Raw genomic sequence first — 104863 nt, 5'->3', positions numbered from 1 at the left:
ATGGAGGGGAAAATGTGAAAATCACAGGAAGGGCAGACTTAGGAAAGATAGGGAAGCAGAGCAGAATGAAGCCAGACACCCAGGCCCCTTGGCCAGCCACCTTCACGACACAGAAGGCCCCTCTACTACTCGTCACTGTGGGCATGGAAACACCTTCTGCCGCAGAGAGCGCCGGAGATGTTCTCAGAGGCGTGAGCCCGGGCAGGTGGGGAGGCAGAGATGTGGTCTTCGGACTATGCATCTGCGTTTGGGGATGGCCAGAAACTTAGCACGTATGTTTTACCTAGATAATAAAGAAAATCTGAGGGCATGCATGGTTCTGTGAGTCATCCTTGCTAGGACCTGACTTGTCCCAAGAGGCATTAACTGTCTCCGACGATTCCCAGGAGGGCACGGGCAGGACCCGACTCCGTCCCCCAGCCAATCCCAGGGGCAGAAGGGAAGGGGAAGGCAACAAGAGCTGAATTCCTTGCTCTATCCTTCCGGGAGGCAACCGTGTCTTGTGTCTAGAAATGGGCAGGTGCAGGGCTACAGCAAGCCAGGATTCGAATGAGCACAAAGTGCTCAGTCAAAAGATGTGCGTTCTTGGGGAGCCTGGGTGGCTCAGTCGGTTGGGCGTCCGACTTCGGCTCAGGTCACGATCTCACAGTCTGTGAGTTCGAGCTTCACATCGGGCTCTGGGCTGATGGCCCAGAGCCTGGAGCCTGCTTCCGGTTCTGTGTCTCCCTCTCTCTCTGCCCCTCCCCCATTCATGCTCTGTCTCTCTCTGTCTCAAAAATAAATAAACGTTAAAAAAAAAAAAAAAAAAAAAAAAAGATGTGCGTTCTTGTCCTGACTCTACCGCTTGACCTCTTGGTACCTCAATCTCTCCAGCTATAAAATAGGGTTAGTGACAGCTGCCCCACCTACCTCACAGGGTTTTTGTTTTGTTTTCTGGTGAGTATTTGGGGAAATACAAGAGCACAAATATGCCCGTGATGCTCCCAATAATAGTAGCTACTGACGTTTGTTGACCACCAAACACACGCTAGGCACTGGCCGCACATGTACGTTACACGTTACTTCCGTTCCTGGCAACAATCCTATAATAAGTCAGGTCTTGCTCTCCCCACTCAACCGACGAGGAACCGGCTCACACAGATTCAGCAGCCGGAGATCACACTGACGGTGCTGGCAAATAGCCCAGGCCAGACACACCCTGCTCAAGGTTCTTAGGTCAAATAAAGGCAGGACAGCCTGGAGGTATGGACCCTGGAGCCAGGGGAGGGGGGGTGGGGCAGGTCTGAATCCTGCTTCAGGAGTCAACGTTCCCGGCTGTGTGAGTTTGGGAAAGTTGCTTAACATCTCCGTGCCTCAGTGTCCCTTGTGTAAAACGGGGATAATTAGAGGACCTGCCTCATAGGAATGTCACGAACTACACGCAAAGCATTCAGAAGAGGTAGCCACGCTTTGCAAGCCCTCTTCAGAGGCGAGGAATTTTTACGTTCTTGAAACGCGCCTCTGAAACGAGCAAAAGTGATCCGGCTCACAATTCTTGTTACTTTCCGCGCACACTTTCCTTCGAAGTCCTTTAGCTCAGCTTTGAGCCACAAGAACCCAGCGCAAGACTATGAACACGGTTAGGTGGCAGCATGGCTGGAGACAGGAGAGCAAACAGCTGTTTGGGAGAGTGGTGGCTTTTTGTTTTGGTTTTGGAGGGCGCAGAGCGGGAGCCTGCAGCCAGGGCTCCCCGCCCGCAGCTCGCTTTGCTTCCTTGGCCCCAGCAGAATGTGCCCCTTGAACGCTCAGTTATACCTAAGACCGCCAGAGACTGGGAAGCAGGTGCCCTCGCCTTGCGTGAAAATGGAGAGGATTTTGTTCAGTGTTTATTATGATTGAAATAATTATTTCCAGCTGTAAATGAATGACTACATCGTGCATTTGGTATCCCTCAGGAGCCTGCTGTTTACTCGGGAGTAAACACTGGTGGAGACGAACTTCGGCGCCCAGAGAAACCCGGCCGGGCTGCCGACATGCTCTGTGAGCCCCTGGCACTCTCAAGGGAGCGTTCTTTCTTGGATGCCCTCCTCGCCGCTGGAGCCCTCAGGGGCCCCCTTGCCAAACTGGGGCGTGTGCCTGTCCACTAAGAGGGCAGGTCGGCTTGGGGGACGCCTGTACCTCTGCACACCTCTGCAAGTGCTATGCTCTCCCGACAACATCTGGTGGTCCGCCTGATGCCCATCCGCTGAACATCTGGCTGTCACTCCAGAAACAGACTTTTGTTTATGAGCCGCGAATGCTTTGCTCAGCAGGGAAGGCGCAACGAGTCCACACGGAGCCCCCTCCAGGCCTTAGGACCTTGGTGGGGAGAGGGACTCTCCCACACCTACCACCTGTTAGGTTCATTTCATCCTGTCACCCTGTCTGGCACCAGCCCCTCGGCTCCCTGCACCGCAGGCCACAGTCCTGGGCACGGCCGACTTAGATCCAAGCAGATGGCTTCTGACCCGGTCTAGCTAGCCAAGGGCTATTACGGACTCGCTGGCCTCCAGCCCATGGACAGAGGTGGACGTTTTCATTAGTAAGAACTTGAAAACACCATCTACCGTCCTTCCCCACGGGAGCCCAGAGCTTAATCCTGTGGCTTCTACAGCCAGCCCGACCTCCCAACCCTTACACACCAGCCTCTGGAGGTGGGGTTCATGGGCACGGGTGGAGGGGACGACAATATGCCAGGATGCCCCTCCTGCCACCCTTTTGCCCGTCCACCTGGCTTTCTCCAGGGCCATCTGAGCCTGGTTTTCGAACGCCGGGGCCTGGCAGGGGCTGGGGTCTCACCCCTCCTCTAGGTACCAGCGCTCATTCTTTACAACAGCCCGAACTCCCCCACCTTTTCTTTCTCACCCTGTCTTCTTTTCCAGCTTTCCCTCAGCCCGAGAAAGAAGGCGAATCACGCGCCTGGCTGAGGAATGAGATCATTTCTCTCCCCTCTTAGCAGGCTTGCTGTCTGCTAGTCGGGGTTACTGGAAGAAAGCGGGAAAGCTCGATTTCCACAGAGAGCCATCTGGCTGCACCAGACCCACGCTGATGCTAATCCGTTGGTTTCTTTTTCTTTAGTCTTTTTTTTTATTTTGTTATTATTATTTTTTCATTTTTTTGTTCCCGCGAACACTTCGTCTGCAGCTGTAAACTGAGACCTGGTCCCTCCGAAGGCGAGCCCGCGTTTGGTGCGCACGTTTGTTACAGCATTATGCACTCCCCGCCCCCTTGTAGGTGTCAGGGCATCATTGTTATCACTGGTGGGTCTATGTACTTGTAACGTCAGGGCCGTACTTTCAAATGGAAATCAGGCAATTATGCTCCACATGGAGACATCTGACAGATGCAGAAGTTTTACACCACTGGCTGTGTCACGGGGACAAAGGCGACCAGCGCTCCCAGGAGATGGTGAAATAAATAGAATATGTTGCAGGGGGGCAGAAAAATCGAGGAATAATGAGCCGTGTGATGCGAGTTCATAGCTCCTGTGGCTGTTTAACTTCAAAAGGTGATAATGATATGTCAACGAACTGCTTAACTCATCCCTGTGAAGGCAGCATTAGAAAACCGACCACAATGTGCATTCAAACACGGGCAGACGCCCTTCTCTGCATGTTTCTCAGTTTCCCAATGCACGGCTTCAGAGTGTTTCCCCTTGTTTTGCCTCCCTCTCGCGGGGGGCTCCAGTCGGCCTAAAGACAAGAGGGGCTGGTTGTAGCCTGAGGTCTACGTGACCAGTAGCTTCCTGTCGACATGCAGCGTTAGACATGGAGTGCTCATGCTGGCTGGGAACCGTGGTGGCAATAGTCTCGCGGCCACCAGGGGTTGCGTCCGTGTTAGGCACCAAGCCCCAGCCGGGTGCCCCGGTCCTGTGAGTGTGAGGTGAGTACCGTTACCACCCGACGTTACAGCTGGGGAAAGAGGCATAGAGCTGAGTGCGAGAACGGGGCTTCGGCTCTGGCCCCCGACTCCCACCCCAACTCTGGTTTTGGCTCAGGCCCCTCGCAGCCTCTCTGATGCTTCCACAGACGTAGGGGGAAAGGTGCATGCTCGCGCCTGCTCCCTCGACAAAGCCCCCGAGGTCAGACACATATAGTTGGAGTTAACTAAATAGGAGAGACCTACATGAAAGTTAAAACTGAATTTTTTCCCCATAGAATATCCAGCAGTTTAAACGAATGGTTAGTTGAGCCTGAAGCATGCCGTAAGATTCATTGCTCGATGTGTCTAAAACTGAGTTCAAATTCATTTATATTACCAAGAAGTAAAGTGTCCCCAAATCCTGCTCATTGCTCTCTCCTGTCGGGGAAGAAACAACTCGGAGCAGGCTTTGGCCCATCGCTTTGGACTTGAGCAGTCCCTGAAGATCCCCCGTTACTCGGTTGCCTTGGATTAACAGGAAATTAACATGAAAGCGGATGCCAAATAACACTGAGAAAAAAGGGAAGACGTTTTATCTTCCAGAAACCGTATTTTTAAACTAAGCATATGATGAAAGAAATAAAACAGCTTTACATAGGAATCACTGACGCGTTCTCAGATCAGCAAACGCCACTTTGAAAGTGCCTGAAGCACCGTGACAGGGAGAAAACATTAATCCAACAAAACCAGAGGCGGCGGGCGGGAGGCAAAAGGTTTACTAATTTGCTAGTGATCAGTAAACACCAGTCACACGCACGTCGCCCTCTGATCGTGACTTGTTCTACCCTGTCCGAGGGTGGAAGAACATTTAAGGAGACTGACAACTCTTTGCACTGTTAGCTTTGTCATAGGCTAGGAAATAAATTACATTTCTGCTTATGGAAAATTAGTCTTCCTTTTTTCATTTCTGCTGAACACATTTGTTTGAAGATATTAGATTAGAATGGTAAGCTTGCATTGCAGAAGTGAAAAAATACCATTAAAGTATTCTGTTACATAAAGACCTCAATTAAAAAGGATTGAAAACACCAGTGACAAGCACAAGAGACTGAAGTTACAAATCACTCGCGAATGGGCCACTCAGGAGCTCAGCAAAGCAGCAGGAACCTCATCCCTTGGGTGGGGCCTGCCGTCCTGAGGAACCCATGAGCCCAGCAAGGACTTGTGTCATAGAGACCAAGCACTAAGGACCGAAGGGAGGAAAAATAGGAGCAAAGAAAATGGGAATACTAATTAAAAATCAGGAACTAAAAAATCTAAAAAATCGGGGCACCTGGGTGGCTCAGTCGGTTAAGCGTCCGACTTTGGCTCAGGTCAGGATCTCACGGCTCGTGGGTTCCAGCCCCACGTCGGGCTCTGTGTGGACAGCTTGCAGCCTGGAGCCTGCTTCAGATGCTGTGTCTCTCTCTCTCAGCCCCTCCTGGGCTCTCGCTCTGTCTCTCTGTCTCTGTCTCTCGAAAATAAATAAACATTAAAAATTTTTAAATTAAAAATCAAGAAAAGCTGGGGCACTGGGGTAGCTGTTGGTTAAGCATCTGACTCTTAATATTGGCTCAGGTCATGATCTCATGGTTCATGAGATCGAGCTCCATGTCAGGCTCTGCACTGGTAGCACAGAGCTTGCTTGGGATTCTCTCTCTCCCTCTCCCTCTGCCCACCCCCCACAAAATAAATAAATAAACATTAATTTTCTTTTAAATCAAAAAGAGCTAAAACAGAGGTTAAGAGCCTCAAAATATATGCCATAGCTAACCAGCTGGACACTGGCTAGTGTCCATGATTAGTTAGCCTATAATATCTTTCCACAAAGAACTTTAACATCTTCATTATATGTTCTTTACCTATCAAAAGTATTTTTTAATGTTTATTTTTGAGAGAGAGAGAAAGCTTGAACAGGGGAGGGGTAGAGAGAGAGGGAGACACAGAATCCGAAGCAGGCTCCAGGCTCTGAGCTGTTAGCACAGAGCCCAATGCGAGGCTCGAACTCACAAGCCATGAGATCATAATCTGAGGCAAAGTTAGACGCTGAATCGACTGAGCCACCCAGGCACCCCATATCAAAAGTATTTTTAATTAAACCTTTGACAAAAAATAAATCAGTTCACAGAGAAATCTCTAAAAATTTTTCAGGTTCAACCATTTACCATTTTGAAAGTTTTTTTTTAAAAAACCACCTCTGACTAAAAAAGTTGTTTTATGTTTTGGTTTTGCTTTTTTCTTGTCTCTAACACATTTGTTTGTAAATATTATGGTCATCTTGTGATTGTGAGTTTTTTCAAAGTGAGTATGATTGGCAAAATCAAAATTGATTTTGACCCATCTCTTCCAAAAAATTGTGTGTGTGTGTGTGTGTGTGTGTGTGTGTGTGTGTGTGTGTGTTTGAATATGAACCTGGCTCTCAGGTCATCTAGGTATCGTAACTCTGTATGTGACTGTGTGCATATCACCACAGTACTTAGCATCTTAAGAAAAGTAAAGCAGATTGCTGTATAATGATGGTACAGTGGGAATGCAACAGTGCAGGAAAGCTTTCCATTAATCATTCTAGTAAAAACATATCAACTTTCTTTATACGTGATTATGGACAATGTGAACTTTGAAAAACCGTGCCATTTATTGGAAGAAGAAATAAAATGAGACAGCAAGCAGACCATATAAAAAAACACATGTGGGATTTTGCAGATTACACCCTTCACACCCTTGAGAAAATCTTTTCAAAGGGAGCCACAGTCACTCACAGAAGTGAGTCACAGTTCTCAGATGGATCGAATTGAAGGAACAGTTGAAAGCCACTGATTTAGATCAACATGTTAATAGCAGTCATCTTTAGAAGCTAGAATTATGGCTGACTTTCTTTTTCTTCATCATGAGTTTCTGAGTTTTCCAAGGAATAATGTAAAGGGCTTATAGCACGTTGCTTAAATGAATGGGCACTGGAGCCAAGCCTCCCAGGTTTGGAGTCTGGTTTTGTGGCTCATTGGCTTATGCAAATCACTTTCCACCTTTGGGCTCTCCATGTCATCTGTAGCATGGCAACCATCACAGTCCCTATGTCAGAAAGTTGTTAGGATGGCTAGTGGGATAACGCTTGCAAAGCACATAGCGTCTTGGGCACGGAACTGTGCAATAAATGTTAACCATTTAAGAAAAATCCTTTAACGGCCCATGTCTGTACGGTTTCTTACAGAAATAGAAAAAGCAGAAACCCCAAGTCTCACTGATGAAGCCAAATATAATTTCCATTTGCCACATTGCCTGATCCCTGGTGTAAGTGAGCATTCCTCCGGTTCCTGTTCTTCCACACTCCCCTGTGTTTTTCATTCATACGCCCATTGCAGCCTGACCCTAGCTGATTTGTTTATATGTGCTGGAAGTAGTCACCGTGGTTGATTTTAAGCTACCAGTGGTTTCGCAAACGGCTTGGGAAACTCCTGAATGTTTAAGAATTCGCTCTCATGAACCAGCATGCCACTGGCGAACTTCTCTTTTGACGATTCCTACATTTGAAAATTGCATGTTATGTATGCATGGATGGATTTATTTTCAAAGTCGATTTATTTATTTATTTATTTATTTATTTATTTATTTAGAAAGAGCACAAGTGGGGAAGGGACAGAAAGAGAGGGAGAGAGAGAATCCCAAGCAGGCTCTGTGTTGTCAGCACGGGGGCCTACGCAGGGTTTGATCTCACCAACCGTGAGATCAGGATCTGAGCCCAAATCAAGAGTCAGACGCTTACCCAAATGAGCCACCTAGGCACCTCTAACATTGCATTTTAAATGGCAGGTTGGGATTGACAGGGAAGAAAAAATAACTCCCCTCTCCATACCCCCGGGCCAGCACAAATATGGCACTGAATTTGGGGACAATATTACTAGTAGGGGCCATTAGCCATAACTAAACATGTGGCCAAATGGACTGTTTTCTGGGTTGATCTTTATTATTGCAATGGTGAGATGAAGATTTCTTGAAAACCAATGGGATTGTCAAAGCAGAGTCCATTCCACGGGTCCCCAGATAGCTCTGGCACCCTGAGGAAAGGAGCAAGGTGGAGCATCTTCGGATTTCTTTAAGTATTTTTTTTTCCAGTTTATTTCAAAAGTCAAGATAAGTAATACCATAAAATAATAATAATAATACCATAAAGTGGCATACTTTTTCCGATGTCTTTTTCCGATCTCTGAACCTATCCACCCACTGCTGTCATTATAGATCAGCATTTGAAATTAACTTCTCACTAATATTTTCTTTATGAAACTACAGGCACACGCACATAGGTGTTTTCATTCCCCACACCTACCTACCTTCCCCAAGAGATATTATCTACATGGTTCTACACTTACTTTTTTCACTTCACACTAGAACCTGACATTTTTTCACGTCAGTATCTAGAGAACATCCTCATTCTTCTTCTTGCAACTGTGTAGGTTTTCATGAGGTGACACACTGAAGACAGAGCCACATTCTTCGCTCCTCTTCCCACCGAGAGGTAGATTCTACTTCCTTCCCCTCGAAGACGTGCCGGTCGTAGTGATTTGCTCGGTTAACAGAACACAGTGCGAGTGAGGCCGTGCATGTAGGTCAGGAGCGAAGAGGTTGGCTGCTTCCCCCTCCTGCCTCTTGGGACACTCCCCTGGGGGGGAAAGACGCTTGGGGAGAAATCTGACTACCCTGCGGGCATCATGCTGTGTGGCAGCCAAGCCGGCCATGTGGAGAGACCGTGTGCAGAGAGATCTCAGTCAGTCCCAGCTATTTTAGCCATGTTGGCCTGTGCACCGGACATGGCAATGAAGACCGTGGAGGCTTCAGATGATTTCAGCCCAGCCAACATCTGACTGCAACCCCACGAGAATTCCGAAGTGAGACCCGCCCAGCTGAGTCCGGTCAACCCACAGAACACTGAGAGATGATAATGTGTTTTTGTTCTAACTATTGTATTTTGGGGTCATTTGGCTATAGCAACTGATAACCGGAACACATTGTGCAGATACACATAATTTATTTAGTTAGCCCCTTATAAACACACATTAGGGTTGTTTCCAATCTTCTGTTGTGTCAACCTATGAGGTCATGAATAATCTTACCTATATATGTTTTGCACAGTCACAGGTTTATAAATTCTCAGAACCGGATAGTGAGTCAAAGGACAGATGCATTTGCAATTTGGTGAATTTCCATTCATTTAACGTGCCAATTCCTTGTGCATTTTTCTATTGGCTTGTTCTTTTACTTCTCAGTTTCTAGAAACTTGGGTCTTTGTGAAATGAGATACAAATAGTTTTTCCCATTTATTTTGTATTTGGACTTTGCTTATATTGATTTTTGCCAGGAAGAATTCTATTTTTAAGTCTCCCGTATTTCTTTCATTTCTTTGATCTTTTATCACTTAAGCTTTGATCCATTTAGAATTCATCCTGATGCACACATCTAACTTTGTTTTTTCTAAATTGCTACTTGTCTTAAAATCATGTATGAAATAGATCCATATTTTTGCTACTGATTTGAAATTTTACCTTTAGCATATACTAAGTTTTAGTACGCATTTAGGTCTACCCGTAGTATGTTTATTCTGATTCTTTATCATCTATTCATTTCCTACTGCACTCTTAATTTTTGTAACATAGAACTATAGTTTAATACGTGAGACAGCTAGTGTATGTCTTGTTCTTTTTTTATTAAAAACATTTTTTTTAATGTTTATTATTTTTGAGAGAGACAGAGCGCAAACAGGAGAGGGGCAGAGAGAGAGGGAGACACAGAATCCGAAGCAGGCTCCAGGCTCTGAGCTGTCGGCACAGAGCCCGACACAGGGCTCGAACCCATGAGATCTCAGAAGATCGTGACCTGAGCCGAAGTCAGACAGACGTTCAACCGACTGAGCCACCCAGGCGCCCCGTGTCTTGTTATTCTTATTTCAAAGGATTGTCCTGAATGTTCTTCTTAACTTATTTTCTTACGTGAGCTTTCGAGTCAACTTGTTAAGTTACACACATAATCTGGCAGTATATGGGTTGGAATTACAACACAGGGAGATTTCATTGAGGGAGATTTGCCATCTTGAAGATAGTCACTCCTTTTATCCAAGCATATGGTATGCCTGCATTTGTTTAAAACTGCTTTTGTGTCTTTCGGGATCAGTTTAAAGTTTTTGTTTCATAAAGATGTGGAACATTTCTTAGGCTTATTCTTGGTTATTTTAGCTTTTTTGTTGTTATGCTAAGTGTAAAAAGGCCTTCCATTACGTCTCCTAATCGGCTGCATAAATGAAGGAAAGCTTTTGAAAGTTATATATTGATTTTATATTAAGCCACCTTACTCAAGTTTTATTTTCAGAATCTTTTTCACATAATCCTCTTGGGACATCCAAAAATACAAATATATGATTTGCAAATAATGATAATTTTATATCTTTTCAATTTTTCTGTGTCTAATTTCTCTTTCCTGTTTGTAACATTTTTAGCTTATTCTTGACATTAGTAGGGATGATATTGGTATTTCCACTTTATTTATTTTTTAGAGAGAGAGAGAAAGCATGAGTGTGAAGGGGGCAGAGGGGGAAAGAGAGAGAGAGAGAGAGAGAGAGAGAGAGAGAGAATTCCCAAGCAGGCTCTATGTTCAGCATGGACCCCAAAGTGGGGCTCAATCCTAAGACCCTGGGATCATAACCTGGGCTGAAATCAAGAAATGCTCAACTGACTGAGCCCCGGTATTTCTCCTTTAAACATATGTTGACTTTCAAGTTGGCTTATCCTAGCAGGTGCATATCTATTCTTATTTCACTGAATTTTTTAGATCAAGAATGGAAATTTAATTTTACTACATATCTTCAAAGCACCTAAAGAGATAAATACATAGTTCTTTGATCATTTATATGGTGAATTCATATAAGTAGACTTCCTGAAATTGAACCATCTTTGCATGGAATAAATGCCACTTTTTCATGCTATACTATTCTCTTAAGGAGTTGCTTGAGTCTACTTGGTAGAACTTTGCTTTGTGTTTTTGCATCGGTATTTTAAAATTATTTCATTTAAAAAAATTACAGTTATTATCAGGTTTTTAAATTCAATATTATGCTCACTTTTGTGTCCTTCTTACTACGTCTTTTCTACACCCATATCCATTTCATTTTGTTTGCTTTTCTCATTTTGACCCTCTAAGCTCCTTGCTATGTTTTATTATTATCCATTTTCTCTCCCAATTCATCCTTCTTTCTTTGATGGTTCATTTTTTCTTCCATTTCTACCCTGGATGTCGCCAGCTCACTCTCGGTCTCTTGTCTTGCCGTCACTGCTAACGGAGGGCTGTGCCTCTGCGTTGTGCCCCAACTTTGTAGAGGTGACTTCATCACTAAATATTTCACATCTGTAGTACAATACTTTATACTATTTTCATCTGCTCTTTGGCAACATTTTATCTGCCATTTGCTTTTCCTGATCTTGTTTTATGTCCTGAGTCTCTGGAATAATTTGGGTGGGTCCTTTTTGATGTCTCACTTTTGGAGCCAGTGAGTTTTTCTTGTGCCAAATATTTGCAGGGTCCCATCCAAGCCTAGTAGGAATTTTTTTTTTTTTTTATGAATTAAGAGTTTGTGCATGAGTTTAAAATTTTTTTTTTAATGTTTATTTATTCTTGAGACAGAGACAGAGCGTGAAAAGGGGAGGGGCAGAGAGAGGGAGATACAGCATTGGAAACAGTTTCCAGGCTCTGAGCTGTCAGCACAGAGCCCAACACGGGGCTCGAACCTATGAACTGTGAGATCATGACCTGAGCCGAAGTCGGACACTTAACCGACGGAGCCACCCAAGTGCCCCTGTGCATGAGTTTTATATCTAGTCTCCCCAGCCAATAAAGACAGGCAGCAGTAGGGTTTTCAAAAAGCTCCTCTCTTTCCTGCTGCTGGCAGATAGGGCTTTCCCTGCAAGTGTGTGTGTGTGTGTGTGTGTGTGTGTGTGTGTGTGTGTTAACCCCATCATTTCTACTTATCACAACCAAATTGGGTCCAGAAAGTTCTTGCCACCCTTATTTGTACATTGTTCCCTCTGTAGGAAAACACGAGCCCCAGATTCTGTTCCTCACCTCATTGTGCCCTTTTAACAAACGTATTTTACTGATTCATCCTGGTATTTGAAGCCACGTGCTCTTCTCTCCCCTTCCCTGCTCTCCAGTATTTGCAGGCCTTCCCTCTATTTTGCTGTTCTTAGTCTTAACTCCCTCCTCCTTTTGCTGAAAATGGGTATTTTATTTTCATTTCTTATTTTACTTTTGCGTTCCACAACTTCAGAGAAGGGAGAGAGACAGATAGACCTTTCATCTTTACACTCCTATAAGAAAAGTTCATGGACATTCATATTTCAGATTCAATGCCAACAGTCTGAAGGATTAAAGCAGCTAATTTCGAAAATCTTTTAAGGAAAAACAATACGGGATTCACTTTCCAGAGCATGTGATGTTTTGAAGTCTCAAGATGGGTTTAAAGTATTCAGGACATTTCCTTAGCTTATCATTTGGGCAAGTTATCTCTCTGGACCTCATTTCTCCAATGAAGGGAAAGGATCTCTAAAGCCTTAAGACAGAGTGGACAACCCAAGGCTTAACTCCGAGAAATTAATGACTAGCGGTGAAACTTGGGCATGAGGAAACTTGGATGGGGGAGAAGTTTGGGGCGCTGAAGTGGAGGAGAATTAAGTTGTACAGGGAAGTTAACATCTGCCTGGCTCTGTGCTAGGAACCTAACATACATTAATGTTCACGGGGGCAGGTATTATTATCGGCTCCATTTTAGAGTCATGGAAAATGAGGTTCTAAGAGGTTGGATAACTTATTCAAGATGACAGAACCAAGACAGAAATCCTGACCTTCTTGGTTTTGGAGCTCAGTGCTCTTTCTAGAGCAATTCTCTTTGGTGTGCAGGCCTGTCCTGCCTGAAATGCATGGGCCGTGGTAACATTCCCAGTCACTAAAGCCTTCTGCTTCCCTGCCTTCCGTCCCGTCTCCATGGTAATTATTTAAAAGACCAGATGTTTTAATACACATCATATTGATATAATCATGGATGCAACCAAGCTAATTGGACCCACTCTGCTATTAATCCCCCAATGGCCACATCTAGGCTGTGTTAAGGTAACTACATTATGCCTGTTCAGGCTAATGCTCTGGAAACTATATTCTAAACAACACGGTATTCATTTACTAAAACTTTAATTAATTTTAAGCCAAATCAGCCATTTTTAAACGAGACAAACTACATATATTAGAAGACCCAAGGCACCTTTCACGGAGCTCATCTCTTAAAACAAGACAAAGCAAACAAAAAACCCATCGGTACTTTGGTTCACATTTAAAAACTATTACATACCTCATTTTGACCGTTTTTGATTGTTCACTAATGAAATCAATGCAAATAACCTTCATGTTTATTACAAGAATAAAAAGGCGAAAAATTCATTTCCTCAAAATACATTTGCTTAGAAATTCTTTTTACCTTATGAACTTCCTTGGCCTTATAAACCTGTCAGCAGAGGAAACTGGGAGCCAGTTTCCTGCAGCCATAACCTCCACTACCCTTTTTACAAGTCTTTATTCTTTGGAAATATAAACACTTGTGTTGAAAAACATTGCCTGGGAAGATAAATGAGCAGTAAAATGATGAGTGCCCATTTAGTGATTACTTACCTCTGGGCTTAACAACGGAGAGCTGACTTGAGAGGCTTTGAAAGCAGACTCCTCCTCCGCACCTGGGTAGATGGGGTCTCCTGGGGCCCTGCCTGGGCCTGCCCGACTCCAGGGCCCCTGGACAGGTCTCCTCACAGACCTGTTAGCCTTTGTGGTGTCTCCTTGGAGCACGGGTTCGAACCACCACTCAACTTGGAATTATTGCTGCCACCTTTAGGCCATGGCACCAGGCAGAGAAAAGTGAAATCAGATCCCAAAGAGGTTCTCCAAACCCTTAGGTGCTGAGACTGTTTCCTCCTGAGTTCTCATCTGCTTCTCAATCTTCAGGAAGGGCTGGGGCGCATGCAGTCTCTGTGCACGCACGGACAGTTCACTCTCCCTGGGGCCTCGCCTCAGGCCGCACCTGCCTAGATCCCAATCATCCCAGCTCAGGTGCACCTTCGCCATGGAACCTTCCAGTCTGTATCCCACAGTCCGTATCTCTTTTTGTGGCTCTTCTGTTCTGTTTGAGAACCTACGTTTCCATCCATTTCCAAGCCAAACTCCTCTGCCTGGCTTTCAAGAGCTGGATAACCTGACCTCACCCAATTTACTACACGTTGCTCCCGGATTCCCTGAGCAGCCATGCTGGGTCCTGCAAGGAGAGCTCACAGCTTTGCCAATCAACAGCTGCTGCGCCTCGTAGTCTGCGGTCTTCCCTAGAGAAAAGTTTAAAAATAGCAAATGCATGGGTTTACATTTACTGGAGGAGAGAGCTTCCCCAAGACAGTATGTAACATACGCATCCTTATTACTGATATTGAGCTCTTGCCAAATACTCACAACCAATATTAAAATTAATTGGCCTCAGCTTATACGTAAAGTGAGGTAGTATGATGGGCATGGCACTAAGTGGTGGTGTAGACCGCTCACTGTTGAACACAACGTTCTCACGAAGGATGTTCAGCCCTACAGGGATGTTCTTAGGAGTGACCCACTCTGAAATCGTCCTGATTTTTATGGTTTTGAGTTCTTCCAACTGCGTGTCCTAACTGTTGCCCTCTTCTTGCCCTGCTGAGATTACGAGGTGTTATTTCTTCTTCTTATCAGTGTGCCTGCCTATTGGTTGTGAGCGAAGACACCAGAAAACAGAAGTTTTAAGAAGTCTTTCAAAAATAAGGATAAATTGGCCTTGACTGGAAGCCTGGGCCTTGTGAAATATGATTGTCAAAAAAACATGGCCTGGGGCAGTGCGGGTGTCAGGAGGGGCTGCACATTGAAATCCTGGTGCCCAGACTACACTTCAGACCAATTCTATCAGAATTCCTAGAGCAGAGGCCCCAGCGTCATTGTGTTTTAAAACTTCCAGATGATTCCCAATGCGCAGTCGAAGTTGGGACGCACTCACTGCTCCCCACGCTGTGTGTCACTCTATGTGATAGCCAATGGGTGGTGGGGCAGCAGGGAGACAGGAAAGCCAGGGAAGACGCATCTGGGCCAGAGTGAAGGTTCTAGCCCATTGCTCCCCGTGCCTCCCCCGACTTTAGACACAGAAAATTCATTGTCTTGAGAAAACATTCTGACTGGCTTTGACTGTATTAAATTTCCGGAATCATTTCTTCTTCCGCTTTTTTGGGAGGTTTGTGCATTCTTTATTTGGGTCATGGGGATATAGTTAATAAATTACAATATTTCTTAGTTCTTTTGAGAATTTCCACAGGATAGATTAAACCCCAGCCCTCTGAAGTCATGTTCACTTTCATTTAAAAAATAGATAATAAAGCACTTAATAAATGTCAAATACTGTGCAAGTTTCTGGGGACACAATGGTGCTGGGAGAGTCCTCAAGACCACTCCCGTGTTTGAAGATCTGCTATAAGGACTCACGGGAGTTGGCAAATAGCCGTATTCCCAGCTAAGATTCATTACAGCGGCATATGAAGGGAATACAGCCAGATCATAAGGGACAAAGACACAGGTGGTCGGGAGAAATCCTGTGCAGGCTTCTCATGCTCCTCTCTCTCTGTCTCTCTCTCTGTCTCTCTCTCTCTCTCTCTCTCCAGTGAGGGAGTCACACAGTGTGGCTGAATCTTTGTACCCATTCGTGATTATTTCTTCTGTGGCTCACGGTGGGCACAGCTGAGGCAAAGGGAATGCAGCATTTGAAGGCCTTTGATATTATTTTCCCACTCGGCCTCCTGAAGTTGTCCTTTTTTATATTCTTCCCAGCAGTGTTCACTTCCAGCACCCTCTCTGGCTCTACGCGGGACTGTTTTTTAAAAGTCCTTGACAATTTGACGAAGAAGGAGCATCTCCTTGTATTTGTGCATCAGTGACTCCTGTACTGAGCGGGGAACACGTGAGACACGCTCAGCTCTGTGGGGACTAGAGACACGGGCCACATGGTCTCTACCCTCAAGACTGCCGACAATCCAGGTGGGCAACAGCCTTAAACCTGGGGGCAGCGGGCGTGTGGAGGAATGGGCTTTTTTTTTTTTTTGAAAGTGCTGGGGTTTTAGTGCCATTGATCTACTTTAGTTTTAGTTTTCCTGTGAACTATTTCTGAAGAAGGAACCAATAAGACAACATAGTAACATACAATATATACGGCATTGATGAGTATATGACATGAAAACCACGTAGATGAAACAATGAAAGAGACTGCATGAAAAGTGAGTGTGGGGTTGCCAGCTGGAAAAGGCTAGAAACTCGATATTGGAAATTGAACAGCTAAGAAAAGGAGCTGGTTCACGGCCAATGAAACAGTCACCTAGAGGAGCCTGAGCAGTGGTGAGGGTGGGGATTGTTTTCACCTTCTCTTGTCTTTTAAACTTTTTGGGAATGTCTCATGAATTGCTGCGTAAAGATTAAAAAGGTGACGAATGTTTAGAATTTTAGGTGTGTTGAATTTAAAGTGATGGTAGTTCTTCACAGTTCCAAGGTCAATGAAATATGAGGTCGGGACACAGGTAAGAGAGTGGGGCTTCCGGTGACAAGTTAGGTGTCACCCGTGTTCATGACTTTGGCCACCAAGGAGTGGGTTATATTTGAGGTAGTGTGTGTGTGTGTGTGTGTGTGTGTGTATTTGTATGTGTACATATGTGTGTGTGTATATTTGTGTGTGTATGTATTTGTATGTGTACGTGTGTGTGTGTGTGTGTGTGTGTGTGTTTGTGTGTGTAGCGAGAGACAGAGAGGGCGAGGGAGAGGAGAAGAGGAGAAAAGAAAGCAGAGGAGCAAGGACACAATTGATAAGTGGATCCAGTGGAAGACTCAGAACTGTTCCAACAAGACTTTCTCAAGCTGGGGAAGCCTTGTCCATGTGGGAGCCTGGTGCCCACCCAAGGTTTCCCAGCAGTGTCTTTCTGGAGGAGAAAGAGAGAAGGGACAGCTGTCACATCCGCTGGCTCTCCTGCCCTGGTACGAGGTCCTGAGAGGCTAACCGAGTTGCTCCCGGATACATAGCACACTTTGCAATAAAACTCCAGGGCTGGCAGTTGCTCTGGGCCAAAATATACACTGGCCTCCAAGGACAGTGCTTGAGATTATGCAAGGAGAGGACGGCAAAGGCCAGGTTTTAATTCTACAACCGTATGTTGAACTAGGTGTCAGGCTCTTGGTTCTTACCCAAATGGCCTGGATTCCAAACAGGTGATTTCTGCCAAGTGCTCCCTCTTGGAAGCCTGTAGTACACCCTCGTTCCACAGCTGACTCTCTAGAGTTGGGTTTCTGAAGAGGACGGTTCACGTACCAACTACAGAGCACAGGAGTATTAAAAGTCCTTCAAGGGTAATGCAAATTTCTCTGTGTGGAAGGAGATGTGTAAAAAAATTACGAAGTACTTTCCAGAACCAGGCTCTACTTACCTGCTGGAGTTAGAGAATCAGAAACAAAGCTATTTCAAGAAGAAGAGGTTCGGGGTCCTGTCTGAATGCAGGAAGATCACCGAGTGGCTTCTACTCTGCTCCCCTCGTGTGTCCGGTGGACGAGCCCGCTCAAATCCCTGGATGTCTTTGCACAAATCCCTCCACTGCCCCCTACAACATACTCACTGTGCATCGATTTCCCCATGAAATTTTCTGGCAGGTACTTGCCACTTTCCCCCACGTCTTAGGTCCTCACTTTTAAAAATAGTCATAACACGCATACTAGGCTTGTTTTAAAAATGTCAATGTTTATAACTCCAGCAGGTCGTAAGATACCCATGTTCAGCTACCACGTTGAATTAGAAGAAGCTGACAAATTAATAAAGAGTAAAGAAAAGTCAGGCTTTCCCTCCCCTCCCCTCCCCTTCTTTCTTTTTTAAGTAAGGGTAGAAACTTGGTTCAACAGAGCTTTTAGTGCGTGGAAATCAAGTACTTATGGTCGGCACACACATCCCTAAAACACATTCACCTGGCCCCAGGGAGGCATTACTTCTAGGCCAGCATGGTCAGGTTTTCGAAAGGACCCCAATCTCACAAAGAGCCTTCTCCTCCCAGTGCTTTGAAATCAGAAGCACGAGGCTGTGGAAGAGAAGACAGGCTGTGGGCAGAGGGGCGGAGCTCCTCAGACCCCAGGCGGATTCACACCCAGAGGCTGCTCTCAAGTTCCAGGGACGGAATTGCCTCCAGGGTGGCATGCCATTAACCAATGGACAGGCGGTAGCAGTCAAAGAAGAAATGAATCATCAGTGGGTAGTTCTTTAAAATATACCTTTTGGCATTTGGAGAATTTCCAGGAGGCGCAGAAGAAACAGTCTTAGCCCTTTGAGAGTATCTGAAGTTCTAGAAGAAGCAGCCAAGCTTTGAGTGGAACGGCTGTCACTTGTCCCTTCTCTGTCTTTGTGCTGCCACCTAGAGAGAAAAGGAAAACATATGTTGTATTCCGCCGAGGAGAAGCAGTCACCTGACACCCCCAGCACTATCTGCACCTTCTAGAACAGAAAAGCAAGGCGGGCTGTTCTAGTTCTGAGAAACAGCAGCGGTTAAACTTCTGCTTCTGAGGGAAGACCTCAGGTAAGGGCCAGGGCTCCCGTCGTGGCCAGCCTCCATCCCCAAGCTCCTTCTGGAGCTAGTATTAGTCTCCTCCAGGAGCAGGGGTGGGGAGGAAGCATATTTTCTTTCCACTGTTCAAATGGAGTGAAAGACGAGATCTTCAGTTCACCCGAATTTATGGAATGGACACCATCATTTTAGCAAAAAAAAATATAAGAAACCTATGTAAACAAGGTTCTACGATGAATGATTCTTAAATCCTTTCTACTCTTTGCCTTTTCCTTTCTTTTTTGTTAAACGCAGATCCTTTTATGAGACAGTGGGAGGCCTTATGTGGACTCCAGTGTATAAAAAATAGGTACCTACAGACTTGTTGGCGGAAGTTGTCGTCCCTAAAGAAGACTTGACTCTGAACATGTGTAATTACGATCCGCTGTTTTCCGTGTCCAAGTTCAAACATCATTTATTCTGGAGCTGTGTTCTCAAAGATTTTTTTTAAGTTAATGGAAATCAGATTTCCGTGCCATAATGGGGGATGACCTTCCCTAAGCACCTGCCTCCCCAGGACTATCACCCTCCCTTCCCCTTCTGCCATAGCCCTGGCACCACACGACATGCCCACCTCTCTGCTCACAGACAAGAAACTTCTTGAAGGCAGGTGTTTTTTGTTGGCCACGTTGACAACAGCATTTCCAGCGCCCAGGACATTTGGCGTGTAGCAGGTGCTCGGTAGATGTTTTTAAAGGAATAAATGGATCTGCGCTTGTCCCTTGGCTTTTTTCTCTTTTCAAAGAGCAAATACCATGACTAACTTTAACTTTACACATCTTCTGATTCAAACACACGTGTAAGGTAACACCTCTTTTAACATGTGTGAAGAAGTCGATTCCTCTATAAATCACATATGGTGTTTTTCCTCCCTCTCACACGGGCTTGACTAACGTGAGGCCATCAAAATAACATTTATTAACCAAAGTACAGTAAAGGCTAAAATGCTGAGGCTGAATTGAAGATCTGACGTGCAGAGGCACCAGCTAAGTAGAGGCTTTCCTTAAATTCTGGCTCACCACTGCTGAGGATGCACAGACATGCAGAACCCGTTTTGAATACGGCAAGAAGATGAAGCCCAGGAAATCTGAGTGTCCCTTCCTTAAGATAAAACTCACGATTAAAACAGACTAGTGAAGGAGAAACGGCCATAAAGCTACACACACAATGGTATGAATAAGGTACCTTTGAGGTAGGCTGAAAGGAAAGAGGCCTGGGCCGGAGGGTAAAAGGGCGGCGGTGGGCTCAGCCACTTTCAGTCTGTGCCACCCACCGTGACCGACATGGAACAGGGACACCCTCCCTTTCTGGTCTACGTCAGAGGGTTGTTGTAAGGATCAGTGCAGCTACTGATAAGTGGTGGCTGCGGAAACCATAAAGGGCTATTCAAACACAAGGCAGGAAACCGCTCTGTCAGTCTAATGAGCCTGAGCAGTGTATAAACACCAGTGTATGAAAGGTGTATAAGCCTGATCGCTTCTTCCCATCATTCAGACGAGTCAAAGCCTGTGGCCATCCTCTAAGGACACTAAGAAAATACCAGTACACCTCCCTTCCTGGACCAGGAGCTCTTTGTCTTCTACAGAGAGGTTTGACTCTTCAATGCAGCTGACTCTGGAGCTCTCCAAAGCTTGCATTAGTCCTGGAGAGAGGGCTTGTGGGAGGACGTATGTGATACACGGCGTCTAGCAAGTTCCATCACCTTTAATAACGGAGGAAGTCCGTCCTAACCATGAGAGGAGACTATCTTTCAAATCTAGTGATGGCATGACTTCCTAGAGTGTGACGGAAGTCCGTTCCTCTGGAGAGAGGGAGTTTGGTCTGGGAGTCAGGGTCCTGAGGTGAGCTTCTGGCTCAGCTCTTTATCAGCCGAGTGACCTCAGGCACATAAGGTGACCTTCGCTTTTCCAACTGTAAAATGGGGGAAATAATACCAATTGTGTCCTACGGTTTCTGGAAGGATCAATCACATAAATCCACGTGAAAAGTGCTTAACATCTGCTGAGCACTTGGTGAGCCTTTGTTATTACTTCCCCCAAACGGTGTTCTTCACGGTTTTTTTTCGCTGCAAGGTAATGTAATCTAAGGAAAATGAAGAAAAGAGACAAGTCTATACCAGGCACACCGCCCGAGCCAGAACGAGCATGTTGGCAGGTTTCCTTCAGACTTTCTTCCAGTCAAACAGGTAAGATAATCCACTTAAAGAACTCAGAGGAGTGCCTGATGCATGCTAAGTACTGGATGGATACTAACTCTGAAGCGTTTTTCTCCTGGGTATAAAGGAGCTGAGGCTCCCCACACAGCAGCAACTGCAGGGAAGGACATAAAAGGACTCACTGATCGAGACTCATTTCACAGGGAAGACACGGCTGTGGGCCAGCAAAGCTAGTGATTTGCTCCCGGGCCCACAGAGTTAAGGCAGGTTCCAGGGACAGTATAATCCAGCTACTGTAAATTAACCGGTCTTTTTAGACCAATTATTCTTACTTTTTAAAACTTTTTAGTTCAGCTGGAAACACGGTGGTTGTCGGTCACTTTTCACTTTATTACATTTTTACAGATTCAGGTATCTGTTTCCTGTTAGTGTCATAAGTTCGCATATAACAAAAGCAACACTGTACCTTGGGTAAGTAAATGGATGCTTTTTAGTTTCTCACTTCCAAATTGCCTTCGTGTCTTGCTAAGTCTCCTCACGAGAGAAACATGATCCTGGGCATGGGCACAGCACACGAGCAACACACCCGAACTAACACAACACAATCCACTTGACATCCACGTTAAAGCGGATGGAGGAGAATCTCCTCGGGAACGCAGGACCAGAGAAGTATAAGCCTCGAAAGACGAGAGAGCCTGAGAGCCGGGGTACAGGGAACATTTAAACGGAAGATAAACCAGACGTAAAAAAGAAAAGAACGCTGGTAATCTGAGCCCCGCTTCAGAATTATGTATGGTTTGGTGAAAACGGGGGCTCTTGTGTAAGTACCTAAGTGGTTTTGTAGTTTGCAGAAGTTTTTGAAGCTTACCTGAACTCAGCACATGAATCAAAAAAGATAAATAACGTTAAGTAACAGAAGCAAAGGACCAAGAGATTTAAGTAAGCTCTTTCGGTTAGACGTCACTATCCTGGCTCCTATGTCACCCTGCCCCTACGACTGTAGCTGTCGTGGGGATTCAAGGAGTTATTATATGTAAAGTGCTCAGAACAGCAGAAATACGTAAGTGCTATACAGCGTGCGTGGTTATTAGAATCATCAGGTCTTAGTATTATGACATGATCACATGAAAAACAGGATATTAGCATAGTTTCAACAACCGGAGGGGCATTTTTACAAAATAACTGACCAGTATTCTCAGAATTGTCCAAGTCATTGAAAGACAAAGGAAGATCGAGAGACTCGCATGTTAGAAAAATCAGAGGAGACAGGGCAACTAAATGCAATGCGTGATGGCGGATTGGATTCTGGAGTAGAGGGGCGCCTAGGGAGCCGTGGAGTGTCAGTCGGTTAAGCGTCTGACTCTCGGTTTTGGCTCAGGTCGTGGTCTTGCAGCTCATGAGTTCAAGCCCTGCGTCAGGCTCTATGCTGAAAGCACACAGCCTGCTGGGGATTCTCTTTCTCCCTCTCTCTCTGCCCCTCCCCTGCTCACTCTGTCTCTCTCTCAAAATAAATAAACTTAAAAATTTTTTTCAACAGATTCTGGAATAGAAAAACGTTAATGTAAAAATAGGTGAAACTCAAATAAGGTGGTAAATCAGTTAATACTATTGCATTATTGTAAATTTCCTGGGGTTGATCATTATACTATGTTTACATAAGGTGTTGACATTAGAGGAAGCTGGGTGAAAAGTATATGTAAACTCTATTGTTTTTGCAACTTTTCTATATATTTAAAATCATTCCAAAATTAAAAAGTAAAGAAAAGAAGAAAGAGAAAGAGACCCTGAAGTGACAGAGATGATGCAACCCGTAGACAGGGACATTTAAGCAACTACTGTAACTATAATGAAGGATTTGAGAAGAGAAATGGAAAGACATAAAAAAGAACCAAATGGAGAATCCAGAACTGAAAATTACCACATTTGAAATAAAAATTTACTAGCTGAGGTTAATGGAAGATGGCACAGAATAAGATAAAGTAAACTTGAAAACACAGTGGGAGAACTGTCTAAAATGGAACATAAAACAAAATCCAGAAACTCAGTGAGAGGACTGGTGGGCTAACATACGTGTAGATAGAAGTCCTAGAAGCTGAGGGGGGTGAGAAGAAAAAAAAAAAAAAGCAGAAAAATATTTAAAGAAACACCGACCAGAAATTTTCCAAATTTGATAAAAAATTACAAATTCAAAGATTCAAGAAGCTCGATAGGCCCACAAACAAGTTATCACAAAGAAACCCACATCAACACATCATAATCAACTTGCTGAAAACTAACAATAAAGAAAAATCTTAAAAGAGGCCAGGGAGGAAAGGGAACACACTTTATATAAGCTAGAGGAAATACAAAAATTATCACAGATGTCTCGTCAGAAATCACACAAGCCACGAGACAACGATTCTTTGAAGGGATCAAAGAAGTTAAAAAGTTTTTAGTTGGATCAACCAAAAACAAAACAAAACAAAACAAAACAAAAACAGAAACAAAAAAAGACACGACCAATCAGGCACGAAAAGAGAAAATCACTACAGATCCACAGATATAAAAGAGATAATAAAAATATGAGAAACAACTTATGTCAATAAACTTGACAACACAGATGAAACACATATTTCTTTGAAAGACAGGAATTACTTAAACTGGTGCACACACACAGAAGAAAATTAGGATAGCTCTCTATCTATTACAGAAATTGAATTAGTAATTAAAAATTTCCCCAGAAAGAAAATTCCAGGCCCAAATGGCTTCATTTGGTGAATTCTGTCCAACATAAAAGGAAGCAACAATTACTAATCTCATATAAACTCTTTCAGAAAATAGGTGATGAGAGGATATTTCTCAATTTATTTTCTTAGGTCAGTTTTACTCTGACACTAAAACTAGACAGAATTATTTATTACAAGTAAGGAAAACCACAGACCAACATCCTTCATGAACAGAGATACAAAAATCCTTGACAAAATACTAGGAAGTAAAACACAATACTGTATGTGAAAAGAATAATACACAATAAACCAAGTAGGGTTTTTCCCAGGAATTTAACGATATTTTAATTTTCCAAAATCAATCATTATACTTCACATATAAGAGATACTCCTCTATTAAAGGAAAACTACATGATCATCTCAATAAATTAGGAAAAAAATATGTGGCAAAATTCAATACCCATTCCTGATCAAAACTCTTGGTGAACTGGGGGTAGGAGAGAAATCCACAAAAACCATGCATATCGACCGATAGAAGCAATGAGCACATTTTGTGCCTAGATTTTGGTTTCTAAATACCATTCTCCATGATAAGGAACCCTGGATTTTTAGGAAAAAGGCCGATTCACGGCTTGGGCAGAAGGAGTACCAGAGCCTGGAATACACTGTCACAGAAGAAGAAAGGAAGTATTAAAGAATAATAGAAACACACCAAGAAGATACAGAGGCCAGCTAGAAGGGGCTCCCACTGGCCCTTCTGGGACAATATGAACAACAAAATAATTTAATATAACAGTGGGCAAAGTAAAAAATCGACAAGTCCATACTGATATAAATTCATAGATGAAAAATAAGCAGAGAAGGGAAAGCTATTCCTTATTTTAAAAATGCCAGCTAAATAAAAAAAGTAAATATAGAAGAAATGAAGGAGTTAGAAACATCACCAGTCAATTCTAAACCTTGTGGGCGAATGTTTGATGAGGAATAGTATAGTTAAAAATCCCAGAGTATTTATCTGTAAATTATCTATTAATTATAAAGAAAAAAACAGTAACTCTACAGTGGAGAAACCTGTATCAAAGGTTGCCACCACCTTAATCTAGGTGAACGTCATTGGTATTGGGTCACACTGTGACTCCTGATATGGTGCAATGAGAACGACACATCATCACCTCCGTGGGTGCCCATTAGGTATCATTCAAATCTAATCAAGAGGAAACATTAGGCAAACATTCTACCTAAAGTACAGAACATTCTACCAAGTAATGGCCTGTATTCAATAATGTCAAGATCAAGTAAGACAAAGAAAAGGTGGGAAGTTCTTCCAGATTAAAGACTGTAACAACAATGAAGAAGAAGTCTCAGTGCTAGGTGGTTTCATCAAACGTTTTCTTTAATATGTTTCAATACTAGAATATTCCTATGCAAAATTATTCCTTCCAGAACATTGGTCAATATGGAAAGGTGGCATAATTCTAACGCTAAACGTAACAGCAATATTACTTTTGAATACAGATGCAAAAATTCTAAGTAAAAGCCCAGAAAAACAAACTGACATGGCTAAACCACATAGAAAGCATACACTATGGTATTCTTTATCTAATGTCAGGTGGAATTTATGGTAGGAACTCAAGTACAGTTCAATAGTGATAAAAACTCTCTTGTCATCTCAAGAGATGCCAGAAAGATATGATAACAGCCAACACCAATTACTAATTAAAACTTTAAGGAAACTAAGTATGAAAGGAAATTTCAAAAATAGACATTCCTTATATTAACTACAGCTAGTGTCCGAATTAATGGAAACGTACATTAATCAAATCACAAATTAGAATGACTACCATTATTATACTTTAACTGTTCTAGGTATTAACCCATGTAAAAGGACATAAAAGATATAACAGATATAATAATTAGAGTTACACACAATTTTTTGAAGATATGTATCTTATGCATCAAAACCCCAATATGAATATAATAAAAATATTTAAATTAATAGTTTAGTAAATTGGTCATTTAAAAGATAAATATGTAAAAATGTAAAACTTTGCCACAAAATAGCCAGTTAGAAGATCTAACTAAAGGAAAAAAAAAAAGATTTCATTAATAGCAACAAAAATACCTTAGAGATATGCCTTAAGAGAAATATCTAGAATCTATATGGAGATGGAGAACCAAATGTTAGTGAAAGGTATGATTAGGATTTTAGGAAATATGCAAAACTACTACATGCCTGAATAACAACAATGAATTTTATAAACACATCTGTTTGTCTCCAAATATTACTGATTTAACAACATCTCAATAGAAATCTCATTGGAGCTTATTCTTAGAACCTGACAAAATAATCCAACAGATCCAATGGAAAAATAAACAGGTGAGAAAACAATTAAATTAGAACTTTATCTCACAGCACATTTAAACACAAATTCTGTAGATGATTTAAGTAATTAAATATAAAACAAAAAATTAATTATTGAAAAATTAGAGGAAAATAAGTGGTTAACCTTCCTGCAAAGGGAAACATCCTTCTAAGTATAACATCAATATAAAGGAAAAGTTTATACACACACACACACACACACACACACACACACGCACGTCTACTTAAAAACCAAAACCATCTGCATGACAAAAAAGTCACACACAAAATTAAAGACAATTTACAGGCCAAGAAAAAAATTAACAATGAATATAGTGGACAAACAAGAATGCCTTTAAGTTATAGAATATCTTTAGGGTCCATAAGAAAAATACTGACACTCCAACAATTTTTTTTAATTTTTTTTTTTTAACGTTTATTTATTTTTGAGACAGGGAGAGACAGAGCATGAACAGGGGAGGGTCAGAGAGAGGGAGACACAGAATCCGAAACAGGCTCCAGGCTCTGAGCCGTCAGCACAGAGCCCGACGCGGGGCTCGAACTCACGGACCGCGAGATCATGACCTGAGCCGAAGTCGGCCGCTTAACCGACGGAGCCACCCAGGCGCCCCTAAAATGACCATCATTTAAAAAGCATATTTATGAAAAATACTTTGGCAGCCTGGGAAAATGCTCACGAAATGATGTTGTCAAGAAAAAAGATTATAAAATTACTACTATGATTCCTTAAAAAATTATTCTTATAGAAACACATGCCATATTATCTCCAGCCAGTGTCAAGGTGGGAGATTCGAATTTTAATTTTATACTTTTCTCTATTTTCTGCAAAGAACAGGTACTCATAAAACAGACAGTGTTAAACAAAAGATTTACCAAAAACTAAAGGCTTTTAGCAAACTAGTAGTTTCTGACAGCTGTTATCTGAATTCTCTTGCTACCCTGAAAACCAGATTGCTACAGCTACCATGTGGGAAAGTTGTGCAAAATTATAGGCATACACTCAAATATGGTCACATGTTCGTTTATTGAGGAAACTGTGAGGCTAGCTACAGATCAGCTCTGTTCACTTGATGACTTTTCATGATGTCAGACAAGACTCTGAAGGCCACAGGCCATGAAGTTACCCAATTACTTTCCCATATTTTGTTCAGAAACACAAAAATCAAATGCCAAGAAATGTTCGACTCTGAAAATTGCCCTCATTTTAAAAAAGCTTTTTTTTTTTTTTATTTTTTCAAAAGGTGGTAATTACGGGTCAGGAGGTAGAGTGGCATGGAGGAAGGACAAAAACGGAACGTGGAAAAGGCGAATATTTTTTGCCAGATTTCATTTTGAAAGTTTCAAGTCTTTTCAAGTTTTTTTTTTATTTTTTGCAGCGAAAAAGGAATCAATACTTTTCATTCCACTCTTGTCAACTTTAGCCAAAGCCTTCTGAGCTGCGGTCATTTTGTTATTTTTCTGTGAAGGAAAATAAGAGAACAATTGTTACAAATGTAACGTTTATGAATCATACATGCAAATCAAACAAGACCACGCATGTCTCAAGGTTCATTAAGAGAAGTATTTGCTGGTAACGTGCTTCATAAGGGAATGATTATTTTTTTTTTTTAAAGTTCTGATTTCTATTCAGAATTCAGACCTAAGACACAAAATACGTTAAAAGAAGCAGGACGCAAAACGGCTGCCTTCTAAGGAGGGGAATGTTGCAACCAATGGTTTACTTTAGGGGAATAATTCTGGAGGGTGTTTTAAGTGCAATAACACCAACAAAGGAACTGACATAGGCTGCGGTTGTCAGAGGAGGAATTACAGCCTGGTATTACAGCACGATGAATAATTCACAACAATTTACCGTTGGAGTTTATTCATAGGCTCTCTGGGAAACCAAGGCCAACACTGTAATATTCAAAAGATAACCTGTACTGCAGAGCATCCCGGACCAGCAGGACCACTGCCCTGGGATTCCTCCAACTAAGAACTTTTCAAAAAGCTGACTTCAAGTGACTCTGCCTTTTAAATTTCTATCTCTTTATGGTCACTGTTTGTTTTGTTTTGGTTTGTTGCCACATCCTGGAACGAGCACTAGCAGGAGGTAAATAGTAGCCGAGTTTCCTTCGGTGCATCATAACTTCTCAGCAGAAGCATACGCGATGGGAAGCAGCGAAGGAAAAAAATTCCTGTGTCTCCCTGTGAACTGTGAGATAGTCATTGACAGAGAACCTTTTAAGGGCACGGCGTCTGATCCCTGAAACCTTGCTTTTCACATTCTGTACTTATATTTTAGAAGGCTTATTTCCTCACGGGATGGTGAAAAGTGGCAGTCTCTTCGAGACAAGTTATCCCCTGTCTTTAACAGACAGCAGGGTCCAGCCCCTCATTTCCCTGGGGCGGTGCCCAAATAGATACAACAGAAAGCAGCAGTTGCAAGGGTGGGGCAGAAGCAGTTCTCACAGAGAATGCCAAGGCCTGCCCTGCTTACAGAAGCCATTGAGGTGACCAGCTATCTTGCCAGATCTCAACCTGGATTTTCCCCTGACGTCACATGCCCAGATGAATTACGTATAGATCAAAGAAAAAAATTATAAAAAAAACATTAAGTGCTAAGGTGGGGGGGGGGTTAAATGTTAAAGTCCAATTGGAAGTTAATTTATCTTGGATTGGGCAAGGTCTTTTTAAGCATAAAAATAATGAGAAAATCACAAGAAGAAACAATTCCTATTATTTAATCCTCAGAAAAACTTAAAGCTGTTAAAAAAATCAAATGAAAAGGATAAACACAGATTAGAAAATTATTTGTAACCTATTTAATATTAGTAATTATGGTCCTCGTCATAAGTTCCGGGAAGCTTCCAGGCAGTAGAGTTGACAAAAAATGACCTGTGGAGGCCCCCTCTCTTTGTGCCCCCCTACTCTTAATATAGAGCAAAGGGTAGGCACACTCTTGCTAAGCATATTGCCTTCATGCCTCACAAGTCTTCTTGACTTGACATATCCATTGCCATTCACAATTTTGAATTACTGAGTCGCAGAAATGCAAGTTAACAATTCTTCATGGTTAAAAGTGTAAAATCACAATCAAGCATGTAATTGTTCCTACGTGTCCTCATGCAGGATCACCTACGGGATCCAAGAATATGCCACTACAGCTGGACACACATACCTTTTCAGTCTTCCAATCTTTCCTGTTAAACTTAGTGTAATCTTCTTTTGCTTCTACAGGCTCATCAGATAACTTTACTTTCTGCAATGTTAGAGCAGTAAAGTGGTATAAAATGTCACCTCGACACATCACTCCATTTTTAAGAAAACAACAGGGCCAATCTGGACCCACATCAAGGCCAAATGGAACAACAGACCCGGCAAAGGGCTTTACTTTGCATTTTGCCAATTGTCTGGGGAATGAAGCCACACGTCCCTTCTGAAAAGCAGCCTTGGTGATGGGGGGGGATATGATCAGGTGAGCCCACGACCCAGCCCCTTGGGCAGTCTAGTGGTACTGATCACATATTTTGTATGTACCAGGACCAGGAGGCATCTAGGTGACTGCTGACTTCCAGGACAGTCTAACGGGGTGAAGGCAGGCACAGGGGTCAAAGACAAGAATTTCCTTTAAGGGGGCCAGGTGTCCAGCCAGAACCCCCACTGCATTCACCATCTGGGCTGGTGTAACGTCCACTGAGGAAGAAGGCACACCATGATTCTGTTGTTACCATTTTTGTATAGCTTCATGTTCTTACCTCCTTTCAACTGAACTATCTCAGTTTGTCCACACAAGGACAACCTTGCAAAGCATGAAGCCAGCAGAAGGAAGCACAGAGAGACTAAACAAATGATCAAGGCCACCTAGCAGAGGACAAGGGCTAGGATCCCCATTTCTTAACAAGTGCTCTTTCCATGAGGCCCGGTGCAACCAAGCCCACCTCTACCTCATATTTTCACCATCCACATGAGCCTCGTGCACCAAGGAATGGGAGAATCTTGTCAAGAGCTAGACTGTGGCCTTAATGGTCCCATTATAGAAGGAATCGTGACACATTTACTATGTAAAAGGCACACAACAGGGCAGGGAAGTCTTGATGATTAACACAGAGAACTAACTGCACAGTGACCACAACCTGGTCTTCTATAGATCTTTGGGTTCTTTGTGGAGACACTGGGTTGACAAGATCTAACGTGACTCTTCCCTGGGAAATGCAGATTTGTTCCCGGCTTCCCTCTTCATATCCCAGCTTTTGCTAAACAAAGAACTGCAGGGCTAGGGCTAAAAGATACCCTGGCACATGAATGAAACCCAAGGGGATAAAACAACAGGTCTTGAAATACTTCATTCTAAACAAGGGCGGAGAGGGGGGGGCGCGCTCCTGGGAATCTATAACATTATGTGACACTCAAAAAAAAAAAAACAACAGGGGCATCCTGGAAATCTATAAGGCAAAACCTTCTCTTGGGCACACCACAATCTAAGAAGGGAACCTTCAAAAGAAAAAGACTAGCTTATCACGAATGAACTACCTACCAGCAAAGTATGTATACAAGGAACTTAAGAATACATGTTTCTACTTAAATTAAGATCAGGGGTATTTAGGTGATGCATATTTTTACTAGAAAAGTCTCTTCAGCCAGGAGAGTGGAACTCGCAGGTAATAACGATGAAGGCTCTGATGCAAACTGCAAAAAGCTTAACGTTATAAGGTGGTTTGCTTTCCTTCTCTGTGGCAAAATGTTCTACAGATGTCATTATAAACCCTTGGGCGTATTTACTTTTCACGGAAAAGGAAGTCAAATGAAAAATGTTCAAGGTAAAGGTTAAGATGAAAAGTGCTTCTTTACAAATATAAAATGTTTCATAAGATGACTGACTTGTCCAGGTGTTTTAATGGCTCACTGCTAAGCAAGACACCAGTTATCAGTGCTTACAATAACAGAAATTGATTGTGGAAGGCTCTGCCTGGAATTTTCTTGAGTGTTATTCACAGCTCACGTTGAATATGCTTGAAAGAGTCATAGTTGTTACACTCACTTGAATTTTTGTTATTTAAAAAACCAAATCACTATAGGTTTGGAGGGATGTTTCAGAAGAAATAGAAAAAGGCTCAGAAAGACAGTAACAAAGGGTATGACTAAGCGGGTACAGTTCTGGAAAGAGAGGGGGGCAAACAGAAGAGTACCACAGGGATTCATGCTAGCTAGGATGGTCTGATTCTTACAAATGAGCTGCAAGAAGGAGCTCAGGAGCGTCTCCAACCTACTGACTGCATTCGGCTCTGCCAGCTGCCAGCGATAAATTCAATGCATGGAAGGGGGCGACGGGTGGAAGCAGGGCTTCAATACAGGCAACCATGTGATAGTAAGAAAATAATGTGAAACATATTAAGGATGACAGGCTTCGTGCCATCATTACAAACAGATACAAAGATACCTAGTAGCCACTGGAACGTATTTCCTGAAAACGGTCAACTCTATTACTGTAAAAATCAATCAAATCCTGGACGCAGACAAGAAAGCTAGCAGAAGACATTACCCTAAGCCTGTTTAAGCCGTGGTACATCATCCAGTGCAGTTCGCACTTTGCACGCCGGAGCCCCAGGAAGACACAATAGACCGGGAGACCTCAAAAAGCAACTAAACAATCCAGGAGATGAGGGTGAGATTTAGGGGAAACAGGACTGGGAGATCTAAATCAGGGCTTGGCAAACCGCCCGCAGGCCAAGCCCTGCCGGCCGCCTGTTTTTATAAATGAAGTTTGGCTGGAACACGGCCGCCCGCCTTCGTTTATGAATCGTCTGTGGCTGTCTCTGTGCTACCACAGCAGGGCTGAGCCGTTGTGACAGAAACCAGCTGCTTCGCGAAGCCTCAAGTATTCACTCTCTGGCCTTTGCAGAGTAAGTCTGCTGACCTCCGATCTAAATCATAAATGATGAATGACATCACAAATGATTTACATTTTGGAAATTAAAATAGGAAAACAGAAAACCGGGTTAAAAGCAAACGTATGAAATGCATTACCCCGGATGCTATCAGAGGCCAAAAGCTTCAAGAACAGGCTTCGATCTGTTCACGAATGATCTCTAAGTTACTATGGAAGACGGATATTTGGGAGAAAGAAAGATGCTTAGGTTTTGGAAGGAGAAATATGAGAGAGAAACGGATATGCCCATCTCCTTACTTACAGCAAGACAATCATGTCTCTGTCCCCTAGAGCTACTTACTGTCAGAGATTAACTACCAGACTGGAAGAAGTGTGGGTCTGACCTAGAATGACCTTAGCAACTGACCTCTGCCCAGTGCTATTCCTCCAGAGAAAAGGATGCCCCTCCTCGGACGATCTGCTGAAAATGGCCCATAGCTACTACTGATGCACTTTAACAGGACATGATACAAAACAAACAAACAAAAACAAACAAACAAAAACGACCCCGAGTATGTTGGCCATCGTGAAGGCCGGGAAGACAGAAAGTGCTTTAACATCCATGACGTGTCCACTGTACATTCTCAGGGCATCCATTATTCTGTTGGCAGGAGAATGGCCTCACTGACAAGCTGATGCATGTGTTTATTTCCCTGTCTCTGAGCAGCGCTCGCTTGTCTGAGATCAGGCCTGGACTGAGGGACGTCACAGTGTGCCATCAGGTGTGGTTCATGGCTGCCTTCTCTACTCTCTGTATCTGGGAGACAAAAACAAGCTGCGGCCCACGGAGCAGGGGAGCAGTGGGTGGCGGTCGGAGAACAGCTGGAAGAGGAAGGGTTTTGTGCAACACAAAAGTTGCGTTGATCATTTCAAGCGGAGGAAAAAAAAAAGTTTGGCTATCTTTGTTCAAAGGATTCTCTGTGTTATAAAAATCATGCTCTGCTCACCTTTGTGCCAGTAACAATTAGATCTGGCAAAGTGAGTTTAAGTTATACATGGAGTCTTCCTGATGATTAATAAAGTTAATTGCAGGATCTGGCTGACTCAAGAAGAGTTCGTCACGTATCTATAAGACTTTTACGTAGGTATCTGGCTAAAACCAACTCTTATCTGGTTTTCACAGCACTTTATCATTCAGGTAAACTCTACAAAAATAAAAAATACCGATGGACAGCTCATTACAATCTTTAATCCATACGACATCAGTCTGTGCAAGGTGGATTTAGAAAGCTTTAAAATGGGGGTGCCTGGGTGGCTTAGTCGGTTAAGCGTCCGACTCTTATCTCGGCTCAGGTCACCATCTCACAGTTTGTGAGTTTGAGCCCCATGTCGGGCTCTGCACTGATGGCTCAGAGCCTGCTTAGGATTCTCTCTCTCCCTCTCTCTCTCTGCCCCTCCCTGCTTGTGCTCTCTCCCTCTCAAAATAAATAAACTTAAAAAAAAAAAAAGCTTTCAAATGTACTAGAACAAATTAACTTATGTGGTAAAAATGAAATATTTTTCCAAGTGCCCCAAAGATAGCTTAGTCACAGCTCCTTACCTTTGATGGAGGGTTTGGCAATGAAGCTGAAGGTTCTGGAAGCCTAAGGAGTGAAAAATAAGAATCATAGTCATTGTTTTTCATAGACAAGCAAACAGAGAGTCTGGGCCAGCTTAGGACTTACAAGTCCCACTTTTAGGGAATAGCTTCACCTCCATGTATCTGACTGTACAACTGCCTCAGTGAAAGGAATGAAATTTCTCTAAATGAAGAAATCTTCATTTTCCTTGTGGTGAAACTGTCTGAACTAAAAAAACAAAATTAGAACTCATTGTTGAAATGGAATTGCTTTACTTTAGCCTCTAGAAATTTGCATTCTGGCATTGTAGGATTTTTTTCCTTCAAAAACGACGAATGCAGCACATATATGAAATTGAAAATTATTTTAATTGTTGACAAAAAGTCACACAAACTTTACTTTTCTTCAATTAAAGAGAAGTTGAATTGACCTATCTTTCTCCCCAAATCTTCAAATACTTCAGAGTAAAGAAAAGAATCTAAAAAATAATGGGAGTACAGAGACATAGGTCTCTAATGAGACAAACAGGCACTGAGAAACACAGGGAAATATTAAACAGAAAGATAGGGTTATTGATTGAAAGCAGGCTTTGCAAGCACTTTAACTACACTAGAAACCAGTTCCCACTGTTGTTGTTTTTTTTTTAAGTTTATTTTTGAGAGAGATGGCGACAGCATGAGTTGGGGAGGGGCAGAGAGCGAGGCAGAGAGAGAGAGAATCCCAAGCAGACTCTGTGCCACAGCACAGAGCCCGATGCATGAGATCATGACCAGAGCTGAAACCAAGAGTTGGGTGGATGCCTAACCGACTGAGCCACCCAGGTGCCCCACTGATTGTTTTTTAAAGTAGGACCTAAGTCATTTGCTAAAAACAGCAACTATGCATCTGTTAAGAAGTCGCTTTATGTTTATGCATCAGAGGAGAAAGCTACTAGAAGAATCAGGGAGAGCTATTATCACACCCATAAAATCTTAACAATAGTTGCTAAAATCTAGAAAATAAACACATTCTTTTCAGCCTAAGGTGAAGTCTTTATAGTATATTAAATATCTTTATGAAGGACATAACACAAATCAGGTCCTTCTTAAACCCGTTTTCTGCCCTCTGACACAGATTGTGTTCCATTCTTTCCGCTTCAAGTGCTGGACAAAATGAAGGTATTTGGTGAGTATCCAATGACGGTAAATATGGTATAAAGCCCTTACATGTAGCTTTCAAGAATATTCCACATGCCATCTCTTCTTTCCTTCTAACCTTTATTTCTCTTAAAATCATCACAAAGAACCAAATTAGTTAAGTGTAACTGGGGATCAATTTTAATACTGTTTACCCTCTAAAATCATACCAATCCAAAAATCCAGTCCTAACATTCACAAGTTTCCGCAATCAGTATCCACCAAATCAATTTGTTCCAATCCACCAGTGTCCACTAAAAATTACCTTCAAACCACACGGTCCAGGAGGTAAGTCGAGAATACTCTCTTATCAAAAATAGTGATGTGATGGGGCACCTGGGTGGCTTGGTCGGTTAAGCGTCCAACTTCGGCTCAGGTCACGATCTCGCGGTCCGTGAGTTCAAGCCCCGCATCAGGCTCTGGGATGATGGCTCAGAGCCTGGAGCCTGCTTCTGATTCTGTGTCTCCCTCTCTCTCTGCCCCTCCCCCATTCATGCTCTGTCTCTCTCTGTCCCAAAAATAAAAACGTTAAAATAAAAAAAAATAGTGATGTGATGTGATGAGCCATAAAGGACCTATTGCTGGGAGACCAGGAAGCGCCGAGGTACTTCCTAATTACGACTGAAGAGGAATGATACTTACTTTAAATATTTACACAGGTCGTCACTGAGTTCTCTAGGGATGTAATCAGATACCAGACCATGGGCATAACAAATATAATCCTCTGAAAGAAACAGAATGGAGAGTGAAAGAAAAAAAAAAATTAGTAACAATTATGATAGTTTTACAACCAAATGGACCAGAGTTAAAATTCTGGCTCTAGCTGGCCTTAGAGACTCATTTAAGCTCACAGCCTCAGTTTCGTCATTTGTTCTTTTTTTATTTAAAAAACAAAAATTTTTTTTTCTTAACGTTTATATATTTTTGAGACAGAGAGAGACAGAGCACGAGCGGGGAAGGGTCAGAGAGAGAGACACGCAGAATCCGAAGCAGGCTCCAGGCTCCGAGCTGTCAGCACAGAGCCCGGCACAGGGCTCGAACTCACGGACCGCGAGATCATGACCTGAGCTGACGTCGGACACTCAACCGACTGAGCCACCCAGGCGCCCCTGTTTTTATATATTTTAATAGTCGCTATGGTATGTGGTATGTGAATGCTGTGACTTCAAGGTAGAAAAATTAGGCATAACAAAGAGGGGCCGATCCTTTTCATCATCTTTTTCTTTTTATTACTTTTTAAATGTTTATTTTACTTTTGAAAGAGAGACAGAGATAGAGCACAAGTGGGGAGGGACAGAGAGAGAGAAAGAGAGAGAGAGGGAGACACAGAATCCGAAACAGGCTCCAGGTTCCGAGCTGTCAGCACAGAGCCCGACGCGGGGCTTGAACTCACGGACCGTGAGATCGTGACCCAAGCCGAAGTCGGAGGCCCAACCGACTGAGCCACCCAGGTGCCCCGTCAGTTTCGTCATTTGTAAACTGGGGATGCTAACATCCAGCTGTTAGGGTAGTGAGGGACTTCATGGATGAGGTGTGACAGGATGATAGCAAAGATATGAGGAGATCAAGTAACACAGCAGTTGCCCAATGACAGTTGAAACAAATTCAGGGTTGTTGTCTTAGCTGGGGCCTTTGAAAGCAAATAAAGCTCCAAGTCAGCTGTAATACGACAACATAGTCACGTCTTTTAAAGAGTAATCTTTTCTAGGTCTGCTTCAATATCGGGTAAATCTAATTAATGAACAGTAACAAATATGTTCATGTAAGAGATGTAAGACATGACGTGTCTCTCTCTGTCAAGCACTTGCTTTGTAAGAGTCCTGAACATTATACGTACTCTCAAACTTAGAAAAATGCCTTCAAAAATGTAAAAAACTAACCTCGGTAGAATGTATAATCGTGAATTCTAAAGCACCTGGACAGTCAGTACTAAAATGAAGCTATGGTATCAATGAAATACATGAGACAAAATCTTTTTTAAAACCCTGTTTTTCAGTTCGGTATTTTAGGTAGAATACTAGAGGATAACTAGAGGATAAACACGATATATGGGATCAATGTATGGGGATATAAACTACCAAAAGCACTATCTCAGGTTTGTTGTTGTGATAGTCATTTGCTTCTTCTTTTCTTCCTCTTCTGCCTTAAAACTAAGATAATAATTTGCCTAAGTATTAAAGTGCTGCCTAGACCACAGGATCTCAAAGAGTCTTCAGTAAGGGACCCTCACCCCCAAGACAGAACTGAAAGTTATCATGCGACGCTTCTTTAAATGTGCTCTTGGTTCTAGGTTAGTAATTATCCAATAAGTCATGAAGAGACAAAGGGAACTAAGAGAGCCAACACATGATTGGTTTGCCTCTTCTGGTAGCATACTGAACTAAATATCTAAAAAAAGGAAATGGTGTGAAACACTGTAAAGCTTACTTTATGGCTAGGACCCCAAGTGGTGAGATAGCCACACCCAGACTCTTATCTTTAGAGATTGGTTCAAACACTGGATTCAGAGACAGAAGTCTACTAGCTATGACGGGTGACCCTGGATAAGTCATCTCCTTCTCTGATACCATGAGTCTTCACTTTTAAAATGAGGTCTATCTAAATAATGTCTAACATCCCTTCTCCTACTTAAAAAAAAAATCTGGGGTCCATCCATCCATTTGACTCAATCCCTTCTCTTTTGTTAAAGCCAGTCAAAACCAGTGATAGCTGGTAAACTCAGTAAACTCAGCTCAGCAGAGCTGTCCACCGTTTCCTGAATGCCTGGAGCCTGCTAACATCTACATGTGTAAGGTGTCTTAAGGTAGATTTCTGCAAATCAAGGACTGCCTGAATCACCTTCAATCACAAACAGATCCCTGGTCCTAGTTTTAATTTTTTTAATGATGAAATTCTGATGCTTTGGAGTGGTATGCCTGTCTAGAACAGGGGAACATTGAATTGGAGTTTAAACTCAGAATAAGTTTTCTTCTTTTTTAATGTTTATTTATTTATTTTGAGAGAGAGTGAGTGCAGGGGAGGGGCAAAACCAAGCAGGTTTTGCGTTGTCAGCACGGAGCCTGACGCGGGGCTCCGTCTCATGAACCGTGAGATCATGACCTGAGCTGAAATCAAGAATGGGACGCTTAACCGACTGAGCCACCCGGGCGCCCCCAGAATAATTTCTGTCCCACGGTTGAGAATGTTAATTGTATTATACAGCTGTTTTTATTCAACTATACATACAAAAATAAGGGGACACTACACTGGAAAAAGCAAAAGAATGTACCTTAGGAATCTAAAAGAAAAAAATTGCCAAGGGCATCAATTTCCATCGAAAATCAAAATATTAAGATCCATGGTAGGACATACACTTCTGGAGACCAAGATGCAAACAGAAGCAGCCCGTTGGAAGCCTAGGGACACACAGCAGTATGACAGAAAGGGGAAGCGTGTGGGCCCCAGAGTCAGGCAGGCTGGGCTTCACCACTTACTGGCTGTGTGGCTTTGGGTGCAGCCTCCAGACTCTCATTGTAAAGTGAGACTTAAGGGGAGTGTTAGCTGGGATACTGTGTGTATACTGGCAAATTAGCCAAGGGCTTGGCACACAACATGATCTCAACGAATGACGGCCAGAGTTGTTAGGGTGGCCATTACTGTTTTTGCAAAATAAGTACTTGTCGAAGGAATTATTTAAGCATCGATTAGTGACAGCAGCGATCTATGGTAGAAATACCACTTGGTTCTGAAACAAAATGCACACTGCCACAAGATCTATGAGAACACATGGACACGAATGCGAAGCTTCTGGGACATTAAGATTTTAAAATCATGAGGCAGGCATCTGTAAATCAGCAACTTACTCCAGGCAAAAGTAATTTCTGATAAAGTGATTTACCGGGGTGCCTGGGTGGCTCAGTTGGTTGAGCGTCAGACTCTTGATTTTGGTTCAGATCATGATCTCATAATTCTTGAGATCGAGCCTGCTTAAGATTCTTTCTCTCTCTCCTTCTGCCCCCTCTCCCACTCATGCTCATTTTCTCTCTCTCTCTCTCAAATTAAAAATAAATAAATAAATACATAATATTAAAAAAACTGATTTCCTTACCTTCCTTGTCACTGGAAGCCTGGTCACCAGAGAAAAATGCAGTTGCCTGTACCCGGGCACTGACATTTACATTATTGGTTTTTAAGGCTGCCACAATCTGATTAACCTATAAAGTAACCAAAAGGGAAACATCAGGGTATTTCCAAGGAACTTTAGAGATCCACAGCCTTCCAGATGATCCTCGATCCATTTAAGATCCAGGAAGAAGTAATTGAGGACCTAGAAATGTCTTAACCAGATACCAGAAGATGAGAGAGAGATGCACATTTGGACAGGAGTTGAGCAACAGCGGCAGCATTTGGGGATGATGTCAAAACATGGACCTCTAAATGCCTACGCAGTATGAGAGCACTGCCTCCGGAGTCAGGCTACTTGGCTGTGCTCTGTGACCATGGACTACTTACTTAACCTCTCTGTGCCTCTATCTAATGGGGACAAAAATAGTACCTAAGGCACAGTATTGTGGTGAGGCTTAAAAGAGTTCATATATGTAGAGCCTTTAGAAAAGAGCCTGGCACAAAGTTTATATGCAATAATTTTTTTTCTAAATGGAATAAATCATATAAATATCCCACTTCCTAGGAATTTAAGAAAAGAAACACAATTGATAAATATACATGTGAACTTGCGATTCACGTCATCATCACTTGCTAACAACAAAACCTAAATGCCGAGACCCTGCTCAGCACTCACCCTTATTTTTCACCTACTACTAATGCAAATGAAAACTGAACCATGGGGGGGCACTTGTAAAATCTTTCCACTATTTTGTATAGTAGGAGCCTGATTAATTCCGCAAGGTTCGCTTCCATGTTTCTGGGTTCCCCGTGTGCCCAATAACATGGTACGACAAGTGTGTTTTCCACATACAAGACAGAAGAGAATCTTCAGAATCCGTACTATACTGAACTTGAAAAACTCTGTCATCAGTAGACCTAGACTGGTGAGATTCTTAATCAGTATGAAAGTCCACAATATTCTTAGACCAGTGGCTTTCAAAGGAGTTTGTTTCTACTACACCTACAGTAAGCAATACACAGCAACCCAGTACTTCAACACATATATATGCTTCATAGAACCACACTTAATACTTGCCCTTACTCTGTGCTACATTTTAATACATCCTATCCTACCCTATCCCATCCCATCCCACCCCAATCCCATCCCATTCAAGAGAAATACTGGTTGTGACCCACAGAATCTATTTGAAAACCATTGCCCCAGACCTGAGATTAGTTCTGGGATGTTAGGATCACTAAGTTCCCTCCAGCATCCGGAGGCTGAAGGTGAAACACACTTCCCCTAGGCCTGAATCCCGTCTGCCTCAGCCCCCTGCCTCGCTGTGTGAGCAAAAGCAACCTCTGAGACAGGGACCGAAAGCAGTTAGTGTGTGTCACGCCTGGTATTATCTGGCTTGTAAGACTCAAATATCCATCACCAGATGGTGGGAACTTCTTTCATTCAGGGGTGAGGATCATGGGAAATGGGGATGCAGGTCAAAGGAAAACATGGAGCTAAACCCAGAGACACATGAGTTAGGGAGGATGAAGAGTATTTGGGTATCTCTATACAGTTTCTGTATTTTAGCTGGATAAACAACATGGCCCTTTAGATTCACACTTACCTCCTTCTGTAAATATTTTTTTAAAAGGAGCATTAAAACTTTTTCTGCCGTAAGGTACTGGAGGCGTACTCTACCTTTTTTTCCAGCCACTTTATCGTCTTCTCCTTGCTGTACTTGTAATATTTCTTTTTGTCTATTTCTGGATTAAAGAGAAAAACAAAACAAAACAGAAGTGTGGATTAAGCAAAAAAAAAAAAAAAATAGACTCATAAGGTTATATCGTATACAAGATATGTATGTAACATCCACAATCATTTAAGAATGTTTTGTAACAGTTTATATTCTTAAAAAAGTCAATCTCTAAGCCTGAGAACATACTTGAGAAGTTAAAAAATCATCCCAAGCCAGAACTTGGGTGACTCAGGTTTCATCCAACCGTTAAATGAATGGGAATTTAAGAAAATCATCAAATTATACTAATAGTTCTCATCCCAGAGAGAAATTTCTTTCTTGTCTTTTTATTGCACCTATAGGAGATGATAGATGTTAACTATATGTATTGTGGGGATCATTTCATAATATATGTACGTCAAGCCATTATGCTGTACATCTTAAACTTATAAGGTGATGTGTGTCAACTATTTCTCAGTAAAACTGGAAAAAAGGTTACCAACAAATCCGTAGAAAATCTGCAATTTTTAAAACTCAGCAAATGAACATGCCAAGCAACCTTCATTTGTCGACATAAGTTTAAGCTTACCTCAGTGTTTTCAATGAAAGACTTCTTTTCTTCCTTTTTTAAAAAATATTTTTTAATGTTTATTTATTTTTTTAATGTTCATTTATCTTTGAGAGACAGAGAGAGACAGAGACAGAGTGTCAGAGGGGTAGGAACAGAGACAGGGGTAGACACAGAATCTGAAGCAGGCTCCAGGCTCTGAGCTGTCAGCACAGAGCCCAACACAGGGCTTGAACTCACAAACCATGAGATGACAATCTGAGCCAAAGTCAGATGCTTAATCAACTGAGCCACCCAGGTGCCCCGAAAGACTTCTTTTCTAAAATAAAAATGGAAATCCCAAGAAAGAAAACAAAAACTAAAAGGAGATGCATATGAAGTGTGTTGCAAACATTCAGGAAAAAAAAAATCTCGTTAACTACTTAGTACTGTCCTGGTGGGATTAGTGAGAAGGAAGAAAAGATATGCCTATCTTTGAACACATCACCAGTCTAACCATAGCTATTCAGGGGAATTTAGATTTATGATAGGCTTGACTTGGCCCGTAATGGGGGATAAAAGGTTCCCCTCTTGTAAGTTATACTGTCCCCCCCTTACAATCCACCCAGCTTTGCATACTGTGACCTGAGCTGTTAGTTCCTTGGTAACATTTCATTCATGGAGTTTCTTGCTTTCTGTTCAGTCAGCAGAGGCGGGGCTTGCACTCCCAGCCTCCTGCCCAGTGCAGGAGTTATCTTGGGGACGCTTCAATATCCTAAAGCCAGATGCAGACTTGCGCCATGAATTGTTGCTAGCCATGCAGAATGACAATTTCTCTTTCTTCCATAATCATCGTGGGAAGTGGAAATGCTTAGGGAGGGATCGTTTCCTGCAGTCTGTTAAATTGCTTGCATTCCGTGGGACGGCTTAGGTGGGAGAGGGGCTGGCCTCAGCACCTGTAGTCTTCCTCCCCATTGCAGCCTTCGGTTGTTCACGTTGTGGGCAACAGGAGGCATGATGGAGCACGGGCTGGGCCTTTGCATCCATCCCCTCGGCGTGTGTCACTGGCATAATGAAAAGGAGACCGCCGCAAGTGGCACTGACAGGAGTCCGAGAATTCCAAGGTGCAAAGTCTGTCATGCTGGAGCCAGGACCACCGGGGCCAACAGTCTGCTGTGGAACCAGGCGAGGCTGGACTCAACTTCCCTGGAGACAGTGTCCTACCCATGTGCAAGAGTAAGGGGCATTCTGAGAGCATACAGCAATCACTTAATAAATGTATGCTGCTGCATGGGTTAAAACTTCTAAAGAAGCTCTGGTCACTGCCCAAGACAAATCTCCAGAGAAGCTCAGCGTGCAGGTCTCGCCTAAGAAATCCCACCTTGACTCGGCTGCTCACTTCTCTCTGGCTTCCACCTCCGCATTTCCTGCAAGAACATTCCACAATCTGCCACAGTTTCCTTCCTCTCTCCCACTCCCTGAGCCCCTTGTAGGCCCTTCATTAATACTCTACCAGAAGAAGCAGAGACCACAGGCTCTGAGCCATACTGCCTGGGTTCCGACCCACCCAGTGCACAGTGGCACCTATTATGTGACATGATCCACACAAAGCCAATAGCACAGCACCCGGCATGTAACAAATACTTAATACTACTTTAAAAAAAGATTAAATGACAGCTTGTTAATGATAACAGCATCAGAAACAAATATACAGTCAAGCCTTTGTAAGTTCTTTATATACATTTCTCATTGAATGTTCAGAATGGATCTCAGGTCAAAACCATTGTTTGTCCCTACCTTCCTAGACTGGGTTAGAGTGCAGTTAACTAGATTGTCCAAAGTCACTGAGCTAGTAAGCAGAGGCACCAGATTCCTACTCCAGATGACTTCAGAGCTGTGGATCTGATACTCGTTTTATTGAGATCAATTAGGTCTTCACCTTTCTCAGTATTTCTGACCTTGTTCTTTGTGGGAAAAACTCCTCCATGGTTCTAGGTTCTACAAAAATTTTCCTGTTGGTTCTTCTGTCTTTGATCACTTTTCCTCTGATTCTTTCCTGGCTCTGCTTCCCCCTGCTCCAAGGCTAACTATACCTTTCTCTGCAGGGGGGTCGGAGTTCATTTTGTTTCAGACTAAACAAACCCAATCAGGAAGTCCAAAGGCTTGAGCTGAGGCTCTGTATCTAAAGACAGACAGTTCAGCTTTCTCCCAAACCATCCTCCTGGTCAACCAGGCTTGAATCTCAAAGCCATTACTCCTGCCTTGCTTCCCACATTCTATCACTGGATTCCAGCATTACCTTGTGGGAGCTGTGGGGTAGGATAAACAAAACAAAACAAAACAAAACAAAACACAAAACACACTGTATCAGAAATGAGGAGGCTTAGCTTCTTGTGCTGGATCAGTAACTACTTTAGTTTTTTAAAAATCACCTTTATTTAGGAATGATGTGCATATGGTTGATACACCCGTTTTAAGTGTACAAGTTGAGGAGTTTGGCCAAATGCATACATATGGTCACGTAACTGTCACCCCAAAATGTTCTCTTGAGCCCTTCCGTAGTCAATTCTTTCACACCTACCCAGACTTCAGGTAACCACTGATCTGCCGTCATTAGAGCTGAGTTTTTGCTTGATTCTAGAATTTCATGGAAATGGAATCATACAGTAAGTATATTTTTGTGATCATCTTCTTTTGTTCCACATAATTTCTGTGAGATTCACCCACTGTGTTGCAGCTAGGAATAGTTCCTTCCTTTGTATTATGGAGTAGTATCCTGTGTATGGATAGCCTACATTTTGTTTACGCACTCACCTACCGAAGGGCATTCGATTTTTTCCAGTTTGGGGCTATTTTGAAAAAGTTGCTATAAAAACAAAAAAGCTGCTCTGAACATCCTTGCACAAGTCTTTTTACATGGAGATATGTTTTTGTAAGGCTTGGGTAAATCTCTAGGATTAGAATTACTGAGTCATAAGAAATTGTTAAGTAGTTATATTATTTTATGCTTCCATCAGCCAGGTAGGTGAGTTCCAGTTGTTCCTCAATTTATAGTTTTTCTTTTTATTTCACACCACTCTGGTGAATGCTAATGACATTTCCTTGTGGTTTTAGTTTACATTTCCCTGGTGACTAATGATATTGAACATCTTTTCATGTGCCTATGGGCTATTTATAAATCTTCTTTTGCCAAGTGTCTGTTCAAACTTTTTGCTGAATTTTTACTAGGCTGTATATGTATATTATTACTGTGTTAAGAGTTTATATATTTGAGATTCAAAATATATGTATATATTTTGAAATATATATATTTATATCTTTTATCAGATGTGCCATGTAAACATTTTCTTTCAACTATGACTTTTTTCTTTTTTCTTAATGGTATCTTTCAGAAAACAGGAGATATTAATTTTGATGAAATGTAATTTATGGTTACATTTACAATTTTTTTTTATGGTTAGTGGGTTTGTGTACTAAGAAATCCTCGCCTATCCCCAAGGTCACAAAGTTTCCTCTTAGAAGTTCAATAATTTTGATTTTTGCATTTAAGTTAGTGATCCATATTGAGTTAATTTTTCTGTATGACTGTGAGGTGAGGGTTAACATTGTTTTTTGTATGAATATCCAGTTTTTCCAGATCATTTGTTGAAAAGACTGTCTTTTCTCCCATTATCTTGACACCACTGAAAAAATTCAATTGACTATATAAGTGTGGGTCCACTTCTACATTCTCTATTCTGTTCCATTATCTACATATTTACTCTTAAACCAATACCACACTTTGGTTATTTTTTTTTTTAATTTTTATTTTTTAATTTTTTTTAACGTTTATTTATTTTTGAGACAGAGACAGAGCATGAACGGGGGAGGGTCAGAGAGAGAGGGAGACACAGAATCTGAAACAGGCTCCAGGCTCTGAGCATTCAGCACAGAGCCCGACGCGGGGCTCGAACTCACAGACCGCGAGATCATGACCTGAGCCGAAGTCGGACGCTTAAACCGACTGAGCCACCCAGGCGCCCCACACTCTTTGGTTATTATAACTTTAGAGTAAGTCTTGACATCAGATTGTGTAGGTTCTACAACTTTGTTCTTCTTTTTTCAAAATTGTTCTGGATATTGCAGGTTTTTGCAAATTCATATAAATTCTAGAATCAGCTCATCAATTTCTACTCCCCGTCAAAAAAAGCCTCATAGGCATTACATTAAATGTATAGATCAATTTGGAGAGAATGAACATCTTAACGATATTGAGTCTTCAAATTCATGAAGATGGTATATCTCTCTATTTAATTCTTTAATTTCTCAGCAATATTTTATAATATCTAGTGTACTGGTCTTACACATACTGTGCTATATTTATTTCTAAGACTGCATGATCTTTGATAATATTATGAATGGTATGTTTTTAGTCCATTGTATTATTTCTTCTTAAAGTATGGCAGAACTTGCCAATGAAGCTAGTTGGGCCTGGAGGAGTTTTTCTAGGAAGGTTTTAATTATAAATTTGTTTCTAATTAAACATTCCCAGGACAAGATGGTCACTAAAAAACATCCAGCTCGGATATCCCAGAATGCTACAAAAGGATCAAGTGCTAAACTACTGCTTAATTTTGAAATTATCAAATTTTGATAAGCAAGGGAGTTCAAAATATCCACGAAGGCTCACAATTATGAATTACCCACACTTATGAAAAATACCATAACATGTCTGCTCATGTCTTAAATTTAATATTTGCAAGAGTTGGTGAGTTAGATAATACGTGCACATGCGGGAAAGGTTTCTTTCCCTAATGTGTCTGGTGCCGATAAAACTGGTCTCAAACATCTGGAAAGATTGGGTTTACAAAATAAAGATGGAATAAAAGTGAGTCCACAATTAAATAACATGCTCAGCAATTGGGTAATCGGCTCACAATCTTGAATTTCCCTGATGCATTGTTGAACAAACTGCCTAGAGCACATTCTCACATCTACTTTCTCAATGTTTTCCATAACGGAGAAACTCATATGGTCTCTTTTTTTTTCCTGCCTCTTGGGGATAGAAACTTGGCAACTGTACTTGGGGTATTTTAATCAGGTAAGTTTTCCTGGCTCTTCCTGTTAATCACATCGGACAGCCCAGCGCAGCTCTGGCTTGCAATATGAAACAGTGTTACACTCAAGATGAAGTTCATAAGCCTTTATTAGGCCTTTCCTCTGTCATCCCTCCACTGAATGTGAGCTTCTTTGGCAAAAAATATACTGGGCCCCAGAGCTAGCAAACAGAGACACATCATTTCCTTCACTAACAAAGCAGGCGATGTTAACTAAGGTCACCACCATCATCATTTGGGATGCAAACGACCATGGCTGGGTTTACTCGGCAGGGACACAGGGACGGCAGGGATGACGCGAGCAGGGGGAGGTTCTCATAAACCTAGCAGGCTTAACCAGGTCTTTAATGCCATAGACTTTTGAGACAGCATCTGGAGTCTAATATCAAAACATCTGGCTGGGGAATGTGAGTGTTTCAGGTTTTGCTCTGTCTGCACAGTGCCTGGGGAAAGAAGGACATTAAAGATAATCAGCTCTCTTCTTTATCTTTGCTCCTTCTCATGGATATCACCTGACCACTCCCTAGCAGTCCTCTTTTGTTACTTATTTTGAAAATCCTAGCAGTAAAACACAGAACAGAACCAAATACTAACTTATAAATGGACAGTAAGCCAAATTCAAACAAGCAATCAGTAGCCAAGGCAATGACTAAAAAAGAGGGGAATGGGTACCTGAGAACGGAAGAAAGTTCATTGTTGGGATGAGAAACTTAGACGTCTTTTCCTTAAGTTATTGAAGTTCTCTGTCTTCTTTCCTATCTCTTTTTGCCTTTTAAGACGGGGTATACAAGATTTTTCGGATGTTTCTATTTTTATAGGAGACACCAACTGACAATTCTAATGGAGTGTTCTGGAAGTGTTTTGCAGTTGCAAGAAGGAAAGGAAAGAGTTGCTGTCAGACACGGGTTCAAGTCCCGATTCTACCACTTCTACCTCTGTGACTCTAGTCCAGTAACTTCAACTCTTTGAGCCTCTGTTCCTCATTTGTAAAAATGCAGGTTGTAATAATAGTGAAAGGAAATTACGGTAAGGATACCATAACATATGTAAAGCAGTAGGCACAGAAATGATACATAATAATTTCTCATTATAGGGTAGATAGATATTTTTTTATTGTTATCTGATTATCCCCATTCTACTTAAACCATTTGAATATAATTTAGCAATGGACCTTCAAAAACACATGGTATCAGTGTATATAGTACTTAAACATCAGCAAAGAATTTAAAATTTCTAATTTAGCAGCCTTAACAGTATGAACACTTATTGAGCACTTACTATATATCCAGTACTCTCTTGGCACTCAGTTACTTGTAGGACATGGCACATCTCTTTAAGGTAGATACCAGACACTATTAACTGCAATATTTAAATAATCACATTCTGGTCATTCCTGGTCATTCAGTAATCTCAATGCTATAAAGCTAAGAGCAAAAAGCTTTATTTTGTGATTTAGAACAACTTTGCAAAGTAGTAAATACAATGTATGAGGGATACTCTCAACCCTTCAAACTCTTCATCTTACAAACCAAAGATGATGAAAAATTTGAATGATTTCTTCAAAACTATATAGTAAATACACTTCTAATTTTTCTTGCAAGCCATCAGATCCTGAGATCAGATTACCAGACTGTTCTTAAAAAATTCTTTCCTCAAAAATATCTGAAGCAACTGTATCAAAATATTAACATTTGTTGATTATTGGGGTTGGGTACAAATAATATTTGCAGTTTTTTTTCTTGAGTTTTTCCTGTATCTTTGATTTTTTTAATTAAAATAATTATTTTACCTGCCCATGTACTTTCATTTTCAAAGCAGATATAGTATCAGCCTATACATAAACCAGGTTTCTAAACATTCCAGGCCTCAAATTTTTCTTTCTGTCTCAGTGATATTAAGGCAAAACATAAAGTAATTCAGATTACATTTCATATACTAAAAGATGTATGAAATTCTCTAAAAGCCTTGACAGTTTCTTCATAATCAAATTCTTCCCCTAAAGAACTGCATTCTGTAAATCTTAAAATAATGGAAGGCTTAAAAGCAACACCAAAAATTTTAAGAACAAATACAAAAAAAGGAAATAGTAGGATCTCTTATTTTTCACCCTCAAAAAGGCCTCTTCATCAAAATACACATAAGCAATCTCACATTACTTATTTCACCCCTAATCCAGAACACAAATACGTGAAATATTTTCTTTACATCAGTTCTGAATACAAGGACAGCATACTGAGTCAGACATCTTTTTCCAGGAAGATCCAAAGGGAAATGCATCGTATTTTGAAGTTTATTTAGAGCTGGTCAAACGAGAGAAGTGTAGGGCATGTACTTTCTATTGCAGTAGAACTTCCAATGATCAGGTGATGTCGAGGAGAGAAAGAGATGACAACAGGAGTTCAGATAATGATTCAGTAAATGGTCACAAGTTCAGCACACAAGAAGGAAGGAATGAGAGAGAGAAGATCTTGCTTTGAAATGTAGGCTGTAAGCTAACAAATGCCAGTGTGTTAACGTTGCTTCTGAATTTGGGTTTCTGGGTTTGGGTTTAAGGTAATTGTTCTTTATTCAGCTAGTGTAAGAATCTGGGATAATGAATTAATTGCATTTTCAATTTCCGGTAACTTGGCAAAATTAAAATGACTTGTAATTATTCGCCACTACTTAAGCTTTCAGAAATGGCTATTTGTCATCCACAAAACGATGGACATCTTCTCCGAGCTCAGCATCAGGGAATGTCTTTAACGGGCCTGTTTTAATAAAACCTTGGTGCCACACACCATATCCAGAATGGAACCCTGGGCCTGGCCAAATGTGAATTTAGCAGAACCTAAAATGTGAAATGCAGTCAGTAAGGTTCTCCCCTCTCCCACAGTAAGCTTACACTTCTTGGAACCACGGCTACTTTGGTCTCAGATCCGTCATAGTTGCCAAACCGACCGTGACCCCGAACAACCACAGCTCATCAGCCTGTTGTTTTGGTTCCCACGCTATATTCCCATGTTAACCCTGAAGCTACCTGGATGACTTTTTTGAGACACTGACACTAAGGTTGTAGTGTTTCTAACTTATCAACTTATCGACTCACTTCCCCCTCTCAGAATTCAAATGAAGAGTATCTGCTACTCATCTCTTCTTTACCCCCAGCCTGCTCCTCTCACCTGTGTCTCCAGGACGCCAACCTCACTGCGGGTCAGGGCACAACTCTACAGTCATCCTTGACTCCTCCTTCTCCTTGACTACCACCCAACACTAGATGAGGCCGGTTTTCCCTTTCGCGCTGCTTTCCACAGGTGCTAAGCTCAGGCCACCACCATTCCTGCCGAGACCGCTGCGGCAGCCTCCATGGACCTGGGCTTGGCTTCTCTAGCACGTTTTCCACGTTATAGCTCTGCCCTGCTCCAACTCTGCCGACACTCCACTACCACGAGGTAGAGTCAGACACATACAAGACCCTTCACCATGTGAGCCCTTGCCCTACATCCTACCCCATTCCTTCCTTACCAACCTAAATGCATCCCAGGCATCCTATACGCTGGCTACCCTGAACCCCTTGGAGCTTCCTAAACATGACACTTTCCCATAAATTGATGCCCCTGTCATGCTGCTACTCTTTGAGCTCCACTTAGAGCTCTAAGAGCACTTCAGGGATCCATTTAGAGGTCATTTCCCCCAGGAGAGCAACACAATACCCAACTTTCTGCACTCCCTACCTGCCAGGGTATGAATCTGTCCTGTGCATCCCCAGAAAACCGAGAGTTCACTCCTGTGACTCCTTGCTGTCATTGCCCTACTTGCATTTGTCCCCAGCAGACTCAAAGCTTAGTGAGGGAAAGGACGATGTCTTATTTATAACTAGCTTAGAGTCTAACCCTAGTGCTCAACATATGCTTCTTAGTTGGCCCTCAATAAACACGTCTTGATTCGGTGAAGGTATAGATTTTATGTAATTTTACAAGTGAGAAATCCAAGGCAGAAAGTAGGCAAGAAACTTAACTAAAGTCACAGACTAGTTAAAAGAAGAACTGAGACCAAAGCCCAAGCTTCACGATTCCTGGCCCTGTAGGAGATAGGCCACTGTATTCCACTGGTTGGAATTTCACAGGCTGAACAATCCAGTAGAATAGAGGACCAGTACTGACAAGGGGAAGCAAGTCTGAGTGTCGGCCTCTCCTATGACCAAACTAGAACAAGTATTACATTCGGTGGGACGGACGCCCAGCCTTTCCAGCAGCCAAAGCCTCATTTCAAAGGCCATGTACTATACCTTTCTCTTCTGTCACATGTTGAAGTAACTTCTCAAGTTCAGGAAGTTTCAGCAACAAGATGCAGTTTGGGAACATGTCATCCACCACGACTTGGTCCAGGGGCTGGAACTTGCCCTGAAAAAAGACTTTATTCGGTCAGAATGTAGGCACTCCAGTCAGCAAACTCACACATAAAAAAGAGGAAAAGATGCATTGTCTTGTAACTGAACCTTTAAACTAAGTTCAAAGCCACTGGTTCCACCTACGGAACCCCTACACTGGGACTGGTGCCAGAACTGACTCTCAGCTCCCCTCAGCAAGCTCTTGAAAGCACCGGGGTTCCAAGCAGCATACAAGCCACATCAAAGGCATAGCCACTGGATAAAAGAGGGGAACAAAATTCTGAAAAAAATGCGAGAAGCCACGGAAGCTTGCGAAGATGGCAGATATTACCTGGGGCCATTCCGACCCATTCAACATGAAGAAGAACCAGCCGAGTGAACAGAGCAGGAGTCCTGACCACCACTCGGGAATAAGCCCAGATTGTGTCCGGAGCAAACTGCTTCGCTCCCTATCCTTACTCCAGGTTGAAGAAAGAAATCCCACAGCAAGAAGAAAATTATCAAAATGAACCCACTCCTGCCAGAGCTGTCTGAAGTACTTCCAAATGCAGACCGTAATAAAAGAAAAGATAGCCGGATGGATGAGTACAGTGAAGGTGCATGCATATCAAATCAGGCTCATCTATATACATGTATAAGGCCTGGTAGCCAATGGGCCAGAAGGCAGAACATAGGAATTCAGAACATTCTTCTTCTCAGTCAGGTTTATTTTTACTGAACTGTACAGGGGCATGGAGGGGTGAAGTCTGTCTAAATGATTAGTTCCCTGACTTAACGATACCAGACTTTATAAAAAATGCATTCTTTTGCCCATGTCCCACTTTTAGCTCGCTATGCTTTTCTGTTTTAGTGACAACTCCATTTGAAGACAGAAAAACTGATCGTTTTTCTTTCTGCAAATGCAGCTTTCTTTGGTTTTGAGATGAAATCTCATTCATTCAGCAGCACATGTGAAAGCTTGTCATACTTTCTCTTAGGTCAACAAGTGGCAAGAAGTGCCTCAATTTAAATGCTTTTTCCTTCAGATAGTAAGAATAATCCAGGGATTTTCCAAGTCTTACTTTCCCTTACTTAATTTTACTTTCATTCTGTGCCTTCTGAACCAGCCACAGCACACTCAGGACTTCCAAATGGCCAGGGTGAGGGTCAATTCTGCACCCCCCGCCCGTGGTCTTAAGGGGACATAGGGAAATATCACCACTACATAGGAGGGAGACACTTTAAATGTGCATCATTATAGGTACTAAGGCTGGTTAGTGGCTTTCTCTTAGACTTCTACCTTAATCTATATCCCATGATCAACCAATACCTTAAATATTTAGCAATTTAAAAAAATATTCTAATTATATACAATGGACTGCCACACAGTTATGATATAATAATTTCATAATTAACTAATGTTTTATTCTCATTTTCTTTACCATACATGCCCCAAGGGAAATGTAATAGCAACTTGCTTTGAATATAAAGTTAACAACAGTTGCGACAGCTAGAAAAAAGAATTTTCCTGACGTTAAATCTCAGGATTAAAAAAGACTAGGTCTGGGGTGCCTGGGTGGCTCAGTCGGGTAAGCGTCTGACTCTTGATTTTGGCTCAAGTCTTGATCTCATAGTCTATGTGCTGACAGCACAGAGCCTACTTAGAATTATCTTTCTGCCCCCACTCCCCAAAAGAAAGAAATAAACTTAAAAAAAAAAAAAGACTAGGTCAACATTTTAATTTTATTTCTTTTAAGTTTATTTATTTATTTTGAAAGAAAGAGAGAGAGTACAAGCAGGGGAGGTGCAGAGAGAGGGAGACAGAGAATCCCAAACAGCTCTGTACTGTCAGCACGGAGCCCCATGCAGGGCTTGAACTCATGAACTGCAATATCACGACCTGAGCTGAAATCAAGAGCTGGACGCTCAACCAACTGAGCCACCCAGGCGCCATGGTCAACATTTTAAAAGTGCATACCGATATTTTTTAACTAAACAGGAAAAGACCATGTCTAAAATGCAGGGAAGGAAATACCTAAATGTCTCATGAGTTATTTTATAGGGCATTTCAAGTATTTCAGAAGAGGAAGTAAGATGGCTTACAATGAAAGCCAACCACCACTTTGAGCAGGATTTCTGCTTCATTCTGTGCCATTCTGAACCAGCCACAGCACACTCAGGACTCACAGATGGCCAAGGTGAGAGTTAATTCACCCCAGTCATGGTCTTAGGGAAACATCACTACAACATGGTGGGGAGGCACTTTAAATGTGCATCATTACAGGTACTGGTTCACAGCCTTCTCTCTGTTAATGTATCTTAGAAAGCAAATGGGAGCCAATGGAAGTTTTCAGCTTCCTCCCTGAATACTACTAGGGCCTTCGTGGTGGTGACCAGAACCATTTCTGTTTGTTAGAGATATAAGACTTACTTGCCTCACTGCTTACATGCCTTAAATAGACTGGCTCCATGATAATGAGCACCATGAATAAAGTAAGGAATACAACTTCACTAATCCACACTAAAGGACAGAGGATGTAGGAAAGGAGGAGAACAAAAGAAGTTAAGCTGCATCAGGAGAAAGCAGGACTTGAAAAGTTTGAAATCAGTTTTATTACTTTCAGTTTTTACGGCAAATTAAACTGACACACCTACGATATGGAAGTTTTGGAAATTTGGTCTAAGGACTAAATAAGATGAGCTATAAACATTTAAACTGTAAGTAAACACCAGGGTACGAAAATCCAGATTCTTCTAAGCAGTTTAAATAACAACTTACTCCTTAAAGTTGTTAATTCACAGATTTTCAAACTGTGGTTGATAGATCCCTGGGAGTCTCCAGCATCCTTTCAGGGGGTCCGCAAACTCAAAACAATCTTCACAATAATGCTAAGAAGATGCTATCTGCATTTTCACTGTGTTGACACTTGCACTGAAGATTCAAGTGCAAAGGTGGGTAAAACTGCAGGCTCCTTAGCACCAGTCACGGCCATGCCAACAAACTGTCCTAGGAGTCCCTGTTCTCCTCATGGCCATGCAGGGCAGTTAAAAAATTTTTTTTAAAAAGTCAGTTTCACTTTAAGGATATCCTTGATCAAGGAGTAAAAGCAACTACTTTTAGTTAAACCTTGAACCTGAGTACAAATCTTTTAAATACTCTGTGTGTTAGGGGCACCTGGGTGGCTCAGCTGGTTGAGTGTCCCACTCTTGATCTGGGCTCAGGTCATGATCTCGCTGTCCGCGAGTTCAAGCCCCATGGCGGGCTTTGCACTGACAGTGCAGAGCCTGCTGGGGATTCCCTCTCCCTCTCCCTCTCTTTCTCTCTCTGCCCCCACTCAGAATAAATAAATAAACTTAAATACTCTGTGTGTTAAGACAGATGCTAAAGTCCTTCTGCCACTACCCAGGCACAGTGATCACCTCAAGGAAAAGTGCTTGCGTCACTGAGTCACGAGCAAAAATAATCATTTTTTGTAGGATACCATTTTTAACTGGAAAAAAAAGGAAACGTTACAGACAATGGCTATTTAGACTTAGGAATTTGATAGAACATAAAAGAAGTGAACCTGTCACTTCAAGGAAAAGACTGACAGTGCTTATAATCAATCAATGATACAACTTTAAATTCTAAGCAAAAATTAGAACTGTAGAAAAGTTATATCTGCCACTATGACAGCTTCCTAATAAATAATAATAATAGTTTTCTGATGAGACCAGTGGTAATATTAACAAATGTGAGAGAGAGAGGGAGAATCTATGTGCGTGTAATGAGATGTGTCAACATTTGTAAGATCTGCATAATTCAGTGAAACAATATTTTCTAAGTGATCAATGCATGACATTACAAAGTCATACATGGGAAAAAAAATCCATTCTCAGTGCAAGACAGGCCAATCGATTTTCATGTGAACAGAGCGTGAGAAGTTCATTAACAGGGTTTCAGATTCCACATTGCAACTAACTTCTCAGAAACCTCTACTCCTTGTTGATTTTTGGAGTAGTATCAAAGGGTAGTTAATGATAAAATTTTCACTGTCAGGCGGAGTCAAACAAGTAAGGTAGCATGGAGGGCTAGGCGATTCTCAGAAGACACAGGAAAACTAGTCTGAGATTAGTGCTGCTTCTCAGATCTGAGTCAGTGATCGAGTCCATACCAGCACATGTGATACAGGTGTTCTATACCAACCTGAATTAAATTGAATCGAATGTGAATTGTGGGGAATCTACATTTGGATCATTAAAAGGAGAGAGAGAAGATCAAGCCAAAACAGTGCATTCTGTTCCCTCACTGTTAATATCCCAAACTGGGAACTCACCTCTTTATCAGCCTTTCTGAGGTAGTGGAGAAGCAGAAATAGAGGGTCTATAGGTGTGGCAAAGTGGAGAAGACCTCCTATAGATTAAAAAGAGAACAAAGGGAATTAAATGTCTTGGAAAGACAACTTAGTTATTTCATCTTAATCCCAGTGTGGAAACCATTTACTGAAAAATATACCTGGGTGGCTCAGTCAGTTAAGCTACCGACTTTGGCTCAGGTCATGATTTCATGGCTCACGAGTTCGAGCCCCACGTTGGGCTCTCTGCTGCCAGCACAGAACCTGCTTCAGATCCTCTGTCCCCTTCTCTCTCTGCCCCTCCCCTGCTCGTGCCTTCTTTCAAAACTAAATAAACATCTAAAAAAAAAGAAGAGGGGCGTCTGGGTGGCTCAGTCGGTTGAGCGACTGACTTCGGCTCAGGTCAGGGTCTCACAGTTTGTGAGTTCGAGCCCCGTGTCAGGCTCTGTGCTGACAGCTCAGATTCTGTGTCTTCTGCTTCAGATTCTGTGTCTCCCTCTCTCTCTGCCCTCCCCCACTCATGCTCTGTCTCTGTCTCAGAAAGAAATAAACATTAAAAATTTTTTTTAAAAAAGAAGAAAAATATATGTGAAACTCCAAATTCAGAAGTTTTTCCTCCACAAGCCCAAGATTCTACACGACTCTTTCAAAAGGCAGAATGCGGTCCATGAGATTCTACTCCAAAAAGCTTCAAAACCGTACGTGGAGAGGACAGCCAAGACAATGAAACTGATCTTTAAATTCCTTTTGTCTTTAGACATCTTTTTGTTGTTGTTGTTTACTGAAGTATAATTCACATACAATGTTATCAGTTTCAGGTGTACAACATAATTCAACAATTCTATACATTAGTGCTCATACGTTATACTCAGTGCTCACCATCTGTCCCCAAATGACGTTACTGCACTCTTACTGATTATATTTCCTATGCTGTACTTTCCATCTCTGTGACTTCTTTATTTTACAACTGGAAGTGTGTGCCTCTTAGTCCCCTTTATCAATTTCACCCATCTTCCCAGCCCATCTTCCCTCTGGTGACCACCAGTTTTCATTCTGTATTTAAGAGCCTGTTATTTTGGTCTCTTTTATTTGTCGGTTGGTTCTGTTTCTTAAATTCCATTCATGAGTGAAATCATATGATATTTATTTTTCTCTGACTTATTTCATTTAACATTGTGCCCTCTAGGTCCATCCATGTTGTTGCAAATGGCCAGATCCCATTCTTTTTTATGGCTGATTAATATCCATTGTATATAGGGGCATCTGGATGGCTCAGCTGGTTGAGCGTCTGACTCTCGATTTTGGCTCAGGTCATGATCTCATGTTCGTGAGCTCGAGCCCCACATTGGACTCTGTGCTGACAGCATGAAGCCTGGTTGGGATTCTCTCTCTCTCTCTCTCTCTCTCTCTCTCTCTTTCTGCCTCTCCCTTGCTTGTGCTCTCTCTCCCCAAACAAATCAAGTTAAAAAAATATTCCATTGTATATAAATATTTCTCCTCAGGCAAAGGGAACAAAAGCAAAAACAAACTATTGGGGGGTTCCTGGGTGGCTGAGTTGGTTAATCGTCCGACTTCAGCTCAGGTCATGATCTCAGAGTCCATGAGTTCAAGACCCATGTCATCATCTGTGCTGACAGCTCAGAGCCTGGAGCCTGCTTCGGATTTTGTGCCTCCCTCGCTCTCTGCCCCTCCCCTGCTCATGCTCTGTCTCTCTCTGTCTCAAAAATAAATAAAAACATTAAAAAAAAAAAAACTACTGGGACTATACCAAAATAAAAAGATTTGTACAGTGAAGGAAACCATCAACCAAACAAAAAGGAAATCTCTGAATGGAAAAATACATTTGCAAATGATATATCCCATTGAGGGTTAATATCCAAAATACATAAAGAACTTACACAACTCAACACCAGAAAAACAATTTGATTTAAAAATGGGCAAAGACCTGAACAGACATTTTTCCAGAGAAGACATCCAGATGGTCAACAGACACATGAAAAGATGCTCAACATCACTCATCATCAGGGAAATGCAAATCAAAACCACAATGAGATATCACCTTACACCTGTCAGAACGGCTAGAATCAAAAATATGAGAAATAACAAGTGTTGACAAGGATGCAGAGAAAAAGGAGCCATTGTGCACTACTGACAGGAATGCAAATTGGTGCAGCCATTGTGGAAAACATTATGGAGATGCTTCAAAAAAGTAAAAATAGAAGTACCATATAACCCAGTAATTCCACTACTAGGTGTTTACTCAAAGAAAATGAAAACACTAATTTGAAAAGATATGTGCACTCTGATGTTTACTGCAGCATCATTTACAACAGCCAAGGTATGGAAACAACCTAAGTGTCCACTGAAGGATGAATGAATAAAGAAGATAGGGTGTGTGTGTGTGTGTGTGTGGAATATTTAGAAATCATTTTTTAGCAGAGGTCCTCCTACCACCCCTAAAAAGGCAAGAATTGGGGGAAATATGGACAGAACGTGAACCAGTAAAACATTACGAAACCTGTAGAAGTCTATCTATAAAGCTGCAGGAAAATGTAATTTCCTATGCTTTTGAGGATGAGGTCATGGGCAAGCAATAGTATTCTCTCCATACATAGCTCCTTCTATGGTGTGTGGGTTCACAGCTCGGAACTTCCAATGATCGAAGGCTCAGAAGGTGGTTCCCCACCCCAGACCCTATCCTATCCACATCCTACCCTATCCTCCTACTCCTGAAGAAAAGGCAAGAGGAAAGGAATCTAACAAGACTGAGCATAAGAAACAGGAAACTCTGTGGTAAGAGTCTAACTCTACCATCCAGGCTGAAGGGAAAAAAGGCGAATCAAACAAACTAGCCTACCTATTCCCCACTTTTCTTTCCTCTGTCACAGCCCCCTCCAAGCATCCAAGACTCCTTCTCCCATGGGAGTAAGCCAGAAGAGGTATTTCATCAAATGGAACAATAAACAATTCCTTTATCTCCAATCCTTATTTTGGTTTCAGAAACACATGTGCTTACTTTTATTCCCTAGCAGAACAACGTATCTATACAGCCAAGAAATTCTAACCCTAAATTATATATGTGAATCCATTTCATAGCAAGTAAAAGAAAAATTAAGAAAGTAATTTCGTATTATATTAGTTGATTATTTTATTAAAAGTAGAAGAGAAACTTATGAAAACAAACTGTAAGCTCATTTTATAGGAGGCATCCATGATAGTCAGAAATTAGGAACAGGTTTCTAATATCCTGGTGGCTATTCTTAAAAACAGCTCTTTCTTCAAGGCTAAGTTTAAAAGAAGACAATGATGAAAAAAGCAGACATCTTTGCTGTGAACCTAAAACCACTCAAATAAATAAGATCTATTAAAAAAAAAAGCAGGTACCAGCTCAGAGGGAGAGATGATCAATCACTGCCTCCCAATGTATCCCAATTTCATCTGGATATTACTGTGTCTATCGAGCTAAACCCAACTGCAAGTGTATTACGTTAGAAGTTAGAACTCTCATATATTGCCAAATGAATAAGCATAGCAGTGACAATAAAAGGGAATATATACTTTCCACCTGCCAGACTATACACAGACTGCCATTGCATTTTGGCAACTGAAAGCCATTTCAGATATTCTCATGCACACAAGCATGTGAAATTTATCACCAGCAATAAACCCTTGTTCTGGAATGTCTGAGAAGAAGAAAGACAAAGTGGCTTTTCTACCTTGGCACTAAGTGGAGACATACACAGTCAACAGAAAGCAGAGGGCTTAGAAAGAAACAGAAAGCACTCTCTGGAAACAATGAGAAAATAGGCAGAGAGAATACAGAATGCCTCAACTATCTTTGACTCCCCCGCAACTGCCAGAACCATCAGAACAACATGCGGTTTACTTTTTCCTTCTGAGTCAATACTACCCCCAAATTAGAACATTAAAAGAAACAGAACTTTCTTCTTCGGTGTTGAGTATATGTGTGTGTTGGGGGTATGTTGGGGTGGGGGCAGCAGTGATTTATGTGACAAAGCATTAAAAAATCTGTTACATTCTATCTTATTTTAGAAGCAATATCAGTATCCATTTGCAAAGAAATAAGATGTTAAAACTTGAAAATCTTCAAAAGTGTCTAACAGAAGAGGAAAGAGTTCCCAGTCTGCGCAATGTGCAGTGAAAATGAAAGATTTGTACTTTCTGTGGTAGGAAGATCCTCTAATTTCTGACTAAGGACATGTCAATGTTTTAGGAGACAAAGCAGAGGCATTCGTTTAAATTTTCCTACTATCTAAGACATGTAGGTATTGATTTAAACTTGCTCAAATTATCTTTCCTTTCCCCTTGATTAAGCCCTGCTCTGGTGCCAAGGAAGGCTAAGGCATGGACCAGACTCCAAACTGGGCAGACAGGCCTGTACCAACCCCCACACCCCCACCATGCATGAAGGTTGGAAAAGTTAGAGTATGTGTTTAGTTAATGGAAACGTATACGCTAGTCACTTACCTGATTGAACTGACTGATTTATAAACCAAGAATGGTGTTTTTCCTTGAAAACTTTTATTTCAAACAGCTGCTGTAGACACATATTGAACAAGTAAATGGTTCCTTCCCCTGTTAAGACAAATCTGTTTTTTATTTGTAAGTTTTCACACACACACACAAAATCAAAAGACTGTCCAATAGTTCTGAGGAATGTTCCTAATATGAACATAAACATACATAGATATATTCTACACAAACTGACTCCAAGGAAAGCTTATAGCTATTATATACAGATGCTTGTTTTCCAGCTCTATAATCCTCACTGAACTTAAACCAATAAATACAAAAGTACAAGCCATTCATCTTAACTGCTACAAAGCCTCTCACTGAATCCTCCGTTAGATCATGAGGGGAAGCCCATTATTAAACTACCCAAACCTAATGGTTCAGCCAGATGAACTGAGCTGGCATGTGGGTCCTTGTCAACAGTGCAGCGTGTGGCTCCGCACACAGAGGGCCCAAGAAAGGGACGGATCTTACACACCCCAGGGCCAGCTCGAAGTGAGAAAAGGCGAGGGCCCTTCAATGCATGAAATCTTTTTCTAACCACAGCACTGTCAAGGACCCTGAGTTTGAATCCGTGGGTACCACATGCTTGGCGTGTGCCGTTGGGGAAGTTATGGAAACCTTTCTGTGCCTCTGTTTCCATTCCTGTAAAACGGAAGCAATACTGAAGCTACCTCACAGGTTTTTGTAAGGGGTAGAAAGACAGAATATATGTAAAGTTCCTAAAACAGTACTCGGCACATAGTAAACGTTCAGCAAATGTTAGCCTTTATTTTTCCACAGCCAACGTAGAAGATGCAAACATTTGTTCTTCTGTTGTTTACAGACAATTTAGACAAAATGGAAATTTTACAAGAAGGTTAGCTTTTTTTTTTATACCTTTATTTTCGTTTGATTCTGTACAACCTTTACCACTACCTAAGACTTCTCTTGAACAAAATTGCCCACCTCAGCTTAGTCTCACATCCAGGGAGGAGTGCCACATAATGTAGCTGACTGATTTCATTTTCAATTCAAATTCAATTTCATCTTGAGGAAAGAAAACTGGAGGAAGCCAGGAAATTCTGCCTCACTTGTGGCTTCTATTTGTATGTCTTTCCATCAACAATAATAACAAGGCACTACCCATTGGCTTTCCCTTGCTTTCACTATTCAATATTGTACCCGCCAGCACAATGCTCTAATTTGCTAAGTATTAGGTGTCTACTCAAAGCCTTATAAAATAACTTTATAACATAAACCTTGTAAAATAAATGAATGAAAAAACAATCCCACATAAAGACAAATATCAATATTACAGTATATTTACGGTACACTTTAACATTTTTGCCTAAAAATTAGAAAACAAAATGCACTGAATATAAAGTTAAACTGAAACGGGTTGCAATAAAATAGGTATCTCCGTATGCAATGCTTTTAATATAAAAAATTCGCCCCTTGACTGGGAACGAATATACTGCCTTTTGGTCAGAACAAAATAAGGAAAGTACCGCTAAAAATGAAACCACTCACAATCTTGGCATGTCAAGTAAAAACTTTTTTTTTTTTTCACTCTGGTTGTTTATTTTACTTTACAACATAAAATGAATATAAGTGGAGGCTAATGTTGGATAACTACTCTAAGAAGAGTTGGCTTAAGAAAGCTAAAGAAAATTAGTCCGTTTTCCGAGAGAAACCAAACATGCCACTTTTTTGTCCTGCGTGCATTTCTGACGAGTGAATGGTCTACAGATTTAAATTACAACAACAACAAAAATGTTTAGGTCAAGCTTGTTTTGATCATCCAGTAATGTCAGCTTACCTTTCAAAGCTATTAAGGAAGGACAAACATACACGGTAATAAGTATGTACACTTTGGGGCAGCAGTGTTTAAAAAACATTAAAGTTACAGTTCTCGGAGGCGGTGAGGAAGAGAGAGGAGGAAAGCTTACCTGAACACGGGTTCACCAGTTTGACAAACATAAGCCCACTTTTCATCTTCTTTGAAGCATCTTTGAAATATTCTGAAAAGAAACAATGAGTCTGTAAGATTAAAGGGCATTTGCTTTGTTGCTCACCTTATTTAGTTTACTTGGTTTTTCTTCCCTCTGTTTATATGGTTTTCTTTGTAAAACCTTTAACTTCATTAGAGTTGGACCTTCTGGGTCATACTTAGAGAGGCTTCTCTTCCTCAAGCTTATGTGAATCACCTGTATTTTCTCCAAACACCTTAACATTGTATCTTCAATCTATCTGAAATATATCTGGGTGTAAGATATGGAGAGGAGATCCAGTTTTTTGTTTTTTTTTTTCAGTGAATTGTCCAGTTGTCCCAACACTATCTTCTGAAGGACTCATTACTGAAACAAGTCCTTTATGCTGAATGTTTAAAATACATTTATAAGTCTGTCTATGGAAATTCTATTTTGGTCCACTAATCTGTGTCTGCTTTAGCATTATTACTTCAATATTTCAATTATTATGGCTTTAAAATGCACTTTATTACCTGTTGAAGTAAGTTCTCGCGGTATGTTTCCTCTACAATATTTTCCTGTCCAAGTTTTAATTGTGTAGATCGAAACACAAAAGATCATGACAATTTTATTTATAACATTTCTTCCAGACGTTTTAAATGCACGTTCATAGAAGTCATTTGGAGAATCTCTCTCCAAAAGGAACAAAGGGGCTCTACTAATCGAGCAGAGCAACAACCTACCAAAGAGCAAATGGGAGAGCTTTGGGGTAAGGACTGGCACTTCGGTGTGTTTTCTTTCTGTGGCCCACATTCCCTTCACCCCATTTCGGATCTTCATAAACTTAAATACAGCAAGCATGATTAGAAATCGGCTTACTCATACATGGTTAAAATACAACTTTCTTCTTAAAATAATAGTAACACTAAATATATAAAGGTTTAAAAACCCTAATTTTGAGATTTCTACTTGCAACTAAATGGAGTAACAGGAAGCTGATTTATCCTCCCACCTGAAACAACCAAAACAGTAACCACAATGACAACAACAATAAAATACATGAAACAACTGTTTTCAAGACGCTGGGCATTGAACCCTGCAGGACAGTGACCCCGGAGAGATGGGAGACAACCGAGGTGCGTCCTGTGAATGCCCCAGCTTATTGCTTTGAGAGAGTTTCCGGTCCACAGAACAGAATGGAAGGCCCCCGGTGAAGCCTGGCAGACTCCCTTTTAGAGGTGGAGCGGAGAGTTCTAGAGACACCACGGCTACAGTTCACAGGGCAGTTTACGGGAAAGGAGAGTGCTACAAAGAAAGAAAACGCCATAGATGTGCAAAGGTACTGCTTGAGTACTCAACGGAGTACTGATCAGTGCATGCATATGATGACACTACCTGAGGGCCAGGAGACGAGCCACCCGCATTGGATTAGAGGGAACAGGACCTCACGCTCACTCAGGGCTCCAAATTCCAGATGGACTGGAAAACCTCACAATTCAGAGTACTCAAAAGGGCCTTGCCTCAACAGTGGGGAGTAGATAGCCCTAGACCAAATGCTGCTCTGGTCCCAGCAAACTAACTTTAAAAGCAAGACCTAAAAGGATCAAACTGTTTCTAAGTACCTCCTCTGTGCTCCAGAATGAAGCTCAAGATTATTTATAAAAATACAAAAGTATTCATCAGCCACAAAGGTAAAATTCACAATGTCTGGCATCTAATCGAATGTTACTGGGCATTCAAAGAAGCGGGAAAATATGGCCTGTAATGAGAAAAATAAAGAAATCAATATTGAGAGAAGGGTACTGATATTAGACACAGATGTTAGAATGAACAGGCAAGGGCATAAGAACAGTATTCCTCATGCACAAAAAATTAAATACAGAGACATAGTTTTTTTTTTTTTTAAAGACCCAAATTAAAATGAAAAATACACTATATGGGATTAACGGCGGGAGAAAAGATTAATGAACTGAAGACATAGCAATAGAAACTATGTAAAATGAAAACACAGAGAAAAAGAATGAAAAATAAATAGAGTATCAGTGAACTGTGGGACAACTTCAAGCATCCTAATAATATACATGTCACTGGAGTTCTGAAAGGGGATGTGGGGAACAGAAAAAATATTTGAAGAAATTATGGCTAAATATTTTCAAATCTGATGAAAACAATAAACCCACATATCCATGAGGTTCAATAAACCCAAAGGACAGAAAGAGGAATAAACTATACATCATAATCAATAGCTCAAAGCCAGTAATAAAGAGACAAATCTTAAAAACAGACAGAAGAAAAGAGGACACATTTATGTACAGAGGAACAAAACTAAAAATGGCAGCAAATTTCTTGTTGGAAATAATGCAAGCCAGAAGACAACAGAAACATCTTTAGAGCACTGAAAGAAAACATGATGATCCTCGAGAGAAATACCCTTGAAAAATGAGGGTGATTAAAATAGACTTTTTCGGACAGCAAGAGCTGAAAGCAATAACCACCAACAGACCCATACTACCAAGGAATGCTAAAAGAAGTCCCGGAAAAAGGGAATACGATACCAGATGAAAATATGAATCTAAACAAAGAAATGAAGAGTGCCGTTAATGGTGACTACAGCGGCAAATCAATAAGAATTTTTTTATTACTTGAATCTCTTTAGATCACTGACTAAACAAAAATAACAAGTTAGTGTGGGGCTTACCACCTACATATAAATGAAATACATGACGGCAATAGCACGAAGGCCAGGATGGGGGAAATGAAAGCATACTGTTGTGAGTTTCTTATGCCGTCTCAGTCTTAAAAAAGCAGAAAGAGAGTAAAAGCAGTTACAAAGGGCAGATGAGATACAGAGAAAACAGAGGCTGACAGACGCAAACCTAACCCTATTAATCGTCACATGTGACATAAACCTCTGCGCACCCCAATTCAAAGGCAGAAGTTTTCAGATTGGTTAAAAACGTTAGGTAATACCATATGCTGCCTGTAAGAGACATACTTGAAAGCACTAGCAGATTACAATGAAGGAAGAAGATACATCACCCTTATCATGCTACTTATAAAAACAAAGATGAAATAGCTCTGCTAATAACAGACACAGAATATTACCAGGAACGAAGAAGGTCATCTCACTGACTGACTGGTTTCACTTAGCATTATACCCTTTAGCTCCATCCACGTTGCTGAAAATGGTGATTTCATTCTTTTGTTATGGCTGAGTAATATTCCGTCATATATTTATCATCTCTTCTTTATCCACTCATCAGTCGACGGACACTAGGGTTGCTGCCGTATCTTGGCTACTGTAAATAACGCTGCAATAACCATACAGGGGCACGTATCTTTTCAAATTAGTGTTTTCATTTCTTTGAGTAAATTTCCAGTAGTGAAATTACTGGATCATACGGTGATTCTATTTTTAATTTTTTTGAGGAAACTCCATACCCTTTTCCATATGATTTCACTCATATTTAGAATTTAAAAAAACGAAAAAAGATAAAAAGAGACAAACAAAAAAACAGACTCTGAACTACAGATAACTGACGGCTACCAGAGGGGAGGTGGGTTGGGGGATAGGTGAAATAGGTGATGGGGACAAAGAATACAAGTACTATGATGAGCACTGCGTAATGTATAGAATTGTAGAATCACTGTATTGTACCCCGGAAACTAACGTATGTATGTGCCAATAAAACTCTACTGGAATTTAAAAAAATAATTTTTTTAAAGCCGGTCATGTCATTTCACAATGAGAAAAAGACCAAGAGGAAATCATCTTAAATGTTTACGCTCACAAATACAGAGCCGCAGGATGTGCCAACCCTCAGAGAACCCTCTGCCCCATCTTCAACCCTTGGCAACCACTAAATCTGTTCTCCGTCTCTACAGTTTTGTGCTTTGGGAGAATGTGATACAAATGGAACCATACCGATTTAATTTTAAGAATCTTTTAAGACTTTCCTTTCTGCAACTTGTAAAAATGTAAAGGATAAAGTTTAGCACTGTTAAAAACGTTTCCACAAAACGAAAACAGGTTTTGGTTTCTCTCCTTGCCCCTGCCGTTTCTCACTTGTCCAGCCTTGCTTATCTCCATTGTGTCTCCAGGCACAGAAAAGGCGACCTCTCTCTTTCGGCAATACACCCTTTATTTTATATCAATACCACAGTAAATCTTTCACCGTTAACTCGGTGAATCATTATTGATTTTTTTCTGTTTCCTTTTTTTTTTTAATAGAAAGTGCCAGTTGTGGTGATTCTTGCCAGGTCTCCTTCAGCCTTCCCATTCCTGCAGAGCTTAAAATAATTAAAATTTACAAACACCAAAGGGCCGAAAAATATATTTTTAACAACTAGACAAGGGAAGCACTGTTTCCATTTTTCTCAGGAAGAGCGCTAAGTCCGAGGATTAGGTATGGCCTAAAATGTCAAACTGTAAGAACTTTGGATTTACTAAGCACAAATAAATACTGACAATGTGTTCTGCTGCAAATGCCAGGGTTCTCTGGAATATACTTTGAGAGGTATTAGTGTAGATAATGCTGAAATGTCTATTTGGTAGGGAAGAAAAGTCATCTTTTCTCAGTCGTGCCAATAAAATGAACTGCTGTTGGACTCAATCTTTCAACACAGAATTCCAAGTGAGATGCTATACTCAGGTTGTTTTTCCTCTTCAACGACACAATGGATTTTAAAACTAATCTCTCCTCCCTACTTCAGTCATTCATTTATTAACTATTGATTAGCAAAGCCGACCCAGCCTCTACTCATGAGACGCTTTTGGACTTTCCATGGAAGAGCAAGATATTGGGTGAAATTATCACACAAATGTGGACTCCAAATATAACAGCTGCTAAGATGAAAAAAAACATGGAACTTGAGACCTTAAGACAGAGGATAACAACAGAGACGAGGAGGTCTAAGGCCTCCGGTGCCTAGCAATGGTTAAGTACTTTGCTTTGATGGCTAAGAAGTCAAAGGAATTATGCATTCACTTCACCAGCTAAATCTTCCCTTGTCTCCTGGGCCCAACCCAAGCCACAGAAGGGTTTTGTTTGATGTGTGCCTTTAAAAAAAATCTGAATTTAGGTGCCAATATTCGGAAATCAGGTGATTTTACATAAAGTGCAGACTGCAAATTAAGTATATTTTCCCTAAACGTGAAAAAAAAAATTACTAGGCAAAGATTTTGCCTTGTGCAATCAAAGAAACCTGGCAACAACAAGCTAACTTTGTGAAACCCCAACTACCACTCTCTAGTTCCCGTATTCCCCTAGGGCAGCTCGTACATCCATCCCATGGTCAGACCATTGACAGATGCCACATATGTCCTCACTGAACTGCATTCTTGTCTGCTAGATTCTGTGTACCCACAGCAGGACCTAACAAGTATCAAGTGCTGAATAAATACCCATTTAGTAATAGACACCACCCTCTTACCGAATCTTTTTTATTTTATTGCCAATCTTTATTTTATTTTATAACCAGTTTTCTGTTACCAGCCCAGGTATTAACCTAGGCACTGAGGATACAGCTGTGAATAAAACAAGGCCCCGGTTCTCAGAGCAAGACTGCATTCATTACACCCCTTTATCTCCGACTACTTCTTCTCCACCCATTTTCATCAATCCCCATGCTCTACCCTTAACCTCTCAATCATCCAGTGCTACAGGACAGGGGATAGGGCCCACATGTACCAGAACCTGGAGGCCCTGGGTCCAGAACAGAAATAACATGCATTCCACAAATGTGAGTCACTTAGAAAATTTTAAATCGGTAAAATAAAAATTAAAAATAGGTAAAATGAGTGTCAATGATATATTTTACTTAACCCAATATACCTAAAGTATTTTCATAACATCAGATTCTGTGTCTCCCTCTCTCTCTGACCCTTCCCCATTCATGCTCTGTCTCTCTCTGTCTCAAAAGTAAATAAACGTTAAAAAAAAATTGAAAAAAAAAACATTAAAAAAAAAAACTTTCGTGTGAAATGTGTTAGCATGTTACCTGTTTTTTATAGATGTGCTCTATCAGACTAAGAAAGTTCCCTAGTCCTAATTTTTTAACTTTTTTTTTTTTAATCATGAAAAGTACCGTATTTTTTCAAATGCTGTTTCTGTGGCTATTGAGATGGTTATGTGGTTTGGGGCTTTTATTTTATTAAAATGGTATATTGATTGATTTCAGTATGTTGAACTAACCGTGCATTCCTAGGATAAATCCCACTTGGTCATGGTTTATAATCCTTTTCTACATACTCCTGGATTTAGTTTGCTAGTTGTTGAGCACTTTTGCATCTATGTTTGCTAGGGATATTGATCTATACTTTTCCTATGCCTTTGTCTGGTTTTGGTATGAAAGTAATACTGGCCTTACAGAATGAGTTGGGAAATGTTCTTTTTCCTTTTGAAAAGTTTAAAAAGGATTAATATTAATATGTTAAATGTTTTTTTAATTTTTTTTTAACGTTTATTTATTTTTGAGACAGAGAGAGACAGAGCATGAACAGGGGAGGGTCAGAGAGAGAGGGAGACACAGAATCCGAAACAGGCTCCAGGCTCTGAGCTGTCAGCACAGAGCCCGACACGGGGCTCGAACTCACAGACCGTGAGATCATGACCTGAGCCGAAGTCGGACGCTTAACCGACTGAGCCACCCAGGCGCCCCAATATGTTAAATGTTTCGTGGACTTTATCAGTTAAGCTATGTAGGATTGGGCTTTTTTTTTTTTTTCCTATGGGAAACTTAATTTACTAACTTCTTTACTTGCTATAGGTCCATTTAGATTATCTATTTCTTCCTGAGTTGGCTTTGGTAATTTATGCCACTCTAGGAATTTGTGCATTTTATCTAAGTTATCTATTTTATGGGAATACAGTTGTTCATAGCGTTCCCCAGGGTCCTTTTTAATTTCTGTAAGATCATTAGTGATGTCCCCTCTTGCATTCCTGATTTTAGTAATTTGAATCTTCTCTCTCTTTCTCTCCCCTCCCCTCTCTTTTTGTGGTCATTCTAACTAAAGATTAGGCAATTTCATTGATCTCTTCAAAAGGACCAACTTTGGCTTCATTGATTTTTCTCTATGTTGTTTTTCTATTCTCTCCTTTGTTTATTTCTGCTCTGATCTTCATTTCTTTCCTTCTATTTGCTTTGGGTTTGGTTTGTTCTCCTTTTTCTAGTTTCTTGAACTGGAAGTTCAGATTATTTGAGATCTTTCTCCTTTTTAGATATAGCCATATACAACTACATATTTTGCTCTAAACACTCATATGTCTGCATCTCTTCTGTTTTTGATATATAATGTATCATTTTCATTCGATTCATTTGATCCATTGGTTATTTTAAGACTGTGTTGTTTAATTTCCACGTATTTGTGAATTTCCAAAATTTGTTTCTGTTATTGCTTTCTATTTTCACTTCAGTGTTTTTGGAGAGCATATTCTGTATAATATCAATCCTTTTAAATTTACTGAGGTTTGTTTTATGGCCTGTGATATGGTCATTTCTGGAGAATGCTTCATGTTCACTTAAGGAGAATGTGTATTCCACAATTATTGAGTGTTCTATGGATGTCTCTTTAGTCGTTTTACAGTGTTGGTCAAGTCTTCTATTCCCTTGATGATCTTCCTCTTAGTTGTATTAGCCATATTGGAAATGGATTATTTAGATCTCCCACTAATATTATTCAATTGTGTATATATACCTTCAATTTGATCAGTTTTTGGTTTGTGTATTTTGGGGCTCTGTTGTTAGGTGTATATATGTTATATAATAGACTAACATTATTATCATTATAAAGTATCTACTCTTGTGTCTAGCAACAATTTCTGTCTTAAAGTCTATTTCATATGATTAGTAGAACCATTCAACTCTCCTTTGGTTACTGTTTGCATTATACCTTTTCCCATCTGTTTATTTTCAACCTATGTGTGTCTTTTAATTTAAAGTGTGCACCTGGTAGATAACATATAGTTGCATCATGCCTCCCCATTGTGCCAATCTCTGCCTTTTAATAGGAATGTTTAATGCATTTACCTTTAATGTAATTACAGATAAGGTAGGATTTATATCTGCCATTTAACTTTATTTTCTATATGTCATATGGTTTTGATCCTGTATTCCTCTATTATTGCCTTCTTTTGTGTTTAATAGATATCTTCTAGGGCATTATTTTAATTCCCTTGTCATTTCTTTTACCATACTTTTGGGGGAGCAATTTTCTCAGTTGTTGTCTTGAGAGTTATAATTAGCAACCTAACTTACAACAATGTAGCTCAAATTAATATTAACTTGAAAATTTCAATAGTATCTAGAAATTTTCCCACAATATATTCCTTTTCCCCTCCTTCCTTTGTGCTATTACTATGTGCCATATATCTATGTGTGTGTGTACATATATACATATACACACAAATTATCTTTATCTATGATAAGCCCATCAACCATTTTATATTTTTTGCTTATGAAGTTATATTTTAAATCAGATAGAAAAGAGTTACAAACAAAAGTACATTTTTACTGTCTTTTGTAGTTATCTATATTTATCTTTACCAGTGCTCTGCATTCTTTGTGTGGACTCAAGTTACCATCTAGTCTCTTTTCCTTTCAGTTGGAAGGACTAACTTCATGATTTTTGAGGGTCAAGTTTACTAGTGATGAATTCTCTCAGTTCTTCTGTATCTGAGAATCCTTCAGTTATGAAGGGTAGTTTTGCCAGATACAGAATTCTTGGTTGAGTTTCTTTTTCTCTCAGCATCTTGAATATGCCATCCAACTAACTTCTGGGCTCTTTGATTTCTAATGAGAAGTCAGCTGTTCATCTTACTGAGGATCTCTGTACTTGATAAATCACTTGCTCTTGATGCGTTCAAGATTCTTTCTTCGTCATTTGACAGTTTGACTATGCTGTGTGTAGGCATGGATCTCTTTCTGTTTATCCTACTTAGAGTTTGTTGAGATTCTTGTATATGTAATGTTTTTCATCAAATTTGGGTCTGGCCATTCTTCAAATATTCTTTTTACCTCTTTCTCTCTTCTCTTGCTGGGACTCCCACTATACATATGTCAGCTATGCTTGGTGGTATGCTATAGGTCTCTGAGACTATGTTCAGTTTTCTTAATATTTTTATCTCTCTGTTCCTTAGGCTAGATAATCTTAATTGGCTTATCTTCAAGTTTTGCTAATTCTTTCCTCTGTCAGCTCAAATCTGCTATTGAACCTGCTCATGAATTTTTCATTTCAGTTATTATACTTTTCAACTCTGGAATTTATATATTCTTTTATAATTTCTATCTCTTTTTATTGATATACTTTATTTTGTGAGACTTCATTATCATACTTTAATTTTTTAGATATAATTGGTTGTAGTTCTTTGAATGTATTTATAAGAGCTGATTAAAATCTTCACAGAATAAGTCCAACAACTGGGCCCCCTCAGGGACAGTTTCTATTGACTACTTTTTTCTTCTCCTGTGTACAAACCTACTTTCCTATTTCTTCAGGTGTCCCACACCCTTAAAAAAAAAAAACAAAAAGCTAGACATTTTAGATAATATAACGATTGATGTGACAATTCTGAAAATCAGAACCCCCTGCACCAAGTCCCTAGGATTTATTGTTGTTGCTGCTTTTTGTCATCACTGTAGTTGTTGCTGTTTTTTTAGTGACCTTCCTGGACTAATCCTATAAAGTCTGTTACGCTTGTAACCACTGATGTCTCAGTTAGTTTAGTGGTTAGCTAATGAGTAGTCAGAGATTCCCTTAAATGTTTTGAACAAATAAGCCTTCCAACATTTGCTAAGAAGTTCTGCATGTGTTTTGGGACATGCCCTCAACACTCAACCAATTTAAACTTCTACCTTACCTTTTATTTACTGCTTACCTAAATGTGAGAGATTAGGGCCCTCTCAGGTCTCTCCTGGGCATGCATACCGTCCTGAATATGTGCTCGGCCTTTTAATTTCCTAGGAATATGTCAGAGCTTTTCAAAGTCCCTTATGGATATCTTCTCCTCGTACCTTCCTTTCAAGTTTTTGGCCAGGTTCTTATTTGCCCAACTGCGATTGCTCCCTCAGGAGCTGATATATTAACAATTGCCACTGATTATTTTTGACAAAGGCCCTGGGGACAGGGTATTTCCTGCAGAGCAAGTTCTGAGCTCCAATCTAGCTTTTCTAGGGAACTGCAAGACAGGTCAAATAGGGACAATGCTCTGGGAATGGAACATTTGGAGAAGCTCCAACAAGGCCTGTCCCGTCCAGGGGTTGCAATGCTGCTGGTTTTTACAAGCACCATGTTTGCAAGACTGTTGGTTTTCAAGGTTCCTGTAGACCTGGAGAGAGGGAGATGTGAGCAGTTCAAGTTACAATGCCACAAACCCTGCTTAATGAGATTCAGCAGTTTTTCTTGAATAAACACTTCTCAGATTGTTGGAAGACTTTGGCTAATTTCAAGAGTTTTGAAAAAGTTGATTTTGGCCATCTTTGCCAATGTTTTCATTGCTTTTATGGAGGGGTGGATTTACCCCCACCGAATCTTGAAGGCTTAGCATGAGTAAAGAACTCATATTGCTATAAGACTTCTGATAAATTCTTTAGTCTATACCTGGCCTTAGGCACACAAAGTTACTTGCGACTATAAATTAAAGGCTCTATAAAAGTCACAGTGTTTTTATTTTCATTTAAATCTGGAAAATTCTGGGTCATCCTATGGACTATTTCCTTACCCACAAGCTTAAAAGTTCTATCTTTTTTCTAACTTTTACCTGCATCTAGCACAGCTGAAGGATAGCAAAATTAATTAAGGAAGGAAAAAAAATCTGCGTTTAGAAAGAATAAGAAGTGTATGAGAGTGGGAGTTGGAAAAGGGTTGTCCTCTATTAACCTAGTTGTAACTAAGGCCTATTTCTTTGATAATGTCAGCACAAAAAAAGAGTACAAGATCCAGAGACAAAGAGGTCCGCATAACCCACTCTCAGTTCCTTTTCTTGCTCAGCAGTATGAACTTCGGCACAGTATGAACTGTGTGCCTCAGTTGTTTCATTTATAAAATAATTTTATAGGTTTTTTTAAAGAAAAAAAAATTTTAATGTTTTATTTATTTTTGAAACAGAGAGAGACACAGCATGAGCAGGGGAGGGGCAGAGAGAGAGGGAGACACAGAATCCGAAGCAGGCTCCAGGCTCCAAGCTGTCAGCACAGAGCCTGACGCGGGGCTCGAACTCACAAACCGCGAGATCATGACCTGAGCCGAAGTCGGACGCTTAACTGACTGAGTCACCCAGGCGCCCCCAAATTTTATAAGTTTTTCTTAAACTTAAGTATATGTCAAAGTGCCTAGAACATGTAATAAACAATTAAAAATCAGTTCCCTTTCTCTCAGTGACATGGAAACATTAAGAATATGCAGGGAATAATAAGATCAAAATATAAAGGTTAAAAATTCTAAACACAGAATTACCTAAGGGCTTAATGATTAGCTTTTTAAGAAGAGACTAAGTTAGGACCAGGATATCCTTTTCTAAAAGCCAAAACACAATATTCATTTTAGGGGCGAAAATGAAGATAATCCAACATACAGTAAAGTACCCAGCAGTTTTTGGCACATGGAATGTGCTCAATAAACGTTACATGAATGTGTTGTTTGACTTTAGAAAAAGCTCAGTAAGAAACAGTAAAACAAGTTTTGATAACCAACAAGTTGAACTTCATTTATCTAGAAAATTGACTCATATGAAACACCTAAAGCTACGCTGAATAAAATAAGATTCAAATTACATTTTTTAAAGAGTAAGCTTCCCACCCTTCTTTTTCTGACTGTTTTCTCTTATGTAAGAGATGACTTAAGCCATGCTGGCCAAAAGTGTTTTCAGAAAAATAAAAAAATTCAGACCTAGGTACTTGGTATTTTGGGCCATTTTGGACTCAGTGATATCTCAAACTTGCTAATTGCCAATTGTCTCAAGCCCTGCTAGCTTTTGTCTAACCAATTCCACGGCAGTTTTCTTATGGCCTTTGTGTTTTCTACAAAGACCCAATTTTATGTCCCACTGGTCACCATTAACTCTAGCAGCAAATTCTCCATCTGTTTACCATCCCGATCTAAACACCTCAACAGAAAGGAAAGTCTCATTGCTACCTTCCTGACATTTGAACTTTAAAGAAAACATACCAGTGATCAAGAGACAACTGTGTCCGATGAATGTAAAACAGCAAATAATAGCTAATACGTATTGGGCATCCACCACACCAGGCAACGTCCTTGACACAAGTTACATGATGTCATCCTTCTACTATTTCTATGAGGTAGGTGCTATTTTGATTCCCACTCTTTTGGGTGGAAAACTTGCCCAAAGTTAAGAAACCTGTTCAAGGTCACAGAGCTATGTAGTTGGACAGAGAGCCAAGATTTAAGAGACACTTGAGAGAAACTCTTCATCTCAAATCCCATCCGCATTAACTCAGAAAACACAAACTGCAGCTCTGAGGCGCAGTGACTATCTTGCACGCCTGTTCTCTTACAACGAAGACGTCGCAGACCCATTTGTCTTCTCTTGTTGTGTCCTGTTCAGCTTTGAGGACCAGAGGGTCGTCTAATCAGCTGCCCCCTCTCCAATCCAGCCGGCTTCCCACACTGCCAGGGGTGCGGCAGAAGGAAAAGAGGGGCGGGGGTGCTGGGGAAAGCGAGAGAGACAAAAAGGGCTGGATCAAAAAATATACGAACAAACGATGAGAGAAATCTGTCGTGGGAAACAAGAAACATCAGGCGATAAAAACAGATAAAGAAGTTTGACCAAAGGTAAGAAAAGGAAACTGCTCTTCCCATTAGAGAATACAACATCCTCTACACAGTTACATACACCCCCAAGTTTTCACAGAAAACTTGCCTGTGCACAGCGTGTATCACTGCACAGACTTAACCATTATGTAATATTGAAAAGTTGGTCAGGAAGTCTTGTAGAAGCCAAAATGCAACATTATTTTTCATCTTCAGACTACATGGTATGGGCTGTGCCGTTGATACGAAGTTACTTACCAACCAGTTTTTAAACTTGGCAGCTCTTTCTTATCCCTCTCTTGGTTAAGACAAGTTGCTTCGTATCATTTAAAGTTCAAAGACATGAGACAGGAGAAAGAGCCACCTTTTTGCCAAGTGTTCTTATGACTTGGAAGCAACGGACATTTGTCCGTGACCCTGTCTGATTTTTGGCACACAGCAGATAAGCTCTGAGAAACACACACCCGCTGTTACATGGAGAAGAAAGGACAGACATCAAAGCACCATTTACTCTATTTTTAGATACTATATCAAGGCTATTCAGTTTTCTTAAGAAGATCTAATAGGGAAAAAAGAAAAAAAAGATGAGAGCATCACTCTCATGCTCATGCAATACCTTGTCCTAAATAGGTTCTGGTTCATTTTTTTGCAGTCATCAGCCATTAGAACATATTCACCCCCCCCCCCCCCCCCCCCGGTTCTTTTTGGTTTGATCGCCAGGGACAGCTCCTTGGGAACACTTGGCTAGGACACTTGCAATGCACGCAAGACAAATCAGCATAATTTTTAAGTTACTTGCCACTTCCAGGAATGTTAATTTAAGCAATGACTATATGTCTTCCCTTCCCAAGATGTTAACCACTGCCATCAAAGAGATCTGGGTCACTTTCCTGGCTTTGGGGCACTCTGTTTCCTTCAACGCCACAGGAGGCAAACCAAGAAAGCTAGACAGAGGTACACCCCAGAAAAATAATTCTCAAGTAATGGGTTCCTCTAAGAATGTCTTTTTAATTTTAAAGCTTTGAAGAAAAAAGAAAAAACCAAAAACCGGCCTTCACCAAGGCCATAGAAGATAAGCTTTCCATTTTCTCAAGGCTGCCCCTATCAATAGCCATGTTTCTAGGACGGACCTGTGCGCTGAAGAAGAAACTGATGAAGAACTTCAGGATGGCGGGCAATTCAGAGTCACGAAGACCAACGACACGTACAGATGGAGCTAAGCTTTTGAAATATCTGCGAAGCAGAAATATTCTAGAGAGGCAGAAAGGACAGACCCGACTGGGATGTCTACTGATAACCAGGGCTGGCACCAGGACAGGCGGTGTGCCTGGTCCCTCGTCATCAAACTGACAACAGAGGGAACCCCAGCCCTTTCTGATCCTCCCGCCTCTCCCATCCTGGTGGGATGCCACCATTCGGCCAGCAGAGTGGCCTCTGGCCTACAGCAGGGGTCCTAGACACCCAGGGAGGGCCTGGAGTGTCTGCCATTTAATTCCTGTGGGGTGTTGGGACAGATTGTCTGACTTCTCCAAGTCTTGTAAAATGGTGATGATAAAGCTTGCCTTGACTAATTCCCAAGGCCATCGTGAGGGTCAAATACAACAGCAGACATCAAAGTGTACTGCAAAGGTATAAGAGCTAGAAGACACAGGACCTAGAAGATGGGCTTCCTAGAAATTACACACACCTTGGGTAAACGAAGAAGAGCGCAAGTTACAGCCCAAATCTACTTCTTCATACGATAAACCTCTGCCCCACCTATACGCCATCTAGCCAAAGAGACCCCCAAGAACTGGGAAACTGAGAATGCTCGGCTGAGACCACCCCGTCACACGCAGTGCAGGCTTCGGGCCAGAGCTCAGGCACACCGGGGGGTGAGGGCAGCAGCTAGCTCTTGCGCTGCCCAGCCTCGCCATTCCTTCTTCTGGAAAAGTGCTCCCTACCCTCCAGAACCCCTCTGTCCTCCCCGTCTCCCACCTGGTGCTGTAGTGGAGGCTGCCCCTCCAAGGCTACAGCTAACGGGGGGTGAGGCTGGGGTTGCATGTGATCACAGTGGGGCCAGTCAAAAGGCTGTAAGAGAAGAAGAGAAAAGGGGCAGCTTCTCCCAGTAGACACTGGGGGATTTGAGGCGTGGGTGCAGCGTGCAGCCTATTATCTACTAAGTGGAGGAAGTTGGTTTGAGCAGAGGAAGTAAACTCTCAGGGGGACAGAAGCCCTGGACCTCTAAGCGCTGCAACACCCGAGTCCCAATGCTTGTATACTCTCTACCCCCAACACACAGCCGGCCCTTCCCAGGGATCAATGAACTGGCTAGCCAGGTTTTGCAACACAGTTAGGATGAAGGTCTCAACATTAAATGCATAGTAATTTCCATACCAAGCCAGATTCATGGTCTACTCAAACTGGCATCCTATTTATGGTAAGCACACCAAGGGACGTTTGCAGGAGGCCAAGGTTGTCCTAAAAACTTCAACCTCAAATGGCTTTCAAAGAATCCCAGCTTGCCATTGTGGCCATCATGGTTCTGTGAATTTACATTCACCTGTCCTGCATCTATTTGTATTTTCAGTCTTTACCCACTGTTAAAGATAATCCATTCAAAATATGCAGTCTATGCTGTGAAGTAATACTTTTTTTTTTTAACTGTTTTTTGAGAGAGAGAGAGAGAGAGAGAGAATGAGCAGGGGAGGGGCAGAGAGAGAGAGAGAGGGAGGGAGAGAATTTCAAGCAGGCTCCACGTTGACAGCACAGAGCCTGATGCAGGGACAAACTATGAGATCATGACCTGAGGCCAAATCAAGAGTCGGAGGCTTAACTGAGCCACCTCGGTGCCCTGAAGCAAAACCTATTTGGTATATCTGTTACAATAGAAATAAATTCAGGGGCACCTGGGTGGCTCAGTTGGTTAAGTGTCTGACCTCAGCTCCAGTCATGATCTTGCAGTTCGTGAGTTGGAGCCCCGCACCGGGCTCTGTGCTGACAGCTTGGAACTCAGAGCCTGCTTCTGATTCTGTGTCTCCCTCTCTCTCTCTCTCTGCTCCCCCACCACTCATGCTCTGTCTCTCTCTCAAAAATAAACATTAAAAATTTTTTCTTAAAAAAGAAATAAATTCATAGTATAAGTAGAAAGAATAAACAGTGAAATAAAGCTAAAAATAAAAAAATGAGAAAAAAAAATGAAAAACACGGAGTTCACACTAGGATACATACAATATAAAAAGACTGGAAAGAAATATTTCCAAAATTGTTATTTCTCAGTGGCAAGATGATAGATAAATTATTTCCTTCTTTATATTTTTCTGCATCGCTAAAGTTTCCATACTGGGAACTGGGTAAAGTTTCCATACAGCACTGGGTCTATATTACTGTTCTAATAATATTCTACTATTAAAATATACAGTATAGTATAGCATAGTATAGTACAGTATAGTCTAATCTATACTATTCTATACTGATAAAGCAGAGCCTCACCAAATGTCTTAGACTCTTGCAGAGAAATTAGCTCCGCCTAGAGACCTCGGCCAGCTTGGATCCTCGGCGTTTCAGAGGCGGATGATAAAACAGGCATCAGAACATGCAGATCTGACCACTCCAGCAGGCAGCCCATTCCACTTTAGCAACAGTCATACCTGGAAAGGCAAGGTATACCTAGAAAGGCAGATATTTAAAAGGCACGGATAAAGGACCTCTGAACAAAAAGGCTGGGAGTCCTCAGTGGCACGCCTCTGCTTTCAGAGGCACTGGGCAGGGGAGGGCTCTGGAGCCTCAGGCCAAGGTGCCCAGCACTGAGGAGCTGGTGGTGGTGATGCAGGCGGAACGCACGTGGATTCTCTCCAGCTGCTGGCATGTACTGGGGGTTCGATACATCTTTACAAAGAAAGGATAGTGGACAGAATAATCACAAGATGCGTAGGTGGCCGAGAAGGGACCCCGAGCTCGCACACTCACAGGGGAGAGGCTCGGAGGGAAGGTTGCCTGGAGGAGCCAGGGGCTGAGGTTAAGAGACAGGCAGGCATTTGGCAGGCAGAGAACGTGAAGACGAGCAGGCAGGAGAGTCCAGGCAGACCCAAAGTCACGGGCATTCAAACAGAGATATGTTGTATAACCCCAATAACCCTGAGTATTTTAGTGAGGAGTGTGAGTGCAGAGTGAAATAAAGGCAGAAATAGAAAAATGAGAAAAATTGAAGAATACTGGAATTCATTTGTGGTCTATACAAATGGCTTAGCTTTGTGGAAACTAACTTTGAACCAGGCCTTGAAGAAAGGGGTAGGATTTGGATAGAAGTGTAAAAGGAGGACAAAGGGCAGTGTAGCAAAGACTGCATGAAAAAATGGCACGTGAGACATGCATCCTTCAGTGAATGTTTACCGAATGCCTATTCTGTCCCAGGTCTGGGACTAAGATCTTGGGGTGCAAAGGGGAGCTTAGGAGAAAGAGCTGTTCTCCCCACTGTAGAGATGAGGAAATTGAGGCTTTACAAAGAAGATGCAATTTGTCCAAGGACACAGAGCCAATAAATAGCATAAATCTAGTTTTAGGTATGTTTTATTACAACACTTTAGAAAATACTGATAAGTTGTTTGTGTCTTAACATCATGGTAAAAGCTTAGAGGATATGGGAAAAACCCATGTGCCCCCCTTTTCTGCTATTCAAATAAAAAATTATGTTTTCTTTAGGTAAATACACAGTAGTGGAAGTACTAGATCATATGGTATTTCTTTTTTATTTTTTTAATGTTTATTTATTTTTTGAGAGAGACAGAGTGCAGTGGGGGAGGGGAAGAGAGAAAGGGAGACCCAGAATCCAAAGCAGGCTCCAGGCTCTGAGCTGTCAGCACAGAGCTCAATGCAGGGCTCAAACACAGGCATCATGACCTGAGCCAAGGTTGGAGGCTTAGCCGACTGGGCCACCCAGGTGCCCCTCATATAGCAATTCTACTTTTAATTTTTTGAGGGACCTCCATACTGTTCTCCACAGTGGCTGTACCAGTTTGCATTCCCACTAACAGTGCATGAGGGTTCCTTTTTCTGTACATCCTCACCAATACTTGTTATTTCTTGTCTTTTTGATTTTAGTCATTCTGACAGTTGTAAGGTGACATCTCATTGTGGTTTTGATTTGCATTTCCCTGATGATGAGTGATGGTGAGCATCTTTTCATGTGTCTATTGGCCATCTGGATGTCTTCTTTGGGAAAATGCCTATTCAGGTCTCCTGCCCATTTTTTAATCAAATTATTTGTTTTCCTGATGTTGTGTTGTATAAGTTCTCTCTATATTTTGGATATTAACCCCTTATTGAATATATTATTTGCAAATATATTTTTCCATTCAGTGAGTAGCCTTTTCATTCGGTTGACGGTTTCCTTCACTGTGCAGAGGCTCTTTATTTTGATGTAGTCAAAACTTTTTAAAAAAGCTTTTTATTTTGACATGCTTTTGTTTCCCTTGCCTTAGGTGACCTATCTAGAAAAAGGTTGCTATGGCCATCCCTATATTTATTATAGCATTATTTGCGGCAGCCAAGATATGGAATCAACCCAAGTGTCCATCAATAGATGAATGGAGAAAGAAGATGTGATTATGTGTGTGTGTGTGTGTGTGTGTGTGTGTAAAATGTGTGTGTATACATACATACACAATGGAATATTACTTGGCCATAAAAACGATACAATCTTGCTATTTGCAACAACATGGATGGACCTAGAGGGTATTATACTAAGTGAAATAGACAAAGAAAGACAAATACCGTATGATCTCACTTACATGTGGAATATAAACAAAGCAAAGCAAAGTAAACAGCAGAAAAGACCCATAAATACAGAGAACAAACTGACGGTTGCCAGAGGAGAAGAGGTGGGGTGAAGGGGGGTGTGAGATCCAGGTTTCAGTTACAGAATGAGCAAGTCATGGGAATAAAAGGTAGGGTATGGGGAGGACAGCCAATGGTATCATAGTACTGCAGGGTGTGTGACACAGCAGCTACACTCGTGGTGGGCACAGCACACATAACACACAGAGTGGCTGAAAGACTATGTTGCACACCTAAAACTAACATAACATGAGGTGACAACCATACTCAAATAAAAATTGTGAACATTTCTTACTTTCCTTTTATGAAAACTCTTTTCTGCCCTGGAGGATAAATGTGTGAGAGTTAAAAGTTCTTATAAATATCCCAAATCTTTCGGAACAATTACTAGCGGGACAGTATCAGGCTCAGCTTGACTGCACAACTGACAACCGACTAAGTCCACCCGCTTCAGAGTGTGCTCAGATAGGGCAGATCCAGTGGCCGTCTGAGAAAAGGTCGGTGGAACCGCCACCAAAAAAAGCCTCGTAAAGACAAAACCAGCCTCAGGATTTGTGTGGAAAATGTTAAACATGCTCCATGCTGGGGAACTCAGAGACTCCTGTGCTGCTGACGGCCTGCAGAAGACTATTCAGTAAAAGACAAATCTCCCAAGAAGCGGAGCTTAATTATTCAGAGATTGTCTAAAACCAGTGCTGGAATTGTGCCCCATCTCCTACCAAGTACAGTACAGGTTCCTGCCCTGTGAATAAGCTCTTCTGAAAATAAGGAAGCTTTCAGCCCACAAGCTAGATTTCCAAACACAAACATGCATACATGTAAACAGTGTTGACAAAAAACCAAAAAATCTGGGGTGCCTGGGGTGGCTCAGTTGGTTAAGCGGCCGACTTCGGCTCAGGTCGTGATCTCACGGTCCGTGAGTTCGAGCCCCGCGTCGGGCTCTGTGCTGATGGCTCAGAGCCTGGAGCCTGCTTCAGATTCTGTGTCTCCCTCTCTCTCTGACCCACCCCCGTTCATGCTCTGTCTATCTCTGTCTCAAAAATAAATAAACGTTAAAAAAAAAAAATCTGCTTACAGTTTTCTTCTGACATTAACCATGTGCCTTTAGGTAAAGGAGGAAAAAAGTTTTATTTATTTATGCATTTTAGGGTCACTGAAAAAAAAGTCATTTGGGTCTATAGCAATTCTTCCTTTACCACATACTTCACACTATTATTATTATTTTTTTTCAAATAAGAGGTGTTTCTTGTGGGCTTATTAAAAAGTTACAAGACTCGAATCAGAAATAACATTAATATAAATTGTCTCTACCATTAATTACAAAAACTACTTTTGCCTTTTAAAGTTGATTTTTTTTTAATCCTTTAATTAGAACATGGTTCTAAAGCCTGCATTCTCACAATGCTTTCAAATCTATTTCTGTATTCTATTTGGAGAGACAAAGAGGATCGTATTGTTTGTGATCATCATGCTGCCTCTCATAAAAGGCTCATTAATGTATTTGGAATGTCTAAGGTAGGCAGGCAGGCCGGCCGGCCTGTGATTCTTACCTCCCCCCCAAAAGCAACCCATCCTCTACCGTGCAAAAGCTGGCACTATTCATGCTGTGGGGAAAGAAGTAACAAATACAATTCTTCTTAAAATGCTTTTGAACGTGTGTTTTCTGGAGATAAAGGTGAATAATTTTATTGCAAAACTTGTCTACAGCTGAAAATGTGATGTGGCATCTACCTTGATCTGGGGGCTTTTTAATCAGGGGGCTGAATGAGGGATGCTTTCAGCCTAAGCTAACCCAAATCAATTTACTGGTCCTGAGATCATTTCTGTCCTTCCTTTCTTCCCTCACACAACATTAGGGTTTTCCAATGTTTTGACATCTCCTTGGAGATGGTCCAGCTACAGGGTGCAGCCACACAAACAATCCACACAGACTTCTATACTTGGTGAATCGGTTCCCAGCCCACCTTTCACGTTAGGGTCTATCCCAACCTAGTAGAGTTGACAAGTGTACAAAACTTAGACTAGAGAAAAATATTAAGAATATGGCTTAAACATTTATTTTTAGGGCAGCAAAGAGAGATAGAAACTTATACCAAATTCTAAAAGATAGAGATGTTAATGGTCTCTTACAGTAACTAAAACTGTGAATAGGCTAGAACCCACAGGCCTTTTTGGAGAAACACTGAAGGCCATCCCAAACTACAAGAAATGCTTGTCTTGCTTGCATGGGAGGCAGTTCTGTCCCTGGCAGCCTATGAAAGTCAAGGAAGGCCCTAAGCCTTACTACCTCACAAGTATCCTTTCCAAGTTTCAGTTTTTGTTTCTCTGGGAATTTTGACTTCTCCAGAGGAATTAAAAAGCAAGAGGCCTAAATAGTCCTTTTTAATATATCCTTCAATGTATAACACAATGTTATTGTAGACAACTTGATAAACAACATGAACTAAATGGCAAGAAAAAAGTGTCATCCCAAGGACCAGTGGCTTTGCATTTGCCTCATGGGTAAATCTCTAAAGTTCTATTCATCTGTTGGTTAATGAGCTTGTGTTCCAGTAACAGAGTAAGTTCCTCCGATCCCAGAAATGTCCTAAAACTGAGTACAAACGGCTTCCACCAAATATTCTTGAAAAATCTTCTATAATCTTTGTTTTCTTAATTAAGGGCCCAATTTGACTGGCGCTATGGTGCTCACTCCAAGGAGGATATAGTCTCCTTGTCTCAAATGCATAGCTTACCATAGCTGATTTCTCATCTGCTAGAAAAAACCCACAAATATGTGTCTGTGAGGATGGGCCTCATACCCTGGACTTACACGCACACCCCTGAGGACACAAATTCCGGCCCACGAAAAGAGAGCTAAACCTGGGGCTGGCCATTCCTACTCCTCTCTACCCACTCCCAAGGGCTGTCTCAGTGCGGGGGTTCGAAGTGGTGTCCACAGACCGACAGCATCAGCGTCACCTGGGAACTTGTTTGAAATGCACATTCTCAGGCCTCTCCGGAGAGCCACCGAATCAAAAACCCTGGCGTTGGGGCCCAGTTCCCCAGGTGACCTACGCCCTCAAGTTTGAGTAGCATTGTTGCACTGCAGGAACTGTGAAACCACCAATGTTTGTACGCTCAAAGCCTGCAGGTGGCACTAAAGGCCGGCCGGACAGGCAGGAACAGGAAGCTCAAGTAGTGGTAAAGAACAAGCCAGCCAGACAACGCAGCTCCTGAGCAGCTGGCTCAGCCCTCTCCAATGAGTTCATAGGCCACAGGACATCTCAGCTTTGAACGGGAAGCAGACTGAACTTCTCACAGTCCAGCAGTAAACACATTAAACCTAAAATTTTCAGGGATATGGGGTGCCTGGGTGGCTCAGTCGGTTGAGCATCCGACTTCGGTGCAGGTCATGATCTCACGGTCTGTGGGTTCGAGCCCCGCGTCGGACTCTGTGCTGCCAGCTCAGAGCCTGGAGTCTGCTTTGGATTCTGTGTTTACCTCTCTCTCTCTGTGCTCCTCCCTGCTCATACTTTGTCTCTGTCTCTCTCTCAAAAAGAAGTAAAACATTACATTTTTTTTTAATTTTCAGGGATGCAATAGTTAATGAAGGTTTTTGTGGTTTTTTTTTGAATGTTTATTTATTTTTGAGACAGAGAGAGACAGAGCATGAACGGGGGAGGGTCAGAGAGAGAGGGGACACAGAATCTGAAGCAGGCTCCAGGCTTTGAGCTGTCAGCACAGAGCCCGATGCGGGGCTCGAACCCACAGACTGTGAGATCATGACCTGAGCCGAAGTCAGAAGCTCAACCGACTGAGCCACCCAGGTGCCCCAGGTTTTTGTGTTTAATACGATGAGGATATATGCATTTTCAAGAATAAAAATGTCAATACCAATTAAACAGAACAAAATAAGAAACTCAAATTATCAGCAGCCGTTGTGTGTATCCAAATAATAATAATGCACTTGATTGTGAAAGAATTGGAGTTCCTACCCTTAAAATCTCACTGAATTGATGCGACAAAAACAAGAAGAAGATTTTTCTAATGTAAAACATGTATACGAGTAGGCCTTTGCTAGATTCTATCAAAACCCTGAAATTTGCTTTAATGGTTGTAGCATATATACATCTCCGGGCACCTGGGTGGCTCAGTTGTTTAAGTGTCGGACTCTTGATTTTGGCTCAGGTCCAGATCTCAGGGTCGCAAGATGGAGCCCCATGTTGAGCTTGGGATTCTCTCTCTCTCCCTCTCTCTCTGCCTTTCTCCCTCCCTCTCTCTCTCTCAAATACAAAACTTTTAAAAAACTGCCTATACAAATCTCTGGTGAAGATGTGAAGCAATGGGAACTCTCACACACGGCTGGTGGTAGTGTAAATCGGTATAACCACTTGGGAAAACCGTTAGCAGCATCTACTAAGGCTGAACATACAGATCCCCAAAACCAGTAATTCCACTCCTGGGTACACACGCCAGGGAAATGAGTGCCTCTTTCTACCAAAAGCCTCATAAAAGAATGTTCTTAGAAGTGTAATTCACGGGGTGCCTGGGTGGCTCAGTCAGTTAAGCATCTGGCTCTCGGGTTTCGGCTCAGGTCATGACCTCAAGGTTGGTGAGTTTGAGCCCCGTGTTGGGCTCTGTGCCGACAGTGCAGAGCCTGCTGGGAATTCTCTCTCTCTCTCCCTCTCTGTCTGCCCCTCCCCCTCTCTCTTGCTTGCTCCCAAAATAAATAAACTTAAAAAAAAAAAAAGTGCAATTCACAATAGTTACCAAGTGGAAACAATCCAAATGTCCACCCACAGCAGAGGAAATAAACAGTATGGATATTCATACAATAAAATACACACAACAACGAAAACACAAATCCACCAATAAACCAAACCACTGCTACACATAATATGGATGAATCTCAAGAAATACTGCTGAGTGAAAGAAGCCAGACCTACAGGAGTACACACTTACCCAAACAGGCAAAACAAATCTCTAGTGACAAAGGTCAGCACTGACCCGTGGCTATCTAGCAGCAAGCATGAGCTTGCTGAAAAAGTTCTACATCTTGACTTGGGGGATGATTACAGGGGTGTACACGTACATGTACACAATGAAAATACATGAGTGTATTTGCTGAATTGCACACTTAAATTTGTATACTGTATTGTGTGTAATAACTATAAAGGGAGAAAAAGTGAAACATACACACAAAAATATTCTTGACACACTGTCAGGTAAGAATTTTCAATATTCATCATGAAAGTCTAGATTGCTACATACCTATAACATCATCAGACCATGATTTGTTGTAAAAACACTGCATTTGCTGAGCTAAACCTAAAAATTAAACACAGTGAACCAAGGATTCTCCTTATTTCCAATGTTATGCCATCATATCAAAGTATCAATCTACAAGAGGGCCAAACTTGACGGGCTTGCATTCCCTAGTCCCAAACGCCTTTGATTCTGACACTTCCTGGAGCCCATCGCGTGCGGTATCTCACTATCTATTTCTCCAATCCTCTGCAGACCCCGGATGGCCCCTCACCACCTAGGGGGAGGCTGAAAAAGGGCCTGGCTCCATCACTTATGTCATTAACTACCCACCTGACTTTCTTTGAAGACTTGTCCTAACCCCTACCATCATCTGGGCCTTGTTAGAAAGGTGCACAGCGTCTGAGGCCTTTCCGGGCTCACTGGATCCTATCCGGCAGGAACCCAGAGCTGGGCCAGCTGCCGAGTGGGGAGAGAGAGGGGGACAGCAAACTGCCCCCCGAAACAGGCACTTCCGGGCCCCACAGCGTGCCGCGAGACCCTGAGCCCGCGTCATTCTCCACAGGCCTGGGCCGCTCCTTGCAGCCCACCGCAGCCGGAGAAATAACGCTCGGCCCGTTTCTGCGCTTTCGGCGTTGGGTTGCAAACCCCGCAGCCAGCTGTAAGGAGTGACCAAGAGCGGGTGCGACGCGTCGGGGAGAGAACCTGGTCCCACACCGGGGGCCCGGGGACGCGCAGCGCCCGTGCCCGCGGCGCCCGGGCTCCGCGCGGGAGTGGGACCCGCTGGGGTGCGCGCGCAGGGCCGCGAGCGCGGAGAGCCGACGTGGGGCGCGCCCCGCCGCCCCAGGTGGAAGTCCGGCCGCGCGCCGCCGCCGCCGCCGGACCGCGCGGGCGGAGGGCCGGGCGAGGCGCGCCGCCGCTCGGGGCGGGCGTATTTACCTGGAAGCAGGAACACGTGCTGCCGGGCGCGAGCCCGGTCCCCGCCGTCCATGCCGTCCCTGCCGCCCGCCTTCTTCGCGGGGCGCGAGCAGGCCTCACCCGCGGAGCGCGGGACCTGCCCGGAGCGGGCGGAAGATGGCGGGGGAAGGGTGTATCCCCGCTAGCGCGGCGCGCAGAGGGGCCGGCGGAGCCCGGGAGGCGGCCCGCGGGACGAATTAACTTTCGTTTCCGCAGCCAGCCGGCCGCGCCTGTGAATGGTTTTAAATTTAGCGCCAGGCCGAGGCGACCCGAGTGGTGGCGCGTCGCCCGCCGGCAGGGGAAGGGTCGCGGCCTCTCCCCTCCGCTGCGCGGCCAGTGGTAGGTCCTCACCGAGGGCGCGGAGTGACGCGGCGCGCGGGGCGGCCACCCTGGGACGCGGCGGCGGGCGGGGGAGCCTCGGCCCGCGAAGTGGTGGTGCGGCCGGCGGCGGAAGGAGTCCCAGGTGGGAGAGCGAGCGAGGCCGGGCCCCCCCCCCCCCCGGGAGCGGGGGGGCCCCGGGACGGATGAGGCCGCCGCACCCGGAGGGTTGGGGAACGCGAACACCAAGCGTGGAGGAAAAAGCCTGCAGCAGATCCGTGTTAAGGACAACTGCCATCAGATTCTAATCCTGATGTCATTCTTGTTAGTATATCTTGTTTGTCGGTTGCATTCTGCGTTGGAATTAAGGTCACAGTATTTTGTGCTTTGTGGATTCATAATGCATTGTAAGTAGTCTTCGAATTGGGCTTAGCTCTCACCACTAAAAAGAGGTGCTCAAAATACGAATTTGTTATTTGGGGAGAATCTTTGTAATGAGTTAAAAATTTAAGACATTTTAAAAGGGATATTTAAGGGGCACCCGGGTGGCTCAGTCCTTAAGCGTGGGACTCAGTTTCCGCTCGGGTCATGATCTTAGGGTTCGTAAGTTCACCCTGCATGCACTGGCAGTGTGGAGGCTGCTTGGGATTCTCTCTCCCTCTCTCTGCACAACCCCCCCCCCCATACTCTCTCTCTAAACAGATAAATAAAGTAAAAAGTTTGTGTTTTTTTTTTTTTTTAATCAAAGCGATGTTTAAAAGTTAAGTTCATGAAATTTGGTGATTTAAACTTTGAAAAATAAAATTTTAATTGAAAAAGTGGTACCTGGTACAGGGTTTCTTAAAAGAAAATAATAAATACTTCTCTTATACTTTAAAGAAAAATATGTCTCCCTCCTACCCCAGATCCCCAATCTCCATCCCCAGGGGGGGCAACTGCTGTTAACAGTTTCTTGTCTGTTCTTCCAAAAATTTTCCATGCACGTACAAGTCCGTGTCTTTTTGCACGAATGGAAGAATAATATTTTACATAGCTTAATGCACTTCCCTTTTCTTGAAGATAGTTAACTTTGGCAGAACTCCATCTATCTCAGCCTTCTGAAAGGAGTTTCAATTTCAGTCCAATTTCCCATGGGGAGTGGTGGTGGCAAATGCGGCTGAAATTGGAGGACACACCCTTCTGCCTCAGGAGGGACATCCAGATGCCAACGCTGGGACAGGCAGCAGATTAGTATTGCTCTGATCTCTTCCCTCCCCCAAGATTATACTAGGGGAAAAGCGTGTGTAGGCTAAATTCCCAGGCACACCATAATCGCTATTAACAGCTACAAGAGAAACATTACCCACAGTTCCCTTGCTCTGACATACAGAATTGTTTTCATTCTCTGATCCTTTCCGGCCATTGGCTGTATGAATATGTATTTATTAGGAGGTAGTTTGCACAGAGTAAAGACAATTTTGTCTGCATTTCTCCCTTAACATTGTATAAATATGTTTCCCATGGCATCCAGAGTATTGTTAATGGAGGCATTATTTCATACTGCTAATGTACCGAGGTTACTTAGCCATTCCCTAGTGTGCAATATTTAGGTTATTTCAAACTGTTATTATAAATGATGCTACAATGCATACTATACATGGACTTTGCGACAGTTCAAAGCAATGGACTAGATGTTCATATGATGAACTACATGTACACACAGCAACATGGATGCTTCATATCAAGAGGAAAACAAAAGATGCAGGGCTAATAGAATACCAAGTAGATAAGTCAAAAACCCACATAAGGGGCACCTGGGTGGCTCAGTGGGTTAAGCGTTCGACTTCGGCTCAGGTCATGATCTCGCCGTTGGTGAGTTTGAGCCCCGCGTGGGGCTCTGTGCTGACAGCTTGGAGCCTAGAGCCTGCTTCAGATTCTGTGTCTCCAGTCTCTCTCCCCGCCCCTCCCCCGCTCATGCTTTCTTGCTCTCTGGCTCTCTCAAAAATAAACATTAAAAAATAAAACCCACTTAAAACATTCTATCTTTTAAAAGGATACATGCAGTTTTAAGACCATGGATGGAACACATAAGGAATGGCATCTTCAAAATGGAGGGTAATGGGATAAGGGACAGGTAAAGAATGAGGGGGCAAGAAAAGTCAAATCAGAGAGGAGCCAGGGCACACATGGGCGACTGTCACTATGTTTTATGAATGAGAGTATAATTTACTTTCTGGCGTTTCCGTCCAGGGATAAAAACATTTTTTAAAAATCTGTTCCAACAAACATTTCTAAACGATTTCCTTTATCCACTTAAAATGTTTAATTTGAGTACCTTCTTAGAAGGGGTACCAGTGGTGATACAGGAAACTGACTCCAGAGTCCTATTGTCCTCAGGATAAATAAAGTCCAAGATACTAAGCTTTGAACAGAGGGACCTTGAGAACTTGTCCTCACTTGCCCCTCCAACCACACTTCCCACTGCCTCCCTTTAACAGTCTAGCCACAAGGAACTGCCCTTGTCACATCGAGCACTTGACACTGTGTTCCCACTGCAGGGACACCCTGCTCTCCACTAGCCACATTCCTTCACTTTCTCTCTCTTCACCACCGCTTGGTCAACTTTTACTCACCCACCAGGTCTTATTTAGGCAATTCCTTCTCTACAGCACTCGTCTTGCTGCCTGCTCCCCAACACCCTCCCCAAGAATGAGTGAGATGCCTCCAGTCTTCCCAGTTACATCACTAGGTAGCGGAGCCCAAGCCTCCACCAGTTCCTTGACGAAGGATAGCATCTAGTTATTCACCACTTAATCCTCAAAAAATAGCAATGGCTTTCTTTTAGTACTAACTGTGACAGCACCGTACTAAACATTTAACTCAGATGATCTCTTTCCATCCTCCTGCAGCCTTAAGGGGAAGTATTAGTGGGATCCCCACATTGTACAGAGGAAGAATGTAAATTTAGAGAGATAACTAATTGCTCAGCATGCCCAACCAGCAAGTGACCGAGCAGGAATACCAACCCATAGATGGCTCTTCACCCTTCCTCCCTCCTGCCCTGGTGTCCAATGTCTAGGACAAAGCTTATGGGCACACCGTGTGCTTAGCATATATCTTTTGAATAAATATGTATGTAGATAAATAGGCAGTTATGGTAATAGTGTGGCTTCTGGTATTTCTAAGTTTTACAAACAAGAACACCTGGATTTTCCAATATACCATAAAATATTCCAGAAATTAATTTTTATACTAGTCATGCTAACATGAAAAAAGTCAAGCAGGTCATTCTCCAAAGAATAAGAAAGAAACAGCAGGTAGAGAATTCAATAGAGAATCACAGAAGCTCTTCTAAATGCCAAAAGCAAGGGATGTTCATTTTCTAGTTAAAAAAAAAGGAACTGGGAGGAAGACGTTCAGAATCAAATGACCTCTAGCAATGCTTAGTGGTGACCAGAGCAGAAAATCCTTGAGCTAAGGCGTAGAGAACAATTTCTTTCTCCCCTTAGAGATTATTAAAAACTTATGAGAATGCTTCTTTCAAAACAAAATGCAAATGAAAATTCACATCTATCATCACTTTTACCATAAGAAAAGACTGTTGCCTTGTTTTTGTCTTGTTGCCAAGTGTTCATCTAGTGACAACAGAGAAAACAACATTGAGCCTAGGCTGGGGAGGAGAAAAGGATCAGCTCTCAAAAGAGCCAATTGTTTACAAAGGGGACCAATGAGTAGTAGTAGTGAACCATCCTTTCTGGGGAGAATGTTTCCTTTATGTTCACTCTCTTATCCAACCCAGCCTAAAATTGGATTATACTTGTTGCAGACGGGTAGTGTGGCACGTGTAAACTAGTGAGATCTGCCAGTTCTAGAAGAAAAATGACTGAAGCTATTAGGAAAGGAAGAAGAGCCACCCTTGACATTGAGAAGCTGGTCCGGGGCTCACAGCTGGACCGTGTGACTCTGCCAGGAGACAAAAACAATTTCCCAGAATACCAGCCTCACACAAGCCTGCCCTGAAACCAGAAGAAAATGAGACAAAGCCAGACCACTTCATGGTTTTGGCCAAGCACAGACAAAAACAGGTCACCGTGCCACCCACAAAATGCCACACACCTCCCCTCTCTTAGACCAAATGAGTGACTGCTACTTCTTTACCATGTACAGCTTTATCATCATTCCAGTTTTCCCTTCCTGTAGATGAGATTCATTAAGACCCTCAATCACACAATTGCCCCACTTTCCAACAGCACCCAATCTGGAGGCCATGTCTGCTTCCTTAGGCTCTCCCCCGGATCACACGACTGAAGCTTCCTTCTAACACTGTCTTACTAAGACCCATGATTTCCCATGGCGTGTATTCACCCTCCCTGCAACAGCTTATTGGCACTATGCTTACACACTCCAGTCCGGGTGTGCATATGGAGTTATAAACATCATATATATTTACATAAAATCAAGGTAGCAAGAAATCTCAGGCAACTCAAACTCCAAAATATACTTTTGTGCCTGAACTATCTGTAAAGATAGGCTACCATGATCACATGAATCAGATAATTAGATAATTACATAGTTTGCTGCATGACAGATGAAGCAATTATCATACACTTCAGAAAATTTTAATAACTTGATGTCTTCATTACTCATTTAATTTACTCTCATATAATACTAATATTTCAACAGTACAATGCTTTTGAGATGTGTGTTTTTAAGCCATGAAATACCTAGCAAGTCAATAAATTGAGAATGTTTCAAATATCGGCTACTTTTCATTTAAATATTTATGTTCAAAAGCAGGATACAAACTTGTACAGAAAGTATGGTCACAACTAAGAAGAATAACAGAAATAAAAGACTGGTGGCTAAAATCTAACCAGAGTTGTTCTTTCATTCTTTCTTTCTTTGGTGTATTTTCTAAATTGTGCAGTTAATATTTTAATTTGATAATATTTTTTTAAATTTTTATTTTGTTTTTAGAGAGAGGGGTGGGGAGACGGGCAGTGGGAGAGAGAGAGAATCCCGAGCAGGCTTTACACTAGTGTAGAGCCCAACACAGAGCTGGATCTCAGAGCCAAGAGATCATGACCTGAGCTGATAGCAAGAGTCGGGCGCTCAACCTACTGAGCCACACAGGGAGCAAATAACATAGATACAAACAATTATAAGAGAATACCATGAAAAATTATATGCCAACAAACTGGGCAATCTGGAAGAAATGGACAAATTCTTAGAAACTTACACACTACCAAAACTGAAACAGGAAGAGACAGGAAATTTGAACAGATCCACAACCAGCAAGGAAATTGAATCAGGTATCAAAAATCTACAAACAAACAGGACTCTTCGGCCAGATGGCTTCCCAGGGGAGTTCTTCCAGACATTTAAAGAAGAATTAATACCTGTTCTTCTCAAACTGTTACAAAAAGTAGAATGCAAAGAAAGTTTTCAAACTCATTCCATGAAGCCAGCATGACCATGATTCCAAAACCAGACAAAGACCCCACTAAAAAGGAGAACTACAGGCCAACATCCCTGATGAAGCTGCAGGAAAAAATTCTCAACAAGATACTAGCAAATCCGATTCAACAGTACATTAAAAGAATTATTCACCATGATCAAGTTGGATTTATTCCTGGGCTGCAGGGCTGGTTCAATATTCCCGAATCGATCAATGTGATACACCACATTATAAAAGGAAGGATAAGAACCATCTGATCCTCTCAATAGATGCAGAAAAAGCACTTGACAAAATACAGCATCCTTTCTTGATAAAAACACTCAAGAAAGTAGGGATAGAAGGAACATATCTCAACATCACAAAGGCCATGTCCTCAACAGGGAAAAACTGAGAGCTTTCCCCCTCTGATCAGGAACACGACAAAGATGTCCACTCTTACCACTATTATTCAACATAGTACTGGAAGTCCTAGTCTCAGCAATCAAACAACCAAAAGAAATAGAAGGCATACAAATCAGCAAAGAAGAAGTCAAACGTTCACTCTTCACAGATGCCGTGATGCTGTCCATGGAAAACCGGAAGACTCCCATCAAAAAACTGCTAGAACTGATTGATATGTGAATTCAGTGAACTTGCAGGATGTAAAATCAATGTACAGATATTGGTTGCATCTGCTTCTTCAATACACCAGCACTGAAGTAGCAGAAAGAGAAATCAAGGAATTGATCGCATTTACAATTGCACCAAAAGCCATGAGATACCTAGGAATAAACCTAACCAAAGAGGTAAAAGATCTGTATGCTGAAAACTATAGAAAGCTTATGAAAAAAACTGAAGAAGACACAAAGAAAATGGGGAAACATCCCATGTTTATGGAGTGGAAGAACAAATATTGTTAAAATGTCTATACTATCCAAAGCCATCTACACATTCAATGCAATCCCTATCAATATGACACCAGCATTCTTCACAAAGCTACGACAAACAATTCTAAAATTTGGAGGGAACCAGAAAAGACCCAAAGTAATGTTGAAAAAAAAAAAGCCAAAGCTGGAGGCATCACAATTCCAGACATCAATCTGTATTACAAAGCTGTAATCATGAAGACAGTACGATACTGGCACAAAAACAGTCACATAGATCAATGGAACAGAATAGAGAGCCCAGAAATGGACCCGCAAATGTGTGGCCAACTTAATCTTTGACAAAGCAAGAAAGTTTATCCAATGGGAAAAGTCTCTTCAGCAAATGGTGCTGAAGAAAGAAACTGGGCCACTGTCTTATACCATACATAAAAATAAATTCAAAATGGATGAAAGACCTAAATGTGAGATAGGCAACCATCAAAATCCTAGAGGAGAAAATAGGCAGCAACCTCTTTGGCCTCGGCTACAGCAACTTATTACTAGAAATATCTCCAGAGGCAAGGGGGAAAAAAGCAAAAAAGAACTATTGGGACCTCATCAAGATAAAAAGCTTCTGTACAGCAAAGGAAACAATCAACATAACTAAAAGCAACCGATGGAATGGGAGAAGATATTTGCAAATGATGTATCACATAAAGGATTAGCATCCAAAATCTATAAAGAATTTATCAAACTCAACATCCCCCCAAAAGTAAATAATCCAGTGAAGAAATGGGCAGAAGACATGAATTGACACTTTTCCAAAGAAGACATCCAGATGGCTAACAGACGCATGAAAAGCTGCTCAACATCACTCATCATCAGGAAAATACAAATCAAAACCACAATGAGATACAACCACACACCTGTCAAAATGGCTAAAATTAATAACTCGGGAAACAACAGATGTTGGTGAGAATGAGGAGAAAGGGGAACACTTTTGAAATGTTGGTGGGAATGCAAACTGATGCAGCCACTCTGGAATGTGATTCCAGAACCTCCAGTATGGAGGTTCCCCCCCAAATTTAAAATAGATCTACACTATGACCCAGCAATTGCACTACTAGGTATTTATCCAAAGGATACAAAAATGCGGGTCTGAAGGTACACATGCACCCCAATGTTTGTAGCAGTGCTATCAACAATAGCCAAAATATGGAAAGAGCCCAAATGTCCATTGACTGATGAATGGATAAAGAAGTGGTATACACACACACACACACACACACACACACACACACACACACTGGGATAGTACTTGGCAATGAAAAAGAATGAAATCTTGCCATTTGCAACAACGTGGATGGAACTAGAGCGTATTATGCTAAACAAAGTAAGTCAGTCATAGAAGGACAAATATCATATGATTTCACACATGTGGAGTTTAAGAAACAAAACAGCTGAACATAAGGGAAGGGAAGGAAAAACAAGATAAAAACAGAGATGGAGGCAAAGCTTAAGGAACTCTTAAGTACATTGGGATGAGCACCGGGTGTTGTATGGAAACCAATTTGTCAATAAATCATATTTAATATACAAAAAAAAGAAACTCTTAAATACAGAGAGCAAACTGAGGGTTGCCAGAGGGGAGGTAGGTGGGGGACAGGCTAAATGGGTGATGGGCATTAAGGAGGGCACTTGTTGGCATGAGCATTGGGTGTCATATGCAAGTGATGAATCACTGGGTTCTACTCGTGAAACCAATACTACACTGTATGTTAACTAACTTGAAATTAAATAAATAATGTACTCTAAAAATATATTATTAATTTCTAGTTTCATTTTACTCTGTGCTTCCTCCTATCTGTTTTTTTTTTTTTTTTTGTAGTTGTTGTTATTTTTAATGGTTATTTATTTTTGAGGAGGGAAAGACAGAGCATGAGCTGGGGAGGGGGGGGGGCAGAGAGAGAGGGAGACACAGAATGTGAAGCAGGTTCCAGGCTCTGAGCTGTCAGCACAGAGCCCGCCGCGGGGCTCGAGCTCAGCAACCGCGAGATCACGACCTGAGCTGAAGTTGAACACTCAACCAACTGAGCCACCCAGCCCCCCCCCCCCAATCTGTTTAAAGAATAACATTCTTACTCCCTTTTGGTCTCGATTACCTTTACCAATGGTCTCACAATTAAGAGGGTTGAGGATACACGTTCACTGATTACATCAAAGCAGTACATTTCTGCTGCCCTCTGCCTACAAGTAAAATATTCTTCAAATAGTAATGAGATATTTTAGGAACTCATCCTGTCCGACCATCTGAAAACAGGAACTGCAACTGACAAATATGACTAATGCATCACCAAAGATGAACAATTTTCCTGGTAGTGTGACGTCCACCCGACATTTTGCTCAACAGCAAAAATTAGTAATATTGATTAAAGAGGAACTTCTACATCTTCTACAGGATATTTAATTTCACATTAAGCTTTCTAATGTTTATTTACTTCAGAGAGAGAGAGAGCAGGGGAGGGGCAGAGAGAGAGAGGGAGACACAGAATCCGAAGGAGGGAGGCTCCAGGCTCTGAGCTGTCAGCACCCAGCCTGACAAGGGGCTCGAACTCACAAGACCATGAGATCATGACCTGAGCTGAAGTTGGGTGCTTAACCAACTGAGCCACCCAGGCATCCCTCACATTAAGCTTTGTAATTACATTGACCATGTAACTTTTCTTAGGTTTTAGAGTCTTCTTCAGAGTCCATGAAATATCCTTAATCCTTTAAGAACTTAATAAAAAGACTGTCTTTTAAAAGAGCTTATAACTTCTCTATTTTTAGCATAACCATGAAGAAAATTTACGAAAAAAAATCATCTAGGTCTCAAGACAGAACAAATGAATGTTGTTAGTTCATAAATATCCCTAATTCTTTAAGAACTTAGTTAAATTAATAAAATGATTATCTTTTAAAAGTGCTTATATATTTTTTCTACGTTTTAGTGTAAATATGAAACACACCAAAAAAAAAACCTATCAAGACCTCTAGACAAAACAAATGAATTCCATGTATTTCTTTTTTTATTAAAAAAATTTTTTTTAATGTTTATTAATTTTTGAGAGAGAGAGAGAGACAGAGTGCAGAGTGTGAGTGGGGCAGGAGCCAAGGGAGAGAGAGACACAGAATCCCAAACAGCTCCAGGCTCTGAGCTGTCAGCACAGAGCCCGATGCCGGGCTCAAACTCATGAGCCGTGAGATCATGACCTGAGCTGAAGTTGATGCTTAACCAACTGAGCCACCCAGGGGCCCCTAATCCCATGTATTTCTTATCAAGATCATGCCAAGAGGTGAAGAATTTGTAACCAAGTAAGTACCCCTTGTTCTGGAGTTGGGAAAAAAAAGAGACATTTTAAAAGTTTAACATTGATTTAAGATGTGAAAGAATTGCCCTACACTGAAAGGCTGCAATATTTATTCCACAGCTTTGGCAATATTGACTGAACCGTGACAAGCCTATAATGAAACAGATTCTGTCATCTTTCTTGTAGACAGGAACCATGCAGACATGTTTCCATTTATTTAAAATGTAGCTTAAAATAAAAACAATACTAAGAAGTATGAATAAGATTTGGTGCAATTCTTCTGGCTTTGGAGATAAACACTGAGATAGAAGAAAGCTTTCAAGTTGAGTTTATGTTCAAATTCCTCAAATATCAGTACGGATTGGGAGGAAGGGGGGATAGATTTGGGGACAAAAGGAAAAATAATATAGCTTTAAGTTTCTCACAACAGTGTGGTAAATAAATAAGCACAAATTAAGAAAATGATTAAAATAAGTGATGTGTAGGCATCCCTTTTGTGAAGTGTTTGGTTATATTTTGTTTTGGAAGGGTTTTTTTTTAATGCTTATTTATTTATTTTGAGAAAGAGAGAGAGAGAGAGAGAGAATCCCAAGCAGGCCCCGTGCTGTCAGCTCAGAGCCTGACATGGGGCTCGATCCTACAAACCATGAGATCATGCATGACCTGAGCCAAAACCAAGAGATGGTCACTTAACCTACTGAGCCACCCTGGTGCACTTGTTTTGGAGTTTTTCGCTATTTATACGATATCAATCTATTTGAAGTCTCCTTTTGTTATTTCTAACATCAAATATGTCTTCTGTGAGCCATTTTATAAATGGCATCCATACTGCAATCATGTACAAACCCAAAATGATATTTCTATCATTTCTTCCAGAAATTATTTATTTCACAATCTTCCAGCTTTTTATTTTTTATTTACTTATTTATTTAAAAAAATTTTTTAATCTTTATTTATTTTTGAGAGAGAGGCAGAGTGTGAGGAGGGAAGGAGCAGAGAAAGAAGGACACATGGAATCCGAAGCAGGCTCCAGGCCCTGAGCTGTCAGCACAGAGCCCGACGCGGGGCTCAAACTCACGGATCGCGAGATCATGACCTGAGCCGAAGTCGGACGCTCAACCGACCGAGCTACCCAGGTGCCCCAACCATCTTCCAGCTTTTTAAAAATGGAAACTACTTCATATGTGATGCTCATAACACTAACCAGATCAAGGTAACTTGTTTTGGAATAAGTACAAAAAGGCATTGGTGATTCCCTTAGATGCCAGGAGTAGTCCCTGCTTCTATGTTGGAAAGTTTGAGGTGAAAGATAAATGAAATGTACCCTCCTAGAACATAACCCTCCTACCTGGGTGGCAGAGCCAACTCTTTATTCCCTGAACTGGGGACCTTTATTCCCTGAACTGGGTGGCTTTATTCCCTGAACTGGGTGGCTTCGGAACCAAAATTTCAGGGCCCATCACCTTGATCCGGTTACTTTTCTCCTTAAGTTTTAAGTTGTAAACCACGTGACACTGTAATTTATTTTCTGACCTCCTTTACTATTTCATTTTCCATGTTGGATAAATAAGCACGTTCAGCAGAGGCACATGTTTTGATGATTTTACCTAGATTAGCTGTATTAAATCTATAAATTATCACCAGAGGCTCATTTCTTATGCTATACTCCTCTGGGATGGATTCTAAGAAGTTAGTAGAGGCTCTTGGTCTAATGGCTTATAGAACCAGATGTGGACTGAGCCTTATAAGGAGCAAATGTAAGTTAGAATGCCTGCTTTTTAAGAAGGGTTAGAAGTTTCTGATAAAATGCAGAAAATAACCTATGAATGCAAAATCCATCTGATAATTTTGAATTTGATGCTTGGTCTCTCTTGATGTGGGCCCAATCTAAATTAATTCTACAATATTTATTGACACCTGCTATGTGCCAGACCCTGTTCTGGTTGTCAGTAAATACAAGGGACAAGGATACCTGCCTTCCTGAAATTTACATCTAGTAGAGGGAGAAAGGCAAACAATACACATAATAAATAAATTCTATAGTACGACTGAGGGTGGCTGGTACTATGGAAGAATGAAATCAGCAGGGAAAGGGGGGTTACGAGGAAAGAGTATGAGGAGGGTTGCAGTCTTGAATAAAGAAGTCACAGCAGGCCTCATTAAAAAAGGTAACATCTGGGGGCGCCTGGGTGGCTCAGTTGCTTAAGCGTCCAACTTCAGCTCAGGTCATGATCTCACGGACTGTGGGTTCGAGCTCCGCCTTGGGCTCTATGTTGACAGCTCAGAACCTGGAGCCTGTTTCAGATTCCGTGTTTCCCTCTCCCTCTCTCGCTCTCTGCCTCTCCCTGACTTGCGCTGTGTCTCTCTCTCTCTCTCAAAAATAAATAAACATAAAAAAACTATTTTCACTGTAACCCACAGTAAGAAATACATTCTACAGTATGACCCAGCAGTCACAGGACAGACACACAACTGAAACTTTTCCCAAACCGATACTTACTTGCATCATGTTCAATGGACTCTAATTCTAGTCTATTAGGTTTCTGTTCTTTATTCAACACTGATAGCACTGACTAAATTAATTTCACACCCTAGTAATAGGTTGTGATCTGCCGTTGAAAAAGCATGGCTATCAGTAATGTGCTCATTTTAGCTACATCCTAACACATGGATGACGTCATCGACATCATCAACTCTGAGCATGCCAGACACCACACACGACCTAATGACTTCGACCGGGAACTACCATTAGCTCATTAATCAAAATCCAATGTATATATACGATATTCTGCTTTCATGACAGCTGTCATTATATAAAAATACTGCGTGGGCTGGATCACTACCAGGAGATGTAAAACATATGAAATTTGGGCACATCATTTTTGACAGGCAGCCAATATTCATGGTAGTTGGCTAAAGAGATTTGACTTCAAATAAATGTTTAGTGTTTCCATAAAAGCACAGATGTAACCCTGATTAGTAAATTTGCTAATAGATTCCTGTTCATTATCTCCAGACCAGTCTTTAGATGTATTTGTTTTTAGATAATACAAATTTTATTTATTTATTTATTTATTTATTTTTTTTTTTTAGATAATACAAATTTTAGAACTGTATCTCAAAATGTTTTGATGGATTCTCAACATGTTTGAGAGCAGCTTCTTTTTATGAGCACTGGTACTTTTCTGAACTGTTAGATTGCTCTTTCAAAACTCAAAATTTGTTTTAAATCGGCGCTATAGTTTTAAATATTTTTTTCCGCTGCAAAAAAAGTTCTTACATTTGCCGTTGGATAGGTTCCAGTTTACTTGTTTGTGACTTAGTTATTTTACAATTGGAAGTTTGTACCCCTTCACCCCCTTCACCTATTTCACACATCCTCTCACCCATTTGCCCTCTGGCAACCATCAGTTTGTTCTGTGTAGTTGAGTCTGTTTTTTGTTTGTTTGTTCATTCGCTTTATTAGATTCCACATATAAGTGAAATCATATGATATTTATCTTTCTCTGTGTGACTGATTTCACCAAGCATAATACTATCTAGGTCCATCCATGTTGTCACAAATGGCAAGATTTCATTCTTTTTGATGGCTGAGTAATATTCCATTACACACACATATACATATATACACACATATATATGTGTGTGTGTATATATATATACATATATATATATATATACCACATCTTCTTTATCTATTCATCATCATATCTTGGCTATTGTAAATGATGCTGTAGAGGTGAATGTATCCTTTCAAATCAGAGTTTCTGTTTTCTTTGGGTAAGTATCCAGCAGTGAATTACTGGATCGTATGGCATTTTTCTTTTTAATTTTTTGAGGGAACTCCATATTGTTTTCCATAGTAAACACCGATTTACGTTCCCACCAACAGGGCACAAGGGGTCCCTTTTCTCCACAACCTTGTCAATACTTGTTATTTCTTGTCTTCTTGATACTAACCATTCTGACTGGTGTGAGAGGATTTATCTCATTATGGTTTCGATTCACATTTTCCTGATGATGAGGGATATAGAGCATCTTCTCATGGGTCTGGGGCCACCTGTATGTCTTCTTTGGAGCAACGTCTATTCAGGTTCTCTAACCAGTTTTAAATGGATTATTTATTTTATTTATTTAATTGTTTGGCGTTGAGTTGTATAGGTTCTTTACATATTTTGGATGTTAACCCCTTATTGGATACATCATTTGCAAATATCTTCTCTTAATCAATAGGTTGCCTTTTTATTGGTTTCCCTTGCTATGCAAAAAAAAAAAAAAAAAAAATTAAAAGAAAAAACTTTATTTTGCTGTAGTCCCAACAGTTTGTTCGTACTTTTGTTTCTGTTGCCTGAGGAGACATACACATAAATATGTTGCTGAGGCCAATGTACAAGAGATTACTGCTTATGTTTTCTTTTGGAAGTTTTATGGTTTCACGTCTCACATTTAGGCTTTTAGGTTCAAGTTTTACAGTAAACTGGAATCGTCCTCTGAACCACTGAGCACTCTAACTGTGCTTTCTGTTAAGATAGCCACTAACCACCTGTGACTTTTGAGCACTTGAAATGTGGATTGTACGACTGAGAAACTGAAATTTTAATTTCGTTTATTCTTAATCTAAATCTAAGTAGCCATGCTGGGCTAATGGCTGCCATATTGGATAGAGCAGCTTTACAAAGAAAAGCTGAACAAGTCATTTCCCTACTTAAACCACACCAGTGGCTTCCAATGATGATTCAAATAAAATTTGAAGTCCTCAGTTTGATATTCAGGGCCAAGAGGAGCTGAGCTGCCCACTACTTTCCTCCTGTAATGCCAGGGTTCCTTGGTCTTCTTTCTGTTCCTGCCACATGCCATGCTCCTTTCACCCTCAAGGACCTGACACAGGTTGCTCCTTCTGACAGGAAAGTTCTCTCCACCCCCACCCAACACGCCTCTCACGTCCTCCATTTCTTTGGCCAGAGCCTATTCATTTCTTAGGTCTCTTTCTATTATTGGTTCACTTACCCATTCGTTCAGCAAATATTTTTTAGAGTTCCAACTGCGAGCCAAGCATCATGCTAGCAAGTGACAGCAAAGACAACAGAACACGATAAAACAGGCCCTTTGTCTTTGTGGAGCTTATAGTCTAGTTAGGATGATGGACTTTTTAGAATAAATAATCTAAATAATAGTAAATTGTGATAAGCTTCTTAAATCTGGGCTCTGAACCAAACCAGATAATCATGGCAGGTAGGGAGAGGATTCTCAGAGGATATGACATTTTCAATGAAGTTCTGAAGGAAAAGAAGCCACATTACATGAGGACTAAGAAGAAGGGCACTGGAGAGCACTTATTACAGTGGTAGTGAAAGCTTGGCCCGGTGATTACATATTTATTTAATGTCTGTAAGCACCATAAGGCAGGGGCTCTGTCTATCTTGTCTTATTTTCCCATAGCAAGACCTGGCATATAATTAATGCTCAGTAAATGCTTGTTAATGGATGGGGAAGTAAATTTTTTAAAGTCTAAAAAAACCCAAAATATTTGCTTGAGAATAATTACAAAAAGAAAAAATCATTAGTGATTATTAATTGTGATTCACTTTGGATTAAACAGACAATTTTATCCAAAGATTTTGAGCCTTTAAAGCACAAAGTACAAAATGATTTCTCAAGAATGAAGAATTTGTTGATAGCACACAAATTTTTAGAATGCCTTTTTTTCCCCAAGATTTTACTGTATTTTATTATTTTTTTTTTTAAATATAATTTGCTGTTGGGGTGCCTGGGTGGCTCAGGTGGTTAAACGTCTGACTTCAGCTCCGGTCATGATCTCGTGGTTCGTGAGTTCGAGCCCCCCGTCGGGCTCTGTGCTGACAGCTCAGAGCCTGGAGCCTGCTTTGAATTCTGTGTCTCCCTTTCTCTCTGCTCCAACCTCGCTCATGCTCTCTCTCTCTCTCTCCTTCAAAAATAAATAACAAACATTTAAAAAAAATTAAAAAAAAAACAAAACTGAGACCAGATATAAAACACTATACCACATCCTTAATTTGTAAAGAAGACAGGCTGGTAAATACCATTTAAAGAAATCAGTTATATGATGTGGACATGCTTTTCAGCAAAGAAAGTCCTGGTCCCTGTTTCCACTTAGGGTTGGGATAAAGGCAACAGACTTGAGTTGCAGCCAAAGAGATTTAGATTAGACATTAGAAATAACTACATATCTCTGCAAGACATTCAAGATTGCCTGGGGATTTGGAGAACAAGAGCTTTGCTGAAATAGCCGAGATCCTAGCCTACTTGGAACTAGAAAGGATTATCAATGTCATAGGTGTCCTTTGAAATTTGAGATTTGGTCTGTAAACTCTCCAGGTATGAAGATCTCAACAGATCTCAGAATCTACAGCAAGGCAGGAAGAACACCGAGGAAGAGAACAAGAAACTTGGTCCTCAGCCCTTATAAGAGCCTGTACTAATTAATGACAAGCTGTCATATGCCAACGGACTAGTGGTGACCAGGGCTCTGGGGGACCCGTGATGCAGGGTAAGGTGTGGCTTCATCTGTACTCCAGGTTATTTCTACTCACCCGTCAATAAGCATTCGTAGAGGAGCGTTAGAAATCCATAATGTGCAAAGTGCTCTGCAGAATGAATATAGGAAGAATAATATTACTGCTTATCCTTAAAAGTGTACACTCAACTTAGAAAGGACTCATATGTTTGAAATAATTAGAAAAACAACACACTGACTGATAATCAATGGCAAGTACTTCTGAACGCAAGGAAAGATTATGGGCTGGACTCACTGTCACTGAGGAGGGGTTTATGATGAGTCCCTTTTAAATGTTTACTTATTCAGAGAGAGAGAGAGCGCAGTTGAGAGATGGTCAGAGAGAGAGGGAGACACAGAATCCGAAGCAGGCTCCAGGCTCTGAACTGTCAGCACAGAGCCCGACATGGGGCTCGAACCCACGAATTGAGAGATCATGACCGGAGCCAAAGTTGGAAGTTTAACCCGGGGACTGGGCCACCCAGGTGCCCCTCTGCTTCTTTTTTATGTTAAAACTTGGGATTTTTGTTATTGTTAAATGACTACTCTTAATTACTTTAGAACACACTGAAGGAAAGAAGCCTAGGTATGATTGAATAACCTTCTTATCATTCAGTTTAGGCTGAGCTTTAACCTGGAGCTTAAAACTCTTTTCCTGACAGTTAGTATTTCTTGAAATTTTCATTGCATCCGAGGACAATTTCTTGGAAAGTAGCAGTAACAGTTTTAACACGGCAGAGCCATGAAAAATTCAGACTTCCTAAAATATAGGATCTCAACAGTTTTACTTCAGATCCCCAAAAAATGCTTGTAGAATGCTCATCTGCTAGGGGCGCCTGGGTGGCTCAGTCGGTTAAGCGTCCGACTTCGGCTCAGGTCATGATCTCGTGGTCCGTGAGTTCAAGCCCCGCGTTGGGCTCTGTGCTGACTGCTCAGAGCCTGGAGCCTGTTTCAGATTCTGTGTCTCCCTCTCTCTCTGACCCTCCCCCATTCATACTCTGTCTCTCTCTGTCTCAAAAATAAATAAACGTTAAAAAAAAAATTTAAAAATTTAAAAGAATGCTCATCTGCTACTGGAAAAGGGCACGAGAGTTATGCTCGAAGGTTCAGGATTGCAGAGCAGCAGGCTGAGCACTGAGTGGAGAGCAGGAAATGTGGACTACCTCTGTGCCTCGTCAGTGATTCCGGACTCAAGTCAGGTCAAGTCACTTCTCCAGTCTAGGTTTTATCTAAAACTAAGGGGAATTAAGTCTGATAAACGAAAACAAAACAAAACAACATTTTTCAGTTCAAACTTTATATGAAAATACATTAAATATATTTATTTATGTACCTGGGGTTCTAGCTTGAGTTTAACCTGGCATATTCTAGGGTATCACTGGACATACCTGACAGGTGGGCAGAAGAGGTCTGGTTGCATGAGGAAGTCTCTTGGGAAAAGAACTCAGTCCTAGAGAGTCACCCACACACACGGTTCACAATCAGTTCTCCAACACTGGAGAATGGAGACAATATGAAGCGCGTTGTCTGCTATTTAGAGCCTCTTTGGCCCAGCCCTCATGGACTCGTGGTTGAATTCTAGGAAAACTTCTGAGATATTGGTGTACAAATTGCTCAGAAGACCACTTAAATCAGTGGAGCAGTTTTTTCTTTTCTTTTTTAAGTTTATTTATTTATTTTGAGAGAGTGCGCACAAGTAAGGGAGGGGCAGATAAAGAAGGAGAGAGAGAGGATCCAAGCAGGCTCTGCACTGTTGGTGCAGAGCCCAACACGGGGCTTGAACTCACAAACCATGAGATCATGACCTGAGCTGAAACTGAGTCAGATACTTAACCAACTGAGCCACCCCGGTGCCCCAAGTATTTTCGACTGTGAGGAATCAAAATACCTGACTCCACCTGGCATAAATAACCAGAATACTTATTTCTATACCCAGATCCTGAAGGTAGAGAAGCCTTAGTCTTCTCCTAAGACTGGTTCTGTTTGTAGTCCCAGTTTGGCTGCCAGTGGCAACGGAGCTACTTGCTTTCCTGGTCTATCTGAGGCATGAAATACCTCATGCCTATCTCATCTCAGATTATGTGCCCAACACAGTGCCTGGAAGACGGCCATTGATGTGAACTTGAACTAATCAGGTTCTATTGTTGATGATCCAGGTGGCGGTCAAAGCCCCCAGCAATGTGTGGAAGAGGGTAGGTTTCTGAAAAGCACTTTTGTACTGTAAGGTACCAATGAATATTCTGCAGGCAATGAACATCTCCCAAGACTCTTACCCAGCATCTGGAGAGGGGGGGAGAAGAGAGCATCTCCAAGTGGTTGAAAACACTTACCTTGAGGGCACCAGAACACAGCGGGTGTTGCCTGCCAAGGAGGTTGTCTGTGATAGTTTTCCAAGAGTTGAAAGGACACGGTTTCCTCAAACCAATAGGCTGTCCAAATGTAGCTTTGCTAATTCTGACA

General features: G+C 41.5%; 1 protein-coding gene and 1 long non-coding RNA gene across 4 annotated transcripts; both read right to left on the bottom strand.

Annotated features, from left to right (window-relative positions):
• Window positions 1–26865: 26865 nt before the first annotated feature.
• Window positions 26866–86232, bottom strand: RNASEH2B (ribonuclease H2 subunit B). 3 transcript variants are annotated; one of them, XM_019447624.2, is made up of 11 exons: window positions 85904–86232; window positions 61114–61185; window positions 59138–59245; window positions 54632–54708; window positions 50235–50349; window positions 40288–40352; window positions 38590–38695; window positions 35145–35226; window positions 33309–33351; window positions 29021–29101; window positions 26866–27318 (listed from the first exon to the last, which is right to left on the bottom strand). In XM_019447624.2, exons 1-11 carry the CDS (start codon window positions 85953–85955, stop codon window positions 27211–27213), a joined length of 909 nt encoding a protein of 302 aa, XP_019303169.1. In that variant the 5' UTR covers window positions 85956–86232; the 3' UTR covers window positions 26866–27210. The 3 variants fall into 3 exon arrangements, with proteins under 3 accessions (XP_019303169.1, XP_019303167.1, XP_019303168.1); XM_019447622.2 differs by lacking the exon at window positions 85904–86232 and adding an exon at window positions 85298–85891; XM_019447623.2 differs by lacking the exons at window positions 29021–29101; window positions 85904–86232 and adding an exon at window positions 85298–85535.
• On the bottom strand, window positions 46295–49825 carry LOC128776151 (uncharacterized). The gene is made up of 2 exons (XR_008421153.1): window positions 47246–49825; window positions 46295–46410 (listed from the first exon to the last, which is right to left on the bottom strand). It is a non-coding gene; the product is annotated as an uncharacterized LOC128776151 (long non-coding RNA).
• Window positions 86233–104863: the final 18631 nt, after the last annotated feature.

Source organism: Panthera pardus, unplaced genomic scaffold (assembly GCF_024362965.1).
Source record: "Panthera pardus isolate Hobbes unplaced genomic scaffold, ASM2436296v1 HiC_scaffold_1, whole genome shotgun sequence".
Classification (NCBI taxonomy): Eukaryota; Metazoa; Chordata; class Mammalia; order Carnivora; family Felidae; genus Panthera; species Panthera pardus.
Note: the sequence above shows the minus strand (reverse complement) of the source record. Positions and strands in the feature narration are given on the sequence as shown.

What these genes read in the sequence shown, in the direction of transcription:
- RNASEH2B (XM_019447622.2), bottom strand. Translation starts at nt 85,520, where the DNA reads ATGACGCGGGCTCAGGGTCTCGCGGCACGCTGTGGGGCCCGGAAGTGC. An exon ending in ACTGGTGAACCCGTGTTCAG is followed by an intron (nt 59,246 to 61,113) that starts GTAAGCTTTCCT and finishes TTGTCTTAACAG; the next exon opens with GGGAAGGAACCATTTACTTG. An exon ending in AAGATTGGAAGACTGAAAAG is followed by an intron (nt 27,319 to 29,020) that starts GTATGTGTGTCC and finishes TTTCCTTCACAG; the next exon opens with AAAAATAACAAAATGACCGC.